At 46.4% G+C, this 121,896-nt stretch overlaps 5 protein-coding genes across 10 annotated transcripts in view; 4 read left to right on the top strand and 1 right to left on the bottom strand.

Annotated features, from left to right (window-relative positions):
- The first annotated feature begins 2,960 nt into the window (after positions 1-2,960).
- LOC104023675 (G protein-coupled receptor 35) lies at positions 2,961-79,687 on the top strand. Of its 4 annotated transcripts, XM_087740728.1 has the most exons (6): positions 2,961-2,978; positions 44,314-44,447; positions 58,270-58,346; positions 66,036-66,253; positions 74,819-75,028; positions 78,553-79,687. In XM_087740728.1, the coding sequence occupies exon 6, from the start codon at positions 78,590-78,592 to the stop codon at positions 79,520-79,522; it is 933 nt and encodes a 310-aa protein (XP_087596854.1). In that variant the 5' UTR covers positions 2,961-2,978; positions 44,314-44,447; positions 58,270-58,346; positions 66,036-66,253; positions 74,819-75,028; positions 78,553-78,589; the 3' UTR covers positions 79,523-79,687. The 4 variants fall into 4 exon arrangements, with proteins under 4 accessions (XP_087596854.1, XP_087596853.1, XP_087596852.1 ...); XM_087740727.1 differs by lacking the exons at positions 2,961-2,978; positions 44,314-44,447; positions 58,270-58,346 and adding an exon at positions 63,062-64,395; XM_087740726.1 differs by lacking the exons at positions 2,961-2,978; positions 44,314-44,447; positions 58,270-58,346 and adding an exon at positions 63,509-63,542 and having other exon boundaries at positions 64,215-66,253.
- On the bottom strand, positions 18,929-48,859 carry LOC104008596 (pinopsin). Of its 2 annotated transcripts, XM_087740720.1 has the most exons (5): positions 48,364-48,859; positions 44,737-45,065; positions 28,988-29,221; positions 21,738-21,942; positions 18,929-21,049 (listed from the first exon to the last, which is right to left on the bottom strand). In XM_087740720.1, exons 1-5 carry the CDS (start codon positions 48,704-48,706, stop codon positions 20,997-20,999), a joined length of 1,164 nt encoding a protein of 387 aa, XP_087596846.1. In that variant the 5' UTR covers positions 48,707-48,859; the 3' UTR covers positions 18,929-20,996. The 2 variants fall into 2 exon arrangements, with proteins under 2 accessions (XP_087596846.1, XP_087596845.1); XM_087740719.1 differs by having other exon boundaries at positions 18,929-21,942.
- Positions 79,688-81,569: 1,882 nt separating the features above from the next.
- Positions 81,570-87,589, top strand: LOC104008595 (G protein-coupled receptor 35). The gene is made up of 2 exons (XM_087740724.1): positions 81,570-81,727; positions 83,469-87,589. The coding sequence occupies exon 2, from the start codon at positions 83,481-83,483 to the stop codon at positions 84,426-84,428; it is 948 nt and encodes a 315-aa protein (XP_087596850.1). The 5' UTR covers positions 81,570-81,727; positions 83,469-83,480; the 3' UTR covers positions 84,429-87,589.
- A 4,128-nt stretch (positions 87,590-91,717) lies between these two features.
- On the top strand, positions 91,718-101,721 carry LOC104008594 (G protein-coupled receptor 35). 2 transcript variants are annotated; one of them, XR_015700784.1, is made up of 3 exons: positions 91,718-91,924; positions 99,803-99,979; positions 100,785-101,721. XR_015700784.1 is itself a non-coding variant. In XM_087740725.1 (2 exons), exon 2 carries the CDS (start codon positions 93,332-93,334, stop codon positions 94,265-94,267), a length of 936 nt encoding a protein of 311 aa, XP_087596851.1. In that variant the 5' UTR covers positions 91,718-91,924; positions 93,306-93,331; the 3' UTR covers positions 94,268-95,019. The 2 variants fall into 2 exon arrangements, 1 of the variants encoding a protein (XP_087596851.1); XM_087740725.1 differs by lacking the exons at positions 99,803-99,979; positions 100,785-101,721 and adding an exon at positions 93,306-95,019.
- An 18,954-nt stretch (positions 101,722-120,675) lies between these two features.
- The window catches only part of LOC104008592 (G protein-coupled receptor 55-like), a 5,422-nt gene continuing 4,201 nt past the window's right edge, over positions 120,676-121,896 (top strand). Inside the window, exons 1-2 of the mRNA XM_009460489.2 lie at positions 120,676-120,724; positions 121,753-121,896. The exon at positions 121,753-121,896 is cut by the window's right edge and continues 91 nt beyond it. The gene's annotated coding sequence lies outside the window, so the exon portion shown is untranslated. The remainder of the gene's footprint in view (positions 120,725-121,752) is intronic.

Here is a 121,896-nt window from a genome sequence, read left to right as displayed (position 1 = left end):
TCATTTACAATCTAAACAGAGTTTTACAGGAATTGTGAGAGAGCTTAAAATAGGCCAGTGTTAACCTTCCTTTTTTTTATTTTTTTTTGGTTGCATAGATCCAAATGTAATATAAATTGCAAGTGATGACAAGTCTGGTATTTAGAAGAGCCAAGTTTAAGTTAGTAGACAGTAATAGCTAGACTGTAACAAAAGCCGTATCCCTCCTGCAGTCTCTAACCATTTCCAGAATGTGAACAGCTTTCTATCCATGTGGAAAGCGGGAAGACAGCAACACTGCCATTGTCAGTTAGCCACTGAAGGGCTAAGTACTGGGAAAGATGCTCCATAATGATATGGGAAGGGTGTGGGGGAAGGTCAGCAAGTCTGGGGAGGAGGAGAATGAAGGGATTCTTTCAGTTTTTGATGTAGGAAAGATCTCTCCTCTTGATTGTGGTGTTATTTCTGTTTCTGAATATTGCTTAGAAATACTTTTCCCTAGCTGCAACTTCTTAACTCCTCCCTGCAGTGTAAACTAATCTATAGCACTCACAGACGCTACAGTCTTTGACGTACTGAAAGGGAAGGGGAAAGGAAAAGGAATGAAAGGGAAATACTGGAAGGTGATGGGAACTCTAGCTTAATTTCAGAAAGACATCACCCCTGAATTGTCTTGATTTCAAGTTTAAACTTTGTACTATCCGGTATTCCACCTGTTTCTGCAGCTGTGCTGATTAATTGGGAAAAAGTATATTTTAGTATGACAGTGGATCAGTCAATAAACTATCAAGATACCTTATTTGTAAGTGTGGGCTCTTGGGAGAGCATATTGGTCCTTGCTTGCCCTTTTGAAAACCTAGCTGATCCAGATTTAAAAAATATCTTTAAAGACCTAGAATTCCAAAACCAGAGACAGTTTCTGGAGGAAATCACAACCTTTGATAAGACTTGTGATGATCAAATATTATGATTTATTTAGACAAGGCAGTAGAAACTGATTCATGATGTTAAAGGAAGTGAAAGGATTTTTTTTCTCCACACTGTAAATATACCTATCTTACAAAAGAGTCTAGTCTTAAATGGATTAACACACAATACGGAGCAAAGATTGGTCTTAATCTGACACTCCAGCTGGAAACTATTTCTTCCTCTTTGCCTTTAGGTGTACTAGAGAGCCAGGGGCATGGGTGTGGGTTATGTGGTAAGATGAGAGCCCAGAGGAGGTAAATGCAGCTGTCAGGGGCTCATGGGTGGACGAGGAAATATTTGGGCAGTGTAAAAACAACGACAGTATGTTACCGGTAGAGGAACACTGGACTTCCTTGTCTTGAAGGAGAGCTTTCATTGTCTGGGCTGACAAAACTGCCTGTGGGGTGTTTTTGTTTTGTTTTGCTTTAACTAACAAGGAAAAAAAAGGGAGAAAAGTCCCAGAAATTCAGATTGTATGCACCTGAGTCAACACACCCTTCCTCAGCTCCCCAAGAAGAACAGATAATTTGTGTGCATGGCCATATATATCTTAGATCCTAGCAAACGCTCCAGAAACAATATATCACAGGGACAGAAATGCCCTGGTACATTTATAGGGGAGATGAAAGTGGGAAAGAGCTGGTGAGGGTGTGGACATATTGCCTGGTGTCCTGAGAAGGGAGCTGCCTGCAGTCACCCTGTTCAGCTAGAGCTAGTGAGCTGACTGGGAAATGCTGGGAACAAACTGTGACCCATCTGGCTTTGTGCCTCACTCCAGGTGAGAAGGAGCTACAGATCAGGACTCTGTTTTGAAGACAGAACTTGCAAAAAAGAGGATGTGCTTGTTTTTAAAATGCAGATGAAGGAAAGCTGGTAAGTGGCCCTCTCTGCTCTGTAAGCAAATAGCTTCTCTTTTTGAACTAAACTCAATGACCTGCTTAGTAGCCTTGTCTTGTGAAAGGTATGGAAAACTGGTTCAATGTACAAGAATGTGCCTGGTCATCCCGATAACACAACAGAGGGAGATCCGGTGTCTCCTGGAGTTGGTAACGCACAGCTCGTGTCATGCACAACTTGTCTGCTGTTCTAGAGTTGGGTATGGAGGGCTTCTTGTGGGGAATTGTGCTAGAGGATTGGAAACACAGCGCCCTCACGCTATCTTGCTGAAAAAGGAAGGAGCCCTTGTAGGGGCCAGCTCTCACACTCTGTCTTTCATCCAAGTCCTGTAAAATGCCTTCCCTCTATAGATAAGTGGCCCCTGCTGCTACTTCATCCTCCAGGATGTCAGCTCTGCGTTCAGGTGGGATCTCAGGCCATAGTCCAACCGCTCTGACAGGGAGAGCTCTGAAACCCATGTGCTTGTCGTTCGTTCACCTATTTGCTCTTCTGAGTGTGTGTACCGGCAGGCCTTCATCTGCCTGCAAGCAGTGTGTGTCCAGTGGGAGAACCAACACTCCTACCCACGCCTGGTAGGGGGTGAGGTGATGCAATAGGATGTTTGTGTCTCCACGTTTTGTATGACTTTGTATCTGTTCACTTGCCTAAACTTATCTCGTAACTTCATGAGTGATAAAGGGAGAATTTCCTATCAATTGGATCTTTTGACAGCCAGGTCAGACTTGAAGCTTAGCACTCTACCATTAATTTGTGTTCCACGTACAACGAACAAAACTAATTTGGGGAGAAAATTTAAGCAATGAGTATCTGAAAAAAAAAAAAAATCCTCTGTTCAAGTTATGTTTTGGGAAGATACACGGGTGTTTGCAAAGGAAGAATGAAGGTGAACAGGGAAAAAACGACCTTAGAAATGCTTTGGAAAAGCGCGCGTCTAGTGCAATTTGTTCCAAGTAACCGTCTGAAAGCCAGAGAAGGGGAGGAGCAGAGGGAGTCGACTGAAAGTGGTTTGGTTTGTTGCGAGTAACTTCTGGCAGAAACTAGGCCTCCTTAAACAGGAACGGATACTTCCCAAAACGCAGTGAACTTGGCTTGCTGTCTCCAGGCCAGCTCTGAGCGTGCTGCTGGTTTTGAAGGTCAGTGTGCATTGAAAGCTGTGCTTCTGGGAACAAAACCAAATTGGAATGTCTTTGTTTCCATTCATGCAGATATCTTGCAGTGCTTTTCCTGCCTGGCTCTGGCGTCCTTCACAAAAAACAGTAGCGAGGCACTTCCGTGCGCCGAAGCCGTTTCAAACCTGTGACAGACCCCTTTTCAGTAGATGCCAATGGCTGTTCTGCGTGTCAGAAAAAGTTACAATTTTAGCGTGGGGATGTGTAGTTTACAGTTTCAAGGAATTCTAAAACCTCATGTGGCTTTGTGAAGCCCCTGGAGTGGAAAGTAGTTTGCTGTACCAGACCAACAGGAGCTTTCAAAATCTCCGTTTGGGTTGGTCACTTTATAAACATAGCAGAAGTTATCTCCATGTCCTCTCTGAGAGGGGGGATTTGAGAGGATTCGTGGGGTCATGGCTATCAGCACATGAAAGGGAAGATGACACTTCCCTTGTGAATAGGAGCACCGAAGTAGGATGGAGGGCATGTTAGCTCTGCTCTACTGGCAGTCCTCTCCGTGGCTGTGCCTGCCGTGTGGCATCAGGGCAAACGGAGGGATGAGCTTCTACCCCCTTCAGCACAGGGGACACAAAAGTGGTCAGTAGTGGTATTAATCCTTCCACGTGTCCCATTGTATCGGTGCAGGAGAACCTTGGAAGGAGGGTCCTTGTAACAAGGTGATTAAATCAGCCAAGCTTTCGCTAATTCTGCTCCAGAAAAGCTCTCCGGTGTGTGTTATCACCCATGCCAAGCCTTAGTAATTCAAACAGAGCCCTCCAAAAGTGCTTACCTTTGTACTGCTCTGGTGACCCTGAAGTGCCCTAGGCCACTTCAGGTCTCTAACCTGTCAAGATGTGGATATCTGAGTCCTTCTCTAAAACTGAAAGACTAAAAAGAAATGCAGGGCCCTGCATGGTGAAAATGATACTAGCATTTGCAGCGCTTATTTCCATTCCCAAAAGAGAATAAAATCACTAATGTGTGTGAAAGTAGGCTGTATTTCATTAAAAGCCAGTTTTAGGTACATCCAGCAGCATAAAAATAGGAAAACTGAATTGCACGCTCAACATGTGGTTTATATTTTACAAAATCAGTGTTATTTACGCTATCTGAAGTGTTGCATAAACACTAATCTTAACAAGCATATGGAGGAGGAACTTAGCTTTTTCCTGCTCAGCTGAGCGTTCCACACCTATTCATAAATGCTGAATAGCTGCATTACCGCTTAAAATACTTCTCAAAAATGGAGCCAGATCTTTAACTGGGATAAATCAGTGAAGTATCCTGCCTTCAAGGAAGCTGTAAATCATTTTAACGAACTGAGAATCTCTTTCCCCTCTCAGTTGCCTGGTTTTCCTCGGGTATCTTCATGGATGTTATCCTATTTGATTCTCTCTTGGTATACCAAAGAGTTCTTAAGAAGAGAGTTGGTATGCCAAAGTTTCTTAAGAAAAATGTGTGTGAGGGGGCATTTGCACTTGAATTTAGGAAGAAGACTTGAGCAAGCAGTTAAAGCTGGACGTCCTGTGTCTAGGACAAACTGCAAAGCACTTTGTTGTTAGGGGAATGGAGTTTTCTAGCTGACTTCAAAGGTGTTGTCTCGTCCCAGCTGCCAGTTCAATGGTGTTTGTATGGGCTCTGTGAATTGGGACTCAAGCAAAAGAAATTAAGGAAAATGATGAAGAAAACTTATTTATTTGTTAGGACTGAGATATTCAAAGCAGTTTTAACAAGAAGCAACTTAATCTTGTTAAAGTAGGACTGTAGTGGCAGATAATTTGAGCCTGACCAGGCTAATTGTGACCGGTAGTTTAGAAAAACGCTTTTCTTATTTTTAATGATTGAGTAAATGTTCTAAATTGCATAAATAAAGATAAGAGACCACTATACTTACCTTATTTTTCCTACTTCAAATTCTAGGCATTGTTTGCATATGAAGATCGGTGAGCGACTCAGGCAATGCAATAGAGATTTGACATTCTTGCTGTTGAATGGCCTGAGGTAATCCTGTGGATAAGTCGTGTATCCTGGCAGCAGGTCTGTGTGTTCAGCTGCTCTCCAGCTGTGCAGGTCTACAGTGGCTCTAGAGATGCCAGGTGTGTGGAGCGCCTTTTCTGCCCAGTGATTTCAAGACTTCCATAGTCTTGCTCAATAAGCTTTGAAGTTTGAGCTGTCTTTGAGAGAGCTTGAGCTGTGTTTGAGTTCACCTGACACAAGATGATCCATCGCCTCTGAGCCTCCATATTCAGCTTGCGTCCAGGTCTGAGCTGTCCCTGTGGCCCAGGGGGTAGACACAGTGCCTCTTGGTCTGAACCATTTTGGTTCTGCCACCAAGTGGATGTGACACAGCTGTAGCTGGGAGCAGCTGCTTTGCATGTAGAGATCTGACTGCAGGTGCTGGTGAGAGATGCCAACAAAAAGCCACAAAATGGGTTTGTATTCATAAATGAAGCCTACGCAGTCATTGTCATTGTTGGATTGACTTCTTGTTGACCCTACCCAAGTTCTGCTGGGACACTGGTGTTGGGTGGGGTTGGCTGGGTGGGTGGGTGCTCCATGCAACCCATATTACAGCAATGCCAACCTCTGGGTTTCTGTTCTCAGGAATATGAAACTCAAAACCAGGCCCTCTGTGCCAGACCAATAAAACCGTGTCCTCCCTAGGTGTGTCCTACAAGGAAGGAAGTCTCTCCAGGTCTCATATCTCAAGATATATAAAGCAAACAAGGGCAGAATGAGTGAATGTGGGTGGGTCTGGGGTATGTAAGGACACCTGCAGTGGGAAGCTGGGCTTTGGTGCGGGTGTGGTGCTCTGGGTTTCATGGTGAAAGTTTCATCCAGCTCCGCACGCCAGTCCCTTGCCTCCTGACGTCCTCCTGCCTGTATGCACCCAAACCAGTGGAATTCTCATTTACTCATTGTTTTAATTTTGGTCTTTTATTTAATAATGAAACTTAATGATGGTGCTATAATACTGCACTGTTATATGTGGCAGAGAATGTACTTTTTTACTGCAGTGGGAAAAAAAAGCAAATTAGTAGCCTTGGTGGTATGTGTGAACAAGGAACTGGCATGTCAAAAAAATCAGCTATTTTCATTGCTGTTTCCCATAAGATGGGCAATACAGGAAACAGCTTTAAGTTCAATTCAATTTTCAGTTCTCTTCTATAGCTATTAATATTAGAACTAAGCTTGTGTTTTCCCCTGCTCCCCCCCTTTCTGACTGACCCCTGTCACCCTACGAGTGTGAACGGCCACGCTGTGTTTCACAGCAGGCACCCAGGGATTCCTGCACTGCCGAGGGGCTGTTTCACCCCGCCACACCTTTCCCTGCTCTGGAAGGTCTCAGAGGAGTTGGAAAGAGATGGTGAATGCTGCGGGTCTGTTTTTCCTTTATGAAACCTGTGTGTATGTAGTGGTTTAATCCCGTCATCAATCGCTATCCATCCTACGTTGTGAGCAGATGGTTTCTGTAGATCTGCATTTGATATTTCTGTAGTCTCAGCATTATGTGGATGCTTTATTCAGTAATCTTCCAGCATAAGTGACAAAGCAGCTTTGGAAAAGCTGATACACAAATTAACAGCAGCTGAGCTGATACCATCACCTGAAGTCACGCTTTGTTTTAGCAAAGTGTAATTTGCCAGCATATCGCTCTGTTAGCCGAGGTCTTAAATTCCTCGCTGTGCTCAGCTGTAACTGTGAGTGAGTGGTCACAAGGGAGTTGCTCAGAGAAAAAACAATAAATATATACAGAAAAGTTCTAAAAGTGGGTCCAGGAAAGGTCAGCATCATGGTTTGCTGAAGCAGATGAAGCTGAAGTTGTAATGCAGTGAGAAGATCTTTAAAGGGTGGGGAGAGGGATACAACTGTAAATGGGTCTTCAAGTACTGAGAAGGAGGTATTGGTCGTGTACAACAAAAGCACGTAGGAGCATATGCACGCTGCTTTCAGTATAAGAAAACTTTATGCGAGGGCAGATTTTTTGCATCTCTGGTACAAACAATACGGAGATGAATACAGCTGTCTATGCCAAGTGTTTTGTTACAAAAGCCCCATACTGCATCATTAGCTTAATCACTCCAAACTCCCCAAAGCAGCTGGGAATGCCCAAGTACCTTCTTGCTTGAGGTTTTTGGTTGTGATGAAGTTGCATTTCAAAGCTCTTCTCTGGATGAGCAAAAATGAGAAACACTTTATATTTTGCTTCCTAGGAGAGCTGAGGCTGCAGGGACTTCTCAATACAAGGTTGAGAATCGCGACGCTTGTGGAAGCACAGAGTCAGTGAAACTGGTCTGACCCTGTGCACAAGAGAGACCCATCAGGAGTTGTTTCGAGTTGGCTTGCTCAAAGTGTGCTCTGGAGAGTCCCCCACCACCAATTGCTTAACTTCCTTCAAGTTAAAAATTTGCTCTATATTTATTTGCTAATGTACCTTTTGCTGTGAGGCATGAAGACAGTGATCTGGCAGAGCCAACTACAGCAGTTTCCCAGAACACAGCCCTTAAAAACAGATTTTCCTTTGAAGTCAGAAGGTGTTTACTTCACCGAGGGCAGTGCTTGTTCATTTGTCAAACAGTAACAAAAAACTTAACAAGCATCAGGAAAAGTAACTGGGAAATGGCATATTCAATGAGAATGGGAAGAGCTGTGAAATAAGTTTCAGGAAATTTTATGTATATTTAAAAAAAACAAACAAAAAAGAAAAACAACCCCATCTTATCAGCCATATATCTAACGGGCAAAGTACTTCACATACAGCTTCATAGCTTGGCACTCTGAGTCCCAGTTGGCAGTCATGAGGGTCCTAAGTCAGTGTGGTTTTGCTGCAGTATTAATATTTTAAAGGCCTTTTACTGGACCAAATACGCAGGCACGCATCAGAAATTGTGTAGTGCTACAGAAGCTGTTTCCATTTGCAAACCTGAATAAGCCCTTGCCTGGTGCAGAAACTGGAGCAATTCCCCTTGTGTTATTGATGTGAGGACCCACCGCTCCACGAGGAGACTGCAAGAAGCGGTTTTGTGCCAGTGTGCTGGGTTGCTTCTCACTGAACCAGATTTATGACATTCAGTGTAATTTAAGAAGTCTGTTCTTGTACCGTTGGGACTCTGCTGGCTTTTATTGCTGTACGATATAGAGCGAGATATATACACACACATACGCTTGCACAAGGGGAACAAGCAAAAAGCTGCACAGTGCAGCAGTAGTGTTTTAAGCAAGAATGGCAGTGAGGGGCATTCCTGCCTCTGGGTATAACTTTTGGGGGTCTGAAGGGCTTTGCTATCGTATGTGCTTCCTGCAGCTCAAGTTTTCCTACAATAGTGCAATATGTGGCCAAATTGCACTTCTGTATTATACTTGTGATACTTCTTATTCTGGTGCATATTTATATCTTAATTTTGAAGTCTCGTAAAGGTCATTAATCTGTCTTGGTAACGGATAAGTGCCTAGCTGCTACATTCAGGCTCACAAGCTGGAGGGCTGTCATGGACTGAGATGCTCTGTATTTTATGGCAGTGTGTTGTCAATGCATAAGAATTTCTATTCTTGCCATGTGTAGCCTCCCTTTCTTGTCTTTTGGGATAGGATGGAAGTCTCCAGGTGCTTTTCTCGTACACGTATTCAGTATTTCATTATGAGGATGGAGCACAGGTTGGAATTTGGGTACTGGAAATGTATGCACGTGCTTAAAATGTGAGCAGGTATAATCAGTGGGAATTTTCACACTAAAGATGTGTGAAAAACTAAAAGATGTGCTAATGAAAATGAGTTTCATTCCCCTACTATTTAACGAATTTTGCCTGCCTTAATTGAGTTCCCAGCATCAGTGTTTCCAGTCCTTTCAGGTTCTCCTATGTTGGCTGGTGCTTTCACTGCCACTTTGAAGATGGTTTGTCTGTTAGTTTTGTAGTATTTGAAGTAATTAAAGTTGCTAGTGTAGTCTAAAACTACCTTTCTAATGTCTGTTAACACAGCTGTTTCTCAGTTTCTCTCTCAAGATTGTTCATTTGATGCTTTTTGATATCTAGCTGAAGAAAAGCATGCCAAAGCAATGGAGTAGATATATCGAATGGATTAAAACCACAGCCTCCACACACACACAACCAGAAGTAGATACTTCCCACAGAGAAAAATAGTATTTTAAAATATATTTTTAAAGGAAAACAGCCTCTGGTATGTATTACAAAAAGTTTCACAGTTGCAACTTTCTCATTGCAAAGCTAAGGAATCAAATATTTAAAATGAAGGGTTACTTGGAATGTTTGAGAGCCTTGAAAAACCTGGAACCTGATGGTTTTCTCTTCTGAAGAAATTTAGCATCAGCTCAGAATGGCAGTTGTATTAGTTCGAGGAATTTGCCTATCCCTAGTTTATGAGTTCTAGTTCAAATACTGAAATGATTGCATCCCTGAATACCTTGATGTACAGCCAAGGGGTGGTGTTGCAATGGCAGATGAGCTGGACCATGGGAGGTGGGAAGGAATAACACACCATGGGTTCCTCTGCGTTCTCTTGTGGGCTGCTGCTTGAGAAGGGGGGTGCAGGTGGGAAGGCGCTGCCCCCCAGCCCCCCTGGCCCCTTCTCCCCGCTGCCTCTGGGGCAGCGGTCCCCACTGCGAGGGGGCTCTCAGGGCAGGGGTTTCCCCTCTTCCTTGCTACAAGTATATGGGAGATACACCCGTGTACAGGGTCAGGAGTCTCATGTTCCTGTCTATTTTTAATAAATTGGGAGAAAATTACGCCATTTTAGTATTCATCTCAGCCATTTAAATACGTGCACGTGGATCTGCCCCTCTTGCACTTTTTTTTTTTTTCCCCTAATTATAATTTTCTAACATACTTTCCTCCTGGAAGCCAAAGTTATTAATGCTTATCCTCCCAGGACTCAATGCCTCTGTTCATCTCTGAGTCACTTTTCCAATTACAAATTAATTTATCCAGTATTGCTCCTTCCTGCTATGAGCAGTAACGAGAAACACACCAGTCTTGGACTGAAATTTGCTGAAGGGAGGAAGTAACATGTCCATGGTGTATCTTTGGGGTACGACTTTGTGAGAGGTATATTTATTGAAACATGCTGGATGTTTGGGAAGGCAATTGGGGGAAGTGCAATGACTGATTTACCCCAAGGAGCTTTGCAGTGTGGAAGTGGGACAAACCCCCAGGGTGCGGGGGAACTCCCCAGGGGTTTGGTGCCTGTGTGTCTTCTCCCCCTTGCCTTCCCTCCTGACTCCTGGGATGCCAGGTTTCAAATTGGCCTCAGCTTTCTCTCTGCAAGCACTTCGTTAACCTATTTGGGAGAAGATACAGATTGCTGAAGGCATCTAGTGCTCTGATTTACAGATCAACCACAAACTTGCAAAAGAAATGGCTTGTTATCTGGGTAGCTGGAGATTGCTCTTTCCTGGTTATGAAAAATGCAAATACTTACCTATTTATGTTATTCAACATAGAAAATGCTGCTAAAAATGTTCTTAAAAGATATTGGTGAAAAAAAATGAAGGCTAAAAAGCTTTAGTTGTTTTCACCATGATGAAATCTGCAGCGTCTGTAGCCCAAACCTTGGACTGACTGGCATGAATACCTGTTGGAGCAATGGAGGTGGTTGTCCTGAAGAAGCTTGCAGGGAAATCATATGCCTGAAACATGGGGAAATGGCATTTGCTTTGGGGTTGTCTGCCAATGCAGAGAAATCTCATGAGTCAGTAAGTCAGTATCTGAAGGGCATCAGCACATGAACCTGCTGTGCAGTTGGGCTTATCAGTGAAAAGACATAAGCTAAAATGCCTTGGGGGTCACTTGAACTGCAGCGAGGATGATCCCATAGTGTGGTTGCACATCGCCCAAAGACAGAACTGACGTCTGACCTAGGGAGGGGAGCTGCTCATTAAAAGCTGAGTGTTTAGGAAGCTGTAGTGTTGCTTGCCTGGATCTCAGTTACTCTGTAAATAAACCTCTGCCTTGACAGATGGGTCAGACCTGAACTCCTAATTGAGTGGTTTAGGTCCCTTCATCTGGTTGCACCCATTCAAGAGAAGCACAGCCTTGCAGAGTGTGTTAGTTTCTGTAACTGCTTCACTCTTCTGATCTGTTCCAGCAGGTCTAGATGCATTTCTTCTATCCCCCATGTCTTAATTACTGCATTCTTATCTGGCAGTGAATTCGGAGAAGTACAACTAAAATAAACATCCCCTCTCTTTTCTTGGAAATGCAGATCCCTGTTTGTCAGACATGTCTACGACCTTCCAGGTTAATGAGCAACTTTCTGATGCAGCATGGGGGTAAACCTCTCCTCTAGTTTGGTATCAGATGGAAAGTTCAGTAGATAAGGGCATTTCCCGCTGAGAGGGGTTCGGAAATTTGTACAGTGATGAACAGCCTCGATACAGATGTCTGCATCAGGCAGGTGTGTGCGGCACAGTACCGTGGTGCAGGGTCTTGGCCAGCGATGGAGTGAGGGGCAAGTGCCCCTCTCCAGGAGCAGTGAATCGTTGATGTTGCTGAGCTGGTTCGTGACACCAAACCAGGAGCCAGTGCTCCTGGTTTCATTAGCAGTTACAGACTCAGCGACAGATATTTTGGCACTGAAAAGCCTGTCTTATAAATCTTATTGATTTACTAGTGTGTCGGGGGTTTTTTTAATGGAAAGTCCTTTTTTTTAGGCAATCCATTTAGGTAAATGTTGATCTATTTAGGCAAAAGACCTGGATAATTTTATTCCGGGCCTTTTTATTCCCTTTTGCTTCAGGGAGAACAGCAATGCCTGGTAAACAGGAATTAAGAAGAAACTTCCTATAGGCATGTCTTATGTGGTGATGGCTCACTATAGGGTTTCTCCTGCCTTTTTCTGGAGTTGTTAGAGAAGTCTGCCTCCAGACAAAAACAGTGTTACTGAATGCCTTGCTGCTCTTGAGGAACGTGGCAAGTCAAGTGCAGGGCTTTTAATACTGTACCTAAGACCAAATCTGAGCACATTTGGTGGAGAAGTCCAACTCCACTCAGAATGAGTGGGGTCTCTCTGGAAACCAGGCAAGTGTGGGGCAGTCTGGTAGGCATCTTCCTTTCATGTTCAAAGCCTAAACCCAATAGTAAGTTTTAGGATAAGCCTTAATAAACAAATCCTTCCTATTTTCTGCTTCACTAAGTGTCGATCAGATGAGGTGATATTTGCCATTAAGATGTTATGTAGTAGATTAACCTTATGGGTTTATTCTGGTATTTATAACTGAATGTGTTCCCGTGTTTGGATTAAACAGGTTTTATCTGAGTTTACTGCAGTTGACTCTGGCAAGTAGAGTGGCTTTGCCTTGTAATTGCTTAACACCGCAGTTCCTCTTATTTTTAGAGCGTGGTTCTTAACGGGTTGAAGGAAAGCAACAGCTTTTGTTATAGCAGTTAATCAAACGCTTGTTAAAATCCAGGGAGCCTCTTTAGTAGCAGTAGAGCGCTACTTCAGTTGTTCCTGAGATGATTGTTAACAAAGGTAGTGGAAATGGAGTCCTTCAGCAGACATCACTGTATTGTCACCAAGCTCCAAATAAGTGTTGATGAAATTTAACCTGCCTGACACTTTTTTTTCAGTGCTTTTGTTGGTAGTCCATAGACAGTTGCCTACAGCCACCATTAGTTTTCCCTCAAGCACAGCTTATTTTGAGGTGTGACAAACAGCTAAGCCCTTGTTCTCAAAGGAGAAATGCTGCAAGATTTTTTTTTTCCCCTTCCTACTTTTGAGCCTGGGATAGGTTTTCATGGGTGTCTGAAATCCTGCTGTAAGAGTCTGCAGCAGTTTAAAGTTTAATAAAGCTGCTTCCTAACTGCCTCCTGGGGTGTTTGGACACAGCTTTAACAGCAGCCCAAAAGAATTAAATAGTACTGGGGATGATTTTACCAGCTCGTGAACAAATGGGCTTATATAGTAAGTTATAAAAGCTTCTTATAAGACATGATCATCCTATTGGGAGGAATAACTCAAACCTCAATTTTGAAAAAACTAAAACTCTCATCTTTATTTATACTAAAAATAAACCTGTTGTTACAAGACATTTTCTACTTTTGGATTGAAAGGAACATTTTTGTTAGTTACCAAATTTATAAGTGAGCTAACTTGGCTTTTTCTTTTCTGTTTTGCTCTACCTCATTTGTATTTCAGTTGTAAGATAGCCCTTTGAAGATTAAAATCATGACTGATGTTGGAGGTTTTTGCAATGGAAGACTCCGATGTGACTAGAGAGTACCCATTATTCCCTGTATCATGCACAAAGGGGTCACTTGGACCTCGACACATCATGTCTGCAACGGAGTTTGGCATCTTATTTTATCCCAAGCACAGTGCGGTTGGTGTCTGTGCTATGGCAGGCGCTGCCAGGGGTGGAGACCCTCAGCTGACAGAAGGGCTCTGCAGGGAGCGGCTGTGGAGAGGTTATTATAGGTCTTACCATGGAAAAAGATTGTGAAACTTTCTGATGAGATATCTGAGATCTCCGTGTCTTTCATGCTAATTTTAAACTTTAAGATGTTTCTCATGGACTATTTATAGACTGGTTGGCTCATCAAAGGCCCAGAGGGACTTCTTCTGTAGAGCAGGCCTGAGAACTTCACCCGGGAACACTGGCCAGGAGCCCAAGTCTTTAATTTTTTATACTCAAAAGTAAGCTCACTAAACAGGCTGGATCCTGCACAGACTTAATGCAGCTTCTTAACTCAGACTGACCATACGGATGCTGAGGGAACTACTCAAAAGCCTTCAAGTGAAGCTATGTATGTGCGTGGGACTGGGGTCAGAGATACCAAAAACCTCCAGTACCCCAAAATATGTACCTTTTTAAATCTAGGCTACTGGGTTATTTCCCGAGTGAAGATCATCTCCATCTGGCATGCTTCTAAAAAGTTAGGAAGAGGCCACATACATCCTCACAGACCAAAACCAACTTATTTTGGAGAAGTCAGTTTTCATACTTGATTTACTTGGTACACAGTTGTTTCCTCCCTGGTTTCTGTTATGCTGAAAATCTTGCAGCATGGCTGGATCTGAGGTTTTGGAGCTTAAGGGTGAGAGTTAAATCCCTTTTCTGCTTGGTAGCGCACATGCAGAGGTTTCATACTGGAAGCAAACACCTCTGTGTGGTGAATAAAAATCGATGGGCAGAAATAAATATAAAGAAACAGACAGTCCTCTCTATAAGGTCATTATAGAAGGCATTATGCAGGAATGCCTCAAGTTACCGACTGTATTTGGGTTATGTAGATGTGCAAGATAGGATCTTTTTCCTCTGTGTAGGAGTCACTCCAGTTTGATGTGAATGAACTACCAAACCCAGGCAGCTCCCCAAAGCAAAGGCAGGTAATTGGTCATATAATGCTCGTATAAATCTATTTCCAGTTCTTATAATGAAATGAGATTGTGTGTACTTTGACTTTAATCCTCTTCTATCTTTTATTTTACATCTTTCTTGTAATAGATACTGAAATTCTTGCCCCGTTGTTCATCCAGTTTGGGCTGTGTAACTGCGTCAGCTGATAATTTAGAGCAAGTGAAGTAGGACCCTCTGTATTCATTCCTCCTGTGTCTCCTTTGAAAGGATGTTTTTCTTCTTGGATCACAGCGACTGCTGCTAGAACTGTTTGTGGCTGGCACTTAGTGCATTTTTACTACATTTAGATCATAAGTGTGAAACTTGAATGAACCCTCATCAGTGAAGCTTTTTTCAACGTCTTTGCCTTCAAAAGCACTCCAGGCTTCTAAATCTTGTACCTGGGAGTTATTTTGCAAGGGTTCATTAGGCGTGAGCAGTAGGCTTCGTTTTATTTGATGAAAACATGGTTATCATGTGTAATGCTGGCTGCTGTGGGACTGAAAGCAATGAGAAGTCTCATCTTTTAGCACAATAAAATGTGACGTGGCAAACGTGCTGCCGTTAGGATGTAGCAACAGGCATCCTTTGTGCTTGTTAAGATCTTTAGCTTCATTTTCATCTCTGATTATAGCTGTGGCTTAGGGTACTGTAGGCGTGCAGCTGGGTCACGCTGTCTTGTACAGAAGCCATCAACAAATTTGTGGTGGTGCCTCATAGAGGCTTTTGAGGTCTGGAGCATCTCTAGTGGCTGGGGGAGGCCAGCCCTGTGGCAGGGGCTCTCTTCCCACCCATGTGCCGATGTCGGTGTGTCTCTGGTGCGGTACACAGTACCCGAGCCGGTGCAGAGCTGTGGGGGCGAGCGCTTCCCCCACCCAGCCCAGCCCTCTCTGCTGGCAGCAGTCCCCCTTCCAGGCACTTTGTTGGCGCTGCCCTGCAGCTTCTGTTGAATAACAAAACCAAATAAATACAGTGGTGTTCACCTCATGGGAGGCATGGGAAAGAGGTGGCAAGAGCAGAGATCTGTGGTGGATACATGCCCTTCGACGGCCCTTGACATATCTGGAGCTGGGGTGCATTTTGCAGTGGATGCTCAGGGCCAGATCCAGGCATTAGCAGGGCAGGGACTGACTCTGTTGACAATCCAGTGTTTGCTCTTTGGAGGACTTTTGGCTACGTGAGGATATTCAGGAAAGTTGATCAGAATTAACTTTTTAAGAGTGGATTGTTTAACTTGCATTAAACGCTCACGTGGACTTGGATTTCAAATAGTCTCACTTTACTGTAATTTACTTCGGCTTAATTATATCTTAAAGTGGAGTAAAGACCACTTACTCAGAATTAAAGCAGCTTAATGAAGATTAACCAATTCACTTTAAATCCATACCTCTTAGTCGACTCAGACTGATTTCCCTCTGAGCAGGCATGTCCAGGGCCCCTGTAACGTGGCACTTCTCTCCCAAGCAGAAGCAGCTTTTAAGTGAAGGACTTTGATGGCCTAAAACTGCCTCATCTTTACTTTTTTCCCTGCTGGAAATAGCCTTTCTCCCTGCTGAGGAGCATACTTCGTACATTAACATTAAAACCACCACTGTAATTAAAAACTATCTACAAGACACTCTCTGCTTCACTTATAATTGGAAAATCCTGTGGAAAGACCTGGAGAAGCTCTCGGTCTCTATCATCTCAGTGACAAATTTCACCGGCAGCCTTAATGCTGTTGCTAATGTGTTCCTTTTATGTTTAAATCACAACTGACAACTTACACTTTATGCAAGAGTCAGGGGGTTCACACTTACCTGTGCGTTGCTGTCTAGCCTTCTGGCAAAGTGCATAAAACTAGTAATGTATTTTAAAGTAAAATTACATGTAAACACTGTGGATAGAGCAAGAGCATTTGATGCTGCCTCCTCTCTACTTCTATGAAAAGATGATAAAACGTCTTCTGCAAGGAAACTTAGGGCAGAAAAAAGATCTGTGCAAAAGTCAGCCATGGACTGCAAGTCTGACTAGCCCTGACAGCAGTACTTGCTGGTGTTCAGTAGTCTTGAAAACAAGGCTCTGCTTTCACATCATGAAAAGAAAAGGGGCCACCTGGTATGTTCTCCCTGCTCCAGTTGCCAAAACAGCACAAAAATGCTGCAGAACCCTTTATGGGCTGGTTAAGTTGCTGGTGTTGTTCTGCTGTAATTTGTCCATTTGCTATCGAATTTGCTTATAGTTTGATAGGAAAAAAGCAATAAACTTAGAAACATTTTCTGGGGGCTGGGTGTTATTTCAGTTGCCAGCTGTATGACCAAAGAGCGCTGCTTTTTTTGGGTGATGTTCTCTAAGGTCTGTAGGAGAAAATAGCCATCTATCCCATGTAGAAGACAAATAAAATCAGTCACTATAGCAACTGAAGTAAATGTTAATCACACTAAATACAGTTCTCCCTTGGCACTGTGCTATGTAAAAATAACTTGTATGTCAGCTCTCTACCTTTCTGGGTGCTGTCCTGTCTGATTCCTGCACTGACCAAAACTGGCCTGCTGCTTATTGCCGTAAACTCTGCAGAATAAATCAAGAGTGAGTGCTGGCTGTCCCCTCTCGCATGCGACCAGTAAAACTAAATTTCCTTGGGAGTTACCTCCCTGCATCTCCTGCAGGTCTTCATCCTTCTCCCAAAGGACTTCTGCTTGTTCTGCTTCTAACATGGGACCTAGGTCTTTTAAAGCTAAGCTGCTATTTATGTTTAATTCAAGGTGAGGGAGAGGGTGACTGAGAACTGATTTGCCTAAAATTAAGTTTCAGACTATGGACCTGAAGCAAGCCCTCTTATAGTCGGCGAGAAAATTCCCATTGACTGAAGAGGCTTTAGCTCAGGCACCATGTTTCTTCCTGACATGGGGCCAACACTCAATCCAGGTATTAAAGGAGAGAGTATTTAAAAGCTCTTTCTTTAGTAAGTACAACGTGGTTTATGCCACTGGTGGGTGACATCCAATGTGTCCCATGGGTCAATGCAGGCCTCATTTGTGTGCATGCTGCGAGCGTGGTGTTTATGCTGTAGATATGTCCTGTAATCATCCTTTGTTATTCTCACCTGATGCTAAGAAGGGAGATCCCTAAAGAAAATGGGGCCACTTGGAGTCATTTGATGTTCATTTCCTCTTGTATCAGTTTAGCTTGGCCCTAAACTTGATTGTTAGATTTACATCCAAATACTATGCAAAGTCTCTCTTGGGATGTCCTAGGGGTTTACTAGGAATTTGTTCTGCATGCAGTGAAATGCCTACTTTCAAAGCTACGTAGTGTTTCCATATCACAAAAAAGGATGCAAAATAATTCTAGGAGCAAATTTTCAGTCATTTAGCTATTTCTCAGATGTTGGAGGTGCTGAAGAGCAGACAAGAGAAGGCTGAATGCTTGACTGCTTGTGAAACACCCCACAATACTGCTTGTTACACTACTACGATGCTTAGTTTTGAAAAAAATATTGGTAAATTGTTATGAAATGATCAGCTCTTTTAATGACAACTGTTACAGATAGCAAATTTACTTGCTGAAGTGAAATGATGAGCTGCTCTAAAATATCAGAAAGTGTAGGGCTGTACACTTGTTGAAACAAATGGGAGCTGTACCTCCTTTTCAAGGAGAAGAATCTTACCCCTCACTTTAGAGGTGTAACTTGTAATCTGGGGGGTTCTTTGTTTGGTTTTGTGTTATTTTGGTTGTGATTTTTTGTTTTGTTTTTTTAACATAAAATTGATATCACCTAGATAGTATTATGCAGCAAATTGGTTTAAGTATCCCAAATGCAACTATTGGGCACCATAAATAAAGTGCAGCTGCTGTCTCTCTGGTGTTATGTATCAGGAATTGTGTGAAGGCTATGGTAGTCGACCAGTTACACCACTCTGATTGGCAGTGTTGAAAGCTCAGCATGGCCCTTCCCTTCTTGGGTGCTTGAAAACCATGAAGGGCAAAGCAAGCATGCTTAAAAAACAGTTTGCATGGTCACTGGGCTATGTGCTTAATGCACTTTCTGCTGAAGGGGTGTGTGCACAACAAAACCTTGCTGTAGCTCTCAGAAAAAAAGCCTCTTGGACCTGCTATTAACCTGGGTCCTACCTGCCTGCCCTAACTAGTGTCCAGTGCCACCCGTTCCATATCCGTGGCACTACCTCCTCCTATTGCAAAGGTAAACATAATTTTTCTATGGTAGGCTAAATTAATGCTAAGTGTAGGCAGAGAAAGTAAAATCCTTTTCTGAAAGTGGATTTTTGTTGTTGCTGCTGTTATTGCACCCAGCAATGGGAATTTATTTTTGCCTAAGCTTTGCCAAACTCCTTGTCTTGGAAGAAAACTGAAGCCTCCCAAATGTTTAGGAAGGATTAGAAACGTTTTGGGGCTATAATATTTTTACGGTTATTGTTTCTGGATTATGCTGAGTCATGGCAATACCTTTTCTCAAGTTGCTGTTTCCGCTACTATTGCTACTGTGAAATTCAGCCTCAAGTCCTCTGTCAAAACGGCTTACCTGTGAAAGCATGGAGAGACCAAACTGTTCTGCTTGCACATAGGAAATAAGGCTAGGTACAGCACAAGAATATTTTTATTCATAGCTACAACGTCCTGCATGTTTCTAAACAGCATTGGTGCAGTTCCAAGCCTCTTGCTGGAGCAGAGTTGCAGGTGATTTTTGCCACAGATTACAGGGTTAACGGAACAGAAACTAACAATTTGTGTTGAAAACACAAATGTGTATCACAAGCCACACACTATTTAACACCTCAAAGACATGTACCAAAGCCAAATTTGTATACTAAAAGAAGACGGAACAGATTCTTGCATATACGAAAATCACCAGTTACATAGTTGCAAAATTAATACTAATGTAGAAATACATGTTAAAATTGAATAATCCACCTAGACACAATATCAAGGAAAGGAAAAGAGGAACTGAAAAATTTCTGGTGTGCTTTGTAATCTGAAAATAACAAAGCACCCTTTAAAAGTGTGTGCTTGGGAATAAATAATCGATGTGGTGTATTCACTAGCAATAAGTGTATCCATTGCTTTGATTTCATCCACCAATACAGCCTCAGTAAAAACCTCACTTCATGGGTTCAGCTTCTGTATTTGAAAATATTTGGTGTTATTTAGGTTATTATTACAATTGTGGCTTAGGAATAAAAAAAGAACTAGCAGGTTGTGCAGTCATGTGTGAGAGCATGAGAAGGCTTTTGGTAACATTGCAAGGAAAAAATGAACCGACATCCCTGGAAGGAAGAGACAGCTTATAACCACCTGTGCAAAATCAAAAATATCTATTTGAAACAGAGACTCTTGTAGCAATGTGCACAGAGTGCTCCATGGTGGCGAGGAGATGGAGATGGAAACCAGTCTGAAGGACGTGGTAGCGCTGTGCTGTGCCAGCCCTGCTGCTGGCAGATGCCCTCTGCCTCCGAGAGAGCATGCAAAGGGCTTCAGTATTTGGTGGTAAAATTGACGGTTTAAGACCTGTGAACAGGAATGTCTTTTGATTGACTTGAGTGCATTTGGCAGGCTCAGTGGGGGAAGCAGAGATGGAGGGGCTTGCATCGTCCTTGGGGGCTCTTTGGTGATGTTCAGCATGGGCTGCTGGGGGAATCTGCTGATCCTGTGAAGGCTTTGTGGCAATCGTTTCTCAGTACTGTGCTCTCTTAAATGCAATACTTGGTTTTAAGGTTGCTGATGGTCTGATCTGGGGCTTGATGGTTTTACTTCCAGGAAAGAATTACAGGCAGATTCCTGCATCCTCACTCCTGGGCAGCTGCAGCTCGTGACTCTGCTGAAGTCCTTAGCGATTCGCTTATTCCTGAATGTGATACACTTACATATGTATAGGGAAAGATCTAACATGGGCAAGTTGAAATGGATCCAAGTCATGCAGTGATCAAAAAAATCCAATGAACTTTTTCACCCACATTACTCTTTCACCCAGACCTCTGCATTTCCCGGTTCTGGCTTGGCTAATGCAAGGTAATTTATTAAAGCGCTGCAATACCAATTTTTGATAGCTACCTTGGCAGTGGTGTGGACATACTTCAGCGTGAAGCTCATCTGAAAGATGGCATTTCCGTGTAGTTTGGGATTTGAAAATTAATTCTCCACAAAATTTCACATTTTCTTTCCCATTTGGGATGACAAATATTGTCAAAATATTGGGATTGTGCTCAGAGTTAATGAGGGAGAAGGTTGTTCTGTGTTTGTTTGTTTTTAATTCTTCCTCCAGCTGTACTTCTGAGGCTTTCCAACGCTTTTCTGTTTGTAGAAGATACCATCTGTCACTTCAGTTCCCAAAGATGGTCCAGGAGGAAGATCCTGTAGAAGGCCCCCAACCAGCTTTCCTGATGGGGTCACTGCCACTAGTCTGGGTACGAATACGCTGTACCCGCTACTGCTCAATGCTGCAGGGTTTCATCTGGTATAAATGACTGCAGCTGCACTGCTCACAGCCCACACTGACTGGCCTGGCCCTTTTGGCTCCACAAATACTCAGATAACCACACTTCTAAAAAGAGCTGGAATAATTCTTGCTTTTTTCTTAATGTTTACAAACTGGCAGAATTCCAGAGGCGAGGGCTTTTACCCAGCTGAGTGCTGCGTATTCGGAGAGCTGTTCATTCGCTGGGTGTTACGAGGAAATTATTCTTTGGTGCAATAACATCATAAGCTAATAATTAAAAAAAAAAAAATCCCTAAAATACTTGGTTTCTCAAGCTTCAGCTGCAATTTCTGTACTTTCAAACATATCCAATATATGCATTTTAAATTTTAGTAGAGCTTTAATTCATAACTACACTTCTTCATAATCTATTCAGGTTTCTATTGAAAAGTGAAGTGAGACTTTTAAGGTACGATATAATCCAAACCAGAGAGAGACCATCTGCAAGTTGATAGTTTCCTACTGGAGAATAACCTGTTCGCTTCCCCTCTTCGCAGGTAGATTGTTTCTTGGAGCTATTCTGCAGCAAGGTGCTCTGGATCTCTGTTTTGTTGTTGTTGGGTTTGGGGTTTTTTGTTTGGTTGTTTTTTGGCAGAGTCTTTAGAACATGTTTTTTTTAAAATTTTTTTAAACCTTTTTCTAGAGGCATCTGTGGTTTTTATTTTGTTTTCTTCTAAAACTCCCAGCATTTGATTAGGGACGAATCTTTGAGAAACAGGGAAATGGCTTATTTTTGAAACCAACCTCTAAGGAAGCAGATAGGCAATTCTTCATTAGAAACAAAGCCGCAAACTGAGGTTATTTGGCAAAACTCTCACGTCTGGACTCAAACTCCCCAAACAGAGCGGCAGCCCATGGCATTAGCCTGGCAGCCTGGGTAAGGTGCTGCCGTGAGCCACCAGCACGGCTCTTTTACCTGTTGGGGCTTCTTCCAGGGGCGGGCGCGGGTCCCCGGCGGGGTCCAGGCTCTCGGCCGAGGGCTGCCCAGCCGAGGCAGCCGCCGCGGGGCCGCTGTCGCCCTGCACTCGCTGCAGCGCATGGCAGGACCTGGACGAGGACTTGTTGCTGGAGTTCGCGGTGGCTTTGTTGCATCTCAGAAGCGCCAAAAAGCACCTGTAAAACTATCACATGCGTGTAGAGAACAGCAAGTTAGCAGGAATTTCATTCATTTCACTTTTTATAAGATAAGCTTTATCTTATGGTCTTTATATTCATTTAAGTTCCTGGAACGGCCTGAAAAAAACATGGATGTAATAATATTTTGGATTAGAAGTTGAATTTTTTTGTAGAAAAAAAATGTCCTTGTGCTAAGTGGAAGCTCGTGCTGCGGTCAATGTCTCTGTAAGCTAAGGTGGGATGGGGTCACGGGGAGCAGGAGCTGGGGGAAAGAGTTGCCTGCCTTTTCCCTTCATCTGGGCACAGAAACTGGGCACATCAATGAAAGAAGAATAAACCCAAGGAAAATAAAAGACGTCATTTTGGCCAATGTTTCATGAACAAGGCAATGTTAGCACCATTGCAATATTTCAGCACTACAGGGGACAGGTAAAGTGCTAAAATCCAGGTGGGGCATTTTGCCTGCTTGCAGATTGGATGCTGTATTTATTTTGGGGCAGCTGGGTTTTTAAATTCATTTTTTAGAACAATTTATATTTTCATTATCTGTTGATTAAAAAGTAGCACAGAAGGGAGAGAGCCAGAAATGAAATTTTTAGACAGGCCTGAAATAGTCATCCTGCGTTTTTATTTAATACAAATATTACTGACTGTGTAGCAATACAGAGAATACAAAGGACTAAATGCTTTTCAGCCTGATTTCAGGTTTGTAGGAGCCTTTTACCTGACTAAGCTGACTGCGTGCTCAGACACAAACACAGTCAGTCTGCTGCGGCGCGGAGATTTTGGGGAGCACTGACGGATCACTCGTGCTAGCCTGCAGTCAGGATATTGATATATCCCATTACTAAAAGCATGGTAGGGATTGAGCTAATTGAGTTGCCAATGAAAGCGGTGTTGGCTTGTTTGATTTGTGTTTGACCAGGGAAAAGATGAAAAGTTGTGTGATGTGCTTGGTTTAAGCTCTCAGATGGGGTTGGTTCGATATCCATTATTCAAGGGATTTTTTCAGTTGCGTGGCAAAGCATACTGTGCATCTGAGAGTGGAGGGAGTCTGTTGCATGAAGTTAAGGAAACTGACTGTAGCAGAAGAAGTACGTATCTTAGATCTTACGGATTGTCTGCATGGCCTCCCTACAACTGCAGAGCCAAATACTGATAGCTGATCTCTCTAGGGTCAAGAGTCCAAATCAGCAGCCAAGTAAAAAATGATGCAACTTTTTTGTTGGCAGATTTTCTTGCTGGGAAAAACGGCTTTTGAAAAGTTTCACACAATTTTTGCATCAGCTGAAATTCCTTTTTAAAATGAGAAACTGAAATTTCTTAGGAATTAAAGACTTTCTTCATACTAAAAATAATTATCACTTTTTCATCAGCCTCTCACCACTGAGCACTGAAATATTAAGCAGCTTGAAAACTTGTGGGGAATATTGTCTATTTTTCTGGGTTTTGCCTTTCCAGTCCCTCGCCTCATGGTCAAGTTCACGTGAGTGGATGAGGCTCTTATCAGCCATCTTTCTGTAGTTGCTTAACTCTTTTATCTGTTTAACCTTCACCTACCCCTTGCCTGGAGGCATTTGCTCAATGGGAATGTTATTTTATCTGGCCTGTTCTCTGATTTTATCCAGCCTGATTAGAGATTTCTGAACATTTACCAAAGTAGAGGGCGAAGCCTGGACATAGAATTGTTTTAGAAATACCATGAAATTAGAGGAAAATGAAAGCTGCATCAGTTACCAAGGTATCTCCTATAGGTTTCCATAGCATCAGGAACGCTGTTGGTGTTGAACATGGTTATCTGGATGACCAGCATCTCCTGTTTGCACCAGAAGTCTGCCTGACACTCCTGTGTGCTCCCCCAGGTCCCTGAGAGGGTGGGTGCACCCATGGGTGCAGCGCTTCTCCCGGTCCTTTCTCAGCCCTGAGTTTGCAAAATGCCCCATGAATATTTTGCAAATCAAAAAGGCAACAGGGATGCTGCTGGAGAAAAACACCCCAGGTTGGGTGTAAGAGCAAGGGGGTGATTCTGGTGCAGGTCTCACGCTACTGGACAGGCTGTAACTCCCCAGGTGCTGGATTGCTGCTGGCAGATGGATTTTCCTGCAAGAGCCTCTCTTGCTGAGAGCTGGGCTGGCTCCCGGCTAGTCTGCGTTCTGGTGCTTGTCGGCATAGCTAGCTGCTATCCCAAGGGCAGCTGACAGTTACTCAGGAGTCAAGAAAACCCCTGTCTCAAAACAGGAATAAAATTTCTGTGACCAGTTAGATGATCCAGCAGCCAAAAAGGTCAGACATCTAAAATTTACGTATAAATAAACACCAGCGTTTTGAGTGCTGCAGGAACAAAATACACTAGCTCCTGGGAGTTCCTCTTGTGACCATAGTTGTGGAGCTTAATTTAGGGATATGAAAAGCATTGACCTGCGATGTTAGATAGGAAGAGCAGGCTGTGTGAGAACATGGATGTGATGGAGAGCGTGGTGGAGGAAAGGTGGAGGGAGCACTGAGTTGGGCTGAAATATAACCTGAGAAAACACAGGTTAACTTGTCTGATTATCTTGTGTGTTTGGGGGTTGGTTTGTTCTTTGGTTTGTTTGGTTTGTTGGGTTTTTTTGGGGTTTTTGGGTTTTTTTTGGTTTTTTTGCGTGGCTTGCTAAGGAATAAATCTCACTTCATCCTGCTCTGTCCATCCCTCCTCTCTGCACACAGCTCACTTCTGAACCAGTTTTGGAGCCAGATCTAACAGAGGAATTAGCAATGCCACTCTTCTAGGTTAGCTTTATGAAGAGAGGTAGCTGGACAGAGGTGGGAGAACTGGAAGGAAACAGCTGAGTAAGCATGAAGGATCTTATGATCCACCAAAGAGCCCTCCCTGGGCACTGCCGTGAGGCCGAGCCTGCAGGAGCCTGCAGGAGCCTGTGTCTCCGTGGCTCTGCTGCTTGCGGAGCAGCCTCTGGGCAGGCGCCTGGTGCATGTCCCTTGCCCAGAGCTGGGTGCAGCCCCTGTGCTTGCGTGGGAGCCAGAGGAGCAGTGAGCTTCTCTGTTCAGGGAGCAAAGCTGTCACCCTTAGCAGAAAAGCTCAGGTGGTTAATACGAAGGATTTCACACGTGTGTGTGAAACATTTAGACAACCTGTGTCAGCATTTTCTGATCTGAGGTGCTTCTACTGTTTTCTCTTGAGTGTAGCGAAACTCGGAGTATTGACCTTGGTGGTCTGTACTGAATAGAGAAACCTGAACACTGATCACTGCTAAAATACTAACTGAGCAATGAAAACCAAGTGGTGTTTAGAAAAAAAATACAAAACAAAGCATGTACATAACCCTAGTAGTAAAAGTTTATGGTGAACTTAAGGGACGTGATTGACATGGATAAACCCAGTTTAATTTGTGTCTACCTGCTGCCTCTAGGCAATCTATTTAGTAAAAAGATTAATTAAGAAAGCATCTGCAGAAAAGATACCTGCTCCGCACAGTCTGTGTGGTTTCATAGAGTGATCCTTCCAGCCCATGAACATATTAAGATCAGCCTGTGATTTTTTTGCTTCTCTTGATTTACCTGGGGTTGCAGGTGTTTGACGTGCTGCACAGTTATCTTTGCAGGGTGGAGACTCTGGCCATGGCAGTGGGTCAGGTGCAGAGCAAGCTGGTGAGTGGCGACTCAGCCAGACTTCTTCATGTCTCTGCAACAGGATTTGGGCTGAGATGGCAGTTACCGGTTACTGTAATTAGCTCAAGGCTTCCATCTCTCGCTCGGTACCACGATCAACAGGTCATGCTGCTGCAGTTTATAAGCTTGGCTCTGGCTGGTGCTGCTCCTGGGTGTAGGAGCAAGATTTAGCACAGTAGTAAGCACAGTGAAGCACTAGCAGCTGTTGGTCTGTTTGGGTGCTTTTCTCCTGGTAAGGGATGGTAATATCTCTTCAATGTTCCAGGCAGTTTCGTGAGAGAATTTATTTTTAAAAATAAATAATAAAGGAGAAGGCAAAGAATTGTTCATGTTGCAGGGAAGAAGTCAGGGAGTTCTGCAGGAGGCTGAGCACGAGCAGAGAAAGCAACGTACTCCCCCGAGCAGTTAGTGACAGTGAGTAGAGCTGATGGACAGTGTCATGGAAACTTTTTACTACCTGGGAGTTTCTCATGCCCCAGTAAAAACACCCAGTTACTGCCAGACTTCAAGTCAATCCTTTACCATCATCATTTGTTTACAAGAGACAGTGAGTGATTTACTATCTGTGCTTCCTAACAGCTTCCAAAAATCATTTCAAATGGAGGGATTTGCTGACCTCAGAGAAACAAATTATCCACCTGCTCTAATACTAGAAATGCAAAGATCAGTGAAATGTGCCTGACTTAGTGGGCCGATGGAACTGAAGATGGTTGAGGGACAGAACTAGCTCTGATGCTCTCTGCTTGTTCTCTGTAGATCTCTGTTCATCCCCCCTCCTCTTCTGAGCTTTTCTTCTCTGTCCCTGTGCAAGGGGCTACCCCAGCTCCTGTCCGTTGTGTGCTGTGCATCACCTTGACGTTTTTTCTTGTGAACTGCATTGCATTTTCTTAGCTTGCACAAGAAAATGTAGCCTACTGGGAGGGTAAAAGGGAAGGTTTTGTGATTTTGAAACCTTTCCCCGCTGGATCATGAGTTTCCTCCCTGCTGGGTGTGGGACTACAGCTGGGACCAGCACATGGTCCTCCCCCTCCCGGAGTGTGGGGAAGGGCTTGGGTGAAACCCAGCTATCTCCAGCCCGGCAGGGGAGTTGCACACATCAACTTCCCTCTCCCGGGAGCATTGGGTGCAGTTGACGCTATTTGCAGAAATCCCACGCGTGCTGATTAAGGGAGAGTATATTTTCTGGTTTGGCCATTTCTGGGAACTTCTCAGACAAAGTAAAACAACTAAGCCTACCAAGAAAGAACTTGCTCTGCTCTTTGAGCCCTAGGGACTAGTTAGCAGCAGCAGGAGGAAAGAAAAGCAAATACAAACAGCACTGTAGGGGGCATGAAGGAGTTATAGGGCCCATTTTCACTGGATCAGGAAAAAGAAAGGAGACAAATCTTTGCACAGAGCAGAAGACAGAAGAGCAGATAGTTGGCCTTATAAAACTTCTTCTCTTCTCCTCTATTTTATATAATGAACAATTTTTCTCTACAGAGGTTAGATCCTGACAGCCTCCTGACTGTACAAGCCAGAATCTACTTGAGGAGTGTATTAGCTTAACAAACACGAGCTAATGCTACGTGTGTTTCAGGGGATGCAAACTCAGGTCAGTAAGGGGGTTTCAGAGCAGTTGAACAGACAGAAGTCATCGCGGGAGGTTCTGTCTTTCCCCTCGTGCTGCTGTGCGAAGGCTCTTGCATCCTCCCAAGCAGGCAGCAGCATGGGTAGAAACATGACACCAAATCTGCACAGCATCTTTATTCTTCACCTCGCCTCAGCTCACGGTTTTCATTTGAGGGGCTGGGAGGGATCGAAGATTGAAAATGGCAGGGCAAACAAATCCCAGTTGAGGAGAAATAGTCCTGCTACTGGTGCCTGGGTATCTGTTCCTGGAATTTCTAAGGGGAGAAAAGTAGGGTCGAAGCAAAAGTGGGTACTCTTGGGCTGAGTTGACAGCTGCATGGTGTTGTGAAGCATTTATCTCTTCTATTCTGTGTTGAATATAGTTAAAACTCACGTTCTCCTGGCATTAGTTGAATCTTCACCAGAAAAAGAAGTGTTATTTATGGGCACCTTTCAGCAAGGTAGAAGTACTGAAAGATTTCCAGGGGAGCTCCAATGCCTTCTCGAGCCACCTAAAGATGGGGGTTTCTGTTGCCCCTTGGCATTGCAGCAAAGCCAGGGAGTTGCTGGTGAGCTGTGCCAGGGTGGATTGCCAGCACCACGGAGCCCAGTCCCCCTCAGCCAGCAGCACGCTCGGCTCAGAGGGGTCTCTTTTGCCTGCCTTTAGCATCAGACCTGAGGTGCCACATCTGCCCTGAAACAGGGCTCACGGCACCCTGTCGCTGACACCAGCAGCACACAGCTCATCGTGGAGATGAGAGCGATGCTCAGGACATGCTGCTCTGCCTGCTGACTCTGATGGAGCTGAAATTCATCCTTTTGGATGAATAAAAGTGACCATTTGTTATGCATACAGCAATTTTTTTAAACGAAGTTTCCAAAGGGAATGAATCAATACATGACATGCATTCTGACATGGAGCTGGGCAGGGCCAGAAATTCATGTCTTGCTGGAAGCATATGGTGAATCACAGTTATTCACTTACTGGGCACAATGTTAAAGAAATTATCAAGCCTTTGTCTTGTCTTTACCATCTGGTGATGGTAGTCCTGAGGCCAGCCCTCTAGCTGGAAGTATAGCCCCAGCTACATCTACAGCCCCTTGCCTAGTATCCTCCTGCCATTATTTTTTGGCTCTCTGCATGGCAGAGGGTGGGAAATGAAGGATTTGAAGCAAGCTGTGCAGTCCCCTGCTCCAGGGTCAGCTCCTCCAGCAGTGTTTTTAGACAGATCCTCGCTGGTCACGGTTCCCACCAGCTGTTAGGAGGTACAGAGTAGGACAGAAAACGGACTGAAGGGTTTGGGGGGGAGGTGTGTGTGGGTGTGTGTGTGTAAAAGAGGGAAGAAAAAGTTGATGTTGCAAAGAAGAGGAGTTACTGTGGGCAATGCGCTATGCTGACGCATGGCGTAGGGTAGCAAAGGCTCATGTCCTTACAAGACTTCATGTATCTGAATCAACTTCAGACAGTGTCTGATGCCTTCATGCTTGCCAGAACATTGATTTCTTCTCCACATTTAACTTGCTGTTCATCAAATTGTGTAGTGGAAAGGAAGGACCCATCGGTTGCTATTTGGACATGTGGGAAGTTGGTTATATAACTTCCAAAAGCCCAGACTTGTCAATTAAATTTGCTCCTTGTAGCCCTTTTTCTGTGCTTCCCTCTCATATGGTTTTTCAGTAATGTCACCAATACACTCTTTATTTCCCCTCATTATTTCTTTACTTCTTGCATACTTTGAATCTGACTAAACATAAGGGTAACGTTTTACTGACCTGTTTGTTCATAAATATGTAGATGATGGGGTTGTAGACTGTGCTGCTTTTGGCAAGGATGGATGGGATGATGCTGGCTGCAGGGGTGATGAGACCAGGTTTCCCAAATGTAGCTAAAAGTGCCACAGTCGCATATGGCAGCCAGCAAAGGAGAAAGCAAATTACCATCACCACCACCATGATCAGGATGCGCTGCTCCCGGGTCCGACCCATCCCTTGATTGATGCCACTCACCTGGGTGGGACAGAGGCACAAATATGCTATTAGCACTGCTCATACTGGGAGCAGATGATGATGCATGGGAGCTCCTGGAGCAGAGCCACACTAGGGGCAGGGCTGGCAGTGACATCTGAAATGTTGTTGGCTGGAGAAGAGCTGGCCAACGTGGGCAGCGTTTGTATGTTATGTACCCAAAGTGCGTACATAACAGTTGGAATAGGATTAGCAATGGCGCTGTTCATCTAGAATAGCCTTCTCCAGCTTTCTCTAAATCACAGCATTTAATGTGAGTATCTTGGGCAGGAGGGAAGAAGGGGGAACCTGCCCTGGTCTAACAGGCCCTCGAGGACAGTTGGACCCAGTGCTCCCAGAAGGACTGCTTGTCTGAGTCCTACCAGTAGTGATGCACCCAGCCAAGGATGAAATGCTCTGTACCCAGAGACCACTGGGGCAGGACAGGAGACAGGCAAGAACATGAAGAACAAGAGGTTGAGAGAACTTTCTCCGCTGAATCCACTGGAAAAGTCAGCAGTTCAATTAAACTGATTTACAACAGGCTCCTTCTCCGGACTCAGGGCTCATGCATACTCGTAAGTAAATCATGCTGTATATAAATACTGCTGTCTTATGCCTCACCCTTGTTTCCCAGTTTTCAGTATGTTTTGAAATGTTTGAGTATGTTTGGACCTTTTACTGGTTGTTGTGTAATGCCTGCACTGCGAAGTGCTGCAGTAAACACAAGAAACTAACTATTACAAGCAGCTTTATGGGGAATCCAGCGGGATGTATTTGTGTGCTGGAAGTCACCTTGAGCCTAATTAAAAAACCAAACCAAAACTGTTCAAGAAGTAGAGCATATCTGTAATTGCCTGCTGAGGGAACTCGAATACCAAGTACTTTATAAATATCCTGTTAATGTGCAAATGAAATCTTTTATGACACTTGTCTGTGATTTTAAAGAAAAAAAGTGGTATTTGCCACTAGGCAAATAAAGTTGTTAATCAAAATATTTCCATTAGTGAGAGGTGACTATTTCACTCAGAGACACCCACAGGCATCAGTAGCTCAGATTTATTCACAGACATCTCAGACAGAAAGCTCACATTTATTTTCTTATATTGTATTTCATGGAGCTGATATGAATTCTGTATGACATCTTCCCTGTGTTCAGATTTTTTGAAAGTCTGCCACAACTTTGTATGAAACTTTACAAGGTGCTCAGGCTGTGTGATGAAGTAGAAACAGCTGGATTGGGGCACATGTGTACAGGGATGGAGATGAAAGAGGAGTTGCATTTTGTGTCATGTGCGCTTGATTTTTAGGCTCCCGAGAAGAGGCACTGAAAGGCATCAGCAGCTGGCTGCCAGGGTCCTTTATCCCCACACAAAATCCCAGTTTCTTTATGCCTTCCTGAGACCCTCCTGTCCGCCCTCCCATGCCAGGAGCCACCCAGGGCGGGTGCTGGGTGATGGCTTGCGAGTGGTGCACCTTGAGGAAAGCCAAAGCTCCTTTTTTTCTATCGATTTCTATTGATTTTAGAAAAGGCAACCCCACAACCCTTTCCTCTTCCTTCAGGTGAGGTGAGAGAAGGCAAATGTTTTCTGGATGTTTTCCAAACCAAAATCAGCCTGGTCTGAGGCTGGGTGTGAGAGGAGGACTCTGGAGGTATTTCCCATTTAATAACCTTTAGCAGAGCTCAGGTCACAGGGCAGCTGGTGTAAAGCTTCGTCTCCACATCTCTTTCTGAATATCCTGATGCAGCGTGACACACAGCTAAATGGGGAGAAACAGCTGCTTTTTGTCACTGGGTTGAACACTGACATAAAGCTAGTTGGGGTACTTCTGATGGTTCATGTTCTACCAGCACAACGCACCCTTCTCAGGCAAACCTATATCGTGTATTGCTCTCTTTACTTTTGGAGTATTTTATTGTTTCCTAAAAAAAAGAAAAGCTTGCAGTTTTCAGACTGATGCTGGCAGGGAATGGCTTCACAGGTAAGCAAGGAAAGGTTTTAATTTCCATGCCAGCAGTAGGAAATTATTATTTTCATCCTATGAGACCAGAAAGTTTGAATATCCTCCCACTTCTGTAATCCTCCTTGAAGCATTTTTGCTTTCAATTACGAGGCTTCCCGGTCAGAAAAGGAAACCTGAGACCCTGATATTAATATCCAAGGCCCTTGCAGAAAACTTTTGCAAAACTGAAGAAACTCAGCAACCTTGAAATGTTGCTGGCACATCAGCAGGAGATGATGACTTGGATATACCACACAACTCCAGGGCCGTGCCCAAACTTGCCGTCGGATCACCTTGTGTAGGTGGACAAAAGCAAAGAGCTGTGTGATGCTGATGAGTGGTGCTCTGGGCTTTTAGTTTAATTTTGTCTTGATAACTTCCAGGGAAAGTAAGACCACAAGTCTGGCCCAGGTAGCTTGACTGTAGTTGCTGGCCCGTAGAGGTTGGAAAGTCAGCCCAGGTTGTTTCTGGCTTAGGGCTAACAGCAGTGATGCTGCTACAGGAATTTAGTGCAGGGTTACCTTAGCAGTGCACTGAGCTGCTGTAAAGTGTCCTTCACTTCTGGTTTGGTCAAAAATCTAAACCTCAGTCTGCTGTGCAAGAAAAAAAAAGAAACCCAAACCCTCACTGTTTCTGTAGGTTTTGGTATAGAAAAGAGCCACAGAAAATGTGCTTTTATAGCTTTATGTTTTCTTTGCTGGAAATTGAATCTCTCTCTCTCCTAAAAATGACCTTTTCAGTTTTCTAAAATTTATGATGCCTCTGTATTACTCATTCCATGTGTTGCACGTGTGGTTCAGTGTACCAAGTTAGCAGAATTGGGGGGGGTTATCTCCAGTGCAGTTGGAGGCCCTGGTCACATCTTGCTCTTACAATGATGTTTTCAAATGCTTCGCATGTTAATTTTTACATGGAAAACTAACAAAAAGGTCAGGAATAGTTGTGAATCTCTGCAAACATCTGCCATACCCAGTTAAGGTCCTGACCGCGTTTCTCCTGGGCTCTGTTCAGCATTCAGTCCCTGCCATGGGCAGGCAGTAAAGGCTGATGTTGGGAAACATTGCTGGGTAGTGAAAAGATGGTTTCCCGATGGGCTGGAGTCACATTCCATGACAACTTACGTGACCAGAAAGAAGGCTAATGTACTGGAAATGTTACTGTGCCCATCATTCTGCATGTAAGCTGTCCTTTTCATCGGAGAGCTTACCATAACAGTCTTCACTGTGCCCTTTCCAGCTAAAACTCTGCTGAAGCTTGATCACAAAGATGCCAAACACTGGAGTCAATGAAGTATTTAATCCCATACATTACATAGGCATTTCTATATGAGCTGATGGAATATGCACTCTCTTAATGCAACCCACAACTTCAGGGGTTTGTTGGATGCAGCAGGAGTTTGTTGTGCTGCCTGTTTCCCTCTGCCTGGGACATTATAAACCATGATGTGCCTGTGCTCTGTATTAACTTCTGCTATTAGACAGGATCCATGGTGGAGATGGCCTTGAACACAGGAGAAGGATAGTCCCTGTGCTGAGATCTATCATTTAATAGCTAAGTTACTTTATGTTTTCTACTACAGAGAAGCACCTCTAGATGGTAATTCAGCCTGCAAAAGTGATTAATTTGCCTTTTTTTTTTTTTTTTTTTCATTTACCATAATTGGGAACTTACACATCCATCCTCCTAGTGTAGGAGCGGAAATGCTCACAAATAGTGTTTGTGTGTGGTGTGGCACTGGATGTCATGGATGGGAGAAGGACATGGATGAGAGACTAATGCAACAAACAATAAGAACAGGTTTAAATAGAGGTCACTGTGGACACAGCAAATTCCTGGTTAGTATTGCTGACACATACTGTGCAGAAATAACAGAGTCATCACATTGCTAGGAAAGTAAAATATGCGTTTTCAGCAATGGATATGGAAATTGCTCAGTAACATCCAGGATGGGAGAGCACAGCTGAGTATACCCACGGCCACCCGGGAGGTTTAGCCATGAAGCTTCTGCTGGGATTAATTCCTGAATCCCCAGGATGACCTGAGAATCTCAGCTGAGTGACTGACTATATTTTCTCTTGTTTTTTGTGGAACCACCATAGTATTTAGAGCTTGGAGAGCTGACAAGGACACTCATGGGACTAGGAGAATGATCCTTGAGAAAAGTTGGAATAAAGGGAGATAGAGGGAAGAAAACCTCAACCAAACTGGGTATGTGATGGCCTGAGCACGCCAGCTGAGGCCCCTGGCTTACATGAGCAAAGCTGCTGTATTTCTCTAAAATGGGTGGCACAGACACCCCCGAGCTGTGGCAGCAGCTGAACCACCTTCAGACATCACTGTCTGTTCATCAGGAAATAGTGCCTGAGAGCTATGAAACCAGATATACCCAGTTATACTCTGCCTTGGAGAATTAGTAGCTGCAGTAACTTGAATACATACCAGAGAACCAGACTATAACCTAATAAAGTTGCAATTAAATTGCGTTGCATGTACATTAAAGGTCAATCCAATTTCTTCTAAAGTGGATGTGATACTTCGTGATGGTCCCTGCACATCAGCTTATGCCCTACTTTTAAGAACTGATAAATGGAGATTGTGGTTTGCAGTAGATGTGTTGGATGCTTCAGGGGAAACTCTCAATCCTTTGACATGTTACTGTGCTGTCTGTTCTTGGTTGATGCTCGTAACTCAGGTCAGGAGATCTATGGGCATGCATATCGATACATCTGTGTGTTGCTTGGAAAGAGCTATGAGGCACTTAAAATGACATCAGGTGTAGCCTGTGCACAAAGCAGGCTGCTAAGGGAGCCTGGCAAGTGGGGACAGGAGGTCCAGAGTCCATGAGACCTCTTGGCATGAGAATAGCCTACCTGCGCAGGCTTGCTTGGCAAAGGCTGAGCAAAAAGAAATGGAAGCCCAGCAGAAAGCTTCAAACAATAAGTCAACAGGGTGCTTACAGAAAAGAAAGAAGTTAGCCTCGGAAGCTACTGCTGGGGCTTAATGAGAATTACCTTGAAGCTCTGAAACAATGGGCAGTGATATGGTGGCTGGTTTAACAGTAGCTCATGGTCTCTCCTAATAATAAAAAAAGTTTTGCTTGGAGAGGAAATACTGATGTTTATCAAGGAAAATAAATGGCTGATGTCCAGAAATGTTACAAGATCAAATTAGATTTCATTTTTAAGGAAGTTTTTTCTATCCCTCCTAACATCTGAGTCTGTGAATTATGCTTAAAAGCTTCTCACTGCAACCATAAAACCTAGAAACATGTTACCCACATTCATAACAAAAATATTTTCATATAATCTCTGATTCAGAGCTTAGGCTTTCTTAAAATTCCCAGGCGTTCAGTGCCTTGTCATGAAAACAAGAGTGAGAAAAGCAAGTTGCCAACTTTGTGTTATATTTCCGTTTTAATGCTCATCCATGAGAGGAGTGCTTTGCTTCTGGCAGACCTTGTGCTTTTACTCCACAAAACAGATTTTACATTGAAGTAACAGTCTTGAACCCAGCGGGTCAGACTGCAGCACAGCACGGGGAGAGATGGGGAAGAGTAAAGCTAGAGACAGGACTTAAAATGACTTGAGGCAAAAAGCAGCAACAGTGCTGGTTTGTCACTTGGAAACTTCTGCCTCCCAGATTTCCTAGCGTGCTGCTTACCTGGTTTAGAACTAGAAAATTAACATATCATGAAGCTTAGCAGTACCATTGTCCTGATGACAAAAACACAAATTCCTTCATCTGAGTCAAAGGCAAACCTTTTCTAGTGCCCCTTGTGCAATGCCAACTAAGCAGGTCCCAGCTGGTTGGGCTTGTTTGGGTCCAGGTCTTTCCTATGTGCAAGAGGGCAATTACTAAGCCCCTCTGAGATTTCTGCATGCTAGTTCTTTGGGTGTGTGCAATTCCTTGTAGAAGCTGTGAAATGGAAGAGGTTTATCAGTCCTCTGAAAGTCACAGAAGATGCACCACCACCTTCTGCAGGGACAAGCAGAGCTTCCCTGCCCTGCCTTCGGTGAAACTGGGAGGCTCCTCTGGCTCCTGCTGCAGCCTGAGAAAACTGAGCTAGCAGTGGGGAGCAGAGATGGAAACTGATTTAAAATAGTTGGTATTAGTTTCAGAAGCAAAAAATGCAATTATTCTCAAGGTTGGGAAACCTTCCTCAGGATTTCCAGGAAGGAAGCAAGTGTCTGCAGGTGGAGAACTGTGGAGCCTCTCGCAGTAGCAGTTGAACATTTCTTCTGTGACCACAGCATTCTTGGCACTTGGTTTCTTGCCTGGGACTAACTGTAATTTTATGGATAATGGAACACCTTGTGCACAGGGAGGAATAAAACATCTGTAAGAAATTGCTTTTGCCTCAAACCACTAATTAATTTCAACAAGAATTCCATCCTTTTTTTGCAAAAGAGATGTAGCCTGAGGAGCTGAGCCTTGTGTTTGGATTCACTTAGGAGGTGCTCTGCTTTCCCTGCTCAAGGTTTCTGGTCTCACTTACACTGCCCCTGTGCCCACTTCTTGCCCAAGTAGAGATTCAAGAGCAAATGTCTATGAATTACACAGCTAAGAGATGGCACCCTCTCTTCTAAGGGCAGGTGAAAATGCAAAGAAATCTTCCACTCGTTGAATATTTTTTTGTTATTGAAGCTTGATAACAGTCCACATAAGTGATCTATTTTTCCAGCGAAACATTTCCTTTTTCCCTGCCTTTTTCCTATGCTGTTTTACCTTTCACTCCCTCAGTTATTGAGGCACAGTTTGTCCCGACCTGAGCATCTCATAGCTTTTGCAGTGCTGTAGAGACTTCCACCTCACTCGGCTGTGTTACAGGGGAAGGGAACCAGATGACAAATGTTACAACCATTCATGATGTGCAGAACATCTTGTGCTCCCAAATCCTACTAATGCTTATGCATCAAATTGTATTTAAAAACATGCAACTTCAACCCTAAATGCAGTATATGTTCATATACCTTAATGAGCTGGGTTTATGCCAGAATAGCCCAAGTTTGCCTGTTCATACAGAAGGGACGCTAACAGCTCCCTTTTGGCGGGTCCAAATAAAACATTTGACCCTCGGGCTGTGCTCTCAGTGCTGCCCAGCTCTAAGAGTCAGGCAAAGATTTGCCTCCACAAATCACCTTTTTACCAATAAATGAAGGCTGTGGAAAATCTCCTATGGTAAGTGTATTAACAAGAATGATACTGTGGAAATTTGGCCAAAAGCACTTAAAGCTGACCAGAACCAAAAGAAGGTGGTCTCAGGCTGTGTCCCATTGGAAGGGGATCACACAGCCCCTCCTTCATTGCGCGGGCAGAGGGACCTGGCCCCACCATTACTGACTGCTTTCTGGAAGCCGCAGTTTCCAATATTAACGCAGACCTCTGCCAAAGCTTATAGGGAGGCAAGAGGGGAGAGAGAGAAGAAATCCATTTTCATCTGCTGTGCTGATGTCTTTCACCTCTGCTGTAGTAATTTTTCTCACCTCTGAGAGGGCTTGGAAGGTGCCAGATGAGTAATAGTAAGGGCCGTGTGCTGTGCAAGGCAGAGAGCTCTGTGGCTTGGGCATGCCCTCAAAGTGCTCACGGCATCCTCTCGCACTCACCTCTGTCCTCACAAGGGTGGACCACGTTATAAGATTAAAATTCAAATCTAAATTCAGTTCCTCACTTGCCTTTATAGACATAAAGGGCCCCATAACTGTAAGGAGAGGTCTTGTAATCACTAGAAGGGGTTAATGATTAATTTTAGATATCAGAATATTAAAATAATTCATCGTGGTTGATGTTTGCAAAAGCTTGAGTACCAAGTGTGGGCATGGTGCAGCACTGCTGGGAGGTTTCTGGGTTCTAAGCGTTGCCTCGTCCTTCTCCTATTGAGTTTTCTGTAACACAGCGGGTGTGCTTCTAGGCTTTGGGGCGCTTAACTGTGTAAAGCAGAAAATATTTATAGTTCGAGGGAAGCATGTCCTTTGGAGTTATTAATCTGCACCTCATCTGTCAGTGAGAATGAATATTAAAATACTTCAGTACTACTTATATTCACACTGGTTTGGTTCCCCTCCTTCTGCATCTTTCTTTAATGCTTTAATCAGTAATGACTGCAATGATAGCACATTCTTCTCATTGAGAGTGGAGGTTTTCTCAAACATTATGTGATTTCTAGATATAAAATCAAATATTAGCAGAATAGGAACCTCAGGATATGTTCACCCAAGACTGTCCAGAGTGTCCTTGGGGTGTCCAGCCTGGCAGGGTCAGTCCTGGCACACAGCAAAGCCCAGTCCTGGTGGCTGCTGCCAGCCATGAGGAAGGGTGTCCTAGTGCCTCCCCTCCTAGGGGAGCGGGGCACCCTGCACCGGTCTCCCAAAGAGCACAGGCAATAGCTGTGCTCCAAGGTGGGTATGTTTTAACAGCAAATTAATGGAATTAATGCTAGTGTATGTGATAATAGCCAAGTACATCTGTATAGCAGCTCAATGCTGATGTGCACTCTTAAGTGGGACCCTTGCAATTGCAGGATGTCTCAGAGCAGACTCTTGGGCTCCTCTGTGTGGAGTGTTTGCAGTGCTAAACCTCTTCTCCTAGGGAAGAGGGAGCCCTCTCTGTGAATTCAGAGAGCTGGTGATGCGGTGGTGTGCCTGTTGTATCTTCAGTATTCTGTATATATAAATACTGTATTCTACAGTATTTGATCATTTGGGGGTGAAACCTGGCTGCTATCACGGAGAACCCGTGGTGTTTGGGGTAGAGCTGCATTAGGCTTGAAATGGCTTCGCGCTCCAGGTTAGTGTTCGCTCTCCTTTCAGTCCCCTACAGATCTACCCGTAGTTGTCTGAGCTCGCAGAGCAAGTGGGAGCCCCTTTGGGTGCAGGCTTACTGTTGGGGCAGAGGAGGTCAGTCACAGTCCTCCTGTAAGGGTGAGGCACTGAGGCTCACTCCCAGACTTGAAATTTTGTGATATTTTTCTCTGCCAAGCCTCGAAGACCAGTCATTAGATCGAGGATTGATGGGTGAGAGGGTGTTCTCCCAAGGCAACTGCTAATGAGAGATAATTTGCATTTGCCATGCTAACTTAGGGGGATTTTAACCAGTGCTTCAAGGACTGCTGTGAGGGGTGCTTCTGTAGAAAGAGATAAGTGGGGGCTCACTCATTTGCTGAGCCTTCTCATTAATTTTTGTTTTGCCTGGTGATAAAATGACTTAGTTCTGGGGGCAGATTTCTCCCTTCTCTTTCCCACAGCACATTTTCCCTGCAGGCTAGGTGGTCGTGGGGTAAAACCCAGGGCAATGATGGGGCAGAGAACAGGATGGACAGAAATGCTGCCTGGTAGGTAGCACAGCAAGGGATGCAAGCCTGGGCTGGCCCCGCAGTCCTGCAATACCCAAGAGTATCACGAAGAGCCAGTGGAGGAGGAAAACGTGGTTTCTGGCGCTGGCGGGTGACTGTGCTCTGGGAAGGAGGAAAGCGCAGCTCAGCCTGCGGGGCACGGCTGCTCCCTGCTGTCCTGCAGGGTGAAAGTGCTGTGCGAAACTTGGCTTCCCTAACTGCAAATGCTCGAACACTTCACTTCAGAGTTTTTGATGCACCTGCTGAAAAATATTTGAGCTAGAGGGAAAAAAAAAATGGTTCACAGCTGCTTTGTTTTCAACTAGAAAAATCCTTAGTGTGTTCATCAGGTAAGTGAGTGCTGTTGGACAAATCTCCACTGCAGGCAAACACAGTGGCAGAGCACCAGGTACGTCCCCCCTGGCGTTTTGGAGAAGCCAAGGACAGTCACTGTGCCCTGCCTTCAAAGCAAGTCCTGTGGGGAAGCACAGTACCCAGGGGTGGAAGTGTCGCCCCTTGCTTCAGAGCCACCATGTGGCCTATGGCTCTCATTGTACGTGTATTTTGTGTTCACGTAGATGTCTGATTTTCCAGTGCTCATGGATATTGCTGCTAATGGATGAGCTCCTTCAGCTCGGAGAAGGAGCGCTTACTGCAGGGGAACCTGCAGCAGAGATGAACCAAGTATGGGCAGCTCTAATGAGCAGAGCTGCTACCGTTCAAGTGGGAAAATATAAAAGCACCCCACAGTTGTGTTTTCACTGGGATCAAAGTCAAATGAAGCAAAGAAAACCAATTCCTTGGTTATTTTGTGTGTGGGTAGATTTTCTTGTAATCACTGGGACTGTTACTACAGGCTCCTCTGGGATCAGCTGTCTTAAGACTGATTTCTCTTATCTGGCATCTGAAGTGTTTCAGTGCTTAAGCTTTAATGCTTCCTGCCTTTGGGAATGTGCTTGTCTCACATCCCCAGTTCAGTCTCAATGTGTTCTGGGTAAGCACTGAAGCAGCATTAATAATTGTCTAGATAAATGCTTGAGGACCAGTGTAATTACCCTTTCCTCTTCTTGCCAGTGGAAGGGAATTGCTGGCAAACAGTGCTGTTTTCCCCGTTCCTCTACCCAAGCTGCACAAAACTATTACCCCTACATTAGAAACTGTTGGACTCACTAATCAACATAATGAAATGAATATGTAACGCATCAAATGCCTTGCTGCATTTCTTTTTCCTTTCCATAACACTTGAGGGACCGCAGGGGCAGAGGGCTGATGGAAACCATGCCCAGATGCTGGCTTTTCCTGCCTTGCCTGCGATTACTGCTGGAGCGAGGGCGCTCCGAGGGTAGGACAAGAAGGGGAACTGAAAGTCTGGAAACTGGTCAGATTCGGAGTCTGAGGTGAAAGAGCTGCTAAACCTCCCTTAAACCTCAGGAGCTTTGCGTCACTGCACTTATGGTAGGTTCATGCTGATGCAACTCAACGCAGGGCAGGAGTCTAAGTGGAAAAGCAGAGTATTGAGCCCATGTACTAATCTCCTAGGATGAACCATGGTCAATAATTTGGAGGCAAGACTTCAGATTAATTTGTCTGATGACAGAAGAGTAACCTGTCAGTGAATTAAGGAAAAAAAAAATTCCACACTGTAATATAATGACATAAAAGCTGGAATCGATTATATTTGCATTCTGACAATTCATGTGAGAGGAATCTGCTGAGCTTGTCAAAGACGCTGAATAATGACTTTTTAACCCCTGTGCTCAACAAGTCATTTATTTTCAACAAACATTTTTAAGGTCTCGCGTGCTGACTACAGCTATTTTGAAACCTGGTAGCAGAATGATTGTCTCCTGCAAGTTTCATGGATGCAATGGGGGAATCACTGCCTGTTTGCTGCTTTCAGTGAGCTGGTTATTTCCAACAGGGGACTTGGGATGCAGACCACGTTCGAGGAGACAGTTTACCCAAGCAGGTATGTACTTGGAACCTTTACACCCCATGCCCCATAAGGCTGGGGCACGCTGGTGAAACAGGAATGGCCATAAAGATCTCTTGCTTCTCCAGGACATCCAAGAGCTCAGGGTGAACCTGACGCTGGCTATGAAGTAGTTGTACTAGAAGAAATCCCAAACTATTGTTTTTGGTAGCCTGTGAATTGTCTGCATCACTGAAGTTGTCTTTGAGAGTCTTGTCCATGCGCACTGTTTCTGCTGGCTACAATGGTTTTGAAGCAGTAATACAATAGACATGACCAAGCTTTTCAAACAAGCACAGGGCTATGGGTGGAGGACGCATCCAGCTTTCCTGCGCTGCCCAGCTTCACATCCCAGAGGGTTTCCCCAGCTGCGAGCAGCCATCTGCATACTTCACCCTGAGCACTGAATCGGGTTAGCCCGACATCCTCGAACCCTGCTCGGGCTCCTAGGACCTCCTAGGACACCAGGCTATGGGAAATAAGAAGGGGTTGTTGGATTTGCTTTTCAGTTGCTCACAGCTTGCTCAGGGGTGGTTGCTGGCTGTCTCCCAGGTTCTGTTTCATTTCTGTCATTTTTGCGAACTTCTAATTCGATCTGAGCTGAGGGATTACAGCTTCCCTGCTGTGGCACGTAGCGTGGATGAGATCCTGTGTACTCATCTGAAGCTACATACTCAGCTATAGGGGAAATAACACGCTCTCGAGACTCTGCTAGCAAAACTAAGGCAATTATAAAGCATGTTTGCTCTTTGCAGCAAACCCCATTTGGCAGGTTTCCGCTAGCAGCTCCAATATGGGAATGGGACTGGCCCTGGGAGGCAAAGCCGGCTCTTGCCATCCCACCGAGGTGCTGCGGTGAAGCCCCCCATGCAGGAACCTCAGGAAAGAGAGGTAAACCCTCACACCTGGCTGTCTGCCGCCGCACAACTTCATCGAGCTTTCGCAGCCCAACAGCCTCCCCCCGGGTAAAGCAGCTGCCTTTGCTTTCACCTGGGTCCTGCACAGTGCTTCACAGGGAAGGTATGAAATCGATACGAAAACAGAAAGACTTCTCAGAAGGGAGATAATTAAGAGGAAAGCTCAATGTATTTGGGAACCTAAATACCCATCATTTTCTAAAGGTTGTTTTCAGTATTCAGATTTATTGTCAACAGCGTGCTGTACTATGCTCAAGTTCCTTTGGTATTCATTTGAAATGGCTCAGAGCAAACCTTTCCCTCTGGCCATTGCCTGCCAGCCTGAAATGAGACTTGGGGGCAACAATGGGTCCGCTCTTAGTGCTGATAATTTTCTTCAGGTTTAAGGAAACTGTGAGCTTGAAGCAAGATGGTAGGATCTGTCAGCTGCTTGCAAGCAGCACAGGAGAATGTGAGAGCCTGGACTGATTTCCAAGATTTTAAGCATCCCTGCATATCTTCCTGTAATGACAATCATGTCAGAAAACAGAGCATGAAAATACAAATGTCAAGCGAAAAGATGATATGATTTTTCATGCCTGGCTGAAACCAAACATCCTGATCTCCCAGTACAGTTTTATTCCTGTAAGTGGTGCAGATAACCTCAGTTAACGGAAGGTATTCACGGCAGCAGTTGAAAGCATGGCAAAAGGCTTACAGAGTATTGCCTATAATTTGAGATCTTCTAAAAGCACAAATGTCTGTTGTTCGATTCCTTAAATATTTAGCTTGCATGTGAAGTTTATTCTGTTCACTCTTTTTCTCCTCCTTCTAACACATGCCAGGGATTTTGCTGCTTCTGCACCTTGTGGCTGTGGGGAAAGCTGAGCGACAGTGCAACTGGCCGGGAGAAGCCTGTGTCGGCAATGGGCACGCTGCCTGAGCCCAGGGGCTCGCTGCCCCTGCAGAACCACTGCCTCCTGGCTTCCCCTTGCTCTCCGGTGTCCGGAACGAGCTCCGCAGCACCCAGCCCTCCGTGCTCGGCTGTGCCCAGGGGTGTCCAGCAGCACCATCTGCTTTTGACTTTCCCTCTTTGTGGAACCCCCCCCTTTGTGGAAGGATAACCCGGATCCAGACCAAGGTGTGTGTCTGGCAAATCGGGTATGATGATATGATAGAGGCTGAGCCTGAGAACCGGCTCTTCTCTGGCATGCTGGGGCTTCAGGAGCCCCGTCCTGCAGGGTCATGCAAAAAATACAACGTCGCGTGCACAGACTTTGCACAAACTGCAGAAAAATGTCTCTTTCCCTTCTGAGAATAATTTTCATGTTATTTCCCAGAATGTTTCCCATGTTTTGGGGTCCCTGCAGGACCAGACAGCCCAGGAAAGGCAGCTCCTGACCTTCATGCTCATCACCCCTGGTAAAGGATCCAATAGCCCCTTGCCACCGCCCTGTCCCCTTTCCATGCCATTGCGGTCACTGGAGGACCAGTTCACATATCACTGAAGGGGTCCCATCACTCACTGGGTTTGCAGAGGGCTCTGCTAAAGCTGCTGAGTCCTGCTGCCACCTGAACCGGTGACATACTAATGCTCACCCTGATGAGAGTGTCCATATCTGTCCTGAAGACAGATAGCATCTCCGAGGCCTAAAATTCACTTGTTATGTGATGGATGCATCAGTGAGAAGAGTATTTAGTATGAAAACTTACACCCTTCAGTGCTCCCACCTCGGTGCAACCCCAGCAGAAATAGACTCTGTCTGCCAGCGTATCAGACAGTACAACTTTCCTGCAGGGAACAACTCTCTGTCCAGGTTTTCTTGCTGTTTCTTGCCCATGGAGGAGCTTTGGAGACAAACAGCCTCTCCTACAGGCACTACCTACTCTGGCCTTGACTGCTGCGACTGGGTTGCAACAAGCAGCACCTCTAGACCACTTTTTGTAGCTTCAAAAGATGGAAAAAACAGAGTCCTGTGAGACCCAGCTGCCTGCCTGCACACAGGGGACAGGTCCGTGGTGGTGCAGAAGCAGCCACTGTTCACAGCAAAGGGCAACCAAAGAGGACTGCGTTTGCTGGGGGGAACAAAAGGTATTTGTAACGAGACAACGGGCTGGGAAAGGCTGAGAAGGATTAACTCAAACATCTCCACTGATTTGATTTAATTCTGCCCAAAGTCCCAGAGCAATAATAAGCTTAAGTTAAATGTTTACATCTGCAAATGTGTCTCATAGAGTGATTTTATCTAATTCACTCTTATCTTTCAGGCGCTTGCTGCACAAGCTGAGAAAAAGCCAGGTCTCGTAGCACAGTGGAGCTCGTGCCCAGCCTAGGGTGGGCTCCCGAGGCACGGGGGCCAAGCGTGGGGCTGCGTAGGGTGGCAAATGCTCACTTTGTGCCAGGGAAGAGCAGGTGGCCTGGCCTGAGCTGCCTGGTCCTTGCCTGCCCAGTCCTTGCCGGCCCGCAGGCTGGTCCCTGATAGAGGGGCTGCCACGCTCGTGGGTCCTCTCCCAGCGTCGCCATGCCACGAGCAGGCAGTGCTGGTGCATCACTCCCTAGGACTCATGGCTAAATGCAGATGCTATTCACAAGAAAACAAAAACTTTTTCTTCAGCGTTTCCAGGTGCCTGACAGTGGCAGCCCTGACAGCGTTCCATACCAAATGCTGCAATTGGTGGGTTAGCACTATTAAAAGCACATATGTCTTATCATGGGCATTTATGGATTGGCTTTGTTTTGTGTACAAGGGGTAAGCTTCACGCCACAGGACTGCCTTACAGTTTGTATTTGCTAAAGTCCAGCTTCTTGTTTTGCCTGGATCCTGCCAGGAGCTGGATTATGTATGACTTTTCTTTTTAGCACCCTTTTTTGCAGGGTTCACTCTTATGCTTTCAGAGAAGTACTGATCTCCTGAAATCACAGCTCCCATGCCCTCCGCTGATCGTACAGCCGCTGAACCTGCAGGTGATGCTCACCTCTCCATAGGCTTGCTGCAGATTTAAGTCCTAGGACCAATCTCGTCAAGATAGGTAAGTCCCTCCTAATTTTAATTTGGGGTAATCGGGAGTATCTTGAGTGGTCTGGCAAACTTCCCTCATCTGCGAAGCTGTCATAGGGACTCGCAGCTGCCCACACTTGAGTGTGACTTCGAAAGCCCTGGTAGACTGGAGCCTGTCACCAGGACAGTCACAGGAGGGCTACTTTCCAAGGGTGGCAGCACATCTGACAGCAGAGGAGTTATAATGGTGGAACATGGTGGTCACTGGTTTCTGCTTGGTTTGGGGTCGCAGTAAAAAGGCAGCTGAGGAATCTACTTACCTGCCTTATAGCACACAGCAGCTTCCCGTACGAATAAACAATAATGACAAAAGGGATTAGAAGGCAAAAGATGAACAGACATATGATGTAGGATGCGTTGTTAGCGTCCCTTGAATGCCAGTTCACGGAGCACGTTGTCCCTGGTCCTTCTGGCCCATAACTGCTCCAGCCAAAAAGGGGGGGTGCAGTCCAGACCAAGGAGTACGTCCAGGACAGGACGATGCCTGTCCATGTTTTCCTGTAGTTTGTGGTATCGGCCTCTGTTGTTCCCGTCATGGTGCAGTAACGCTCGTAAGAAAGTACAGCCAGGGAGATGAGCGAGACGATGCCTGTATCAAAACATGCATTTGTGTTAGCAGAAATGGCTGAATTAAGGCTTTGAGCTATCTCCCGAAGTGGTACTTCAAGCTAAAGATGAGGCTGATGGCAGTGGCTTTGGAAACCCAGTGAGCAAGGACTGGGGCTGGAGGTGTCCCCCTAAGAGCGAGAGGTGCTGAGAGCCTGACCTCACTCACCGAAAGGTGGGGAGTCTTTAAACGTGTGTCCAGCCAAAGCAAGTCTGTTATAAGCACTGATAATTAAGCGCATCTGTCTGCATGTATCTCTGATCCCCTCACACAACCTTCCCAGTCCTTGCCCTCTCCCCAGACGTTATGGCCTCCACACACTTCTTGGATGTTTTCATACAGCCATATGAGTGCTGGAGACTCACACAAACCCCCCAGCCCTCTGCTGGGGTATGGGAGCAAGGGCAGACAACACAGAGGAACAAAAGTTACTTTATGTATGAAATTTCAGTTGTTGGAGAGAAAAGATGGTTCTGTGAAAGTGGGAAGAGGGTGTGCATCACCAGAGGAACCTGCTTCAATAAAACTCCTGGTGTGAGCCAGGAGAGCTTTCCTTGCAGAGCGTCTGTCACTCCCAAGGAAACCACGAAGTCAAAATAAAGATCTGCGTCTCTCGGTGTTAGACCAGAAAAAGTAGAAAGAGCGTAAGGAACACGGGCGCTTTGTTGCTCGGGTTTGAAACCTAACTCGATTCCAAGGGCAAGAATCGCAGCTCATTAAAGCAATGCTTTTCATATCTAAAGCATGAGGACAACTTTAACAGTCAGCAAAAATCCAAACCCTCTTTACAGAGCAAGGCACCTCTTCTGAGATGTGGAAAATGAGAGGTGCCCCTCTGCCTCTGCCAGCTCGAAAGTGCAGCAGCCTGAACCCCCCTCGGTGACACATGGCCCCCCAGGTTTTTCATACGGATTTATTCCTGTGCGGTAACGAAGAAATATAGATTAAAACAATGTCATGAAGCCTGCTGTGCCAGCAAGTGCCCTGGTGTGCCTCAGCACGGCTATGCAGGGGGACGGGCAGCTCCTGAGCCCTTGCAGAGACATTTATGGGTCTCTTGCAATTGGGGTACTGTCAGCAGATACGAATGGGGCCAGAAAACACCTTAGCAGCAAATGAAAGATTTCTTCTGCATATAGTAATGCTGGGGAGGGGGGCTTGTAATTTCTAACGCTGATATTAGAGTTTGTAATTTCCCCCCCCCCCCCCACCTCCCAGCCTGCATTTTGGAAGTGATGCTGGCAGGTACAACTGGGTATAGTTGGAGCTGCTGGTTAATACTGACATACTCTGTTTAAACTTTCCTTCGTACATAAAGGTTTTACGTACACAAATGTGGCTTGCTACCCTGTGTAACTTTATCGGGGAGAGAGGCAGCAGCAAACGCCTAAACCGCTGCTGCAAATGTGTCTTTAGAGTGGGTGTAAGCGGTGTGAGTGTCTCCTAAAGCGGCGGTGTGCAGCCTGGGCACAATGCTAAGCTGGTATCGTGGTTTAACCCCAGCCAGCAACTAAGCACCACGCAGCCGCTCGCTCACTCCCCAACGGTGGGATGGGGGAGGGAATCGGAAGGGCAAAAGGGGAAAACTTGTGGGTTGAGATAAGAACAGTTTAATAACTAAAGTAAAAAAATAGAACAGTAGTAATAATAACAATAATAATAAAACCCAAGAATAATAATACAATAGTAATACAAAGCAAGTGATACATTGTGCAATTGCTCACCACCTGCTGACCAATGCCCAGCACGTCCCCCAAGGAGCGATCGTTGCCCCCCGACCAACTCCCCCAGTTTCTATACTGAGCATGACGCCATACGGTATGGCCTAGCCCTTTGGCCGGTCTGGGTCAGCTGTCCTGGCTGTGCCCCCTCCCAGCTTCTGGAGCACCGGGCAGAGCATGGGAAGCTGAAAAGTCCTTGACCAGTGTGAGTGCCACTTAGCAACTACTTAGCACTGCTTAGCAAGAACCAAAGCATGAGTGTGTTATCGACATTGTTCTCATCCTAAACCCAAAACACAGCGCCATACCGGCTACCAAGAAGAAAATTAACTCTATCCCAGCTGAAACCAGGACAGCTGTTTTCCTCTGGTTGTTCAGGTCTGTACAGGTCTTCTGACCTGTATGAGTGCTAGCTGGGGGAGAGCCCCACTGATGTGTGTCGGTGTCTGTAGTGTTAAAGTAGACTGGGAGAGATTTTCAGCACTGGGAAGCTTGAAAATATGAGATATTGTTAAACTTAGCTCAAAGTGACATTGCTCTAAACTTTTCTTTCTATAGTTTAGGCAACACTGCAGAGTTGGGAGGATGATGCAGAGGCAGGTCTGTGTACCTGCTGTCCCCGCAGCCCCCTTGCCATCTTCACCCCAGCGTGGGTCTCCCTCCATGTGCCTGGCTGGCAGGTGAGGAAGGGCCTGGGTAAAGGCAGAGGGGCACAGAGGATGCTCCTTCCTGCTTACCACCTGCAAACATGTTTTTCTTGCCCGGAGTCACACCAGTCCCCAGGATCTGGAGCCCCGCACTCCCCTCCTGCGTGTCGGGGTGCTCCCGGGGTCCCTCTGCACCAACACTGCAGCTGCCCCACCGTGCAGCACCCCGGCCTTGGGCCTTCCTCGGCCCCTGCCGTACCCTCGCTGCCCTGGGCTGAGCACGGAGCCGGCGGCAGCAGCAGGGATGGGCAATGCCACCTGGGCCTGCCCAGCGCTGCCCGTGCCCGCTGCTGGCACCTGGGCTCAGGTCTGAAAGCCACGGGATTTCAAAGGAATGATGGCTGTTGAGGCTCCGAGCTGTCCGCTCCTTGAGGAACTGCGAGAAACATGCACTTCGCAGCCTGAATGAGGAGTCATATTTAACGCTGCCTGGTGGGTTATAAGCTTTTTTCCAGAAAAACAAAAGTTGGGAGAATTTAACCCCAGTCCTGTGCCTTTTGCATCCTGGGGGAACCGCTGCCCACACCCAAACGTGCCCCGTCCCGCTGGCCCTGCTCCCCTGCGTGCCCGCCCTCAGACAAGCACCCACATGCCACGCTGCTGGCTTTGGGGCTCCTCACCCCCCGCTCCCCAGGGGCTGTCCCGTCCCTGTCCCCGTCCCTGTCCCCTCCCCGAGGGGAGGCTGCCGGGCGCAGCCTTGTCCTCCCCGCGGCGCGGAGCCGCCTCCTCTCCCTGGCTGCAGACCCCCGCAGCCTCCCCCGCCTCCCGGCTGCCCCCCGCCTCCCTCCCCTCGGCCCCCGGTGCCGGTGCCGGTGCCGGTGCCGGTGCCGGTGCCGGGCGGGCCCCACTCACCGCAGAGGGCGTTGGCGAAGCCGTGCCAGGCGCAGGCGGCCCCCGGCGAGCCCCGGCCGCGGGCGGCAGCGGCCAGCCCCAGCGGGGTGCCCAGGGCGCAGACCAGCAGGTCGCTGAGGGCGATGTTGAGCAGCAGCAGGTTGATGGGGGAGCGCAGCGCCCGGTAGCGCCAGAAGAGCAGCAGCACCAGCAGGTTGTTGCAGAAGCCCAGGGTGCCCACGGCGCCCAGGCAGACCGCCGCCGCCAGCCGCCCCGAGGGGCTCAGGCACGGCCCCGGCTCCGGCCCCGGGCCGCCGGCACCGGCCGCGGCCCCGCAGCTGGGAGCGGCGGCGGGCACCGGCATCCCCGCGGCGCTGCCGCCTCGCCCGCGCCGGGCATGGCAGTAGCCCGGTGCCGGCAGCTCCGCCGCCTCTGCCGGTCCCAGCGCCCCGGCTGGGGGTTCTGCTCCGCTACGCTGAACGGGAGGGCGCGCTGGGTTTGCGCCGGCCGTGCTCCACCGTGTGGCCGTCAGCAGCTGGCTCCTCTCCGCTCCCCGCCCCGCTCGGCCCTCCGCGCCCAGGGGGCTGAGGCCGGGCGCGACCTCATCACAGGTGTGGGTCGGGAAAGCCGAGCCTGGCGCCGAGCGGCTGCTGCGCTGCGGGCCTGGGGGAGAGCGTCCTTCAGTGGTCTCCTGTCCTGTGCTGCATCCACAGCCGCTGCTGGGAGCCCACGGAGGCAGAGGCCGGTCTGGGGGATCTCACCATCGAGCAAGGTCTCAGTTCAGGGAGCTGCTGCAAGGCTGGGAATACAAATAAATTCAGATCAGAACAAAAAGAGGAGTCAGCTGCGTTTAGGCACCGAGTTACATGAAACACAAAATGCCCATAGCCGTAGCATTAAGTGATATACGTCTCAGCTTGGCCACACAGAACCTTTCAGAGTAAAGCTATGGAGAGCATGGGCTGATCCAGAAGCTCCTGTCGCTAACAGAAAGGGTAAAGCTTGAACTGCCAACCGGCCACGGAAGAAATTATTTCTTATCAATTAAAATCTCTTAAAATCTGTAGGGCATTTCCTATGACACAGCCGGGTTCTGGCCATACCCCACCCTGGGAAAGCAGAGCATCGTCTGGTGTCTTAACGTACTGTCCTGGGGGAAAAAAAATCACACTGTTCTACTCATAGGGGGTATTTTCTCTATGATTGCAAATAAAAAGGGAATTTGTCTCATTTCCTGCAGCTTGGTTGTTAGGAGCAATTACTAGTGAAAAGGAGAGTGTGAAGGGTTATTTTTTTTCCTCTCCTTTTTTCTCTTTTTATTGGATGTTTATTACGAGGAGTAGGCAGTTCAGAGTATCTCTGCTTGAAATGAATTTTCAAGTTATTTTTAAAAAAAGCAAAAATCCGGAATTTGGGAAAGCCAGCTGCCTCTTGCATTCCCTCTGGGATGCTAAGGGTATGTTGGGTTAAGGATGGACACGGTCCAGCAGAGTGCTGTTGTCTTCCCATCAGCATTTCTGAAGACCAAGAATGTAACTGGACAGGTAGCACAAGCAGTCAGTTGGGTTACCTGAGAGTATGTATTTAGATAAAAAATAAGGACGGAAAGTATCTGATCCTCAAACTTAATTGAAAAAGAAACCTCTGTCTGAATAATTTTGTTGTGCTTACATGCTAGGGTAGTAAAACTCTAGTTGATAGATAAGGCCAGAGTTAAGTCCTGATGAAGGTTAGGTGTTGTCTAGAGCATTTATCTCTGTCCCTGAGGGTGCAGCCTCCCAAAGGCTGATACTGGGAAATGCCTGCACCAGAGGATGATAAAATCCTGCCACCTCACTTCAGATAGCTTTCAATAATTATTCCTGCTGGGCCTACTTTTTGGGGGCCCACAAGTTTCTGTCTGCTTTTATCAAAAAAAGTCTAATTCATTTCAGGATTTGTATGCCCCTATCTGTGTAGCTAAGACGCAGCACTCCTCAGGGTGGGCTGCTTACAGAGGGCATTGCCTGCGCAGGCAGGCGAAGTGCTTTGCAAGCAGAAATGAAGAAGATGGTAGGCAGAGTTCACATGTGGCTGGCTTGTTGGATGCTCAAGAACACTAGCTAATCTGCATGGCCTGCGTGGAAACTATAATATAATTATAAATATTAATAGAAGTAAAATAAATACTAATATAAGTAAAACTCAGGGCCAGTGTGTTTCTTAAAGGGAACTCTGGTTACGGATGAAAAGAGGCTGCAGCCTCCGGTGGTAATAAAGCTGTTTCCACTGGCTTGAGATGTTTCAGACCATTTACTGAAAATGTGTCAAATAATCATTTTGATAATAAAAAATTGCTTTGAACTGACCATTTCATTTTAAGTGGTGTGATTTTCTAGGTGAATATTGTGACGTAGGAATTTTCACTCCCTACTAAAACAAAACCCAACAAGAGAACATGTTGGATGTGAAATTGTATTCTGAAAAGTAAATCCATTAAAAACATCTCTTGAGATTTCACATTTATTTCTAGGTAATTCCTACCCATTTTTCAGAGGAGAAACAAGTTTCACCAGGAGCTGTGCAATTTCAGCCAAGTTCCCAGATGATCAAACAAATGTGCTGCTGCACAGCACCTTTCCTGCAAATGAGATGCCAAGTCCCTTTGCTGCGTTAAGTAGTAAGTGAAGAGGAAAGCAAAGGAATGAGAGATTTAGTCAAGGCAGAAAGACAGCAAAGGAGCATTTTGCAATTTGCAGAGTGGAAAACTGGGCTGCCTGTCTAGGACCTGTGGCTGAGCATCCTCGGTTGCTCTCATTTTGAGGGTCCAGTGTGCATCCCTGGCTATTCTAATCCCCTGATCACATCCCACTGCGATACAGCCTGTGGGAGTTATTTTCCTAAATTCCGTTCTTGTCATTGACTTGGGAACTTAGTGGCACAGAAATCTCTTTAGGTATGCTCCCTAAGAGCCTGCAGCTTATTGGTTTTCAGCTGGGTGGAAATATCAAGGTGCTGAAGTTCCTTTGAGGAGCAAGTCTTGGATTTCGAAGGCAGAAGAAAGGTATTAGCCATGTTAAATGCATTTATCTTGATGACAGCTCTTTGGGGATGTTTCAGGAAGGGTGAATTCTAGTTAAAAAATTGCAATAGGAACAGTCAAGAGGGAAATGTCATTTGTTGAAAAAAAAACCAGCTTCTGCTTCTGGCTTAACAGCAGAGTTTCACCAGTTGAGGGGCAAAGGATGGGCTGCAGCTTGGAAGAGCTGCTTGCAAAAACAGTAACTTTTGCAGCCCTAAATTCAGTAAGATGCGGGGATTTCTCAGTGCTGGAGCCAGCAGCAGCTCTCTGTGGCACCATGCAGAGATGACTTGCCCGACAGGACCTTCTGCCGGGGTGCGAGTGGGCCCCAGGGAGGGCAACTTGGGTGGGGGGGCACAGCTGGCCGGGGGGCAGCCCTGCTGCTGCTGCCCACGGTCCCTTCCTCAGGAGGGGGGTGGCCGTGCGGAGGGGACGCGGACATGGGACAATTCATCCCTTTTCCAGGTCTCCCCTGCTCTGCAGAGATGGTGTAATATATAGTTTTTACAATGCATATTTATGTATTAGACGGTTTCTGAGCTAGGCTAGAGCTGGTACCTGGCGCGGAGCAGGGTGCCATTTGGGCGCTGGGGGAGCCGCAGAAGTGCCTGCTGAGAGCGTCAAAAGCATTTTCCATCAGTCTTTGCTGGGAGAAAAAAAAATAAATCCATATAGTCTCAATGCTTTCTCTCTCTGCTTCATCGCTGATCTGCTAGGGATCTTTTCCATCCTTCCTGATGTGAATAAAGAAATAATACACTTGTCCTGAGATCTTTGCACCTCCCTACCTTAATTTAGGATTAAATTATATAAAATGAGAGCTCTGTTATGCATGTGATGTGATGATTTGTGAGTTTTTCTGGCAATGCCCCTGCCCTCCGGGTTGGGCCGGGACCCCGTGCCCTGGGTGGGAGCAGCCCTGGCCCTGCCTGGCGCCGGGGGGCTGCAGTGCGGGCGCTGGGGGCACCCCGGGGACACGCTCCACCCTTCTTGTATGGCACTTGGCATACAATTTCGGGGGTAAGTCAGAAGTAAATTTAGGACATATTTTCAAGCAGAAGTGCGTCTGATTTAACTTCAATTCTCTTTTCCATTTTATTTAAAAAAAGTCCTGTTTCGCTGCTGAGCTGCCGCAGCAGTGGTGTGTCCAGAGGTGGGTGCCAGGGGCTGCGGCTGGGGCAGAGGCTGCAGCCAGCAGCAGGATTTTTCTTAAATTTGCTTAAAGTTTACCTCTATTTTAGCAATGGCCACAAGGTGGCACAGGACCCCTCCTAGTAAGATGCGAATGTGCTCACCCGAGAAACAGGTTTTTCAGGTTGCCTGAATCCCGGCTGACCAAAGGCTGCTTGAAAATGAAATTCAGGCATAGGATGCCCATGCGACCTGTGCTTCAAGCCGTTTCTGGGAATTGCCAGCTAGGCAGAGGGTAGCCTGCACCCGTCGTGCTTCCGCAGGTACAGAGGAGCCCCGTGATGGAGGGCTGCGGCGATGCTGAGGGGCCAGCGGGAGCTGGGAGAAGGTGGTTTTCAGACGAACGTCTTGTTCAAGGGCTCTTTTTTTGTGGTTATACATAGAGACGGGTAAATTCTTCATCAGGCTGGGACATGCCTGTATTTGCTTTTGCAGGCGGGCTGATGCAAATGGTGTGGTCAGCGTCCGTGTGCTGGAGCCATGTGGTCGCCCCATGGCTGCTATTGCAGGTGACCATCATGGGTTGGGGAGTGCAGGGCATGCAGTCGCTCGGGGAACCAAGAGGAGAGGTTTGTGGGGCAGCAGAAAAGGCAATCCCTAGAGGTTTTGCAGTGGGTTCCAGCAGGATCTCAGCCACCCAAGGAGATGACATTTCTGTCACTGGATGAACAAGTGACTGCACTGCAGCTCAAAATGCAGCATTAGCAGCTGGGCAATGTGCAGGTGACTTTGCTATTGTGCCATTGTGTTGAATATTGAGTAGCAGTATCCAAAAACACATTTCTTATACAAATGTTTTGGTAATGTCTGGAAAGGGGCAGGAAAGGGATCCAGCCCATTCCTACCATGTTTCACCACTCTCCAGTTTGTGGTTCCCACTGGTGCATGTCCTGTAAATACCTTGTCCTGTCATGGAAATACAGCCTGTGTTGTGTGGGTCCTCGGCTGGTATTTGTGGGTCATTAGATAGATAGCGGAGACATTGAAGAGGTCTCAGTGGAAAACTGTCAGGGTGATGTGCTGGTAGGAGTGGGTGGCTGTATGGGAGCTGGGGCTGCTTGCTGGGCGGTGAATGGGGTACAGGGGTGTTTGGCTGGAGGAAACCCAGAGTAACCTCCTGCACTGCTGTTTTGAGCTACTTAACACCACACAGCAAGTCCTGCAGAGATGATGTGGTGGCACTACAGCACGGGGATCACGGCTGTGAGCAGTCCCCAAAGGCCATCCCCTCACTGAGGGACCCCCCACAGTGTTCGACCCAAAGGGGTGAGCGAGACCCTTGCAACCCCAGTGACTCCCGAAGGCCCTGAACAGCAGCGGCAGCCATCAATGGCAGTGAAGTCAGCAATGTTGTGGCAAATTATCTTTTATCTATCTCTTATTAAGAGAGGTAATAATCCTCTTACTGGACTAATTACAGCCAGTGAAAATATGATAATGAGAATAACTCCCATTGCCAGTATTTGAAGAGTTACAATTTACATGAAAAAAGTGGCATATGTGAATAGTGATTATTATTTTGTACACGGCTCTCTCTTGTCCCGTCTATTCTGATCTCTGCAAATCACAGTGTAATTAATCATAGAATCATAGAATAGTATGGTTTGGAAGGGACCTTTAAAGGTCCAGCCCCCCTGCAATTATCAGGGACATCTTCAACTAGATCAGGTCGCTCAGAGCCCCATCCAGCCTGTCCTTTATGTTTCCAAGGATGAGGTATCTACCACCTCTCTAGGCAACCCGTTCCAGTGTTTCACCACCCTCATTGTAAAAAATTTTTTCCTTGTGTTTAGTCTAAATCTACTCTCCTTTAGTTTAAAACCATGACCCCTTGTCCTGTCGTAGCAGGCCTTGCTAAAAAGACTATCCCATCTTTCTTGCAGGCTCCTTTTAAGTATTGAAAGGCTGTTATAAGGTGTCCTCGCAGCCTTCTCTTCTCCAGGCTGAACAACCCCAGCTCTTTCAGCCTTTCCTCATAGCAGAGGTGCTCCATCCCTCTGATCATTTTTGTGGCCCTCCTCTGGACCCTCTCCAACAGGTCCGTGTTCCTTCCTATGCTGAGGACCCCAGAGCTGGACGCAGTACTGCAGGTGGGGTCTCACCAGAGCAGAGTAGAGGGGCAGAATCACCTCCCTCGACCTGCTGGCCATGCTTCTTTTGATGCAGCCCAGGACATAGTTGGCTTTCTGGGCTGCAAGAGCACGTTGCCGGCTCATGTCCAGCTTTTCATCTACCTGTACCCCCAAGTCCTTCTCCTCAGGGCTGCTCTCAATCCCTTCATCCCCCAGCCTGTACTGATACTGGGGATTGCCCCAACCCAAGTGCAGGACCCTGCACTTGTCCTTGTTGAACCTCATGAGGTCCAAATCGTAGAGGATTAAGTGCTGCAGGGAAAGGACTGGGAAATTATGTAGAAGCAAAACTCTGGTTGGTAAGGAAACTTAGGTTGTTTGTTGTAAAGAGCATATTGCCTGCTCCGCTTCCCACCTGCCAGGTCTTTCTTGCTGCTGTCAGAAATCACTGTAATTTCCCCAAAGGTTTAGCAGTCCAACTGCTTTCTGGGTGTCTCCTTGGCATTGCACGGCTGGATCCACGTGGATTTGGAGGCAACTCCCCAGTTTTTTGGGACATGTTTTGAGAAGGTTGGGGTGCTCTCCTGCCTTGTCCGTCCTTGCTTAAAAACACTGATAGGAGGTCAACCAACCAGATGCAGGTTATGGCCAGGTATCTGCTGGAAGGTCATCACCCCAGCTGTGCTGGGGTCAGTAATTGTAACGCTTACCAGTATTTCCCTTGCCAGAGCTGCAGATGGTTGTCTGCCAGTAACATGTATATAAACTCCTCTCACCATTAATTTACCTTATCCTGGATGCCTAGACTCCCTAATTCCAATTACTGCACCACAATCCAGCATTTCTTGCCCTCCACCCTTTGGGTTTGACCAAAGATGGTAATGAAGACGTTTTTTTGCTGGCAGATCAGCCTAAGTTCCTCCAAAAGCTGCTCCTCTAGTGGCTCATGGTTAAACATTTGATATAGGTGAAGGATCATTTGATATTATCTGTCTTTTTGCTATTACGGTCCACGATGATATTTCATCTTTGCTCCCCTAGATAAAGTCTGTTAGCTAATGAGTTTCTTTATGATTGTGTGAGTAATTCCTGTGTGAATAATTGCTGCTCTCTGCTATCAATGGGCGGGCTTAGACCAGACTTTTGTATTTGGTCCTTCTTATTCTCATTTCAAACTTTGGGTTTGTATTTTTTCTTTCTTAAAGATCTTTGGTTTTAATTCTTTATAAATTGTCATCTCCTTGGAGGGTTGTTAGCCCCAAGGTGTCTTAATGGGACTTGGTGAGTTTGAACAGTGCAATGAGTTGGTGTCATCTCATTATTTTGATATAGATCATTATAAATATTGCTTATTGCTTTTAGAGAGCACTCTTTAATGAGAGACCTACTAGTTTTTTAGTAGGATTTTAATGAGATGCTGAGTGCCTAGAATGACCTATTTCTTTTAAGCTTCCTGAGAGATCCCTTCAGGTTGTCCCATCAAATGTATTTTGCTGGTCCTCTACAGAGAACTTTGTCTCCAAGCTTGTTGCTGCTGTGAGTGCAGCAGCTTTGGTCTATTTACCCTTTTCTAGCAAGTAATGAATAGTTACCGAATTAGAGTGGTTTTAACTAAAACTCAGACAACAGTAGCCATGGATAGTAATGAAGCCTTTAGGAACCATATTAATTAGCAGCCAGTTCCCTCCAAGTTATCAGGAATGGTTTGCAGCGTGTGGACAAACAGCAATAGCTGAAAACATTTACAGGCAGTGGAGATTTAATTAGATGCCCAGGACAAGCTTTGCCTGCAGTAGCGCTGTCCTGGGACACAGCTACAGCGATGCTGCTCCCAAGGGTGCCTGTGGGGAGGTGAAGGGACTGGCAAGGTGGAGATGGGGGAGGCAGGAGCAAGCATCTGTGCCTGCCCTGGAGGTCTGCAGCTGGCACAGCTTGCACCGAGCCATCCTGCTGCCCAGGAACATGTGCACGTGTGCACGCACACACACACAGAGTTTATCTGATTCCCAGAAATACTCCTCCATTAAAATGAGACCTCCACTGGGCTGCAGGTCACCCTGCCACCCCTTTTCTTTGCCTGTTGCTGGTTTGGGTGTTGTTCTCTAAATAGCCCCTGATGCTACATGAAATCTATGTGGCTTCCAGTAATGTCTCTGCTTTGAGAATGGTCCAGAAGAGGAATGAGAAAGTAACACACTCTAGCAAGGAAATATTTTGGGGTCTGCTTGGTTATACTGAGTTTAGAGAAACCTAGTGTACCTTAGCTCCATAGCTGCAGGGTCAGCTCTTGCCACAAGCCATGAGCAGCCTGTATCACTCTGCTTCCCAGTCTGTAGCATTTCAGATGTCCCTGAAAAATGTTACTCGTGGTCATTTTTATTAGTGCAGAGCTGTAGTCTGTACACCTCTGTCCTGGTTTCAGCTGGGATAGAGTTAATTTTCTTCCTAGTAGCTGGTATAGTGCTGTGTTTTGGATTTAGGATGAGAATAATGTTGATAACATGCTGATGTTTTAGTTGTTGCTAAGTAGTGTTTACACTAAGTGGAGGACTTCTTAGCTTCCCATGCTCTGCCCGGTGCACCAGAAGCTGGGAGGGGGCACAGCCAGGACAGCTGACCCAGACCGGCCAAAGGGCTAGGCCATACCGTATGGCGTCATGCTCGGTATAGAAACTGGGGGAGTTGGCTGGGGGAAAGCAGTTGCTGCTGGGGGATGGGCTGGGAATCGGTCAGTGGGTGGTGGGCCATTGTATTGTGCATCACTTGTTTTGTATATTCTTTTATCATCATCATTATTATTATTATTAATTATTATTATTTCCTCTTCCTCTGCTGTCCTATTAAACTGTCTTTATCTCAACCCACAGGTTTTACGTTTTCTTCCGATTCTCTCACCCATCCCACTGGGCAGGGTGGAGGGGAGGGTAAGCAAGCAGCTGTGTGGTTCTTAGCTGCCGACTGGGGTTAAACCACGACAGCCTCTCTAGGCTTTCCGCTTCACAAAAAGACAGGGCGTTGTGGAAAGGGTGAGCACAGCACTGTTGTCCTTATGGAGCCAGCAGAGGTGAGAGATAGCGTCCTCCTCCATGCTGCGGAAGGAGTCTGGGGAGGAAAGTGGGACTCAGGGAGCGCAGAAATTAAAACTGATAGATATCAAACTGGAAAGAAGGTTCTAGGTTAGCACCGAGGGCAATTAGGCACCAAAAAGAGAAAGAAAAAGCAAAAGAAATAAATTCTTCATTGCTAGGAGATCTTAAAGGCAGTGTCACCTGTCTGAAAGAGGACCTGGTACAGAAACAGGGTGTTCACCATGCAGAAACCTCAACGGGAATCAGGGAAGGGCTTTGGCTAGTTGGAGTCACTGAGTTCTTTGCTTGCCCTGTGGCCCAGGCAGGCAGCTCCCCGGGCACAGCTCGAATGCTACAGCAGGGCCGTGACATGAAAGAGATCCCTAGGATGCACTGCTGTAAAAAATGTATCCTGTAAAACTGGTCACTGACACATAGATTCACAAATGTTGTCTCAAATGTTAAAAGGGTTAAATCTTACTTTCTCCTGTTTTTTCTTGTTTTCCTTCTTATGTGCCTTTTTTTTTCTGTACAGGGTAGAAGAACCATCGTCCCAAAAAAATTTCTGGTCCATCAGCCTTCATAGCAAGCGGTCCTCAAAGAGCCTCCCAGGTCTGTCCTCTTCCCCAGTGCCCCAGCAGGACTTCACATAGCAAAGCACTTGCTTGCCATTAAGCCACAAGCCATGGCTTTGTAGTGACAGCTGTGTATGTTTCGGGATGCAGAAAGTGTTGCTGCTCCCCTCTCGCAGGGCTGGGAGCCCCCAGCTTGTGCAGGAAGGCTGGATTCACACGCAACCCCCCCCCCCCCGTGGCAGCAGGGCGGCCAGGGCAGCATCAGGCAGCACAGGAAGATTACTGGCATTTAAGGCACTTTATCGCATTATTTGCCCTATGATGGGTCACAAAAGAGATGATAGATTGTCAAAGAAGAGGGTAGATAATAGGCTGTGAAAACAAAGAAAAAGCTTAATGGCTTTTTCTTCACCTCTTTTTTCAAGGCCTATTAAGGCTTCTGGAAGTGTGCTAAAAGCCAAAGAGGCCCCCATACTCCAACTGTTACAGGCATTTCCAGAAATTATTTTTTCAGAACTGGGAAAGGGCAAACACAGAGGTAGTCTCTCCCTTTCAGCCATCTGATGCTGCACACAGATCTGCCCTGCTCCCACGGCTGTGGGCGTCCCTGCTGCTGTGGGTGCAGCTTGGTGCTGGCTCCTGGCTGGGGAGCGCTTGGAGCTCAGGGGGCCACTGGCTGTGGATGTGACTTGCTCAAAAACTCCCAGCTGAGAGTTAGTCAAGGCCATTTAATAGGTTACCAGATTAATTGCTCACCTCTGCATACTCACGGCTGCAAAACCTGAGTGAACATGTTGACCCTCGTGTCAGCTGCCCCTTTCCCCTTTGAAGGGTGCCGTGGCCACAGCACTAGGCAAAGGTTTAGGGGTAGGTGATGAACAACCTGGGTGTCCTGAGGCACTTCAGCTACACACAAGAGTGTAGACCCCAAGAGTAATTCTGCACCTGCTGCAAGTATTTAAAATGTCCTCCAGTACGTCTGCACCACCCAACAGGTCAGTCTAAATGTCTTACAGTACGGAAAGGTGAATGTGGTCCTACAATAACTCTTTGATCTTTCAGGACAACTATTTACAGTATGTAGGAATTTCATTAAAAACAGGAATCTTCTCTTTAAATGTATATAGACTTTTCTTCTGGGGAACTTTGAAACTTTGCAGGCGTCACTAACCTGTAAGAAGCAACTGCGCAAAGGGAATGCTTTCCCTGGGGCGAGCGGTTGAGCAGTGATCTATTATAGCCACTCCTCAATATTAGCTGTGCGGTGACACTAATGCCATCGGCAGAGTAAGCTCTGTCAGCAGCCACCAAACAGGACTGGATGCTGTGTGTGCGGGGAATGCACAGGCAGGTTCCCAAAGTGCTTGCTGGGTGCGCACTGAGTTGCAATTTCAGGAGTTTTCCATTCCCATCCCCAATGGCTTTATCTTGTCCTCCCGCACCACTTTGCCACGCTTCACTGCAGGATCCAAGGACCTTGTCCCCATATGGCTGGGTTCAGTGGCACTCTGCGTGCTTTGCAGCTGGGCTTGCCTGGGCAGCGTGCAGCATCTGCAGGGCTGAGCTTCCCGGAGGCTTAGGGATCATCAGGGTGTGACAGACGCGTCAGTAGAGAGGGGTCTCTGGAAACACGCCATCTGCCTGCTTGCACCGCTCTACTATGATATTTTCTTGAAATTAGGGAGTTAGATATATAGCCAGCCCTGGGAGTGGCTGCCAGGAAAGGGAGTCAGTGGAAAAGACTGTGTGTGTTAGGTCTATAAACCTCTGTCAGATAAGGTACATTTGAAGTCTTATAACTGTAAAATGTCTAGCAGATAATACCATTTACTGTACTAGAAATCTGCAATATTGCTGCATGCCTGGCAGGCTAGGAAATGTAGAAAAATTTTGGTTCATGCACATGAAAGCTATACATCCCTGCTGTGGTTCAGGCATCATTTTTCTTAGAGGTAAATGGTGCAACAGCCTGAGGCCTCCTGCTGAGCTGGGGGGTCCTGCCATCAGCTGCACCAGAGGAGCTTTGCTTTCAAGATGTCACACTCGCTACTCTCATTAATGACCACTACAAAGAGGTCAAAATGAAACTGTGAATTTCATGGAGCCTGGTGTTATTCACACCTGGTATTTGTGGTATTGATGGGAACATCTGCCAGATAAACCTTAATATCTCAAATGAGCCAGTTTCCTCTCTTTGGCCGCATTAAAATTAATTTGAGCCTCTGTTCCCCCAGATGAATTTAACCTTGGTGTCAGCAAAACACTTTAGCTCAATGTACCAAAGATGAGCTTCAGCAAGGGCACAAACTCACCAGACTCCTGAGTGCGAGGGCGAGAAGCCCTTCCTGTAAGAAAGAATGATAACTGTGGCTTTCGTTTTTTTTTTTTTTTCCAAAGAGCTGGAGAGGCTCTCAGCAGCTGTAGGGGAATGCCCACATTTGCTGGGGTTATAAAGCGGCAAACCTGCAGTTTCTGGGTCCCACTCCCCGCACTACACCAGCCCTAGCCACCTCCTCAGCAGTGCAGCTCGGCTGGTGCAGAGCTGGGCTTGCTCTCAGTGAAACCAGCTCTTCTTAGTGCTGAAACTGCACCACCAGCCCCTGCTTGCACAAGCAGATTAAGACGGCAACGCTTTATTAATTTGTGTACATCCCCTAGACAGAAGACATAAACAACAAGGTTTGCACACCGTGAGTACCGTGGTGGACTCCCATTGGGTTGGAAAGGTTGCTAATTCAACAAGAGAAGACCCCAGGCTGTAAACTCTGGCATTTCAAACTTTTTAAGTACAGAGCACTGGCTGCAAAAGACCTATCCTGAGATAGCAAAAAGTACAGCAAAAGCTCTGTCCTGGTTGTTGAGGTGTTGGTAGTGCCACTGCCTGTGCCAGGGTTGGGCTCATCATGTGGCGCTGCCTTGGGCACGTGTACAACGCCTGGCGCTGCTCACTGGTAGTGCTGCTTGTGCCATGTTTTGACTAATGCTGGTGATGCCAGTGAGGCTATTTTCAGAACTGGCGATTTTAAACTCCAAGTTGTTTCAGGCAGGAATTACTTTTACTGTGTAGGACCTAAAAATAGCCCTGACTGGGTTTAGGACACCAGGTGCTCCAGCGTTGGTACGGATGTCTGCCTCCCTCCCAGGTACGGGACGAACCTTTCCCTATAGAGGGGCTTGAGGCAGCGGGAGCTGTACGTACCCAGATGTCAAGAGGAAACGTCAGTCTCGAGTATCTGCCCACACAGATTGGGCTAATCCAAATTTTGGAGAGGATACAAACTCTTGCATTTAAAAACTCTGTCTAAGCTGCAAATGATGACACAAAGTTTAAAAATTACCTTCAAACACCTAGTTTAGACACTGTTTTCCCCTGAATATAACCTTTTCATGACCTTTGTTGTTATAGCGTCCAACAGGACGATTAGAAAAATAGTAGTATTAATTCCCCACAGAGCTACTGCAAAGTAGCCTGCAAGCAAAATGAAGATCAATCACTGTTGAGAGAAAAAGCAATGCAATGATCAGAAATCAGGAAAGCAAATCAAGCAGAGATTTCCTGTGACATAAGGTTTTCAGTGAAATGAATGTCATTGAGTGGAAGGGAAAGGAGGAACCACAACTTTTTGAATTAAGCACGTAAGCAAGTTGAGCAAATTGTTTCTTCCCTGTTCAAGCAGAGGACACATTTTTGCTTGGATTTACTGGCACCAGGTATTTCTGTATGAGGATCTAGATCTGTCCAGCTGTTAAAACGTTTCTGCTGGGGAGAGCAGTCCTCTGCTGCTCAAAGGCAGCCCAGAGCCCCCTGCCTGTGCATTAACCTTTAGCAATAGTAAAAGGAAGCAATCTTCTGGGAAACTACAGTTTGGCAATGGGGAAAAAAAAGACGAACAGATGCTGGGGCCATGGGGTAGCGGTCACAGTGGTGCGGGGTGCGAGGGCAGGAGGGCTTGGGGCAGGGTTGGTGCTGGGGGTGCCTGTGCAGCTTTCCTGTCCTGTGAAGCTTTCCTATCCTGTGCACCTTTCCTATCTTGCTGTGCCTAGAGCCCCCCTCGATCCTCACCTTGGTTTAATTGATGCTGACTGCTCCTCAGTGCAGGGCGTGGGATTGCTCGTGCTGAAGGAAAGCCCGTCTGTGTGGCTGGTGCCCCTTTGGTGGTGTGCAGAGCCCGTGCAGTAGACCCTGCCATGGTGTCACTGCTGAGGGACATCTCACTGAATATACGCTGGTTTACATGGCTAAGATGGACAGGTATGTGCTCACAGACACCTAGGATCAACATCCTTCTTCCTACAGTGACTACGGGTTATGGGCACATTAATAGTAACTGTGTTTTAGCACCCCAGAGTTTCAATAAAATGAATTTATAACCCTGCCATCTTGTAACAAAGTAGAAAATTGCTTTAAAAATTAATGTAATTTGTGGAGAATTATTTCCTGTACATGCAAGTTTTTAAACCTAAGGGTCTAGGGTGCAAAAAATAAATATCACAGCTGACTTTGTTGTACGCCTTCTGGTAATACCAGCAGAAGAGGCTGATTTTTCCTTGACCTTTTACTTCAGGGAGGAGAGGAGAACTACTAGATGAGCGATTTCGTCTGTGTGTGAGAACACACTGTACTGTGCTCAAGGCCATGGTGAGCAGAGTGACTGCACATCTTAGTTGAAATGCCAAAAAGATACTGATTCAATGAAATGAATAAGGCATGGAAAGAAACAATTGTCAGAAGTCACATCAGCAACTTGCAGCAGCACATGTATCCTTAGAAGTTCCTGCTGCAGCATGACCCAGTGTTTGCGGGTTTGCTCTCTATAAAGTACTGCATTAGAGGGTGAATTTTGAGAGTGCATTTTAGACAGTGCCAGCAGCAGATTTGCTAAGAAGCCTCAGGTTTCAGGTGGGGATTTCTCAAGAACTCCTACATGTGCAGCAGCGTTGCCATCAGCAGCAGACAGAGACTCCCAGCAAGTAACCCCAAAATGTTATCTCACCAATGGTTAGCACTGATCTGCTAACACAGGCCCGTCACTGGGAGAGGTGCTCAGTGCTTTAACCCTTCTCAGGTCTCTCGAAGCAACTGGATGAGTGCTAGCAGAGTTGGTCACATCACTGTTTCAGTGATGGGTCCTGCTGAATAAGGAAGTCGGGAGATACCTGTGCTGTTTCCCAGGGTCCTGCGGACTTACCTTCTGCAGGGATGTGCATTACCAAGTCCCTGTTTCATCTGCAGGTGAGCACTGGGTGCCTTTGCTGTCCCCTCAGCTCCTGCTGACCTCACAGGAGGTCTTTAGTTCTCCAAAAACACCAATACTGTGATAAATGAGTATTTTAAACCATTGAAAGTATTCTAAACCATTAAAACTAGGTAGAGGTAAAGGGGGGACCTAAATAAGAGGCTGTTGAGAATATTATAACAATAAAACTTGGGCAAGTCTAGAAGTCACTTGACTAGCACCAAGTAAAACCCTGCCCTGAATGGGCAGAAGATGGCATTGAAGTCATAAGAAGGTGTCTTTTCATTGACCTGCAGGCTCAGGGTCTGTATCACTAGCATCTGGAAAACACACTGTGGTCAGATATTTGCACAAGGGAGCTGTGGGGAAAGTTTCTGCTTTCCTGAGTAGGAAGCTGTGGTGAAAGGCTGTTGCACAGATGAAATGTCATGGAGGAAAGCAGACAAAGCCCCAGCCACCAAATGAACGTCATAGTTAAATGAGATCCAGCACAACTTTATGGATTTCTTGGTTTTCCTTTCCTCACACACTCCCTGATGCCTGCAGCTCGCTTTTCTGCACAGCCCCATGCTTGCTCAGTGCTGCCGGGGAGGAGAGCGGCCACCACCACTGGATGGTGTCTTTTTTTGGCAAAATTTCCTGCCTAAGCTTTGTTTCTTCTTTTCTAGAAAACATGGAGGTCTTCAAGGGGGAGGCCCGTGGAGGGCATGTGTATGCTGGCAAAGCTGTCGCATTTTCAGGGCTTGGAACAAAAGGCTGTCTGCGGCACGAGGGTTTTTAAGTGTCGTGCTGTGTTGAATTCTCACCCGTGACGAGTAGTTGGATGACACAGAGTAAATGAGTGATTAAGTAAGAATGAAAATGCTTTGGTGCAAATCAGTGGCTCTTTGTGGATGCATTGCTTTCAGTTCTGCTCCCTCACACGTGTTTTAACTGTAAGACACTGAAAACCAAGATGTCCAAGCTCAAAAATTAAATTCCAGTGGCAGAGCCTGGAGCTGAACCTCCCAAATCACATTTTCCCTGCTTTTTGTCTGTGCAAGGTGGAAGTATGCCTGTCTCCCAGAGCATGTGCTCGTCAGCCAGGTTCATATTCTTTGCTCTTCTGCTTTATTCTCTGAGCATAATATGTCAGCACAGCTCCAGAAAAAGGAAAGGTTGACATTTATAGGTATGCTTATATGCTTCCCTGTCCTGAAAAGCAAAGAAAACATGAACAACTTAATCTTTGAATCTAAAAGGCAGTCCTGCAAAGATTACCAATCAATCCAGTCACTGACATATTACACTTTCTATAAATGCACAGACTCACCCATAGCTCACACCACCCAGCAGGCTCAGGGTAACGTCATTTGCTTTAAATCCCATTATTCCAATTGCACAGTTTAATTATGTTGAATGCTTGGTAGCATACACAGGAAGGAAAAATCCATTTGTCATCGTTAGCTGGTGTGCCCTCTGGCCCCAACGCTTTGGAGCTGTGTAATGTTATTGATGGATATGATGTATTTCTGATCGGAAACAAGTATTTAGCCACTTAATCCTTGACAAGACATTGATCTTCGTTGGAGCGGAGACAGGTACTTACAGTGCTCGTGCGTTGTAACGTTATCCATCTGTTCATGCACAAGGGATAACCAACACACACAATTCCTTCAGCACAGTCGTGTCGTGTCCTTGGTTAGCTGGTCACAGCTTATGCTCACATACAGTTTGGAAACCGATGGTGTGCTTGAGGGCAGGCAGGGCTTCACACATTGGGTTTTGTAGTGACGGTGGTATCAGGTCTGGTGCAGGTCACCTGCGGCGTTTGGAGGACCAGGTGGAGATCACCATCCAGCGACTCCTCCATGCCAGTCTACCCCCGTGGCGGGCGCTTCGGTGTCCCTGACTGCTGGTGCTTCAGGGACCCTCCACCAAATGCTCTTTGCTGGGTTTCCACCTCCCATTCAGTACAGCCCGTTGAGGACACCAGCGCAAGCACTGCTGAGCAGCGGTGGCTGGTGCCAGCGCATCAGCTCTGCGTGCAGGCAGCGCCCTGCCTGAAGCTGCGACACAGTTGCTTTATCAGCCATCACCACGGTATTGCTAACAAGGTTGCCACATTGTATTACACTTTTTCATGTGGTTCTGCGTTTTTTTGCTTATCTGCTACCTTCCTGTGCATGGCTCACTTCTCCAGCAGAAACGTGCGTGGTTATTTGGTACACAGTAATGAAGAAGAGATTAAAATACAACTCCTTGGCACTAATAATCTCTGCTTAACCTCCCTCTCTAGTTAGCTCATTGACCTTCTGAAAATATTGAATCAAAGGGTGGATGAGTTATTCCTAAAATTTCATGTATTAAACTTATTATTAAACTGTATTCCTAAATTTGTTATCAATTTCAGGAAATGGAAACAGATCAGATGAAAATTGAGATGAGGGGAAGGCTGTGGATGTTGTCTACTTGGACTTTAGTAAGGCCTTTGACACTGTCTCCCACAGCATTCTCCTGGAGAAGCTGGCTGCACACGGCTTGGATGGATGCACTCTACGCTGGGTTAAAAACTGGCTGGACGGCCGAGCCTAGAGAGTGGTGGCAAATGGAGTCAAATCCAGTCGGTGGTCGGTCACGAGTGGTGTTCCCCAGGGCTCAGTACTGGGGCCGGTCCTGTTCAACATCTTCATTGATGATCTGGATGAGGGGATCGAGTGCACCATCAGTAAGTTTGCAGGTGACACCAAGTTGGGTGGAAGTGTCGATCTGCTGGAGGGTAGGAAGGCCCTGCAGAGGGACCTGGACAGGCTGGATCGCTGGGCCGGGGCCAACTGTATGAGGTTCAACAAGGCCAGGTGCCGGGTCCTGCACTTTGGTCACAACAACCCCATGCAACGCTACAGGCTTGGGGAGGAGTGGCTGGAGAGCTGCCTGGCAGAAAAGGACCTGGGGGTGTTGGTTGACAGCCGCCTGAACATGAGCCAGAAGTGTGCTCAGGTGGCCAAGAGGGCCAGTGGCATCCTGGCTTGTATCAGGAGTAGTGTGACCAGCAGGACCAGGGAGGTGATAGTGCTCCCATACTCAGCATTGGTGAGGCCGCACCTTGAGTACTGTGTTCAGTTTTGGGTCCCTCACTACAAGAAGGACATCGAGGTGCTGGAGCGTGTCCAGAGGAGGGCAATGAAGTTGGTGAAGGGTCTAGAGCACAAGTCTTATGAGGAGTGGCTGAGGGAACTGGGGTTGTTTAGTCTGGAGAAGAGGAGGCTGAGGGGAGACCTTATTGCTCTCTACAACTACCTGAAAGAAGGTTGTAGCGAGGTGGGGGTCAGTCTCTTCTCCCTAGTAAAAAGCAATAGGACAAGAGGAAACGGCCTCAAGCTGCGCCAGGGAAGGGTTAGTTTGGATATCAGGAAAAACTTCTTCACCGAAAGGGTAGTCAGGCATTGGAACAAGCTGCCTGGGGAAGTGGTTGAGTCTCCATCCCTGGAGGTATTTAAAAGAAGGGTAGATGTGGTGCTTGAGGACATGGTTTAGTGGTGGACTTGGCAGCACTAGGTTAACGGTTGGACTTGATGATCTTAAGGGTCTTTTCCAACCTTGACGATTCTATGATTCTATGATTCTATGATAAAAATTTGCTCGTGAATGTGTTTGAGATCTGTGATAAACCAGCAGCTTTTTGGCACAGATGCATTGTCATCACCTTTCATGAATGATGCGAGATGGATTTGAATCTCTCACCTCTCCTTTGCTGATTCATTGCTAGTTCTTAAATGATGGGATAAGTTTCTTTCTGAAAAATGCATGTTAATGGAAAACTCTTCCCCCTCCCACCTCTGTGAACCCTCTGACTGCTTTTCTTTCTCTGGCCTCGGGCAGCAAAAGTTTCACAGTTTAATGATGTATTGGGTGTATTGGGTCTGCATGGCAGGGTATGTCATTTGTCTGTAAAGGCAGGATCACTTGAGGACACAGTACCCTGAGTGGTGACTTTGAAAATGAGAAAATGGCCCTATATCATTAGGTTTTGACTTTTTCCTGTGCTGTTTCTCTCTGTTCAATTTTGCGTGCCTGTGGGTGCACAGTGCACTCTTAGCTCACAATCTTGAGCAGCGCTGTGCTGGAGCCACCAAGCACCTCAGTACCCAAACAGGCTGCTGGTATGCTGGTTAGCCACCCCTGCAGCTGGGACCAGGCAGCAGCGGGTGTGGTGCCATGCCCCTGTTAGCTGGTGCAGAGAGCAGGGCTGGATGCAGTGGCATGGGCTGGGTGGGGCTTGCTTGTATGTCTTGTAGAAAATGCCACCACATGGGGCAATGGAGCCATTTCTGTAGGAGAAAACCTCTCAGCTAACCTGCATGTTCTCATCCACATTTATAAAAAAAACAAGATGTACTGTAGTTTAGAAGACAAGTGGAAAAATAAGCATGGGGGATGAAGGGTAATGAATCTAGAGGGCAGTGAGTTTTAAGGAAAAAGTGAGTTATTTCAGGAAATCAGTGTATATACATTTCAACCTAGCCTATGCCAGTAATGCTTAGAAGACCAGGAACAAAAAAGTCCCATGGGCAAAGTCCAAAAATATAAGCAAGAGCCTCTAACACTCACATGTGCTACATTGCAGGAATGATTGCTCCTCCTAGTCTGAAAGTGCTTCTGTTCAAATGTAGAAATGGGGAGGATAACTACAGGCAAATTACAGACTGGTTGGTGAAAGCAGAGGATAAAGTGATTTGTTCTCCTGCGAACAGGACAAGGTCAGGCGAGCATGTGTTGTAATTACCAGACCTACCACGGCTCTCCTCTGTTGCTTTCCATTAGTAAAACCAAAACTTTGTGTGTGTGTGTGTGTCTTGTGGTTGAAAGACATAACAAAATCTGCTGGAGCTCTTGAAACATCAGGTGTCTCCACCCAAGTGGAGGGTGCTCAGAAACAAAATGGTTCTTATACTTACATAAGAGCAAAAAGTATTTTTTCAGCTCAAGAAATCAATGCTATGAATCTATAGCATCAACATTAACGAGGCTGAATAGGCTGGTGTACAGCGTCAAGAGCACTAATGATCCGTTCCAGTATGTGTGCAGGTCATACGTAAAATTCATTCAAAACAGAGGCACCTGGATGATGTATTGCTACAGCATTGTACAAGTGGGGCATTGCTGCAGCCGGCCCTTGAAAAAAGCATGACTGGCTTTACAAACAATGCTATCCTGACATCATCTTTGTTTTCATCCTCCTTGGACATGTGAACATAAATTGTAAATAAATTAAGCTTTGAATTTGGAATTTTAATAAAGGTGAAGACCTTTCTCACCCAAAGGATTGCACAGCAAAGTGACCTTTCAAATTGATAATGTAGGAAACAGATGTTCATGGTTGAGGAGTGGTAAGGAAAAAAAAAACAGGTTTAAGACTGTTTTTGCCGTGCTACCGTGGAAAAGGTGGTACCCAGGCTGTCTCATGGAGGTTTGCAGCATCCCATGTAGGCGTTTCCCGTTTCACACCACAACCAAAACCACATCGTCTAGCCCTGCTTTGCGTACTATATTTCAGCAGAACGCAAATAGATATAATCTGTGTTAGTTTAGCATCGTCCAGCACTGAGATTTGGTAGAAGACTGGTGAAAAATGCCAGGAAAATATACAGGTCATCAGGAGGAGCTGGCATGCACAGCCCTCTCCTGTCTTCCTTGGAGGAATGAAGCCCTGTGTCCAGGCTAGACACCCTGCTTGCAGGCAGGTTCCACTGGCCTTACTAGCACAGACCTATCTTCTCCCGGTGTTATTTGGCTGCCACCATCCAAGAGGTCCTCTCCTGCCATGTCCTTGTGTCTCCTGGCCACTTCCAGCCTTTGCACAGGGTGAAGCACATCAGTCCTGACCATACGGCCAGCCTATCTCCATCTCTGTCCCCACACCCATGGTCTTCTTCCCCAGCCACCTCACCCTCCTGGCCTACATCCCTCTTTGGGGCTCTTTCCTAGGCCACCACCTCCAAATTAGCTGCTTCTCACATGTACCTCCAAGCCTCTGCCATGAAACACTCCTCCTTCCCTTCTCCCTCCTCCATGGACTGAGTTCAATCTCATTCTGGCACTGGCACCAGCAGCCACCACCTTCTTAGTTGGTGGTGACCACCAGCTGCAGCCTCCTGCATGCTTGTGGTGTCATACAAGGCTGACCCAACACCATGGCAGGCACCATCTCTGGAGAAGCTCATCTCCTTCTCTGCTTGCCAAAGGCTGTACCCTGCAACCCCAAACCGTGGATGCTGCCACCCAGCACAGGGCTGGTAGGGTCTGTCCCCTGGGGGACACCCTGCTTTCCTCAGTCCATGAGGTGGGCAGAGCTCCTGGACAGGAGGCAGTGCATGTGAGTCCAATCAGGGATGGATCCCACCACACCTACCTCAACCAGTCCTCAGGGCTCAGTGCTAGGACAGGTCACCCACAACACCCTACTGTCTCCATCTGAGGGGACCACCAAACCATCTGTCTCCATCTGTGGGAGCCACTCAGGATTTTCTCTCTCACCTAGTGGAGGCTGGGCAGTCTGGCCTGCTGGCAGCAAGGCCAGTGAGAGGTGCATGTCCCTTCACATCTTGATTTTGGGCTGCAGCACCCATGACATCTCTGTCTTCCAGAGATGGAAGGGTGCATACTCAGCCATTTTGTCTCCCACCTGTCCTCCTAAGACCTGCTCATGGATGACAGAGCTTGGATGGACCCTGCTGACAGAGATTGCTCAATGATGACTTAGGCTATGGGCAGGGTTTCTTCCACAGGCTGCCCCAAATTGCATTCAGGCCCCGCCCCAGGGAGGCCTCTGTGCCCTACAAGCAGCAGCACAGGTGCCCACTGTGTGGGCCACCATCCTACAGGAGTTCCCTGGCCCTCACCATGCAGTGAGACAACCACAGCTGCGTGTAGGTGGGTGACAGGCATGTGAGCTGTGAGTCACTGCTCACCCCCGTCCTGCCTCGCACGGCAGGGCTCATCAACGAGCTCATACATCATGGTGAGTGTGGGCACCATGGGCGTGGAGACAGCCAAGGCTGAGGGCTTCGCTTTCCCCACAAACACAGGGAGCAGGAGAAATCAAAGCGCTTGTGCCCACCTTGCCACGGAGGGAACCTCTTTGGGAGTGATGGATTGTGGGCACAACTGCCTTAGTAAATACAGCGGTGTCAGTATGCATGGAGGCAACCTGCTCTCTGCAGCCTGGTTTCACTTGTCTAGCACTGACTGAGACAGCCGGACGTATTTGCAGAAGCATGTCTGTGGCAACTTGGGTGTTTCCTATGACCCATTAGACACTTTTCAACACAATAATTTGCTGTGCTGCCAGTCCCGAGTACTGCCCTGGGAAGGCTTATGTCAGCGTCAGGGGCACACATGACAGTCTCGAGACAGAATTGCCCTTACACGAAGGCATTAGTGTCCGTTTAAGTGACAGGTAGGACTGCAAAGAGAGCTGAGCTGTGATGAAGAGGAGGAGGAAGGATGAGATGAGACACATCGGGGCAACAGCACTGCACATGTGGGCAAACCTGATCTGAAACACTTTCACAACTGTCTGGCGTGTTTCACGCAGGAGCTCTGCCTCAACATGGCACAGCCCACGCTCAGCCCCTTCTACTGCTCTCATGATGCCATTCTGTGTCTCCCCATCTGGCAGCCTGCCCGTGTGGGCCACCCTGGCAGCTTACGCAGGCAGTGAGGGGTGCTGAGCTGCCACCTTGCCCAGCCCCATGGCAGTACCAGATGCTGCCACCCTTTCCCACCCCGGTGCCCCACTGTTGCACAACCCTGCAACGGGGTGTGCAACAGCCGCTCCGCGGGGGCGCAGGGGTTCTACAGGCTCTGACTCCCCTGCTCTGCCTGGGTGACAGCTCACATGCACAGCCGTGGTGGGGGATCAGCCTCTCCCCATGGTGGGTGTCTGGCACCATCACAGGGGGGCCATGGGCGCGACGCCCCCGAGAGCACGTTCTCAGGAAGACACAGTCTGGCTCCCAGGGCTGACAGCTGCATTTTTGCAGAGCTGATACTCATCTCGATGCTTTCTCACATTCTGTGGACACAAACACACTTATCAAGAAGTCCGCCCTGGAAGGGAAAGCACCGTGCTTTGATGGTTGCCACTGCATTGTTTCCATCATGCCACACCATCAAACACTGAAGCATACTGCCACCCCGAAGCATCACCCCTCACAAAGCCCCAGGGAGGTATCTGCTCCCTTCCCCACTAGCCTGTGGCTTTTGTTCACTTAGCATTTCAGAGTTCAAAACCTTGTCTACCCATTTGGAAGATGGGTGTCCCTGCCTTTCTGCTTCCCCTCAGTCAGTGCATCCACTCTGCAGCTTTGAGGGGCTGCAGCAAGCACACTCAGTGCGGCACTTCTGTTTGAAACTGCTCCTGTCCCAGGCACTATACCCAGATTTTTGGACAGCAGCACATGAAGTTGGAGGTGGCATCTTCCATAGGAGAGCTTAGCCTGCTCCTTTTATCTTTCCTGCCCAAAGTAATTTTCTGTTGCTGCTCATCTCCTCTCTTTTTACAGCCAGGTCTGCACGTGAGCTTGCACTCAGAGTGTGCTCTTCCCTTTAACACTGCTGACTTACTCAAACGTCACCCCTATCTTCAGGAAAGGCAGGAAGGAGCATCCAGAGAACTACAGGACAGCCAGTCTCACCTTGATCCCTGGGAAGGAGATGGTGGATGAAGTGAGAGCAGTGGATGTTGTTTATCTCAACTTTAGTGTTGCAAGCCTTACTGTCTCCCATAATACCCTCATAGACAGACTGATGAAGTATGGGCTAGATAAATGGGCAGTGAGGTGGACTGAAAACTGGCTGAACTGCCAAGCTCCAAGGGCTGTGATTAGCAGCATGAAGGCCAGCTGGAGGCCAGTCCCTGGTGGAGTCCCTTGGAGATTAAGACTGGGGCAAATAATGAAGATGCCAAACAATAATGGTCTGGTGCTAGGACAGAGTGCACCCTCGGCAAGTTTGAAGATCATACAAAACTGAGGAGAGTGGCTGATACACCAGAGGGTTGTGCCACCGTTCAGAGGCACCTTGACAGGCTGGAGAAATGGGCTGACCGGAACCTCATGGGGTTTAACAAGGGGAATTGACAAGTCCTGCACCTGGGGAGGAACAATGCCAGGCACCAGTAGAGGCTGGGGCTGACCGACTGGAAAGCAGCTTTGTGGAGAAGGACCTGGGATCCTGGTGGAGACCAAGCTGACCGCGAGCTCGCAATACGCCATTGCAGCAAAGGCAAGCAACAGCATCCTGGGCTGCATTAGGATGAGCATTGCCAGCAGGTCAAGGGAGGTGATCCTTCCCCTCTGCCTAGCACTGGTGAGACACATCTGGAGTGTGGTGTGCAGTGCTGGGCTCCCCAGTACAAGAAAGACATGGACTTACTGGAGCAGGTCCAGGGAAGGGCCACAAAGATGATTAAGGGACTGTAGCACCTCTCCTAAGAGGAGAGGCTGAGAGAGCTGGGACTGTTCAGCCTGGAGAAGAGAAGGCTCACAAGGATCTTATCCATGGGCACAGACACCCAATGGGACGGAGTAAAGAAGATGGAGCTCTTCTCAGCAGTGACAGTGAGAGGACAAGAGGCACTGGGCACAAACTGAAATACAGGAATGCCCATTTAAACATAAGAAAAAATGTTTACTCTCAGGGTGATCAAACACTGGAACAGGTTGCCCAGGGAATTTGTGGAGATAGCCTTAGAGATATTCAAAACCAGACTGGACATGGCCCTGGGCAACCTGCTCTGAGCAAGGGGTTGGAGTAAACCTCCAGAGGTCCCTTCCAACCTCAGCCACTCTGTGAACAAGGCCATCATCCTGGGTTCCTAGTCAAAAATAATTTACAGCATCAGCCTCTGTTTGGGAAATGCAGCTGCAGTTACCACAGGCAAACAGCTCCCACAGCCTTTCCTTTGTGGCTCTCTTCACATGTCTTTTCTGGTCTTAAATGCCTGCAGTGACCCTCCAGTCCCTCTTTCATGCTGTGACCCAAAGAGCCACTGCAGTATTTCATATCAGCACACTTCCCTGCCCTCTTCCACCCCAGCACCTCACAAATGCCAAATGGTATCTCAGGGTCTTATCAGCATGTGGTTCAGAGACATTTTACGTGACTCCTACCTCACACACTGATGGTTTGCCCTCCGTGACAGACAAACCTGGGGGCTTTGGATGCCTGGTTGCCTCCTAAGGGCTGTGATCAGCACACATATCTCTGTAGTTATAGGGTGGGTGCAAGGTCAGTAAGCCTTGCAGTGGAGCAGAGCTAGTGGGTCTTATCTTCAGGATCTACTGTTGTGTCCTCTCCCCTGCACAGCCCTGCCGGACAGGGCATGCTGTCATCCTTCACTCACCACACCAATGCCTGCATACTCTCACCCCTGAGCTTGAGCCAGCAGGCTTCTCTTCTCCCTCAGCTCACACGTATTAATAGGCAGTGGAGTACCCATCATGCTATTTTATGAGCATCCAACCACCATTAGCATCACTGCAATGAAGAAATGTTACAGCTCATCAGGTACTAAAGGTAAACAGGCAGTGAGACAATTCCCCACTAGTTATATTGCATGCTGATTGCCAACACCAATTAAATAGCCCATCACTGAGCCCTTTGGGGCTTACAGCTCTCTCTCCCTCCTCCACTTCTGTCAACGCAGGGTCCGACAAGTGCCACCGACGTGACATGCCAAGGCCTTCGTTCAGTTGCCAGCCTGAAGCTCTTGGGTGCTATGGCTGTATCTGTGCTCAGAAGTGCAGGCTGGAGCCCTGCTGCTGGCCCCATCGTGCCCATCTCCTGCTCCATCCCTGCCCCAGGCACCAAACCCATCCCAAGGGGCTCTTTGGGTGCAGCAGTCTCCATCTGAGGAGGGTTGGGGAGACTTACTCCAGCCTAGAGGTAGCCTACACTATGTGCCAAGATACTTGGTGTGCCCACCTCCCTGCCCACAGCTGTGCAAGCACGATTCAATTCAGCACTCAGCTGGAGGGCCCTGCACCTCCAGCTGCATGGGGTGATCTAATACCAGATATCACATCTTCCTGGCCTTGCTTAGCTTAGGTTTCAGCACAGCATTTCAAATCCACAGCTGCTGAATACCACTGCTAGCCATTGAACACACCGTTTTCGAAAGTGCTGAAGTGCTGAGGCACTAGACCTCACTGGAAAGTATTGTCACCATGTATTTGGTCAGCAGATTGATATTCAAGACCAAACTGACATGAAATCTTTTCCTACGCAGGAGGAGGAGCTGCTGTAGAAACCCTCAAGTACCGCTGAGCTGCTGGTGCCAGGCACACGCGCTGCGCCTGCAGCCTGTGCCTGTCCTCCAGACCCACTGGCTAGCCCCAGCTGGCCCTGCTCCTCCTGGCCGGGATGTGCAGCTGCACAGCCCCCTTGTGCCCTGCCTCTGGCAAGACCCGCTGCTGATTTTGTGGCATTAAACCTACAGGTAACATCACTTTGTTTCATTTTGTCTTGCTCTCTGTGAACTGCTGCTCAGGGTCCTGCTGTGGCTGGGAGGAGTCAGAGGAGGCTTAGACGCCTGGTTTCTGCAGGCCAGTGCAGTCCCTGCCATGCAGAGGTCCATGCAGTAGGTTGCGATCTCTGAGCCTTTTGGTTTCGGTTCTTACTCCAAGGTATTCTCTTGGGTACTTTACAGCATATTACTTCCTAACAGCAGCTGGGAACTGGAAGCTAAATTCATCCCAACATGGGAAACTAGTGATTCCAAAAGATTTTTTTTTTTGTCTAAGTGAATTCTTGCATCCCCTTCCAGGGTCAAAGCAGTTCTGTGGTTAGGGTGACTACATTACTGTTTTCAGGGGATGCAGTGATAGATAAGCCTGAAAGAACACAAGTTTCAAAAAAGAAAAGAAAAAAGTGCTGTGCCTTAGATGACTGTGTTTGGAGAGAGCCGTGAACAGCAACAGCAAGATCAGAGCAGGCAGTTTCCAGGTTTCTTCATGCTGTTTGGAAACAGAGAGGAAAAGCCCCTCACTTAAATGATTTGGCAGGGCCCTCACCTAGGGCTCTTCTGCCATGGAGGAAGTTTATCTGCTCTCTCTTTCTGGCTGTGCTTCCCTCCCAGGTCAGCTTGCTGCCCAGAGGCCAGCCAGCAGTGCCTGTGGTTAGATGAACACCCCTGTGAAGTACTGCCCTGTCCAAGTCTATTCTCATACCTGTGCAGCATATTTATTAACTCTGCTGACAGCTACCCATTTAATTTATAGGAAAGTTGGTGAAAATCAGGGCAGTTGTTGTGGAGGTGGCAGGTTTGAAGGCAGTTGATGCAGAAGATGCTGTGCTGTACCCCATCCTTCCCACCCCATTTTCCTTCTTCCTCTCCCTCTACTCAGTTCCAGGTCTCTTCCCTCACCCACCCTAGCAGCCCCCCTTGGCTCCCGTGGTGTCCTTAGTCGTTTCACCCACCACATTCACCCTTTGCTCGCCTGGTACTTGCCCACTTCTGAGTTTTCCCCCACAAGGCAGGAAGAGGATTTTACACACAAGTCTCCCCCTCCGGTGCAGCTGCTTCCCCATGGGCATCCCGCTGGGAAATACACTGGGTGTTTGCCACCCCAGTGATGCTGTGACACTGACTGTGCCTTCAGCCTCTGCCTTGCTTCTCTTCCTCCAAGCTCCCTGTTAATGGTCTGGAAGGAGCCTGCTACTTCTTCAGCTGCTGGAGGAAATGAGCCCAGCCCTGGCCTTCCTCCCCAGCTGGTCACCAGCTTCCATGGTGGGGGACAGCTGCTGATCAGCTCTCCCCAGTCTATGGTGGGGGGAAAGCAGAACACACTCCACAGTACTGGTGACCTTGTCCGTCAAGCCCCAGCCTGTTCCTGGTCTTCTAGTAACAGCAAGATGCTGTTTTACAGTTGTCTCCATCCTTTTCTCAAAGCTGTAGGTTTCTGCCTAGCCCCTCTGATGCTGCAGCCGTCTCATCATCTCAATTAAGCATTTCTAGTAGGCACAGGATATGCTAGCTTATCAAACTGCATCTCTTTAAAGACGTTTTGTGCTCAGCCATACCCTATCTGTGCTATGTGGCCTGCTTTAAAACCCTCTGCTCATTTCCTCCCTCCTTCCCCCAGTCTCTGGGCTGCCTCGTGGCCTGGAGAACTTGTGAGCCCTGAGCTGCACCAAAACCCCACAGCAGGGCAGGTCACTGATGCTGGGAACTGCATTTGGGCCACATCTCCAGCTCCAAAGGCAGTGTTCGCCAGAGCCCTTTCATGCTGCAGAGCATGGTTTGCCTATATTGTACTTCAGCACAGAGGCTACTGCTGGTGTTGCAGACGGGGGCTGATGAAAAGTAACCTGGGCATCAGCCACGCCAGCAAAGACATCTGCCTCGTGCAGTTAGTGAGCATAACAATGTGGCAGCTTCAGTCCTTCATGTAAGGTGTTTTCCTGCTGCTACTTACTTATTCAGAGAGGTTTTCCTTGGGTGACAGCTGTCAGCTTCCTCCCAGGTTGCAGGCAGCAAGCAGCAAGCCTCTGTTGGGAAACCCAGACCTGAGCACACAAGAATTGGTAGAGAGCTCTACACAGGAGTCACGTTATGTCTGCTAGTGCCAAAGACACTTACATATCCCCCCAGCAATTGAGACATTTGTGTGTTTATCAATTACCTCAGAATTGAAGTCTGATTTTGCAGGCAGTGCCCTCACCAACTGACCACAAGGTCTGGATTGCTTACAGAGGCAAATAACTGCTGAACCAGGCACATTCAATCATGCTGTCCCTTCCAACATCTCTGAAAGCTGTAGGATTTCACCAGCTCCCTCACCACTTTGCTCTCTTGTTAGAGTGGTAAATAACTTATTTTAAATTAAAAGGTTAAATTCTTTCCAAAGTGCATTTAGATGCAAGCAGAAATTCAGTGATGGAATCACCAGTTCAGAGAATTTTTCTGTGTGCACATCACATAGAGCCCCTTCACACAGGATGCGGTCTGATGAAAGCTGATTTTTATCAGCCCATGAACTCACACTCTTCACACAACTAACACCCCTGCGAAACATCTAGTAACCAGTGCGACAGGGGCTCAGTACCTGCTGCTTACATCTCATGGGTTTCTCAGGGTGGCAGGACACCTGCCTTGAGCAGGAACCATCTAATGCAGCCCTCAATGGCAAGTTCCTTGTTTTGCACTCGTGTTTCCTCTTTCAGGTGTGTCTTTCTGCTTTACATCTGCAGACTCGTACTCTCTCCTGGAAAAAATGGGCTTAAAATCAGGTTAATCCTTCCGCCCCCATTCCCCTCCGAAGGAGGTGGAGAGCAGCAGCCTCACTCACTCCCTTAGGGTTTCAAGCATGCCTTTGGGATGCAGGAACTCGGATTCAGCTCTGTTTTCCTCAGCTTGGAGCAGGAGCTCCAGGTTCACAAGGCAGCCCAAAGGCTCAGAAACCTGCCCAGTTAGAGCCAGAGCATGAGGATGTCTACCAAGTGACATCTGCTATGCCCTTGAAGCCCTTCACCCCACTAGTCTGTTTCCCAAGCCAGCAGAACTGGTAGAGGAGCTTTTGCTCATGGATCATGCTGGGCTTCAGCTTTGGTTGCTGCAATCCCTGCCTAGCTCAAAACCAAGCTAAGGGTAATCTTACCTCATTTGCACAGCTTGGCTTAAGGAATTAGTGTTCACATTGTCAGAGGATGCCCCTGTTGTCTATGGGGGCTCTTCTAAGTGCTATTCTGCCCCCCTGTTCAAGATCCCCCTATTTAATAAAGGCTGTCTGCCATGTCCTATTGGAAATGTATCTTGAGATATTTACTCATAAACTGAGTAAACATAAACAAAGCTTGACAAAGGATGCATCCCAATTACAGGCTGACTGAGAAGGCCAGCTTTGTAGACTCAAATTCACATTCGTAACAATGTAAATATTTACTTAAGTACCTTGTTTTATAGTAGTCATGCATCTATTAAGAGGTAGGAGAAAAGTCTTACCATGTCTTTTCCCATTTCAGGTCTCAGAACATCAAACAACATCTACACATCAGGACAATGAATGTGTCCAACAGCTGCAGTGTCACAAATCTAGAACTGTATCACCATGTTCATCTCATTGAATTTGCCCTGTATAACCTAGTTTTCTTTTTTGGAGCACTATTTAATGCCCTTGCCCTCTGGGTGTTCTTCTGCAAGATGAAGAAGTGGACAGAAACCAGGGTGTATGTAATCAATTTAGTCCTTGCAGACTTCTTCGTCATCTGCACTTTGCCTGCCATGGCTTATTTGCTCTGGAATAAGTCAACACGAGATGAACTCTGCCAGTTTACAGAGGCAATGTATACTGTCAACATGGTAGTGAGCATCTACATCATTTCATTTATCTCCATCGATCGATACATTTCCATAAAGCACCCCTTGAAAGCCAGGATCTTCAGGTCTCCATCAAAGGCTGCCCTTCTCTGTGGGCTTCTGTGGGTCTCTGTGATAACTGGTGTTACCTTACATCTTTGGTGGAGACATGCTGATCTCTGCTTTCAGAAGGATACCACCGCGCCTGCTACTCTGAGCCTGCTTTCCATTTTCTTCGTTTTCACTCTTCCATTAGCAATCTTGACTTTTTGCTCCACAGAAGTAATCAGGAACCTTAAGAGACATCTGAACACAAATTCACCAGAGAAGGAATTAATCCAGAAAGCTGTTCACATCATGTATGCAAATCTGATTGTATTTCTAATATGTTTTCTGCCAGCCTACCTTGGGGTACTTGCCAGATTCATAATGGAGAGCATTGGAGCTACCTGTTTCATGCTCCAGGTTATGAAGAACTTCTCTTCCGTGACGAGGTGTATTGCCACGTCCAACTGCTGCTTGGATAGCGTCTGCTACTACTTTGTGACCAAGGAGTTCCATGAAGCCCTTCTGCTGTCCAAACCCAGCACTGAAAAAACAGATCAAGTTGACCCCTTGCAGACACACACTTGCTAAAGGAAGCGGGGGGGAGCAGGGGGGATGAAAAACACCAAACCCAAAAAACCCCACAACAACTCTGTAACATCAAGAGAAAATACAGCTTCGGCATTATTGGGATAACTACTACTCTTTCTCTCTAGAGAGATCTTTGTTAGGTTTACCATTACTAAGTTAATTGCGATTTATACTCTATGTTTCTATTAAACAAGTAAGTTATTTCACAGAAATGTGTAAAAGTGTGTATGGAATCGCTGGTCGTTAACACGTCTCCATTCTACCCTACAGCACCTATATGTTACTCTTCAGGAAGACAGGTGACCCATGTATGTCTCCCTGTTTTAGTTCATTTTGCAGCTGAAGTCAATTGGTCCTTTCTGCCAACACGTACAAAAGAATACATCATGTTTTACCTCATTGTGTTTTTCAGGTTGTTTGCATTATTAAAATAATCCAGTTTATTTTTATCATATTTCTTTGGCAGGCTGGGGGGGGGCAGAGTTCAGGCAGTCCCAGCATATTACTAAGTACATGGCCCTACAAAACAGCCTAGACTCTGCTGACTGCCCTTCCCCTTCAAGTCAATGGGTCAGATAGATATGAAGGAACACTTAGAATGAAAGCAAGACTTGCCCAGTGCTATAAAGGCACAAAGTCCAGGAGATTTCAGAGCTGAGTCCTCCTGCCAGTTCTCCTCCTGCTGCAGTGCTGAGCCCTGGCACAGAGACACCTCCTTCGAGCAGCCATCCCCAAGGGGCTGCTGCTCCCACCTGTGGGGAAGCCTTTTAACTCTGTCTAGACCTTTGTCACCTGTGCATTGCTATTCCCTAGGTTTATGTTGTGGCACCAGGCTGGCCCCCAGGTTCATCCTCCCAGCCACAGCTCAGGGTCAGAGTATCATCTCCCAGCTGAACCCCACAGCTGGACACAGCTGGGTCCAGGTTTCCACAGCCTGCCCACATTGACACCCCTAACGTTTCCATGGGGGAAATGCATTTGTCCATGAGTCAGCAGCCTAGAAAAGTCAGGGGAGATGGGGAGTGGGTTGACCCCCTACATGTTATTCAAATGCTCCCTAGGACTGGGCTTTTTTCTTTCCAAATACTGAAAAATCTCCAAGATGGCCTCTGAGCTCTGCCCTGGCAATGCTCAGAGCACTCCAGGAGACAGTGTGGAGGAGTCTTCCCTGCCCATTTATGTAGTTTCCCTGGTGACCTACATCCGCCTCCAGGGAGCCCACGGCTGCTGCTCAATCTGCTGTTGTCACCTTTGGGATTGCGAGCTCAGGAGATATGAATTAATGGGACAAATCCTGAGGAAGTCAGAGTCTGGCTCCCATCAGCTGGCTCACATAGATGGGACTGCAACCGCTGTGGCCAACAGACAGCAAAAGCCATCAGAATGATTATAAAATACCACTGGGCCACGTTCTTAAACATGTTTCTAAAGGTCCTGACACCTATGGTGGGCTCACTGCCACACTGGTCTCTCTCACCCGTGCCCACTTGGCAGCAACTATCATTATCAGCTTCGGCTTTCCAGTGATGCTGATGAGCAGTGTTAGACACTTGGCTACTTTGCAGAGGACAAGCAGGCCCATAACATCTGTCACCTTTCTTGTAAAGACACCGAAGAGAAGCATGCTGGGTGCCCTCGCTCTGGGCTGACTGTCACGGGGTGCACGAGCACCGACGTGCCCCTTCAGAAAGGCCGTCGGTCCCCGCACTGCTGCCTGCCTGGGGTGTGCTCTGCACCCGCACCAGAGGCTGCACGGTCTGCTGTGCTCCCTGGGGGACCTTTCGCTGCCAGAAGGGCAATTTGCAACCATTAAGGGTTTTATTTCAGAAATTATTTGTTTTCCCAGGACTGAAAATATTAAATTTTAATAGCTAGTTTGTGTGAGGTGAGTGGGAGGACAGCAGACTGGGTGGAAAAAATGATGGTGAAGCATTGAGCTGATGTGAGTAGAACAACAGAGGGCACCAGAGACACGACCATCCGCAAAAGTAGGTGATAAATGAAGCACTTTGGGGGAACAAGAGTTCATTGCTGTGTTTCAGCGCTCTCGAGCTGTTGACAGCAAGCTCCCAGGCAGCTGTGCCCTGCACGAAGCAGCAACCTGCACCCACAGTCCCGACAGATCTCCTCCTGTGCCAGGACGCCTGCGTCGACACTGCAACCTTTCTGAGGACTAAACCCATTTGATGGCCCCACAAGAAGCAGGTAATGTCTTTTAATTCTTCCCACATCGGTGTGTGGCAGCATGCTCTGCTCAGCACTTCAGGGTGTGCTTTCTCACCTCTTAACTGAAGCCCTAGCCAGGACTACGTGCTTGTTAACATACGGGTCAAAACTCAGCTGTACACAAATGCCTCAGTTTCCTCCTGCTTTCATAGCTGTTATGCCTCACTCTTTTGCAGCCACGTGTGTCATTCAGGGGGGTCTTCATCCCTTGCCGTGATTTCACGCCAGTGTTTCTTTCCATGCCTCTTCCGCGAGCGTGGAGACACTGGGCTCCAGGCACGCTGGGGCACAGGACCTTGGGAACCACCACCAGCTCTGTGGTTACATGGGCAATTCAATGGGGCTGGGATGCCCAGCCCAGCCTGGAGGGCTCAGCTGCTCCTCGGGGCAGTGCTATGCATGCAGAGAGTGGCTTTTTCACTGCAGGATGACCACAGTAGGCTGGCAGGGAATGGCTGAAGGGTAGGTGGTACCACAGTGCAGCCAAGGACCTATGAGGCTGAAAGCTCAAGAGAGATGGGGCACCAGCTGTATGTTAGTTCCTTGATAAATTCGACCCTGAAAATGACTGTATCCCTGTGGTTCAGTAATGTCATACCAGTTCTGGTGCCAGGGCAGGTGCTGCACTTTCCTCCGTGGTTGCCAGATCTGTCTTTCAGTCTCGGACACTAAAAACAGTTCACTTAGTTCACGCAATCAGACATTTTCACTACCATTTAGATGTTGACGCTTAGAAGCCACTGACTTATAAGGCAATGTATTTATAAGAGATTGTAGGAATCTGGGCATTTTCCTTTCCTGCCTCACTGTCAACACTTCCTTTATGAGCTGCAGACTAAGTCTGATTCATCCTCCGCAGCCTCCTTGCTGGTAGCAGATGCCCTGAAATATTTAAAGGAATACCAGGAGATAGCCTAAGTTCTTGGATTTGTGTTTTCAGCTCTAGCAGTATTTTGGCTTCCTGTCTTTGAAGGCTGAGATCAGACATGTGTGCTCACTTTCCCTTCTCTCTTTGGAGACCTGTTATCTGCTAGGCCTGGTGGTACCCATGCTGAGCTATTCCTCCCCAGCATCCTGCAGCAAGAGGAGCGGGTTCATGCTTGGGGGCAGCCTGCCCACAGCAGGCACCCACCCACCAGCCTGCAGCTGTGTTCCCACCGCCCTCAGGAGTAAAGCCACCTGAGCTACCTTACGGCTGGAAGGGCTCAAGTCCTGTGCAGGTTTGCAGGCCTGGCAAGACCCAGAGCAAACCCATGAGGTGGCTTCAGCAGCAAAACAAGGGCCTTGGAGGGCAAAAGGGGAAGGCTGCCCAGTTCTGCTTTGGGCTGCCCTAAAGCCAGTGGCTCTCTGATAACCACAGCAGCAGCAAAGATAAGGGACCACAAAAATTATCATTCTGCTTTGCAGAGCCTTTGGTATTAGCCAAACTGTGCAAACCAGGACTCGATGGAGGGCAAGGCAGGCTTAACCGCGCAATAGTTGCAAGAGAGGGTTGCCTCTATTTTTTTTTGTGTTAGCTGGTGGCAAGCGACAGTGTTACTTTGATAGCTGAGGGACGGGTTGTGCTGATGAGCCACAGAGCCCCTCCAGGGGTTGCCTGCATGTGCAGCGCAGGGGCGCAAGGAGGCACAGAGCCACGAGAGCAGGGGCACTGCAGCACGACCCAGCCCAGGGGATCTGTCCCTGAGCTCGGTCTCATGGCTGCACCCTTTTCTTGCAGAGACGGCCCAACATGAAGAACTGCAATGAAAGCAACAACACGCTGCAGGATGACATTGTGCATTTTCAGCTTATCGTCTACATCCCAGTGGTCTCTCTGGGGATCCCACTGAACATGATTGCCTTCTGGGTCTTCTGCTGCAAACTCAAGAGGTGGACCGAGACCAGGGTGTACATGATCAACCTCATGGTCGCAGATAGTTTCCTGCTCTTTGCCATGCCTTTCCTGATATATTTTACCAAGTACAACTATCCCATAGACAAGCTGTGTCTCGCCATACAGAACATCTATTTTACAAACATGCCTATGAGCATCCTTATCATCACCCTGATTGCGACTGATCGATACATCGCCATCAAGTTCCCTCTAAAAGCAAAGATTCTTCGATCCCCACTGAGATCGGCTTCTATCTGTGGGTTTCTTTGGATAGTGCTGATAATTTATTCCTACTTGCGTCCAAAACTTCACAGAACAAATGAAAGATTCTGCTTTCAGAAACAATCTGTTCAACCTAATTATGTATTGTTATTCTCCATTATCTTTCAGTATTTTATTCCCTTAGGGATTGTGATTTTTTGCTCAGTACAAGTCATCAAATGTCTCAAAAAGAAGATGGCCACGAGCCCTCATGAGACAACGTTAGTCCAGAAAGCAATCCACATTGTTTCTGTAAATTTGTGTGTGTTCATCGTATGTTTTTTACCTCTCCACATCACACTGCTCTTGCGGTTTGCAGTGGATGTTGCTGGAGCTTGTTCTCTGCTCTCGGAAGTTAGAGCCTCTATTCAGATCTGTGGATGCTTAGCAAATTCTAACTGCTGTTTGGATGCTTTTTGCTATTACTTTGCAGCCAAAGAATTTCAGGAATTTCCTTCTCTGTTCCCTAATTATATATCAATGAGGTTCAAGATGAACCAAAGCCAAGAGTCACAGCCACCCACTGATCAAGTCATGACATAAACCAGGTGTAGTGCACTATAGGTGTTAAGAGCCACAGTGCTGTTGAAGTTTCAAGGCAGAGGGAATGGGACCACCTACAGTATTTGCAATCATTGTAGGTATAGGCCTACCTGCAAAAAGGGGCCACCCCCTCCAAGGGGTCTGATATTAACTTGAATTTTGTCCTTCTGTCCTCAGTGACTTGACTCCAGCTCTGACTATTGTCTTGGATCGTTGTATCGCAACTTCAGGTGTCTCCTGGTCAAGAGGGAGAACTACGTGGTGTGGAGAATAGATTATAAGGCCACTGTTCCCGCCAGGCGCTTATTTGTACATATCATGCAGCTAAACATAGGAAACTGAGCACCCTTACAGCAATACACAAAACCACTTCTAGTACTGTAATATATATGGTCACTTAAAACCAAGAAAAAGCCCCTGTACTACAATGCCAAACCTAATACATCTGTGCTGCTCACATCAAAGAATTTACCCATAGTTTCCTGCCAACCTATATAATTTTGAAGCTTGCAGCTATCGCCAGGATGCAGCTATTGCTGTGCATGGAGTAAACTGCAGGAGTCAGACAGTGGCCTGGGACTGTTGCCCCATTCCTGCCACGTAACACTTGTATTATCTTGTGGCAATGCCCTGGCATTTGTGAGTCTAAAATTATTGTGGGTATAAATAAAGCCCGCATGGGGGCCTGCATGGAAAAATTGAGCTACGCAAAGCATTGTGGACCACAGAACAGACCCTTAGCATTGTACATATCAAGTACAAAGCCGTGAAGATCTGATCTCACCCAAGCAACTACCAAACCCTGGCGACAGGTTGTTTGTTGCACTTTAATGGGATCAAATCTTCAATGGGTGTTCTGTCTGGTGAGAGGTGATCACATCTGCCCGAGTCGTCTCAGCCTCACGCTGCAGGAATGTTTATGCCCAGAAAAGAGCAGTGAGCAACACAAAGCAGATGCAGCCCTGATCCCTCCCTCACCATGCAAGAACAGTTTTCAGGGGAGGTTTGGTGAGAGTGGGATGTGTAAGGCCCTTCTGCAGAGACAGGGCAGACCCACGGCTGAGGGCTTCTTGGCATTGCCCTGTGTGATGAAGCATTGCTTTGGATTTGAGTTTTTTTCTCTTTCAGTTGCTTGAACAGTGCACAGTGAGGGTTCAACTGCTCTCCTGCACCTCATTTTGAGACAGTTAGCTCTTTCCATGCACTATACAAAGAGCCTTGATCTATCCTAGCTGGATCCCGGACCAGGCATCAGTTTTAATGTCTGGCTTTCCAGGTACCAAATTCCTCTATAATATCTGTGCTTGCTGACTCTGCACCACATATCCTCCCACCCCACAGGGAAGGGACAACAGAGCAGCTCAAAACGGTTAAGCCACAAAGGGAGGCCTTGGGGCACTGGAAGGAAGTGACCCGTAGAGAAACCTGGGCTGAGAGGGGAGCTAGTGCCAGGACGTGACTGCTTCGTGTTTATCTGCATAGAAATTTCATCTAACATTTTACCGCATAGTCACTTCAATAACTTAAAGTCAGCATGGAAACATTATACAGTTTTTGAAATGCATGGGATATCTGTATCTCAGTTGGCTTTATGGTCCTTGACTTTCAGTGTTTTCTGACTTATAAACCCCTAAAAAATTCCTCCAGGGAATGCAAACCTATATTCTGCTCATTTAAATCTACAGACAATTAACTTTCTTAGTGACAGCTTACAGATAGTTCCCCTACAAGTGGCCTGCCACCTTCTAGTGTCTGCAGATGACATGCTGAAACCATTATCTAGACATTGGCCAAACAACATAGGAAACAACTGTTCCCATCACAGAAAGTACTCCCCATCCAAATGTTAGATCTGCCTGCTTTGTGTCAATACTTTGGCAGAGGTCCCAGTATGATGGAAGCTGCAGTGAGCAACTGTGGCATAAAAATGGATGAAACTACCCAGGTCATTCAGTTGATCATTTATGTCCTGATTTTCTTTGATGTATTATTTAATGCTCTGGCCTTATTGGTATTTCATTGCAAGCAGAGCAAAAGGGCCATGTGTGTACTTGAACAACTTAATCATTGCACACTGTTTGGCCCTCATTCTGCCTTTTCAAGTCTCTGTTCAAAGACAGGAAAAGACACAAGAGACAAATGGTGACTGATATTAAAAACCACCTATTGCTTTAAGGAGATGCATGAGTGTTGTCACCCTTGTAGCTGCCAACAAATACGCTGCAATCAACCATCTTCAGAGAGCAAGAGGCTTAGGGTCCCTGGTAGCTCATTTTCCTTTATGGTGTGCTGTCCATCTTCACGACAGGCATCACTTACGTGTCCAAGCAAGTGGCGTTCAGCAAGGAAAAAGACTTGTGTTTCCAGAAACAGCGCAGAGGGCCTTCAAAAACGCTTTTGGTTCTGGGATCCCCTTCTGGGATTTTGCATCTCATTGGTTATAATGAATGCCTGTTCCAAACAGATTATTATGAAAATTGTTATTATTTTGAAAGAAGATGAAGGTTGATTCATATCAACCCGTTATCCTACTGTTAATCCAGAAAGCAAACAATCCAGTCATGTTCATGTTTTCTACCTGTTAACGTGGGGCACCTTGTCCAATTTACAATGGGCTCCAGTTAAGCCATCTGCTCTGAAATACAAAACAGTAATGCTTTTGTGCATGTGGCGTCATGTATAGGCCTCATAGTATAGCAAATACTAACTGCTGTTGAGGTGCCATTTGCTGCTGTTTTGTGACCAAAGATTTTCAAAACACTTTCTTCTTACCCAAGCCTATAGTTTTTAAATCAAGGAACGATCACAGACAAGGCACTCTATTAAACTAAACAGCTGCAGTGGTTTCACCCCAGCCAGCAGCTAAGCACCACACAGCCACTCGCTTACTCCTTGTCCATGCCAAAACCAGTACAACAGCTGTGCTAAAGAATTTATAGTTGGCATTCCTTTACATAGCCAAGTTTACTGCATATAGAATTGTATGAAGTGAATGTTTTTTTCTTGTAGGAAGCAAACTGAGGTCTCCCACCATTCATGTTCTAAATTTAAAAAATAAAGTGTTCCTTTTTCTTATTGTAAAGCAGAAATTTGTTGACTTCACAATCCCCGTAATCATTAAGTTATATTTTTTGTTGTTTGTACTGAACACTACAAAAACAAAAAAGGAAATATTCTTTTGCAAGTGAAAACAAAGATATCTCATAGTAATATGTCTATAAATAAATATTCATTTATTACCATGATACATCAGAGTCCTCTATTATTAATGCTAAGCCTATACTGGAGATTGTGAGAGGAGACTTAGCTACCATGATATAAGATCTGCCTTACAACAGGATATTTATAGTGCAACCCACAGATGAGCAAGGAACTTTCTGATTACCTGAAGATGTATGTATACCTTGGACAAAAATTATTATCTAGTTTACATGTCAAGTTATAATGATGTCTATGATGGGTTTCTGACATCCTTCTTCAGTCTGAACAAAACTTCAGCTCCCCGAGTGCTCCCAGTAAATGGAACAGATGCGTTATCAGCACCTGGGCCACAACAAACTACCAGCCATCACACAGCACTGCAATAGCAATCCATGAGGACAGCAACATGGTTATCCACAAATCTTTCCCATTTCCTAGCACAAGAGTCTGGCTGACAACAGCGGGGAGCAGCAGCCACAGTCCATCAGCAGCTCCAACAAGCAGGGCTGGACCACTGCATTCTGCTAATGTTTCAGCAAGATATGATACCTCTGTCCCTTAAAAGAAAAGTATGCTAAAAATAGCTTAAATTTCAAATGAGCAAATTGATGCTGCAGTCAAAATTTAGGCCTGAGAGAAAAGAAAAAAAAAAACAAACAACAAAAAAAACACAAGGAAAAGCCTACAAAGTAATCCAGAATCTTGCTTCTAAGTGAGTAGCCATCAGGTTTAGCGTTTTTGGTCCTTCTAAGCAGGGAAGGCAGGGGCTGGCACAAGACAGTATTCTGCTGTTTGGTGGCATTTGGGCAGGCCTGAAATCTGAGTTCTCAGCAGAGGTTTGTGCTCCTGCAGCAGTCCTCTCCCGGGGGCTGAAGGACACACATCAGGGAGTTCTGCATTTTAGCAAGCCGGGTACTGCTTTCAGGTTTTGGAGTTATATCTGTGTTTTTGGTTTCTCAGTGCAGCGCAGTTGCTCCAATCGCAAGCATTGCCCAGCGGTCTCCAAGGGACTCTGCAAGCACTGAAGCAGCAGCAGGCAGCTGGGAAGCACAGGCTTTGCCATGCCCCCCCTGGTATGTTTGCACAGAGATACATGGCCAATCCCTTCAGTGTTGATGCTGTGGGAGCATGGAGAGGGCTATAGTACAGAGAGCCCTGTGAGCGCATTATCTGCCGTGGCTCAGTTCCTGTGTGGTGCTAAGGAAGGGGAAAGGGGAAACAGTCTCAACAGCCAGGGTGGGTCACTGTGTGCGGTTGAGGCAGTTAGCCTAACACTACCATTTCACAGGCTTTCCATGCTAAAAATGACTGACGCGTTCTGCTCCCAACCCCATAGTTTTGTTTTGGTCAAGATCGTCTGTTGCAACATCACATCTTCTTGTGAGAAAGCCAGGAAAAAACCACACGGGGCAGAGGCACTGCAGAACCCAAATGCCACAGGGTAGCAGAGTGTCCCGTACCCCCCTCGCACATGTGGAGGGAGTACCGGTATTTCTCTTACCTTGCCAGAGGCCTTGTTCCACTGTGATGTGCCAGTGACTGGAGGCAGCATGGCACAGTCTCTGGGAGGTAGAGGAGACCGAGATTTTCCAGGGCAGGGAACAGAGGCAGGAGTCCATCAAACCTGAGCTGTCCTGTCTATTAACAATCTGTACCAGGAGCACAGGAAAACCTCATGAGAAGGGCTTTCTCTGGCTGGGAAACAACCTCAAGTGGGACATCAGGCAGAGTTTTACAAGGGAAGGAAAACTGATTGCGGAGAATAGAAATAAGTCTTAGAGATCAAGACGCGTAAAGATCAAACAGGCCTTAGCAAATTCTTCCCTTACATATGAAAAGCTATCTATATACACAAATTACAAGCAAAGAAATGAGATCACCCAGTACTGCTGATGATAAAAACAAAATTGTCCAGGTATGTCCTGAAAACTACCTGATTACTTTGTCACAGCTTTCAGTAAGGATGAGGAACCCGAGAAGTCTGGAATTTTAAAGGAATTGGCACATGAAATCTCACACCAGCAACAAGGCTTTTAAATAAGTCAGCCAAAATAGGATCAGGGGGCAGAGACCACCACATGCAGTCCCTTCGCTAGGATGGGGGAAGAAAGTGAAGGGTCTAGGCAGTAACAGCTCTACTACGCTCAGACCTGAAAAATGTGCAGTTTCATAACATGTCTAAATGACATTAAATGGGAAGGAACAAATATAAAGGCAAAAGTTAAGTGGTGCTTCACCTTACAGGAGTATTTTGCCTCACTGGCTTCTTTCACTAAGAAAATAACTTTTCCAGCCAAGGTGTGGTAGACTGACATCAGTAAAAGGTCCTTTGTAGCACATTGCAAGTGCTAATGCACTTTGTACAGGCACTGGTACTCAGCAGTGCCGTAGGCCCCTGGACTACCCTGCCGGAGAGCTGCCAGCAAGGAAGTGAGAAAACAGTACAAGTGTCACCTACACTGCGCCACATGGTGACAGCACTCACGGGGCTGAGACAGGCTGAGAACTGCAGAAGCAGGGGAAAATACCAAGTGAGCATCATTGGTCCATGGCAGAGGTGATAAAAACCCGCAACTGGATGGAAGGGGGCCATAAGCAGCTGCAAGAGCCTAGAGGGTGGCTGATGGGGAGCCGAGGCAGAAAGAAGAGAAGCATGAGGATCCTGACCCAGCAGTGTCCAGGAATCAGACAGGGACCCAAAAGCCACACCAGGAGACATGTAAGTTCTCCACAGATAACACCTCATGTAGCTTTGCCTACTGGTAGCTGGTGTTGAGTTGCTCTGACATATCCTAGTGAACCTGCTGATCACAGCCAGCTGCTTTGTGCCTGGTGACAAGGCTTATTCCTCCCTTGAAGCCTCACCGGGCTGATGGGAGACATAGCTGCCCTTGTCTGGCAACCACAGCACCAAGCTGTGGATGGGAAGCATCACACTGGAGAGATGCTATGAGCTGAGCTCCCTCCAGGCTTGATTTTGACTGCTTATGGTTAGTACTGGTAGCCTTGACATAGACAATAGGAGTGCGTGGACAACACTTGAGGATGATGCAAGGTGAAGTGTTTTCTGTACAGTGGTGAAACTATCACAACCCAGGAGCTGAATGACTTTGAAAACTAAAGTACTAACAAGGACCGTGACATGAAAATGGTGGTGGTTGGGGATCAACAAACTGGGTATACTAATAGGTCAGTAGCTACCTATAAGCATCCACCAAGAAGCAGCCACAAGAAAGGCAAAAGCAGTCCCTGGAAATTCAGGAGAAGTATTTAAGCTAAGCTCTATACTGACTATACACTGGCAAGGAATTAACCTCAAAGGCTGGTTTGTAATGCGCAGACAAACAACAAAGAATTACTCCTGAAGCTGCTCTGAGGTGACCTGGAAAGTGGAAAGGGGAAATGCGTTTGCCCAAGACAGCAATTAAAGGTACTAACAGCAGGACCTTTGAGCTTGTTGACTGACTTGTCTGAGCTCTTCTTGTAAATGAGTTGCAATGGACAGCCAAGGAGGAGTCCCTGGCCAGCAGGTACCTGCAACCACAGAGCAGTCACAAAGTCAGCAGGTCACAGGGTCACGGTGCCACGTTTTTCTCAGAATTGCTGGCTGATGAGAACTATGGAAGACAAGAGAATTACCGTGATTCAGAGTGAAACCCAGTTATAATAATCACAAAACTGTTTGCAACCACAACCCTCATCTCTCCAACAGCTCTGTGAAGAGGACTGGGGGCTGGCCAGGACTGCTCTGTCCTGGGGCTCAGCAGTGTGACAGCAGGTGGCAGTCCCCGCTCCAGCCCCAGCAGGAGTGGCAGTCTAGAAGACCGGGAGAAGACCTCAGGACCCTCCAGGGCAACAAGTCCCCTCCAAGCAACGTGCACAGCCTGTTGGGTGAGGAAGGTCAATGGGCATTGCCCAGTAAGACAAAGGCACTGGAAAGTAAATCAAAGGAAAAACCCAAAGCCATTCCATCACCAGAGGAACTGCTGCAGGGCCACACGGCAGATGAGCGTTTCACCTTGCTGCAGGGCTATTGCAAGCTCCTCAGTCAACAGGGGGTGGTGCGAGCCATGCCAGTTGGTGACGGAGGAAGCTCAACCTCGGAGAAGTGCACTGAGGAGGGGTGGGGGTGCTTCCTCCACCAGCGTTGCTGCTGTCACAGCCACCTGCAAATGGTCATCGCGTGACCATCGCTGGTCACGTGCCAGGAGCACTGCTAGGAGGGCTCATCGCGCCTGCACACCGCACCTTGTCTGGAGGAACATTCACTATCTCCAAGGACAGCAAGCAAGCAGGTAATTCCTCCTGACTATTTGCTGACCTGGCTATTTGAGCTCTGCAAGGCGCTGCCTTTCCCCAGCCATGATGGGACACCAAAATGGTGGTGGAGAAACTGAGAGAGGGCTGGAGCCTGTGTATTTTCAAAGGCTTATTTTGATACTGGCCACATTAGACATGTTTTGGATGCTTAAGGGCTGTCTCAGCCTTTGCTAGATCTCCCTGTTGTCTGTTATGATCTAAGTTTATATCTTCTGGGCTCATAACTCATGCCTCGTGTCCAAAGCACAGAGCTGCTGCAGGTATCAGCTGTAGCACATTCCCCGACCTCCAAAGAGGTCTCCTGGCATGATTTCTCAGCAGCATGATTTTCAAAGCTAGCCAAGAGCTGTAGATGCACGTAGATGCTGCAGCATTGTCCTATGGTTTGCTCGCTCGGGATGCTTTTGAGCCCTGGGAACCTGCACCCATGGAGCCATGTTCCCCTTGCAGGCAAAATCCAAAGACATCTCAGACCTCCTGGGTCTTTTCTGCCCATGAACAGTTGCACCTGGAATATAATCCTGCATTAACTCCTCCAAAGCAGGAGGGCAAACAGCAATATTGCCCTTAGATCCAGAGTGCTAAAACCACCCGCTAGACCAGATACAGCTCATCTCTGTTTCACATGGCTGCTGATCACATTTCTTGCCATGGCATTGGTGGGGGGTTTTTTGTCTTGGAATTATGGCAGAGTGGTCTAATACTTCTGAGACGAAGTCCAACTTTCACAATCCTTGAAAGGCAGCATGCAGACCCCAGTACTCCGATTCTTGCTGCAGACAACTAAATGCTACCACTGAGTACAGAATTCAATGGCAGCTAAAACTAATGAGAGATATACTAATAATTGCTCTATCACTGATGAGAAGTGATGCAGAGACAGCTCAGGACTGAAGGAGAGGACAGCTGTCCTTTTGTTGCACATCTCCCCAAGCATTTTGAGCTGTGAGGATGCTGGCTGGCTTCTCCTGAGCACCACTATAAGGGAAGGGATGAGAGCTGGGTTTAGACATCACCTTTCCATTATCGGATGGTTGTAACAACTCACATAACTCCTAGCTGCAGGATACCTGCTGCTGCCTGATCTGAGTCTGGCCCAAAACAGACGCCCAAGCATTTTGCCTTGCTGCCCTCCACGAGCAGTCTTCTCCGCATGGGACCTGTGCTTTTCTCTCCTCCACAACGGATCAGGCTCATGTCCTGCTCCCTTCCCGCTCGGTACCCTACAACCAGCACTGCTCTGCAGAGTCATCTCCATGGTCTGGTTTTCACTGTTGGTAAAGCCCTAAACTATCTGAATTAATCACCGATTCAGTCAAGAGTCTAACTTCTAAAAGGTTTAATCTGCTTTTGCAGGAACCGTGCCTCTTAATACCCCCAAAATGAACCACAGCAGCTGCAGTATCACAGCCTATGAAAACTTTCCACTTGTCCAGCTGTGTGTTTACATCCCAGTTTTGCTTTTGGGCATTTTGCTGAACGTGTTGGCGCTGTGGGTGTTCTGCTGCAAACTCAGGAAATGGACAGAAACCAGAGTATACATGGTCAACTTGGCTGTGGCTGACTGCTTGCTGCTCTTTACTTTGCCTTTTAAAACTTTATCCCAGTTCCATCAGCTGAAGGTGGGTAAATGGTGCCTGGTTCTGGAAGGTGGCTATTTCATAAACCGCTTAATGAGCATTGGTATCATCACTGTCGTAGCAGCTGATAGGTACCTTGCCATCAAGTACCCTTTGAAAGCCAAGGTGCTGAGGTCACCACTGAAGGCAGCTTTTGCCTCTGGATTTCTTTGGATAGTCATCATCTCTGTGATGTCCCTCATTAAAACACTAGAGAACCGAGGACAAGACGAACTTTGCTTTGAAAAATCTTCCGTTGAGCCCTCAGTGATCACACTGTGTGCTATCATTGCAGGGTTTTTCATGCCCTTGATTATCTTGAGTTATTGCTCCATGCAAGTCATTGCAGAACTCACGAGAAAGAAAAATGAAAACTGTCACAAGGAAAAGTTAATCAGAAAGGCTGTCTACATCGTGTCTGCAAACATGGCTGTGTTCATCATATGCTTTTTACCTCTCTACCTTGGGCACCTCCTTCGCTTTATAATGGACTCCATCAGCTCCAACTGCTCTGCAATACAAAGGGTTAATAATTTTGTTCACCTCGCCTCAGTCCTCGCAAACACAAACTGCTGCCTGGATGCTATTTGTTACTACTTTGTCAGCAAGGAATTTAAGGAAGCATCCCCCAACCTAGCAAAGTCCAAATCTGAAGCCAGTAAAGAAGCTGAAATTCAGCTCCCACATATAACACATTAGTGCAAAACACATGCAGCACACATTTTATACGTGCTATTTTTAAGTTCAACTGGGACTCAATAGCAGGCTTTTACATGTTCTTTTTGTGTGAGTGGGATGGAGGGACTTTCTGCTAATGGGAAGGATTCAGACACATGAAAATTAGCCCTGATTCAGACAACCACAGCAGTCCGGATCCTGATGTAATGATCTAGGTTGCCACTAGTAATTCTCTGCCCTATGCAAATTTGAGTTAAATGATAGCTTTCCCCTGCAAAAACTGTCTTTCATTTTCCCAGAAGACCCAAAACAAGTACAGCCAGCGGTAAAGGCGATTTTTGTCCCACTTCTCCACCTTGGATCAGTTTTTATGGAACTGTAGCTGTGACAAAGAAACAGAGGTTATTCCAAAGATCAAAAAAAGAAAAAAAAAGTCAAGTTGAAACAACTGCAGAAAAAGAAAGGAGGATGCTTTTATAAGTCACAAACGTCTTGTTTTTCAGTTGGTAATAATGCACAATCACAGTAGCAGAGGCAGAATTAGCCTGCTTTAGACAAGTTTACAGCACCATTCATACTACATAACAGCTGATGTTTTGACCATAAATGGTCATCAATTGCAATACAAAGTCAGAAGAAATTGCAATTGCTTCTACTGGGGAAAAAATTTACATCAAAAGCATTTGAGTCAAATGGCATTAAAGCTACTATCCAAAGAGTTGGGGTGGGGCAGTGGGAATAAGGACTCTATTAGGGGTCTACTCAACCTTATAATGTAAAGGACTGTCTAAAGAAAGTGGCAGCGAGATGTTCCAAAGTATCCAATATAAATAAAGTCATGCAACTGGCACAGAACGGAGCCTCTTAATGAGTTAAATGGAAAAAGTGGCGGATTGGGTGGTACAGGATCTGCTCTGCTGCCTGTTCCCAAAAGGGACAGCTCATCTCACTGGCTGTCCAAGCAAGGGGCAGGGGGTATGAGCTGCAACAGAGACTGGGATTTTCAAAGGCAGAACAGTGCATGCCACCCTGTGATGCACTTACCCACAAACAGCTAAGTAGGTAAAACCACTAACCAGCCCCTTTGTGATGATGTTCAGACAGCATCCACGTGCCCCAGGATGGGATGTACCAGGCATATGCCTCCACCCGCATTTCCCGACCCCAGGCTGGGCTTTCATCTGCCTGCACATGCTGGGCCAAACCCTGCTGCCACTACAGCAGCCTTACAGTCCCACTTCCAGCTCGGCCTTTGTATCTCCTCCTACTCAAGGCACATGCCAAAAGGAAGAAACCCCTTAAAGAGAGACCTTGCTGCAGGCAACCATTGAGCAGAGCCCTCCATCCACCTGCCCAGCAAAGTCCATGCCACCTGCATAGGACAGTAGCAAAGCCCTGACAGCTTCTCAAGGGGATGAAAGCTTCTCACCGTGCTTGCCAGAGATTCTGGAAGAAATGGGGAAATCTGCTCTGTCATCAACAAAACATGACAGCAGGATCTGGCCTTCGTTCACTGCACAATGTGGAGAGGGAAGTCAGAGAGGCTCTAGTTGCAAAGACAACCTTTTAAGGACGTTGGTTTCTCCCCTCTTCTACCCCTACATTTTCTTTGAAAAGATCAAAGGAGCAATGAATGGTGCTGTGCATGCAGACATGGATACCTCTTCCCAGCTCAGCCCAAGGTGCAGCACGGCCCTAGCAGTGATTTCACACTACTCAGCCTGACACAGTGGGGCTCACACTTTGCCTTCCTCAGCCCTGTGTGCTGATGGATCTCCTACATTTCTGTAGTAACATATGCACCTTTGTGACTTTAATTTGATGGGCTGCTCCCAAATAAGGCTAAGCATACCTTTAAGATTTCCTCCCCCGTATGGGATTTGTGTGCTGAGAGTGCAGTGATTTGAGAGATTACTTGAATGCCAGTGTGTTTTTTCTACATCTCCAGTCTCACCAACATGGGTGCAAACTCTTCAGAGGTGAAAGCTCTGCACAAACCAAACTGCTATTTTAGATGCACAGGAAAAAAATACTGCTCCAGTAACCACTAATTAAATGGGTGGAGGAGATACAAAGCTACCTACAAACAAAGTATTTCCGAGCAGATTCTGCTAAGCTGTCTCACTCCGAGTAACGCCCCTTCCTTTAGCAGCCATTCGCCCAGAAATACGTACCATGAACGCTTGGCCGAAGACAGCCAAACTTCCTCACCACAGAAACCTCACACCAAAGTCTCTGCATAGCAGTGAGTCCTCAGGTGCTTACTGGGGTTTGGAGAGGGAGGGAGCCTCAGAGGGGCTGTGGAGGAGACAGTCAGTTTGTGCTAGTGCAAGATGGTGCTAGGCAGGGAGTGCAGGGGTGGTCCTTGCTGCCACAGCCAGCCTCTGCAGCAGCTCTGAGCAGGACCAAGGCTACTCCTAATGACTGCCCAGGAGCAGCTGGTTAATGAGGGCAAAGAGGCAGGAAAGCATGTTTCACTCTCAGAAAAGAGGTATAATAAATTATCCCTTTGACATAGGACCAAAATCTCTGTTCTTCACCATCTGAGCAAGGTCTATTCAAGTACAGGGCAGTCAGGGATACAGATGTGCTGGGGCTGAAATATGTGGCACAAGGACCAAGAAAGCCCCGCAGGCTCCCCAGCTAGAAAACTGGACCATGCTGTTCTGTTTACTCACCTTTTTTTTTTTTTTTTTTTTTTCCCCCACCTGGACCTTTTGGGTTGATTTAGTAGAAGGAGTGTCCTCTAAATTCATAACCCATCTGCCCAAGCTCTCCCACACCATACAGAGAAGAGCTAACGGATGAATTAAGCAGTGAGGAGGCAGCAGCAATCTACAGTAGTAGACATTTCTGGTGGGTTCAGCAGCCTCAAGGAGAGAGGGGGGATCTGAGCACTTGCCAACAAGATACTGATTCTTCCACCACCACCTGGAAGGCAGACAGCCCCCACCCCACACACAGACAGACTGTAACTATTAAGGTCAAGCAGGTCTTGCCTGGCTTGCTTTGATCTTGCTGCAAAAACCTAGCTATCTCATCATATCCACCAAGCTTTCAAATATGTACAACTTAACCTTCATAGCATAGGATGAGCTCCGTCTTTCAGATATCCCAGATTTCTCTGGAGCCAAGTCTGGACAACATCAACCTCATGCTTTCCAAGTGATGAGGTACAGGCGTGAGGAGGGCTGGAACCTACACCTCACAGGCTAGCCAAGGCAGGTATTTCCCACCATGCATGACTGTATCCTGCCCTCATCAGGCCACACTGCCCTCCCAGCAGCTGCAGGACACAGATGGGCACAAATGTCTTGCACTGGCATCTCCTACATTGTATTGATTCTAATTCTATGAACTGATGACAGAGCTGGGCACAGCCAGTTTGATACCCTTCACAAGCACTAGATGGACTTGTTATAAAAAATAGTTCACTTGAAAGCACAAGTAGAGCTGCTGCAGCACACTGGAGGTGGCTGCACAGGCAGGACACACACAGAGCATAGGAATACATCCAAACCTCCTTCTAACTTTCATGCTGTTGTTCACAGAGATCTTGTAATGTCTCACACCAGTTTTCTTGCTTGGGGCTTTCCATTTGCTGTTGCTGTCACATTTTAACTGAACCCTGCTGCCAAGTACTGAACCAGGGTAGCTGACAAAAAATGAGAGTTCAGCTGAATGTCAGGTGTGGGAGGAAAGTGTGAAAGCTGTCACCAAAAAACTGTGACATACTTCAAAGATGCTTTCATCAGAGACAGAAAAAGAGGGCACTTCTGGGGAAGTGAAAATGAGGGTGGGTCATTATCATTAGCCTGAGACAGAAGCATTCCTATGTCTCTCAGTTTCTGAACGAAGGCTCAGAAACATCAGCCAGTCACTCCAGTGGGATGAGCTGTCCAGTATGGGCACTGCATGCACCAGCTGGGGACAGAGCCTGACACCATGCGCTCCTCCTCCTCAAAGGTGCTAAAAGGCTGCAGCATCTGCAACCCTGTCCATCAGAAACTCTGGCAGAAGTCTGCCGGCAGCTTTACTAACTTCAAAACTCCTGTTTCACTTCTGTCTGCTAACATTTTTCTACCAAGATGAACACTTCATACATTTGGCTTTTCTGGCCCTTGGCTTTCAAGCCAGGCTCCCTGCTTTGGTTCAGTAAAAATTCAGCACCGATATTTCAAGCATGACTTTTATCAGCCTCAAAATTACAGCCGCAAGTCTGCAGGTCTCTTGCCCTTTGTGGGTGCCACAGCCTGCAGTCATTTTTTTATGCCCTATGTTGCCGTATAAAAATGGTCTCCAGAAACATCATGTTTCCACCAAAAGTGACGTTGCACTGACCAGGGACCAAAGGGCCTCAAGCTGCGCCAGGAGAAGTTTAGGTTGGATAATAGAAAAAACTTCTTCACCAAAAGGGTAGTCAGGCATTGGAACAGGCTGCCCAGGGAAGTGGTTGAGTCTCCATCCCTGGAGGTATTTAAAAGAAGGGTAGACGTGGTGCTCGAGGGCATGGTTTAGGGGTGGACTTGGCAGTGATAGGTTAACAGCTGGACTCGATGATCTTAAGGGTCTTTTCCAACCTTAACGATTCTATGACCAGCTTTTCTCAGTGCCCCAGCAGAGGGACTCTGCATCATGTCTCCACCACAGAAATGTCGCATTTCAGAAGGGTAGGACACCATCATGCACACCCTACGTGGATCACACAGCTCCTCCATGTTGCTGCAGCTATTTCACGACCTGCTTAAGTTAACATGTTTACACTTCTGCCTGTCACAACTATTATTCAATAATTTCTTCTGAGAAGAGCCCTGGATGGTGGAAGGAAGGGGACTGCATAATCTAATCTGGTTTCACAGCAGAGAGGCGGCAATGGACAATTGCTTGACAGCCACTATGGGCAGGGCAGGGCAGCACAGGCAGAAGAAGGTCAGAAGTGACCTTCGGGCAGGAAGGAAGAGATTCTTGTTTAAGCTATAATTTAATGGTAAATTAGATCTTTAGCTGCTCATTTCCTTTCCTTGCCATTATTCTGGTGAATGGAAAAACACAGCTGATGTTCAATACCTTCCTACTCTCCCAGTGGCAACTGAGTAATCATGAAGCCCTTTTTTTTATCACTTCAAGGCTGCTCCCTTTCATGTTCTGGGCACCAACCATATCAGACTTGAGTGGCATTTAACATGTCCTTAGGAGCTGGCTTCCAGACCCTGCTGCCAGGCAGCTCCCAGTCACCCACTGTGCCACCCTGCGCCCAGGGTCCGGGGCGGGGGGACAGAGTGAGCTCTGTGCCTGGGAGGAGTAGACCCGCCAGCCATGACCCTTCACCATCACTGGGATCTTTGCTCTCTGCCACTGCAGTTACATGTTTTCATCTCAAGTGACACAGCTATATTCACAGCCTTTTAGCAATTTTAGAGAGGGGATAGGTTTTGGCTTCTGTTTTGTTTTTAAAGAAACAGAATTTTGAAAAATTTCAAAGGTGCAATAAACTGTGCAATGATAAAAGACATATCTGACTTTAATAACATACCTGGAATTTTTCTCTTTTACCAGCTGGCTGGACCCAAGTGGTGGATTTTGTCCCTTTGGGAACAGCAGGTGATATTTTCAGTAGGCAGAGAGCAGCAAGGGGGGATCTCACCTCCTGCCTCCTGGAGGGATGGTGGTCTGCAGCGGTCCCAGCTCTGGAAGAAGGGACAGGGGAGCTCAAATACAGCAGCACTGCTCTAGGTATGCATGTTTGGGGTTATTTTGTTTTTTAAGATTCTTCTGTTCTCACCTTTCACATCAGGGATGTCAGAGCTATTTCAGTCCCAGCAGGGAGGTCTCAGCAGAGGCAGATGCTTGACCAACTTTCAGGCTAGGTAAAGCACAACCTAGGAAATGGAGGCCCTGCCAAAAAGTTCCTGTGGAGGCAATGCACTCCCCTGCATCCAGGTCCCCACCTCCTGCTGGGCTGGCCAGAGCAGGGCCACCCCAGCACCCGCCTCCCTGGACACCCGCTGCCTTCCCCCAGCAAAAGGGGAGTGGATCCCACCACCTGCCTGCCTGGGACAGGGATCCTAACCAAGCAGTGTCCCCCACTGGTTTTCAAAAGAATAAAATAAAATTTAAAAAAAAAGAGAAAAGGCCTCCCATGAAGATGAGAGCACAGCAGAAAAAGCACTCTGTTTTAAAAAGGGGTTTCCCAGATTTTGCGTTTAAAGGTACACCCCAGGTTCAGACTGTGCTGATAGTGACAATTTATCTACACAGTCATTGTGAGGCAGATATGAGTTGACAATACTGAAACCAGTTATGAAATCCAGCATATTTCTATTTTTTTATTAATTCACATTGGCTTTATTTTTTGCCAGTAAACCCCAGGCTGATTTATTTCCACTGGTGTGTTTCAACACTTTCCTCTTCCTCATAAACACACAAAACTCTCGCATCTTACTCTAGCTTCCCTTGAAACATTTCCCTATTTAACTTCTTAAAATTTTTATATTTTTGGTAAAAATGACTGAAGAAGGAATTGCTCTTCTGCTTTCAGAGGCTGCGTAAGCCAGATGCTAAAGAGCATGTGTCACTTTTGTGCTTGGCCAAGTTTCTTCAATTTCCAGCTGCACAAAGGCACAGCATGTCAGCCGGCATATAAACAAGAGAGAAATCACAAGAGCTACTTTTCGTGCACTTAAAACCTCCTCCACAGTGCTGGCGAATGCCCTGATGGCGTGAAGATTTCTGCTGGTGTCAGAGGAGCAATGGGGACATGCAGCTTCCTGGCGCAGTGCACAAAACTGCAACAAAACAGCCCTTCTTTACTCCATCGCTTTTGGCACTGATGGTGCCGGTTTGCAAGTCCTGTCCCCTGCACAGGGACTGGCCTGTTCTCTCCCCCTGCACAGTTTGTACCCGAACCTGCACTGGAGGCATCCCATGAACCTCTCCTCCATGGAGGGATGCACAGGGGAGCTTTAGGAGTCTTTCAGGCCCAACTGTAATGCAAGAAATGCCCTCCCTTGGCTCCAGAAGGTGTGCATATACCTCCCCTTCCTCTTCCAGACTCTGGCATGGGAATCCCCCACCCCAGTGCTACTCCCCATGCCCAGCCTGCCCCAGGATCCTGCTGCAACTGGAAACTGCCTTTATGCCTTATATTGCTGTGATGGAGGAGAGAAATGGGGGTACAATACCCACATGAAAATCTAGCTTTAGAAATTGCTGTATTAGCAATTACCCTTTCCAGAGAGTGAACTGCGCTGCACAGCTCTACTTTCTTTTTACCTCTCGGAGGCTTTCCTTCCTCAGGGGGCTCCGTCCTCAGCAAAACCCAGTGCTCGGCAGGATCACCCGAGGTCTCTGACTGTCCAACATCACTGCAATATGCCACAAGCTGGGCTGGCCTGCCTGCAGATGGCCACGCAGGATCCAGCTGCTCAGGAAAACCACCTGGCCTCCCCTGCCATCCCTGCAAGAGCTGCAGAAACCACGGATTTCCCTTCCCTTGGGAAAGGCTGGACATGACTGAGGTGAGGCAATGAAAGAGGACAGGCTACCACAGATGGAGGAGGTGGTGAAGGTCCCATGCCTGCAGGGCAAGCTTTTTCCAGAAGCCCCATGATATCCCCAACCCAGCTTGAGGGTACCCAGCACAGTTCTCAGTGAGGAAGCACACACACCACAAGAATTTCCATAAATGCAAGGAAAAGAGGGAGAGAAAAAACAATAGAAAAAACCAAAAAAACAATAGAAGAAAACAAAAAAACAAAACCCAAAACAACACACAAAATGAAAAAATCCCAACAGCAAGCAAACAAACCAATCAACCAGCCATAGAAAAGGTGACTTACATGTGACAAATTCTTGGGTGTGCAGAGATGTGGTCACCAAACAGGGAGGAAAGAGGTGTGTCTTAGAAAACATGCCACTATTTCTATCAGCCATTTGGACTCATCCTTTCAGGTCTTGGGGATTTTTTTTTTTTCCCTTTTTTTGTCATCTTCTCCTGTAAATGACCCCAGAAGCAGCTCAGCCTTTCCAGCAGTCATAGGGGCTCATTCTCGTGGCCAGAGTTGGTTGCTGCCACTCTGTTATCCTGACCAGTGCTGAGCATCCAGCCCCAGCATGGGCCATTCATCCTTGCCCAGCACGTTTTTTGTGTGTTATCAACTACAGCAAAAATTACCTGATAGAAAGCAAAAAAAAACCAACCCCAAACACCACCCTAAAAACAAGCAAGCAAACAAATAAAAACAACCCCTTTCCTCAAGAAGCACCGAACTCTTATCTGTCTCTTTGGCATTGTTTTATTCACATTCCTTTTCCTTTCCTTTTTTAAGAAAAACCGTTCCTAATCTAAAGCCAAGATGCAATGGTCAGAAATTTATTACAAAAAGGACCACTAAAGCCAGGGATCTTTCCGTAAGTCCTGGCTGCCCAGCGTACCTACCACCCCAGCTGTCAAACACATATTGGAGGTGTGAGCATGCTGACAGCCTGCATCATCACAATGAATTTACACCAGGGCAGAAGTTGAAACCACAGCGTGAGGACTTTTTTTTTTTACTGTGAACTTCCAAAGAGCTGAGCTGTGCAAGCCCATTCCTTTCTGCAGCACCTTTTGCTGACCAACCACTAGGTGCTGCACTGATGCTGTAGATTGTGGCACTGCTGTGAGGCAGGGGCATAATGAAGGATAAGCAGCAGGCTTGGCAAACAGCAATATTTTGGGGGAAATGCATGCAAGTTAAAAACATACACTTTCTCTTATCAGCAAGGTGAATTCACAGATAAGAGCAGTAGGTGCCAGAGCTTTTCCTCAGGCCTGTGTTGTTAAACATGTTAAGGCCCTCTTGTTGTTAAACGTGTTTATAAACATGAAAATTCAGTGCTTTTCTATAAAAGCAGTATTTACTGCTAATTCTGGTGCAACCTCACCCACCTTTCCAGTGACAGAAAGGCCAGTCTAACCCCTCCCCAACAGGTGCCAATGCAGGGCCAATGTGGTTTTGCAAGACCATTAGTCACCCTTGACTCAAGCAGGCACTGGGAAAGCTGGGACCGGGAAATCAGGCTGTCTTTGTGCTCGGTGAAGGCCCTTCACTGCCACAGCTTAACAAAACAGCCCATGGCTGAAGAGAAGAAAGACAGCCAAGAGAGGAAGGAGAGTGGCTAATAGACTGCAACCAGCAATCTTCTTCCCCAAATGGAGCAATGATTATTCAAGGTCTGCTCCTCCAACCCATCCGCGCAGCAGTGACAAGCCCAGCAGGAGAAAGTCCCTAGTGCCAAGGGACAGGTCCCCCGCCCCGCGCCAGCATCCCTCACTGAGCCATTTCATTACCAAGCTCCATAGACAACTTGGCGCCAACCTGCAAAATGCAGGAGGAACCATCTTTCACCTTCCTCATCTGACCTTTTGCTTCGTCACTTTGTGCCAGAGTAGCCTGTCTCTGATCAACAGAGCCTACAACATTAAATGATTTCTAGCAGATCTAACTCAATAAACGACCCATACAAGAACAACAAACCCTAGATGTCAGTAACTTAGGGAAGGTCAATCAACCAGAAAGCCGTCACAAAAAAATGAAGGAAGAAGAAAACATTTGAAGATTCATTTTAAGAAAACAGCTAAAGAAAAAACTCTCCATGAGTCATCCTCTATCATTTCTAAATTCTGATTTGAGAAAAAACATTGTGAACACAACCCTCAGTCTCCAGTTGAAAAGTAAATAATGCATCAGTCAGCGTAGAGAGAAAATACTCCCTTTTTCTGCTTTCTTCCTTGTGCTGGTGACAAAAAGTAGCAGTGTAACATAAAGGATGTAAGGGGAACAGAAAGCAAGTAAGCACCTAGGAGAGACACAGTGATGGAGAAGTGGCAGCGGTTGTGGCATGCGGGAGGGGAAAAGAAAAACTTCTGCATAAATTTAGTTCCTGATGCATGTAGAACTAGAGAAATTAGGAATTCCCCAAGACTAATATTTCTGAACAGAGAGCATGGGAAGTTTACTATAATCTTTTTTTTGTATAAACTGCTTTATTTTCTTGAACTTTGATTCTAAGATGTTCTGCATGAACCAGAAGGTTTAGTAAATATTCTCTAGATGAGACTTCCAGACTCAAAGTAGGCGTTTGTTTTTTTTTCTTTTTGCAATACAGTGATTAATCTCTGTGCTAAGCTGCCTCTTCAAGTGTCTGAAGGAGTTATGCTCCCACATTTTGCTCTGGGTCTTTCGAAAACAACTGTTTTCAGTCACTGGCAGCCAGAGCTTCTTCCTTTGGCTCAAATTTAACTCTCCTGCACAGTATTAGCGATTTCTGTGAGTCTCTGGCCTGCCCTGTCAGTACCGAGGTCTTGTCTGTAGGCAGCCATAGAAAAAGTGCAAGTGCATGAACTCAGCGCCTCTCCCATGCACCATAAGGAAGAGTCTCTCACATGGAAATCAGCCTCTCACAGTACAGGTCACCTCCCCACGAGGTTTTTTCCAGTTGTAGTCAGGCTGGTAGGAAGCAGAAATCCATGCTGTCCCAGTCCTTGCTGCAGCTGCAATGCTATCTACAGCATCTGAGCCCAGAGAAGGCTGGATTTGCAGGGCCCTGGCACTACACCGCAAAACTGGAAGACCACCCTTGTGGCAAGCTGGAAGCCCACGAGATACTTTCCCTGTAGTTTAGGAACCTCCTAAACCAGAGATTGCTTCTTTATGTAAAACGGCCCATCAAGGGCTTTTCTGCCTTCCATGAGCACACAGAATCATTCTTTATTCCTGTAAAATTATTTTTAAAATTAAAAATCTAACCACAGCATTGACATCTAGCTTTCACAGTGTAGTCAGCATGTCCCAGTACCTGCCAGAGCTTGGTGCAGCATCTGTGACGGATGCACTCAATGCCTTGACCAGACTGGTGTGGTTTGGTGCAGGGTCCAGAAAAGGTAAAGGCCTGAGCCATAACCAGGCCATGAACTCCTCTAGTTTCAATCTGTTCCCTGAAAACCCACAAAGGAGCAGAGTGACACAGTGAGCATCGATGCATATGAGCCTGGAACATCGATCATGCAATTGACACTTGAATAGTGGGTGGCTTTTCCAAGACTCATTTATGAAGGAACAAAGAAAGCTGTGGGTACAAGAAGTCTCCTGCATACCTTTTCTACAGCATTTATTTTGACTACAAGCCAACCACTTTATCCTATAAATATGACAGCCTAAGTTAGCCTTCTCTGAGTTCTCCCTGCTAGGCAGCACGGCTGCATGGTGGTGTCCCTTGAGCTGGGACACCTCTCAAGGTTGATCCTCGAGGCAGAGATCTTTTACCAATAACAGATCTTTGGTAAGTAACTGATATCGCGCATAACCTTGTAGTATGGTAACTTTGATTTTGTCTTGGTAACTTTAATTGCATGCTGATTTGATGCTAATGAAACATTACATAAACTTTGCATGTACAATCCTTTAGACATAAACCATTGACCAAGTCTGAGACTAAGATTGGACCTAGAGGCACCTAAGCTCCATCAGGAGTTTAGAAAGCAAGAGGGTCTGCTCTGAACCTCGTGACTCAATGGGAGGGTCTTCCTTTCTCTTTGCATCTCCGGTCTCTGTGAATCATTCTAACTCGAGTGTAACTCGATTTTCCTTTGTATGATTCTTCCATGCAGTAATTAATAGAGTGAACCTTGCCATCGAACTTTGTTAAGTTGCACTTTTACAACAGCATATTAAACCTACTTTTGCTAATACCTTTGCTGGTGATTCCTTAAGCGTTCTAAATCACTCATTCACAACAGCATTGCACCAGGCAGACCAAAAGAAGCCAACTGCAGCCAGTGCCCACCAGGTAGATCCTGAGCTGGATACTGTTCTGAATGGAAAACATCTGCACCCACCTAAAGCTGCCAAAGCTAAAGATTGCTCTGAAACTCCAAAAGGCCCAAGTTACGCTGTTATACTACAGGGCTGCACAGAAAGTGTCAAATCACTAGAGGGAAAGCTGACCTCCATCTGCAACAGTCTCCAGTGAACCTGGGAAAGGAAGGGCAGAAGGTCGCCCTGGAAAGCAGGAAAAGGTGGTTTGGGCCAGACTTCTGCTGGGCTGCCCAAGGAACAGTTCCTGGGAACTTACACCTTTGCTCAGATGCCTACAAAGACATTTAAAAACACTCATGCAGCAGTATGTCTAACACATCTGGAAGAGAAAAATCACTTGAAAACTTATTTCCTAAATGCTTTTCCTCATCTATTCAGTGACAAGTGGTGTCCCTCAGGGGTCCGTACTGGGGCCAGTGCTGTTTAATATCTTCATCAATGACATAGATGGTGGGATCAAGTGCACCCTCAGCAAGTTTGCAGATGGCACCAAGCTGAGCGGTGCAGTTGACACGCCTGAGGGACGAGATACCATCCAGAGGGACCTGGAAAGGCTTGAGAAGTGGGCATGTGTGAACCTTATGAGGTTCAACAAGGACAAGTGCAGGGTCCTGCACCTGGGTCGGGGCAATCCCTGGTATCAGTACAGGCTGGGGGATGAAGGGATTGAAAGCAGCCCTGAGGAGAAGGACTTGGGGGTACAGGTAGATGAAAAGCTGGACATGAGCTGGCAACGTGCTCTTGCAGCCCAGAAAGCTAACCGTATCCTGGGCTGCATCAAAAGAAGCATGGCCAGCAGGTCGAGGGAGGTGATTCTGCCCCTCTACTCTGCTCTGGTGAGACCCCACCTGCAGTACTGCGTCCAGCTCTGGGGTCCTCAGCATAGGAAGGACACGGACCTGTTGGAGAGGGTCCAGAGGAGGGCCACAAAAATGATCAGAGGGATGGAGCACCTCTGCTATGAGGAAAGGCTGAAAGAGCTGGGGTTGTTCAGCCTGGAGAAGAGAAGGCTGCGAGGACACCTTATTGCAGCCTTTCAACACTTAAAGGGGGGCCTACAAGAAAGATGGGATAGTCTTTTTAGCAAGGTCTGCTAGGACAGGACAAGGGGTCATGGTTTTAAACTAAACCAAAGTAGATTTAGACTAAACACAAGGAAAAAATTTTTTACAATGAGGGTGGTGAAACACTGGAACGGGTTGCCTAGAGAGGTGGTAGATAGCCCATCCTTGGAAACATAAAGGACAGGCTGGATGGGGCTCTGAGCGACCTGATCTAGTTGAAGATGTCCCTGATAATTGCAGGGGGGCTGGACTGGATGACCTTTAAAGGTCCCTTCCATCCCAAAACATTCTATGATTCTATGATCCTCCTTTAGCCAGTTTCTTCCCTCCCACAGGTGTTTATGCAAGTAGCCTGGGAGACCTCAACTCACCTCAATGCCAAGCAAACGGGTTTCGGGTGAAGAAGGAAACCCAATCTGTGTGTTAAATGAAAGGGAGGGGGAAAAGAAACATGGGTGTGAGGCAAACCATTCATTATTATCAGTTTTGACACTTTTGAAAGGCATTCAGCTCCTCTGAAATGCTTTTGTACTCATGCTCTCACTCTGCTCACTTCCATGGGTGACAGGATGGGAAGCAGGGACTAACCTTAACCAAGAAATGTCATTTTCCAGTGGAATTCCCATTGTGCTTCAGAGGGCTAATCTAAAGAAAGAACAATGCTCACAGACATGCTTCCACCCCTGGTGATAAGAGAAGGTGCTAAATCCCCAGCTCCCCATCCCTCTCTGGGGATGGTCACTCACTGCAGGGGCAGCCCTCCTCCTGTGGCATTCTGGCTCATGGGGCAATTCTCCTTTTGGAGACAGCCTCCTGGAAGGACACAGCCATTTCATAAGGGCAACATCTCTCCCATATGCTATCATTGCAACCGGCCACACACTTCCCCCTTTGTTGGGGGAAGAGAGAGAAACTGATATGTTTTCCTTCTGAAAAAGCTTTGGTCTGTGATGAAAGACATCCTGCACATAGAAAAAGAAACACTGAAGTAGTTTTGGGAAGGCCTGGCACATTGCTGTACCTCAAGAAAAGCCTCACAAAAATGGTACTTTCCTGATATTGTCAGTCATATGGGCTGTGTATGCTATTAGAGGTATCAGGGATGTTGGAGTTATTGGAGATAAAGACTTTGAAGGTAGTATTTTAACCTGGCTTCTCTCCTCAGCTGAAACCACTTCAGCAAGCTGAAGTGATGCATGTGGCCCTCAGCTAGCACCTGCACCACCAGCAGCTCGGGCCAGAGGCAACAACACTGAATGCACTGAATTGCAAAAGCACATGGATACAGGGTGTTTTGTGGCAAGCAACTTCACAGGATGAACCACTCAAGTCAGTCAGGTGGTATCACGTCCTTTGTATGTGCCTAAAGTGATATTGATAGGGTTAACACCTGACAATACACATCACACCTGCTTCCATCTCATACTCCATACATTGTTTAAAAAAAATAAGTAAATAAAAAGAAGTCATCTTTCTTGGCTTCACAAGTTAACAAGGGAAACACTGACAGTGAGGTTTCCAAGCCTACTGAGATGCTGGCTTGATTTCTGACACCCAAGACCGCAGATGCTCACCTTAGCAAAGTGGCAACTCATGAGCCAAGACACGCATTTGACACCACGTGTAGGAACGCAGCCCCAGACAGACAGACGTCCTCCCCCGCCTGGTCCTGCCCACAGCCAGACACCCGTGGTCCCTGCCCACGGCAGAGCCTGGCCCCAGAGCACACAGTAGCCTGCATTTGCCCGTAACCTAATGCAGCACAGCTCTCGGTTGAAAACTTTCAGTTAAGTTATTAAAGTGCCTTTTCCCCAGCGTTGCATCTCCAGCCTAGATGCTTAGGCAGCTCTCAGCGCTGTAAACCAGTGACCCCTGCTGACAGCAGCCTTGAGCCGTCATCAGCCCTCCGCACGCTGCCCTCACCAACACAGCCTCTGCTTCTGCACCTTTCTCTTCCCAAACACTCACCCCAGCTCTAAGCCTGGCTCTCCCACACGTTTGCCCAGGAGCTCTTGTGCCTACGACACTCCCTCGTGTGGTCTAGACCTGAGGGTATAGTGAAGATGCTGCTCAAATGCTAGAAACACTAGATGGAGGGGCAACACTTAAAAGTAATGCTCTGACCACCATTAATTTATTTGCAATACAAGCAGCACACTGGGGCAAGCTCTCATCATTAAATTTCAGTACAACAGAGAAGAATCTCACAGTGATTCTCCTAAACAGTAAAAATAAGGCATTTCTTTTACTGTTAAGCAGGTACCTTGTTTGTATCTATTTACTAGATCTTTTTCCATGTTAGATAAAATAAACTGTGAACAACCAGGAGAAGAGTGACCTAGGCAACAATTAGTAGTAAGCCCCAGGTTTGTCATGTATATTAACTGCAGGTGGATGGTATTTCTACCCTTTTCTGTTACAGTACTAGTGATTTTGGCAGCAGGATAACGTATTTAGAAATATTGAGACATTGTTTAGTCTAATGATACAAAATGATATACAAATTATGTACCTTCTTTTGCCAGACAAAGCTCTGTGCAATGGATATTACCTTTTGCGATATCAGATTTAGCAGTGAAACCCAGCCAACTTTAGCCAACCCTTTAGCCAGCTCCTGAAAATTATAACATAAAATAAGATACAAGCTCCTTTACCTCCATTTCCAGCCAATAACCCAGAAAGGACTGCTTCAGTGAAGCTTACTCTTGCCACATGGCAAAGAAGCATCTGAAGAAAATGACATTAATTCTTTTCACATCCTTTGTCCTTCCCCCCCCCCCCCCCCCCCTTTTTTTTTTTGTAGCTGTATGTTGCTGGGTTTCTTTTAATAGAGTGCAATGATGTATGGGGGAACTCCTGACTTTCAGTCAGCTGTGGCCAGCTGAGATCAGGGAACAAATCTGTGATAAATTAGGCATGGAGTAAAGCAATCTAGTGATTATACCACCTGGTAAAGGGCTAGTGAAAACTTGCAGAAAATAAAGAGGACTCATACCAAGGTAAGAGTTTATGTCACTCTGGAATTACATTGATTTGTACTCCAAGTGTGCAATCAGTTAGGGTCTTCTCTGCCCCCCTCAATGCTAACACACATGTACCTGTCATGTTATCCAAGGTAATTTCTAATTCACCTCAATCTTTTGCATGTGAAAGCACAGACTTGCAGAAAGGGCAGGAAGAGACCATCTAATGAAAGGCCAGCTCAAGTATTCCCATGTTATAAATAGCAGAATTTTGTTTAACCTGCTTTTAATAACACCTCACAGCAAAACATATTTCTAGTTTCATCTGTCTTCAGCATAGGAAGGGTTTATTTTCATTCCAGGCAGAACATTTGCAGCTGCAGTGTAAATCCATTATTTCTTTTCCCATCTGTAGTGGATATAGCAAACTATTTATTCCCTTCCCCTTCATAGCTACCATTTATGTATTTGAAGACCTATTTATGCCCTCCATACTTCAGCATCTGTGCCCTAAATACACCCAGCTACTTCTGTGCTTCAGATGTAGCTCATTATGTTTGCTCCCATTTTATAGGCTCTCTCTTGGATTGAGCTCATTCTTTTTCTTTCTTTCTTTCATTTTTAAGAGAGGCACCCAAGACTGATTATAGTTATTCTAAAGCCTTAAACAATTACATACCCCATAATCATGTTGACTTTTTTCTACAACAGCATAATCTTCCATTTAATTTCCAGTCATACTGCATTTGCAATCTACTCTAAGCCCCAGATCCCCCTTTTCAGATCTGCAGCATATCAAGCTCACCCATATCTCACATTTGTGCTCACAACTATTCCTATGTATGTGCAAAACTTTACATATGTCTTTATGCCCCATTGAATTCTTTCTCTTCCAAACCATTTATCCAACTTGTCAACACCATTTGAAATACTAAATTTTACTTCCACTGTCTTGTAGATTCTCTTATTCCTGCAACAACTAATCATGTTGTAAATAGAATTAAGTCTCAGGTTAGGAGGCCGCAAACAGAAAAAGTAATTTTCATAACACCTATAATAATATAGGGAAATATCATCCTAAAAGAGTGTGTTCCTACAGTCAAACTACAGCCATTTTCTTTGTACCATTATGAATTTTTCTAGTCCCTATTATTAGACAGCCTACACAAAAATCTAGAAATACTACTGCTTTGTCGTGCAATAACTTAGTTTTATGCATCAATTTTTTGACTGTAAGTTGTCAGAGATCTATGAAAGCCAGCATGAAGGTAAAGCCCCTTCCCACTGGCTGCAAAAGCTAGGCGTTTCTACTCACCACTGTGTGAGATCAGAGACACACGATAGATGCCGCACCTCTACAAACTGCAAGCTATGCAAACACAAGCAATACCGCCACCATGCTTCAGAATATCAAAGCTGAAAGGCAACAAGGTTTGGTTTTAAATTAACCTCAGTTTAAGACTTTGTCCTTGACCAATGGGGAACAACATGCATTGCAGAGAGGCAGAGTAATGTCACAGCCAGGCACCCTAGGGCTCCTTGGGTGGCTCCTATTTCACCCCACACCTGACACGATAACTCTGTCAGGGCTAAGGAGATGACCAAATTGTGCCTTTATATTTAACTAGTGACTGATTAACACATCCCCCAGGTCAAAACTGCCCTCTGCTGTTCAGCACCAGAGGAGGCTCTGAATTGTCTCCCACCATGGCCCTGAGCAGAGTTCTGTGGGACTCCACCACGCTGGCCTTCTCTGGCAGCACTGCAGGCTGCAGCTTCGTCCCGTGGGAGCAGAGGGTCTGACCCTGAGAAGACCCCCAGCACCCATTCTGGCAGAGTGGCAAAGGCCTGAGTTGTGACCAGACTCTAGTGGGCTGCAAGCTCCTGGCTCACTAGCTGAAGGCATCTCCAGGGAAGCTTTGCTCTTTGAAGCCAGGAGATGACCCTCAAGCTGTGAGCTGGGGTGTAAAGGCTTGCTGTTTTAGGAATACTGCAGATTTAAGGTGGAATTGGAGAAACAGCTGCACATCTGACCAGTTGCCATTGTATATCTGGAATCCCAATTGGAGATTTAGGCTCAGTGAAATGATTTGCAAAGGAATTTCTTCCTCTGGCCTAGAAAATTTAAGCCCAGCATCACATCTAAAGTCCCTTTTTGCAAAGACCAAAATAGGTCACGCCTGCTGCATGCATATAAGGTAATACCCGGGATCAGTGAAGAGTCCAAAAGCATAAGACTTCAAGGCAATGATACAATTAAATTCCTACGTGGTAACCTATCTTCACAAGTTTCTTGGCCACCTCAGTACAATACCTGTACAACTACATTGGTCTTAGCAATCAGCTTTCCCACTCAATGCAGGAAGAAGTGGGGTTTATTCAGAGCACCCCATTATAACAGCACAATAGTTTTTTTAGTAGTTTTTTTTAGTTTTTTTAGCTGGCACTTGCAGTCAGCTCACACGCCCTTCATCCTACTCCAAACAGATGAGGCAGTGACAATCCTGGTTTGTAGCATAAAAAAATGGAGGCAGTCCTTGGAGAAAGCTAGCTAGTCACCATACATTCAGGGCCTTCATCTGACTCTTCGAAGGCCCGCATGCCCAGCACGCTGCAGCACAACAAAACCATACAGAATATATGGCAAGAGTCATCCCTGAGAACAGCCACGCTGGTGTCTGGCCTCCACACCTAGCACAGGCCAACACACCTCTAGCTGGATGCAAAGTGATAAAGGTGCATTTTTAAAGTGCAGAGCATCCCGGCCGCCACAGAGACAGACAGACGCACATGCGCACACCCCTCCATCTCTGGAGGCAGGCTAGACCACCCTGGGCTTCAGATAATTCCTGGGTCTTTCAGAGGCTGTGTTCACAGAAATTCAAAAGTTGTCATCTCAGGTTGATATTTCAGTAACCTGGTAAGGTGACTTGCCCAAACTTCTGTCTCTTAAGATTTTTTTTTTAAATCTTAGTTTTTCTCTTTGTTTTAAAAAAAAAAAGTCTGCATCTGATTGTATGATAGTTTCCGCCATTGTTATTTTCAGTCTAGCTGAGTCGATATGGTTGTCTTTGTTCTGGCTGCCTGCCATAGCAAAGTGTCTACACACAAGTTAGAGTGAATGAATGGCTTTGGAAATAAAACTGCACTTCATTTGAGTATAATCATGCCACTTACAATGATAACCTTCAAGCTTTCTGATTCAAACCAAGTGCTGGAGATTTATCTGAAATGCTGAAAAGGTCCCTTCACTTTAGCACAGGTGCATTCCTATAAATTGCTTGTACAGAAAAGCCTCATAACATGAAAGGGATCAAGAAACCAATTTGCAGGAAAGTGGAAAACCTCAAACAGATTAAAACCTCTCAAATTAACTAAAGAAAATAAGTATCTAGCCACTGTTAGGCTCAAACACTACAACCTCTCTGCACACAAAGGAGGATGAATTCCCACTCTCAGCGAAACAAGCCTTTCCCCCTTGGGAGCCTGCTGGGCTGGCAGCACATCGCAGCATCCCCACCTTGTTCCCTCTTCTGCAACTTCCAAGACCCTGAGACCAAGACCCACCAGTTATATTTTAAATACTAACCACATGCTGATAGCAAGGGCAGATAACCTACATACAAAGAAGAAACAAGCTACAGATGATTGAACTTACCTCCATCATTACTCTCCTCTTTAGACACCAGATTCAAGGATAGCCAATTCTCTTCAAGGCAGAGACCCCTTCTGCACTGGAATAAATAAGGACATTTGCTCAGTTGCCCTTTCCAAGGGAGGACAGACAGAGCCAAGCTTTCGCAGAGAGACATTTTTTCAGCAGCATAAAATAGAGCTCTCTCTCTCAAAGGTTGGGTATGTTATTAAAATAAAAAGCAGTTGTCCAGGACAGATTAGGAGAGGTGAGAACAAAATAAAGCTCATAAAGTAAGCATGCATGCAAGCCACATGTACAACGTAATGACTGTTAATAAGTCATTATGACATTGATACACACACAAATATATACACATACATATATATATTTATATATACAGATATGGGGAGTAAACACACCACACAAAGGAAAAGTCAAGTTCTACCTTGATGCCTCTTGTCCAACTTACAGACATAAACTACCCCAAGATGGCACTGTCGGGTAGTGTTTCCTCTACCAGAACCGGCAACCACTCAGAATTATGTGTTTGAAGTAATTGTAGGGATCCCTGTAAGCATTTTCTTGAACTTTCTTTTTTTCCTCTTTTTTCTGTCTGTCTGACTAGCTCTTCCTCGGCACTTTCTGTTTCTCAGCATGCATCTCACTGCATTTCCACGTTAAGTTAGTCAGTGATTCAAGTTGGGACTTTGGTACCCTGGAATCTGTCAGGACACCTTATGGAAGCAGCGGGGTTGACAGCAGTTCTCATACCCTCACATCTAAGTGCCAAGATGAGGGGACACAAACTGGAGAGTCTGCACTGACAAGTGCACCCTGCCAGTAGACTTGGCTGTGATGGAGCAATTAATGCTATAGTCTGCATAAACTTCAAGAAAAACATCAAGCTAAGCAAACGCGTGAGCCATGGACATGCCAACTGCCATTGTCCAGGTGAGACAATACCAGTATGAGAAACAATCGCCAACTCACATCTCAAATAGCCTTGTCTCTGGGACAGCAATATTCATTTTGGCCACACTGCAATGGGCTAGAGCTGGTCCCACTTCTCTGCAATCCTTTAAGACATCCTGGATCAGCCTTATTAATGCACAGCTGAATACACACTGGTCTGTAAAACAATAAAAAGGTAGTGGCAACTTGGTTACATCAGTTAAAATGGGAAAGACCCAGAGTGCAAAGACAACATGCGTTAATTAAACAGGGCACATCTCAGATCCGGAAAATGTTACTTTTAGGCCAACCTGTGATTTTCATTTGACTTTAATCTATTGCAGTTATAGGCTTGAGTGTGTAGGGCTTCCTGTCCAGAAATGCCAGTCCCTACTCTGGGGAAAGATGGATAAGCAAAGCTTAAAGGAAATGTAAAAAAGGCAGTTTTCACATAAGTCAACTCTTTTTCAGTCCAAGCCATTCAACAGAAATGGGTCTTTCAGAAAGTCATAGCATTGAGAGTGCATAAACCCTGCAGATGAGGCAGCTCCTACCCCTTCGTGCAGGGCTGTCTGCATGAAGGTATAGGAATGACTGTGCAAGGCACAAACGTGCAGTGCAGCTGCTGCCACTGCTTTCCTGTACTGGCAGCCCTCTGCACCAGACTGTAGTGATGGTTGTTGACTTCCATCAGTTTGGATAGAAGATGGTGGTGGTCCAGTCAACAGTGCTCAGGTAATATTCAGCATATGCAAAGGAAATAATCTTCATTATGTGTTTCATTACCAAACGCAATGCAAAGGCTGAGAAAAAAATGTTTTTCTAAGAAAAAAAAAATTTAGATACACCATTTATCACAGTATTATGTTATATGGTGTAGATGGGTGAGCATAACATGACTCTCTGATCTGATCACTACCCGTGTCAGGAAAAAGAATAGTGTGTAATAACCACACACTGCCAACTGGAGTGGTGAGACAGAGCAGAGAAATATCCTATTTCACTGCAATATGATTTTATAACCCACAGGAGCCTGAGTGCTCAGGAGGCCTGTGAAGGAGCCACGTAGTGTTGCTGCTCAGGTCCAGGGTTTGTATCCATGCTGCTACTAACCATTAGTTCCTTTTACTGCACGACTGTGAAATTACCTGGTGGTTTCCTTTGAAACCGTAGTTTTGTGTACACTTACCATTTCCTTTGATAGTGCCACTGCCCAGTGAGCACAGTATCTTCATTAAACAAAAGCTTTCTGTGTTTTAAGAGATCAACACAGCAGCCTTGCATTTTTCCCTTTCCAGGGGGCTCCTCAAAAGATACAGTCTGTATATGTCCCACGGAAACACCTGTAAGAACTGCATGCATCTTGGTGGACGGCAACCGCTGTGGGCTGTGCTTCACCAGTGCCAGCCCAGCTATGCCAAGCAACCACAAACCCTCTTGACTGGCCAGCTGGCACAGGTGGGGTGTGCTGGTGAATCTCATGGAGTGGACTGCAAAGCAGATCCGTGCAGGAAGCTCTGTGTCTATTCTTACACAGTTTCACTAAAGCTGAGCTTGCAGCTTGACTGGCTGCTCCTTCCTACAAATACCCAAGAAAAGTTATAGCCTATCAGTAGGCCCACAACGAGAATTGCTTTAGGCCAGATGCAAGCTGCTCTGTCCCTGCCTCAGAGGAGGGATGGACTGGCCATGACACACATGTCCTCACTGGCACCTGGCTGACACTGGCTGTGTCTAACCGGCCTTTTTGGCTCAAGGAAGACCAAATTGAACTATGGTGAATTAGACAATTTCATCTCAGCTGTAGACTGTGGGTCTCTGAAGTTATGACATGCTTAGTGTCCTGTTGGTGAATTTCTGAATCAGATACAGCTGAAGATATTCTGTACCTTAAAATATTACTCCCACGGTTCTGCTCACTCAACTGTACTAGCGTGAGACTGGCTGCTCACCAGACTGGCCAGTTTCTTTCCCTCAACATGCAACCCTAAGAAATCTTTGTAACGTTTCTCAAATGTAGTCAGAAACAAGCCTGCACTCATAGCTGGCCAGCTCCAAGAACAACTGCACTTTTTGCTCTGTCCTGGGCTGCCTTTAAAGATCTCTGCCTCATCTTGCAAAGGCGGAATGTGGCTGTTCCCCATAAAATACAGCAGTTGTCAAGTTTCCTGATTTCCAGTTTTGCAGTCTCCTTCACTTGCTGCAAAAACATGGCTACATGAGAAAACACAACCCCCTAGCCATCCAAAGTTCCCAACTGTGCAATTACGATAGCTCACTGTAAGCCAAGCTTTGATTACTTATGAAGGTGAGGAAAAGAGTACTGAGCAACCCAAAGAGCACTAGTGTGAAGCAAAAGGCCCCCAGATAAAGAAAACACTGTTTATATTCCAACCCAAGTACAAACTACAATTTGTAAGTCACCAATGAAAATTGAGTTTGTTGTTTAATTTACCTGCTCTTCAGACAGAAAGAGCATCAAGGGACATCTTCGGATAGGTGATAGCATCACGAGCTCTGTGTGTGGTTCTCCTTTCCAGGGGTGTGCTGCTGCTCAGCTGGAGTTAGATGAAGTCCCCAGCATCTCCCCTCTTAAAAGAATGAAGCCAATCCCTTTTGTGGTAGCAAGCTGTGGTAGCCTGCTCAGAACAAGACAGCTTATTAGCTTAACTCACTTTGGCCACCCAGTGCTTGAAACCTTTAAACACACACAAAAATATCAGAAACCAGCTACAGCACAACATACAAGACAACTTAGACTCAGGTCTAGGTTGATAAGCCTTCTATTTCCCCACTGCATCCAGCACTTTTCACAAGAACAAAGACAGTTTTTCACGCACCTCCTAGCTCTCTGCTGGGCAATGTCTTTTCCTGACTCTGCTCTGGGTGATTAAGTCATGTTATCTGAGATAATATTTTATAGCTGTCTAGGAGAACAAGAAGTCACACGCGCCTTCAGAGTGGCACAGAAACACACTGGACTCCACCTTTGAAATTTGATTCATTTGCACTTGAGCATCCTAATTCTAGATCTGAGACCCAACTTATTCCATTCTGGCCATTAAGTACAAGCAAACACATATTTTAGACATTTGTGAAAGCTGAACTGCAAATCTGCTTTGATATATTTTCCACTAAAAAAGAAGAACAGCAGAATTCATGATTCTGTAATGCAAATGAATGTGGTTTTGCACTGTATGAACATGTTTCCTCTGAAACAGATTTTGGTTCCTTGAAAATGACAAGTGCTGCCTGCTGTTGCTTGACTTAGCAACAGCACCACTTACTGCACCTAGAGGATAAAAGGAGAAAGCTCACCAACCTCTACAAAAAACCAACCAAACAAACAACCCACTCATCTTTGCCATAAGCATTATAAATCTTCTGCTCATACATTTCCTTTTAGTTACTCAGAGTATGCTTTAGGTTCTTCCAGCCACTATTCATTTGCTAGCTGACACACAGTATTCGGAAAAAGATAAGGTTGTTAAGATTGCTGTCTCTACACAGGGCAAGCAATATACGTCCAGCACATTTCTGTGGTTAATTAAAAAAATAACAAAACTTGAAATAAACAAAGCCCTCCTCCTTCCCGTTGAAAACCTCAGAGCCATGCAGCTACCTGGGTCCCTAGAATTGAGCATTTAGCATGCAGGAGTGCTGGGTGATAAAGGCAATAGGAGCACGAAGGACTCACTGAAATAATTCCTGCTAAGCATATTCACGTATAGCACCTCGTGGGAGAAATTGCAAAAGCAGTCACCAAAGAGAGGGGGGCAAACAAGCTCTAATTTCTCAGCCAGTAATCTACCTGCAGGTGTGGGAGTGAGTCATTCATAACTTGCCCTCATTAAATGTGCTCTAGATAAAAGCTGTCCTAATTTAAACCAAAAAGGCCAACCTGCAAAAGAAAAACTTATATGCACACCAACAAATTACATCCTTACCTACGAACGATGAACCCACACGTATCACAAGCAAATTGCCAACTTAGCAAACATGTGGTTGATGTGTGCAGAAATGCTGATTTTTTGTTTAGCTCTGTGGCACCAAGTGATACTAAGTGGGTAGTTCACAGAGCCGCAAGGAATGAATCTAGTGCTGGGAGTGAAGGCAGCACAAAGTATTAAAATTAATTTTTAACCTAAGTCTGAAATATGCCTGTGGTGAGAGGATTAAAGAAGCAACCCCATTTCAGCTGCAACATGACAGAATAATTCATTCAAAGGTCGCACATAATTGTAAGGTATTTGTTTTCTGCTAATATTTAGTTGCACTCTTAGATTTCTTTTCATGACTCCAGATTCATTACAGTCCATTGCTGACACTTGTAGCTAGCCCACAGCTCTGAGAAGACAGAAGTTGAAAAGCCCTTGAAACCTCCCAGTTCCATAACATGTTTCCCAAATGACAGAAATCATGTTGGCTTCATTTCCTCGGCCATGTGATTTCCTTAGAAGGTTTACCCAAACTTTGTTTGGGTTCTGCTTTTTTTTTTTTTTTTTTGCTTCAAATCTCATTTTTAGATAAAACAGCTAGAAAAAAATGCATTAAGAACTTGCATGTTTTTTCTTCTCCAAGTCCTGTGGTACAAATGCTGGTGCTACTTTTTCTGCAGGAAGTGCAGAATTTCCCCAGAAAGACCAAATTACTGCCAAACCCAGGCAGCAATTTGAAAAAAAGTCACTTAGAGCTTTTTTTTTTTTCCTGTATTTACTGCTGCAGCAAAGGGTTGCAGTGTGTAAGGTAAAAAAGCAGGCCACAAGACTCAACCACTCAGACGAGTGGCGTTCAGCACCAGCAAGCAAGTTTCACACTTCAGCCAGAGGGGTTCCAGAGAGAGCCTATTTGCACTCATCCGTATGAAGTGTCCATATGACATACACATATGAGCACCTACTTAGCATTTTATTCTTCTGCCAGTTTTGTTGCTTGGAGAGAAAATTATTATGTATGAGATTCGCACATTGTCATCAAACGGCAATTAAGTTTTTTTTGAGTAAATTATGTCACTTCATGTAACCACGAACATCCGTTTGATGTCAGTCCTAACCAAGCCACAGCTGGCCAGGGCCTGAGGAGACCAGCAGTTTTGGGTCCTTTGCTGTGTTTCACCCTTGTCCACTATCTCATGAAGACAGCAGTGGATGAATGCTCCCATGTTCCTGCTGTTCACTCTTTGGAAGCACAATTACTTCTCCAAAAGGTGTACATTGCATGACACTTCCCAGAGCAGAGGAAGAGCTCCAGATTCCACCATGAAAGTCCTACTGATGGAAAAGCCTTGAAAGCTCATTTCAAGAAAAGTGTGTCTTGGCTACTATATGACTCACATATAAGGCACTTGTTTAGTGCTCCGTATACCTCATTCCTCTTGCCAATAAGCATTTTTTTGCTGACTTGCAGTCATGAATCAAACACCTGAACTGGCTAAAACTGGCACATGCCCTTTAAATAGCTTAACAGCTGCATGCATGTAAGTAGCGGTATCTTTCAGAAGCATCTGAGTGCTAAACTACTTATCACCAGTATGCAAATTGAGCAGAAACTGAAGGAAGAAGCCCTATTTCTATGACAGCCTCTCCTACAACTTTCCACTTCCGCATCTCCCCTCCAGCTCAAGGAATAATTGGAAATTTGGAGGTAGCCACCACAAGCCCATAAAAGCTCTCGGCTGCTTCACACCAGGTAAAGTCCAGTCCAAAACCAACCCTGGCTTCAGAGACAAACTGCTCCCCACCCTACATTGACTACTGACTATAAACAGCTGAGGGTTCAAGTCTTTACACTCTTTCACCTTCACTTGTCTATATAAAGAAACACAGAGTGTGTTTAGGAATAGGAAACAAAAACAAACAAAAAAAAAAAAGAGAGAAGAAAAGAAGGATGTGGTTATGCCCTTTAGTAAGAGTACTGGTAGCGTATGGTCTGTAAGCAAATGCTGTCATGCTCTATAGAAGAACCTGGACTGAAGCAATGCTGCTGATCTGCTTGCTGGGGTTCAGGTAAAGTAATTCATATTTTAACTAATAATTTATTTTTTCAATAATTTAATAGCAGCATTGATTGTAGAGTGCTATTTTTAAGCTACCTGGATGATTATTTCTTATAAAGATCAAACAGTAAGATCAAACATGTAGTGTTGCTTAGCTTAGAGCAGAAAGATTTCTGGTTTAGTGATGAGCATAAATATATTCTGTTGCAATCAAAACACTTGGAATAAAATGATAGGAAATTATCCAACTACAGATTAAATACATGGCAGATGTGGGACTTACTGCTCTTCATTGCACTAAGCCATTTTACTCTTCCCTGGTGCATCCACAAGAGAATCATTTATACCTAACATGACTAATGCTCTAGAACATCGATATAAACAAAGTCTGCTTCATAGCAGTAACATTACTTGGTTTGTATTGATTAGGAGGGTAATTATGGTAAATGCTGTAAAAGCCCTTGCTGAAGCAGTGACCTGGATTTTCCTCATTCCTCTTTTCTAGTGTAGCTAGATTAAGAATGATCGGTTTGCTATGTTCTGTCATCCGATTATCATTTCCTTACTATTAAAGCTACAACGACACTTACAGTAAGTTATAGATTTTATGATGAGGATGTTCCTGCTAATGAAGACTTCATGGATAAGAATATCCTTAATCTGTCACCCCCAATCTATGCTAACATACAGACTTGTGTGAATCCCAACTAGAGCCAGAGGAACTCAGATCTGAGCTACAAAAAGCAAACCATTCATGCATCCCGCTGTACTGCAAAAAAACCTAGCAGGGCTAATATTGTAAAACCTTGCTGTTCCATTTCCTAGGTCAGTAAACATTTGCTGCTAGCTTAACTGCAAGCTCCTGCTATCGGTAAACCTAACTAACATTTAACTAGTCCATAGGAAGCGGGAAATCCTTACTTAGTAGGAGAGATGGAGAACAAATGGAGCAGTGATGACACAGGTTCTGGACCAGCTAAGACACACTCCCTCAAGTAGTGTTAATTACAGGTTCTTATGTTATCTTTTGGCTTCTAGAAGTTGTCTGAAACAAGCCTAGAGCTGCAGGCAATTCCTTCAGGAAACTCGTGGAGGACGGAGGAATTTTCTTCAGGAGACTGGAAAAGAGCAAACGTGGTGCCTGTCTCTTAAGAAGGTGGAAAAGGAGGAGTTAGGAAACGG

The sequence above is a fragment of the Nipponia nippon genome, unplaced genomic scaffold (assembly GCF_047370975.1).
Source record: "Nipponia nippon isolate SJK-2023a ecotype South Korea unplaced genomic scaffold, ASM4737097v1 scaffold_7, whole genome shotgun sequence".
In the NCBI taxonomy this organism is placed as follows: Eukaryota; Metazoa; Chordata; class Aves; order Pelecaniformes; family Threskiornithidae; genus Nipponia; species Nipponia nippon.
Note: the sequence above shows the minus strand (reverse complement) of the source record. Positions and strands in the feature narration are given on the sequence as shown.

Bases quoted from the DNA above. Each gene is read 5' to 3' on its own strand.
- LOC104008596 (XM_087740719.1), bottom strand. From the start codon at position 48,706: ATGCCGGTGCCCGCCGCCGCTCCCAGCTGCGGGGCCGCGGCCGGTGCC. The intron at 45,066-48,363 runs GTGAGTGGGGCC...GTTTTGATACAG, and splicing joins CTTCGCCAACGCCCTCTGCG to GCATCGTCTCGCTCATCTCC. The intron at 29,222-44,736 runs GTAAGTAGATTC...TGTCCCACCCAG, and splicing joins TGCTGTGTGCTATAAGGCAG to GTGAGTGGCATCAATCAAGG.
- LOC104023675 (XM_087740728.1), top strand. From the start codon at position 78,590: ATGAATGTGTCCAACAGCTGCAGTGTCACAAATCTAGAACTGTATCAC.
- LOC104008595 (XM_087740724.1), top strand. From the start codon at position 83,481: ATGAAGAACTGCAATGAAAGCAACAACACGCTGCAGGATGACATTGTG.
- LOC104008594 (XM_087740725.1), top strand. From the start codon at position 93,332: ATGAACCACAGCAGCTGCAGTATCACAGCCTATGAAAACTTTCCACTT.